Raw genomic sequence first — 144,179 nt, 5'->3', positions numbered from 1 at the left:
ACTAGCTCCTCTCTAGATGCAGACCAAAATTTATCTACACCCCTTGGCACTGTAAAAATAAATGGATAAGGGTGCTTCTTTCTACTTTACATTTTAGTCAAATGTGTTGAAAATGTTGAACTTGAATCCCCTAGCCTTAGCTAAATATGCCCTATGTAGCGAGTGTTCCTAGAATATGAATTCCTGGTTAATTTTTAATATGCAAACCACAACCAAGGTGGAAGATAAACCAAAACAGACCAGAAAAAACCATAGGGAGTAAGAGCACCAAAAAAGTTTAATAGGACCCTACACGGGTCTAACATACGCGCTTTTGTCCGCTATTAGACAGTATTAGCGCATTTTGCTTTTTGTTTCATGAGTATCTTGGAGGTGCACCTGTAAACGTCAGATTCAGGACCCCTGAGGAAGGCCTGTTGGCCGAAACACGGACCGTGTAGGGTCCTATTAAACCTTTTTGGTGCTCTTACTCCCTATGGTTTTTTCTGGTCTGTTTTGCTTTATCTTCCGCCTTGGTTGTGGTTTGTGTCCTACTTTATGGGAGATTTGGACCTTCCTTTTGTTTGCTTGGTAATTTTTAATATGCTACAGAAGCATTTCTCAAGGTCTGTCTTGTCCAAGGACTCTCCCATTGCAATGGAGCCGGTCTTTCCATGACATATATCCTATCATCGTCTCTGAAGGTTTTATAGCATCTAGATATCTGGTTGAAAGGAGATGTGTCTTGACCTACTTTGATTGTCATTTCCGCGGGAGGGCTAACGAGCAGGTAGCGCACACCTATATCACACTACCGCAGGGTAACGTGTGTGCCCGGTGGTAATTGCAAGTTTGGCCCATGTGGAATCCCACAGTACAAAATATTTGGGTTTCTACCAGGTATTTGAGACCTGGCTTTACCACTGTTGGAAACAAGATACTGGGTTAGGTGGACCATTGGTCTGACCCGGTATGGCTACTATTCTGGTGTTTTTCTCTTTAAGCACTATATCTTTCTTGCAGCAAGCTTTTTATCATTCAGGATAAGGATGTCCCAGATGATCATAACCTCTTCATTTCCCACAATTTTAGGGTCATAATCTCAATGCTCTGATGTTTTTAACATTTACAGACTTTCCAATGAATGAGACACGTTGCCATGTCGTGCCTTTCTGTATAGAAATGTTCTGCCATCAGCACTTCACAGATAGCCATGAGATGTTGCTCCAGGAACCATTCGTGGATCAAAATTGGACACATAAATGGTTAAGGTGAATTGAAACATAAGGATGAGCAATTGAGAGTTGCAGCCTAGGACAGTGGATTTCCGCTCTGAGAGATGTTTTGTGTCCATCTGTTCCTCAGAGTGAGGCTCTGTTGGTTAGATTTCCTGCCTTCTTATATTCCTATATTATTTTGCTCCCCAGCCATCTCTGCTGCTTCCTTATCTGTGCTGGAAAATTAGCTGTTAGATGGAGATAACTGGAGACTAACATGCATTTTTGATTCACCTTCTCATTTCAGGGATAGAGATTTTCTTTTTCTCCGTAAGCTTAGTTTTTCTCAGTAGGTTTGTGTACCTACTCATGAAGCAGGGCATATCCTAGATTTGATTTTTACTCCTGGTAGAGTTAGAAGCTTTAATTTGTTTTCTGTTGTTCTGGCCTTTTCCTGGATCAGTCATTTGTTAATTACAAGAAGTAAATAAGTATTACCGTACTGGAATAGAACAAAGATCCATCAAGACCAATACCCTGGCTGTTTCCAGCAGTGGCCAATCCAGGTCACAAGTACCTGGCAATAGATTTCATGCCACTTACCCCAGGAATAAGCAGTGGATTTTCTCAAGTCCATCTTAGTAATGGTTTATGAACTTTAGGGACTTGTCCAACCCTTTTCTAAACCCTATTAAAAATAATTGCTTTTACCACATTCTCTGGCAGCAGTTTCCAGAGCTTGCATTGGACCATTGAGTGAAGAAATATTTTCTCTGATTTGTTTTAATGTACTACTTAGGGCATAGCCAAAATGGCAACTTACTAGGATCACCGTGGAACAACTCTTGGCTTTTGGATCTCACTTTTGCTTTTTTCCTATTTCTTTTGATGCCTAAATGGAAGGGAAAAGTCATGGGCCATCCCTCTGTGTCCCCTGGAACCCCAACCCTTAAGACAGGTCCTGATAGCTACTTACATGAAGCCTGCAATGTTGGACTTCTCTGCTGATGCTGGGGTAGAGAGGAGCCCCGGCTTGGAGCGCAAAGTTTCACTGAGCCTGCTGAGCCCTATTGTCCTTCTGGGACCCCTCAGCAAGCATGCTGGGAGAAGCATCAGAAGGGGTGTCGGAATGTCACATGTTCCAGATGCCAATGGAAGGGTGAATCCCCATGTGGTAAACACCAGTGATGGAAGCCCAGGCAATGTGGTATTCCCTTAGCTGAGATAGCACAGAGACTGCTTGGTGACAATCTTCATTGCAAAGCTGCTTCTGCTATGGTTGCAGGAAGGATGTCTGAGATCAGTGCAGTGATGCAGCCTCTGGCGAGGCCGCCAGAGATCACCTTGGACTCCAGTTGGACAGTATTGAAATCTCTCCACAAGGTGTGTGCGACTTTTTCTTTGCTAACTTCATGACTAATGCCTCATTAATTAGAACTTTAGATTCTCGAATGGAACATCAGGAAAAGAAATTTAAAGAGCTGGAATCTTCTGTCTCCTGGTGAAGGAGGTAGAGAATAGAGTTCTACAAGATACTCATTTAGTACATCGTAAAATTGAGAACCCAGAGAATGGAACTAGATCCTTTTGAATTTTCCATCCATTAAATTAAGCTCCACTCATTTTTATATGTAATGTCTGTGTGTTTTTACATGCAGTTTGTATATATATATGTTCAAATTTTAATTGATTGTATACATTTAAATGGTTTTTGTTCCTATTGTTTCTCTAGTTATAATTGTTTTAATTTGGAAATGTTTCTAATTAGGGGCCCTATTTACTAAAGCACGCTAGCGTTTTTAGCGTGCTCTAATGCTAGAGACACCCATGAGTGTTATTTATTAACACCCATTGGGTGTTTTTATTGTGATCAATTAGATATATTTTATTTGTTTTAATTTGCTTATATATTTTTTTAATAATGTTGTTTCCTGATTTTATCATTTTGACTAATTGAGTATTTTATCTGTTTCTTATTAATTTCTAACCCCTGATGCAGCTGCAGGGCGAACCGTGGCCACGTCAGGTATTTGTACTAATAAATTTGCCCAGCACTCCTATATCCTTGGTCTGCTTTTTGCTTACTGTCATGTTGGTGTACAGATCATTGCCTCTCTTGTTGGTTGCTATTCTGGCTTTATGGTCATCTCTGTTGTCCTGACAATATTTTATCCCTATTTGGCACCACAATCATCTTTGTCACCACTTTTCGTTACCTCGGAATGATTCTGGACTCTCATCTAGCCTCCATTCCCCAAATCGCCACACTTTGTAAATTTGGCTTCTTTATTTTGAGACAACTTTGTTCAATTATGACTTTTTTTCAATCATTATATCTCTTTTCACATCCAGATTAAATTACTGTAATGTTTATTTAGGATTGCCTAGCCATGCCCTCAAAAAATTACAGACCATACAAAATACCGCTCTGTGCTAATTATGTAACTTACGGAAATCGGATCACATTAGCTATTCTTTAAAACAACATCATTGGTTACTTGTTGAATTCTGCATCACTTTCAAACTCCTTCTCCTAACTTTCAAGGCTTATTATTTCGGTACCCCTGGATATTTATTATTGCTTACCATCCCCTACTCTTCTGGCTGAGTAATCAGAGGAGGAAATATTTTTTCACTCGAAGAATAGTTAAGCTCTGGAATTTGCTTCCAGAGGATGTGATAACAGTGATTAGCATATCTGGGTTTTAAAAAGGTTTGGACAAGTTTCTGGAGGAAAAGTCCGTAGTCTCTTATTGAGATGGACATGGGGGAAGCCACTGCTTGCCCTGGAATTGTTAGCATGGAATGGTGCTACTAATTGGGTTTCTGCCAGGTACTTGTGACTGGATTGGTCACTGCTGGAAGCAGATACTGGGCTAGATGGACCATTGGTCTGACCCAGTATGGCTATTCTTATGTTCTATGTATGTATGTATATGTTCCATTGCTTAGTTCTACGAGGCCCTCGTGTCGCTCAATTAGAGTGCATTGCTTCACAGCACTTTCTTTTTTATGGCCTCTGCCACTTGTAATTCCTTCCCACTGTCTATTAGAGGGGGATTACCCTTAAAACAATTTAAGACAAGAGTGAAGACCTGGCTCTTTCAAATGGCATTTGATAACACCTGAACTGTCAAGAATGGAGTTGAATAGCACTACCTAGAATATTTGTACTATGTCTGCTCTCGGTTTTGGATGATTGATTTTACTTTCCTGTCATGTATATTATTATTATTAGTAGTAGTAGTTATTATTTGTTTGTATCCAACTTATGTTTTGCTGAATTGTTGGCACATTGGGATTAGGCCATCATTTAATCGAGCAGTGGCTTGCAGTTGGGCATCCTTCCCCTGATGAAGCTTGACCCAGCGAAACGGGACCATTGGGGAGGCCCTCAGTTTAAGCTGCAACAAGCTAAGTAGCCTTGCTCTATATTGTGGCTGTTTTTTTGCATTACATTATATTTATATATGTACAGTTGTGTGAACACCGAGGAAGGAGGTTGGTAGGGACCTATGATTAAAGTACGGTGACAATATATGTAATCTTATTAATTAAGATCAAGATTAAGTTGTCACCAGTCTGAGGTCCTCTCCTTCATTTATGATCAATTCATTTCCGTGCAATAGTATGATTTGATCCGCTATTTTTTGTTGTTACATTTGTATCCCACATTTTCCCACCTTTTGCAGGCTCAATGTGGCTTACATATAACCATTAATGGCGTTAGCCGATTACGGTCTGAACAAATACATAGTATGAATAAATACAAAGTGATATTGTGGTAGAATGAGGTACAAGTATGGTAGGTACAGTTGGGGGGAACTTAGAGAGAGAAAGGGGGAAGAAGAGTCACGTAATGTCCGTTATAGTCTTTGGTTGCATTGTATCACATTGTGTATATTGGAGTCCCTTTTCTTTTTGTTTGCAATTTAGATTGTAAACCATTTTGATCTGCTATGTGGCAGTTAAAAATAGTATAGTAAGTCTTAATAAAATAAATAAATACATAAATGTGTACCTGGTACCTTTTATGTGAAGCCCACTGCAGTGCCCCCTAGGGTGCCCCACTGCTCTGCTGGGATGTCTGTGTGGCCAGTCTACTAAGAATGCTAGCCCCCCCATACACCTCAATGGCTTGTTTTTATGCGTTTTTCCTTTGATTTTTTTTTAAATGGTCCTAAAAGATAGACACACTGAGCAGAAAACATCTAGCAAATGGCCATTTTCTAAACAAAAAAATTGGACGTTTTTCTGGTTTGATAATGGCCATGTTCACTACTGGAGTTTTGGATGTTTTTCGCAAAACGTCCAAAATTGGATTAGGACGTCATATCGAAAATGTCCCTCCACATGTCATCTGCCATTTGGATGCCCAGGTCCTTTTCAATTTCTCACAATCTTCTTGAGATTTAACAACATTGAATAACTGTGTCATCAGCAATTTTGATCTACTCACTTGTTATTCCTGTTTCCAGGTTATTCATAAATATGTTAAAAAGCAGCGGTCTCAGCACAGATCCCTGGGGAACCCCATTATTTACCCTTATTCTTTGAGCATATTGACCATTTAACCCTACTCTCTGTTTTCTCTCTTTTAACCAGTCCTTAATGCACAACAGGACACTGCCCCATGACTTTTCAATTTCCTGAGGAGTCGTTCATGAGGTACTTTGTCAAATGCCTTCTGAAAATCCAGATACACAATATCAACCAGCTCACCTTTATCCTCATATTTTTTCATCCCTTCAAAGACAGGTAGTAGATTGGTGAGTCAAGTTTTCCTTGTCTAAATCTATATCAGCTTTCTCACATTGATCCATGCCTATGCATATATTCAGCAATTTATTTCTTTATAATAGCCTCTACCATATTTCCCAGCACCAGCATCAGGTTCACTGATCTATAATTTCCTGGATCACCTCTGAACCCTTTTTAAAAATTGGTGTTACATTGGCCACCCTCCAATCTTCTGATCACACTTGATTTTAAGATAAATTACATATTACTAATAAAAGTTCTGCAAATTAATTTTTTAGTTCTATCAGTACTCTGGGATGTATACCATCCAGTCCAGATGATTTTCTACTCTTTACTTTGTTAATTTGCCCTGTTACATCTTCCAGGTTGACAGAGATTCGTTTCAGCTCCTCCAACTCATCACTATTAAATACCATTTCTAGCATAAGTATCTCCCCCATGTCTTACTCAGTGACAATTTTTATTAAAATATTAAAAGGAACAAAATGCTGTGCAACTGTTGTGTATAAATTACAAATAGAAAACAATAATAACAGTGAGCAGCTATAATAACCCTCTTTCCCACCACCACCCTCTACGCTTCCAACAATAGGTGATTTCTACTACACCAAGGAATCCTAATTCACAGTGTTAAAATGTCCAGGGGTATAAAATACAACCCATTCTATATGCCCTAGAGGGGAAAAATATACCCTATCCCTGTGGATAAATAAGAAATCATCAACATTCTCAGGATTCAATCTAGCTCTCCTGTCTTCCACAGTCCTTCCTGGAATAGAAGTTGTCTTCTTAGAAGATGTGCTGGTAGCAAGATGTACAGGATCTCCCATGCCAATTTTGCTAGTTGTGGCCAGTATGTTTGCTTGTTTTTCCAAAAAATCAAAATATCTTTGTAGGCATCAATTAAACATAAATAACAGTCCAGTTCATTAACAAGCTTCAAAGTAGAAAATGACACGGGGACAAAGTTTGTCCCCGTCCCTGTGGGATCGGTCCCCATCCCCATGTGATCTGTCCCCGTGCCCACCCTGTCCCCGTGGGATCTTTCCCTGCCCCGTCCCCGCGAGCTCTGTCCTCATCCCCATCCCAGGTTCATTAAGAATGCTGCCAGACATCCCTATGGTTTGTTTTTCTATGGGACTTTTTTTGTTGCTGTTGTTGAAAATGGTACTTACAGATGGAGCATGAAAACATCTAGCTCAAAGCCATAATTGCATCAGAATTTTTTTTTTAAACTTTTGGGCCCTTTTACTAAACTGTGCTGAAAAGTGGCCTGTGCTATGACTAGCACGTGGGTTTCCTGTGCACTTAGGCTAGGGTTACCATATTTTGTCCTCTGAAAAAGAGGACACATGCCATGCCCCCCTTCCCCGCCCATGCCCACCCACACCATGCCCCTGCCCCATCCACACCACATCCCTTTCGGATCCTCGTCCTGCCCCCTGTCACATATTCCCCTCCCCCAGGTCACAAATTCCCCTCCCCTGCCCCCGTCACCTCCCCTCCTGTCACCTCCCCTCCCCCTTGTCACATATTCCCCTCCCCTCCCCTTACTTGATATCTACTGCCCTGGTGGTCTAGTGACCTCTTTGGGGCAGGAAAGAGCCCCTCTTTCCTGCCCGGAGTGCTGCCTGCCCTTGCCCTGCATCCTTCTCGGTCTCGGCTGGGGATTCAAAATGGCCACCGAGAGTTGAAGCGGTCTCGCGAGACTTCAACTCTCGGCAGCCATTTTGAATCCCAGCCGAGGACCGAGAAGGATGAAGGGCAAGGCAGCGCTCCGGGCAGGAAAGAGGGGGCTCTTTCCTGCCCCGAAGAGGTCACTAGACCACCAGGGCAGATAGTAAGTAAGGGAAGGGGAGACCCATGGCACCGCTCGCTCACCCGCCCAACCGTTTGTCCAGAAATCCGGACAAACAGGCGGGCGGGCAAAACCCACCAGATGCCCCAGACATGCCCTCAAAAACAGGACATGTCCGAGGAAATCCGGACGAATGGTAACCCTAACTTAGGCCACTTTTAGGGTGGCTGTATGGCTGTAAAATGGTCACAATTTCCATTTTAGCAATAATGGCCATGTGCTAATTTTCCCATTAGCACATTTCCATTAGCATGTGAACCCTTAACTACACCTATTTCCTAGGTGGTTAGGACTGACACGCTAACCACATGCTAATCGGTTAGTGCATGGTGATGTAGCTTTGCTAACCAATTAGCACTGGGTATGCCTACTCTCCTCCCCCAAACACACTCCCAGCTCTAAAAAATACAATTTATTTATTTTTTTGCGATGGGAAGTGCGTACAGAATAGAGAATGACACTGGGATTGGGACAGAGCTTGCGGGGATGGGATGGGGACAGATCCCATGAGGACAGGGCGGGGATGGGGACAGAGCCCACGGGGACGTCCCCGTGTCATTTTTTACTTTGAAGCCTGTTAATGAACTGGACTGTCATTTATGTTTGTGTGATGCAGGCAAGCAAACATGCTGGCCACAACTAGCAAAATTTGCATGGGGATCCTATAAGTCCTGCTACAAGCACATCTTCTAAGAAGACATCTTCTATTGCAGGAAGGACTGTGGAAGACAGGAGAGCTAGACCGAATCCTGAGATTGTTGATGACTTCTTAATCATCCTCAGATTAAAAAATCATAACAGTGCTTCAGAGGGCATATTTCTCCCCTCTAGGGCATACAGAATGGGTTGGATTTTGTATCCCTGAACAATTTAACAGGGTGGATTAGGATTCCTTGGGGTAGTAGAAATCAGCTATTGTTGGGGTTGGAAGCGTAGAGGCGGTGAAGAGGGTTGTTATAGCTGCTCAATGTTATTATTGTTTTCTATTTGTAATTTATACACAACAGTTGCACAGCATATTGTTCCTTTTTATACTTTAATAAAAAGATTTAAATATAAAATCATAATTGTTCAAGGCTTCTGCACATGAGGACAGAGACCATGGGGATGGGGAGGGAACAAGGACAGAACCTGCGGGGATGGGGTGGGGACGGAGGCAGAGCCCATGGGGATGGGACGGGGATGGGGACAAACTTTGTCCCTGTGTCATTCTGTAGTACAGATGCCATAACTACTGTGGGATGCCTAAGCGCACCCTGTGGTAGTGGTTTTTACCCTGCAGTAAGCACGAGTTAGTGGTTACTGCAGCTTAGTAAAAGGCCCCTTTATATTTTATTAGAAACTAGTAAAAAAGGCCCGTTTCTCAAAGAAATGAAACAGGCACTAGCAAGGTGATGACTTTCTGCCATTAATGTTTAAAAAGGAAGTGTTAGGATAAATGTGCTTTGCACCGTTTACTTCACTCAGAGAAAATGACCCCTTCTCTTGATGCTCCTCCCTTCTTCCCATACACGTCCCTCTGATTGGTCCCTGGACGTCGCATACCGTTGCCTGAGGCTCCTCCCTTCTTCCCATACAGCTCCCTCTGATAGATCCATCGACATCGCGTACCGTTGCCTGGCAACTGTGCACCGTTGCCTTCACTCACTGAAAATGACCCCTTCTCCTGACGCTCCTCCCTTCTTCCCATACAGTTCCATGTGATACATCCCTCGACGTCATAACTGCGCACCGTTGCCTTCACTCTCACTGTTACGCCCTCGACGTCATCACGTTTTGAGGCGAGGGCGGAGCATAGAGAGATGTGACAGACTTACGAATGTTACGATGTTACGAACCCTTCACTGAATGTTACAATGTTACGAACCCTTCACTGAGGCCACGGAGTCAGCTTCAGAACGTTGGAGGTGCGTTTTATTATAGTAGATATTTTCAACTTCAGAACATAATTTAGGCAAATCAAATTACAGGAAGTAGCATTTGGCATCCACAGCACAACCCACATGCTAGTGGAGGAGTGGCCTAGTGGTTAGTGCACCAGTCTTAACAGCCAGAGGTGGGTAGTTTAAATCCCACTGCTGTTCCTTGTGATCTAGCGCAAGTCACTTAACCCTCCATTTCCTCAGGTATAAACTTAGATTGTAAGCCCTCCAGGGACAGAGAAATGCTTAGTGTACCTGAATATAACTCACATTGAGCTACTACTGAAAAGGCATGAGCAAAATCCAAAAATAAATAAGCAAAATCCCAGAAAACATAATCCATACAGGCAGAGCAAAAAAGTTAGGAAGAAAAATTCAAGGCAACAGTATACATACCTGCTTATAATCGAACGAGAAAAACGCCCAAGTTCCGACCTAAATCGGGAGATGGACGTTTATCTCACAAAAACGAATAACGCGGTATAATCGAAAGCCGAACTTGGAAGTTTTCAACTGCACTCCATCGCGGAAGTGTACAAAGTTGACGGGGGCGTGTCGGAGGCGTGGTGAAGGCGGGACTGGGGCATGGTTATCACCCGAACAGAGATGGGCGCCTTTCGCCGATAATGGAAAAAAAGTATGCGTTTGTAGCTAGAATTTAGGGCACTTTTCCTGGACCCTGTTTTTTCACGAATAAGGCCCCCAAAAGTGCCCTAAATGACCAGATTACCCCCAGAGGGAATCGGGGATGACCTCCCCTGACTCCCCCCAGTGGTCACTAACCCCCTCCCACCACAAAAAAATGATGTTTCACAACTTTTTATTTTCACCCTCAAATGTCATACCCACCTCCCTGGCAGCAGTATGCAGGTCCCTGGAGCAGTTGTTAGGGGGTGCAGTGGACTTCAGGCAGGTGGACCCAGGCCCATCCCCCCCCCCCACCTGTTACAATTGTGCTGCTTAATGCTTAGTCATCCAACCCCCCCCAAACCCACTGTACCCACATGTAGGTGCCCCCCTTCACCCCTTAGGGCTATAGTAATGGTGTAGACTTGTGGGCAGTGGGTTTTGAGGGGGATTTGGGGGGCTCAACACACAAGGGAAGGGTGCTATGCACCTGGGATCTCTTTTACCTTTTTTTTTGTTTTTGTAAAAGTGCCCCCTAGAGTGCCCGGTTGGTGTCATGACATGTGAGGGGGACCAGTGCACTACGAATCCTGGCCCCTCCCACAAATAAATGCCTTGGATTTATTCGTTTTTGAGCTGGGCGCTTTCATTTTCCATTATCGCTGAAAAACAAAAACGCCCAGCTCACAAATTGGCGAATAAAACATGGACGTCTATTTTTTTTGAAAATACAGTTCGGTCCGCCCCTTCACGGACCCGTTCTCGGAGATAAACGCCCATGGAGATAGACGTTTTCGTTCAATTATGCCCCTCATAGTAACATAGTAACATAGTAGATGACTGCAGAAAAAGACCTGCACGGTCCATCCAGTCTGCCCAACAAGATAACTCATATTTGCTGCTTTTTGTGTATACCCTACTTTGATTTGTACCTGTGCTCTTCAGGGCACAGACCGTATAAGTCTGCCCAGCAGTATCCCCGCCTCCCAACCACCAGCCCCTCCTCCCAACCACCGGCTCTGGCACAGACCGTATAAGTCTGCCCAGCACTATCCTCACCTCCCAACCACCAGCCCTGCCTCCCAACCACCGGCTCTGGCACAGACCGTACAAGTCTGTCCAGCACTATCCCTGCCTCCCAACCACCAATCCCGCTTCCCACCACCGGCTCTGGCACAGACTGTATAAGTCTGCCCAGCACTATCCCCGCCTCCCAACCACCAGCCCCGCCTCCCGATCTTGACTAAGCTCCTGAGGATCCATTCCTTCGGCACAGGATTCCTTTATGCTTATCCCATGCATGTTTGAATTCCGTTACCGTTTTCATTTCCACCACCTCCCGCGGGAGGGCATTCCAAGCATCCACTACTCTCTCCGTGAAAAAATACTTCCTGACATTTTTCTTGAGTCTGCCCCCCTTCAATCTCATTTCATGTCCTCTCATTCTACCATCTTCCCATCTCCGGAAAAGGTTAGTTTGCGGATTAATACCTTTCAAATATTTGAACGTCTGTATCATATCACCCCTGTTTCTCCTTTCCTCCAGAGTATACATGTTTAGTATACTCAATCCAGAAATTTAGATGTTTTTCTGGTTCAATTATGGCTGTGAGCTAGAAGGGTTTTTTTTTTTAAACGTTTTCAGCAAAATGTCTCAAAATGTTCCTCTTAATGTCTTGTCATTTAAGCAATGAAAGAGCAAAGGGGCAGCATTGTTGGGCTGTGCTTAGGACATCAGTTGACCTTAAACCAGCTTTGGGTTAAACTCTTTTGAATATTATCCCCAACAATTCCTAGGTATATATATTTCTTCAGAACTTTTATTCTATTTGATTCAGGGCCTTATTTAACATATAATGCTACCTCTCCACCAATTTGATCCATCTTATCACTGCAATGGAATGACAGTGGCCCATTGGTTATCCTCCTTCTATCAGGTCTCAGAGGTGCTCATTATATCTACTTTTTAATTTAGTGGTATATTTTTTTTAATTTTTTTGTTACATTTGTACCCTGTGCTTTCCCACTCATGGCAGGCTCAATGCGGCAGGCAATGGAGGGTTAAGTGACTTGCCCAGAGTCACAAGGAGCTGCCTTTGCCAGGAATCGAACTCAGTTCCTCAGTTCCCCAGGACCAAAGTCCACCACCCTAACCACTAGGCCACTCCTCCTCTTTATTCTAACTCTTCCATCTTATTTTTAGGCTTCTAGCCTTTGTATACAGACACATCAAACACTAAACAGTGACTTTAATAACTGCTCTGCTCTAACTGCTTTCAACAGTGACTTTAACTGCTAGACTATGAGGGGCATTTTAGAAAGGATGTCCAACTTAGAATATGGACGTTCCAATCAGTACGTTCATCTCACATGTAGTTTACAACAGGTTGTTCTAAAATACACGTGAGATGGACATCCATGTGCAGGAATTGTCCAGCATGAACATCCATTTTACAAACTGAAATGTCCAAATTATGAATGGGGCAAAACAGAGGGGGGGGGGGGGGCATGCACTGCTATGTGGCAGCTGAGGTACATCCATATGATAAAACGGCCATGTAGTTGTATATGTGTAAGAATGGCCTAGGTGTTAAAGCAGCCACCTCTGAGAGAGAGCACCTGTTCAAATCCCAACGTAGCTTGTTGTCATTTTCGTTCCCTTTTTTTTTCTTTTAATTGTGAGCAGTCCGAGAACAGAAAAATACCTACTGTGACTTCTATAATCTCCATTCAATGGAGAACTGCTCAGTCAGAGAACCTTTCTATAACCTGGACAAGACAAGTACCAGGTCTAAATACAAACATCCATCTTTTTAGACTTGGAAGTCCCTTTCCCTTCTGTGATCAGAGTTACATAGTGACGTGGTAACATAGTAGATGACGGCAGAAAAAGACCTGCACGGTCCATCTAGTCTGCCCAACAAGATAAACTCATATGTGCTACTTCTTGTGTATACCTTACCTTGATTTGTATCTGCCATTTTCAAAGCACAGACCGTAGAAGTCTTGCCCAGCACTATCCCCGCCTCCCATACACCAGACATTAAAATTTTTGGCATTTCCTAGTCCTGCCCAAAACACTCCCATACCACTCCCCCTTGCCAGATGAGCAATCTACAGTGTCTGATATTCATATCCTGCCTTTGTAAAATTAGGATTTGGACGTCCCTGCAATATGGACGTCTAAATGCCAGTTTTCAGACATCTAAAACAAGAATAGAACTTCTAAAATAACTACCTATACTATAAACTGCTTTTGTTAGATAAGCAGAGTAATATTTATGTAATTTTCTAATAACTTTGTTAGCCACATTGAGCCCGCATAATGTGGGATACAAGTGAACCAAATAATATTTAAAGAATACACTGAGATTGCCTATTTAATCCCAATTCTATCTTATTTGTTTCAACACAATTTTCCAGCAGGTAATGCCAGTGCAGCTTTTCTCTCCATCATAGCACTTCTCCCAGGATTCTTACAGAAGGAAAATTAGAGGATTGAGTCTAGAACTAGGTTTTCCCAGAATCTGTCTGATTTGAATCATAATCAGGTTACCGCCTATAGTGTCCCTAAGCTGGTAAATTTTGTCTCTCAGGGGGAGATGCACAGCACCAGAAAACATCATTTGGAACACCAATCTCAACTAATTGACCGATGCTCAACATTAACAGCATGCAAATTATATGCATGTTGTTAGTGTTGAGCTTTGGTTGGTAAAGGGGTCGGAATGTTCTTGGCAGGGGGCAGGGGGCAAAATTCCCTGGGCCCGGCCTCCAAGTTTCTTCCTGCCTGCTCCCAGGTCTGTCCTCTCCCCAGCTCCCATGTGCTGCCCATAACCCAGACGATTGTATTAGCAAGATATTGCATTAATGCAGTCACCTGGGTCCCAACTGCAGGCATGAGCAAGAGAGGATGGACTGTGAGAGCAGACAGGCAGAAAGAGGCTTGCCGGCGCCAGGCCCAGGCACCCCCGTGGAGGCAGAGACAGAAAGGTAATGGGTGGGTGGGCGAGAGGGAGCAGTGGCATGAGTGGGTGGGAGCAGTGACGTAAGTGGGGAGGGTGGCATGTGGTGGTCCAATTCTGCCCCAGGCCCAGCTGTATCTCTTGGCGGCCCTGGCACATGCCCACAAGAGCTGTGTGGTAGGCAGTAAACAGGGAGGAGGAAGGGAGGAGAAGAAGGAACAGTTTTGATTTCTGTGCTACATTGCCCAGGATGATCTTGCTGCCTCACCGGGAACTGGGATCTCAACTGGAGGAGAGCAATGGCTGCATTGCTTAGTTTAGGGATCAGCAGTCTCCATGAGTGTGTTCGGGTGGCAGAAAATGATGCGGGGAGGAGTGCCGTGCAGCCATGCTTCCTCCTGCCCTGTGTTAGGAGACTTTTCTGTGTTTGGGAGAAGGAAGTGCGGCTGCAAAAGTCACCCTGCCCTAATGACAAAAATCTACTGACAGCTCCGGAGCTGTCGGTAGATTTTAGTCGCTAGGGCAGAGGGTTTCCATGCACCGTTTCTCTGGGCATTGCATGGAAATCGCTAATGAGCTTGGATTAATACTAGTTAGTTCATTAGCATAGGACTTTCAGTCATTGCTTTCATGCATGGTAATGCAGTGGCTGAAAGCCTCTGTGCATTAACCGCTGCAATGTTTAATTTAGACTGGCTAAAACCAGTCTAAATGAAACGTTACAAGCCCAGTTTGCTTTGAGCAATGGACTTTAGAACAACAGGTGGAGTCCTGGAATAATGTCTGAATACTTTTGCCCCACTTAGATCACATGCCAAATGTCCTTCGCATAAACATTCTTGGTATCATGGAGATCTTCACTTGTTAAACATTTTGAATGATAAGATTGGCATTGGCGCTGTTCCAGGTCTCCTTCTAACTTGGCATTATGTAAGCTTCATCATGTTGACTTTAAGGCTGCTATGGTTCAGTAAAAAAAAAAAACCTATCATGCCAGACTTCATTCCCCATTTGGAAGTCATGCCAGGAACTTGTCTTGACTGGTTAGTAAGTTATCATATGCCAATCAGCTATCAGAAGATAATTCTGGGAGGGGGGGGAAGGAGGGAAGGTGCCACTAGACAACCAAGGATATTTTTGGAAGAGGGGGAAGGGGGAAATGGGGTCTGGTCAGGGTCAGGTTGTAGGGGATGATGGCAGAAGAGACCCCTTGCAGAAAGCAGGATGGTCGGGCAGGATAGTCGGATTGGAGAGAGAGAAGGGTGTTGATAGATATCCACTCCTTGCAACCAATCATTCTATGCTGTCCTAGACCTGGCAAAAAGATTCATGCACTAAACTCGTGTGAATAACATTTTTTCTACATGGTTCTGGAATTCTTAATGACTTTACAATCCTTGGTGGTCTAGTGATGTAGACAGGGCAGGAGTGATGTCCCAGTTGTGGCAGCCAAGATCAGAACCAGAATGGGCAGGATTAATTTATTTTATTTATTTATTTTATTTTTGTTACATTTGTACCCCGCGCTTTCCCACTCATGGCAGGCTCAATGCGACTTACATATTTTATACAGGTACTTATTTGTACCTGGGGTTAAGTGACTTGCTCAGAGTCACAAGGAGCTGCCTGTGCCTGAAGTGGGAATTAAACTCAGTTCCTCAGTTCCCCAGGACCAAAGTCCACCACCCTAACCACTAGGCCACTCCTCCACACTGGGGATTGCTCCTGACCCAACTACATCCCTAGACCACTAGGGATTTTAAAATAGGCCTGGGGGTGGGGGGTCAACTCTTGTTCATGGGGGTAGGAAAAGAGAAAAATGGAACAAAACACACATTTTTGGCTTCCACCAAAAACACATGGTCATTTTCAGCCAAAACTGAAAACATGGATGACAATTAAAATAACCTTTTGGCTGAAACTGAGCAGAAAAAGGATTTTGGGCCACTTTTAGTGCCATAATCAAGAGCAAAATTTGGTTGGCCTTTATCACCTTTGGAAAAATGTTTTATGGACAGACAAGTCAAAAGTGGAACTCTGGACAATGCAGGTCCCATTATGTCTGGTGTAAAGCAATACAGCTTTCCACACAGTAAGAACATTATACCAGCAGTTAAACATAGTGATGGTAGTTTGATGTTGTGGGGATGGTTTCCTGCCTCAGGACCTGGAAAACTTGCCATTATTGAAGGAACCATGAATTCTGCACTGTACCAGAAAATTCTTAAGGAGAATGTCTGGTCATCTGAAGTGTAATTGGGTTATGCAGCAAGACAATGTTCCAAAACACAAAATGAAGTCTATATCTGAATGGCTGAGGAGAAACTAAAATTGAACTTTTGGATTGGCCTAGTCAAAATCCCATCTCAAATCCAGTAGAGATGCTGTGGCAGGATCTGAAATGAGCAGTTCATGGATGAAAACCCACAAAGGTGTCTGAATTAAAGCAGCTCTGCAAACAAGAGCGGGCTAAGATTCCCCAACAGCCTTGCGAAAGACTGATATCAAATTATAGGAAGTGTTTGGTTGCAATTATTGCTGCTAAAGCTGGTGCTACCAGTTAATTTTTTTGTTATTTGATTATTTACATACTGCCTTTCTGTGATACATTCAAGGTTGTTTACATATATTATATGCAGGTATTTTCTCTGCCCTTAGTAGGCTCACAATCTTTGTGGTGCCTGAGGCAATGGAGGGTTAAATGATTTGCCCAGAATCACAAAGAGTTGCATTAGGTGTTTTGCAGTAAGCCTTTTCCTGCGGGTTACGCCCACATTAGGACTTAATAAAAGGGCTTGTAAATTTAAAATCAGCATAAAATAAGTCAACACAAACTAAAACACAGCTGTCTGCCCCTATGGTGGGAACCCAATAACATTTAGTCTCCTACCACTCCAGTAATCTAATACTCACATAATGGAATGCATATAAAAATCAATGACCCTTCAATCAGAGGACACAGGCATACTAGAACCAGCCGATCCAGCGTTCTGCATGAGAACATCAACAGCCTCGTTAATGATACTGCACATCTGCCAGAAAAAGGACCAGTGATAAGGCAAAATAAGTACAATTAAGGCCAATAACTGCAGAAAGGAAACTCACAAGTTAAAGGTGAATCGAAACAGCAAGTCCGTCACCTTTCCAACACTGAATATCTCTAGGCAGAGCCCTCCATTGCTTTGGGGTAGCCCTGAATAACCCTCTCAATCTGTTTTTTTAAAAAAATCTAATAGTTGAGGATGGTGGTTTGGAAGGGGGCATGTGATGACGCTACAATGTAGTAAATTTAAAACGAATTGGAGAAAACGTTTCTTCACTCAACGTGTAATTAAACTCTGGAATTCGTTGCCAGAGAATGTGGTAAAGGCAGTTAGCTTAGCGGAGTTTAAAAAAAGGTTTGGACTGCTTCCTAAAGAAAAAGTCCATAGACCATTATTAAATGAACTTGGGGAAAATCCACTATTTTTGGGATAAGCAGTATAGAATGTTTTGTACTTTTTGGGGATCTTGCCAGGTATTTGTGATCCTGTAAACAGGATGCTGGGCTTGATGGACCTTTGGTCTTTCCCAGCATGGCAATACTTATGTACTTATGAGATATTCATTTGCAGATTCTAATTTGTGTGTTAGCCTGCATCAAGCAACCCCACCTTCTCCATTAGAAAGGCAGGAGCAAAACCTCTAAAAAGCTGAACTTAATGGAGTCAATAGTCAAAGCAATTTAAACAGCCAGAAACAGCTCCAGGCCTTTTAAATCACTTGTCCGGGGCTAACCGGGTATATTCAGGGCGTTTAATTGGGTTGTGCCACTGAAAATAAAAATGACCCGTTAGTACCTAAACTGAAACCAGCTATTTTGTGGGCAGTCTAGGGGTGAAGTCAGCACTTAGGGCCTCGTTTACAAAACTGCCCTAGCGATTCCCACTTGGCAACTGAGGGGAAGCCCATAGGAATTGAATGGGCTTCCTCTCATTTACCACGCAGGAATTGCTAGTGCGGCTTTAGACACATTTATTCAAGCAAGCCCATCCTAATGACCCAGACTAATCTTATGAACCCATCTACCTAACACATATCCATGTGACAACGACACTGACCTAGACTGTATCTCCTACCTTACTCCCTTCTCCATTGCCTATCTCTACCTACTCATTTCTTCTATTATTCTGGTATATTTAACTTTTACTTTCTCCAACAATATTCTCTATTCCCTATTACTATGTAAGCCGCATTGAACGTGCTTTGAGTGGGAAAGCGTGGGATACAAATGTAATAAATAAGTGTCAATATACAGCCCTTAACCAGCTAAGCTAACCGCATAAATAGGATCATAGCCAGTAAACTGCTAAATATCGCCCTTAGGGATCCTTTTACAAAGGTACGCTGAAAAATGGCTTGCAGTAGTGTAGGTGCGGGTTTTGGGTGCGCGCCGATCCATTTTTTAGCGTGCCTGTAAAAAAGGCCGAAAATGGATGTTCGGCAAAATCAAAATTGCCGAGCATCCATTTTGGGTGTGAGACCTTACCACCAGCCATAGACCTAGCGGTAAAGAATCTGGGCAGCAATGATCTATGTGCATCAAATGCTACTTGGCGCACGTCCGTTACACATGCCAGAAAATAAAAAATATTTTCCAGACGTGTGTAGCGGATGTGCGCCAAAATTGAAATTACCGCAAAGGCCACGCTGTAATCGGGCAGTAACTCCAATTTGGCACGTGTTCAGAGCACGTAGGCCAGTGGCGTAGCTACGTGGGGCCACTGGGGCCCGGGCCCCCATAGATTTAGCCCTGGACCCCCCCTGCCGATGACCTTCTCGACCCTCCCTCCCACTGACGACTCTCTCGACCCCCCTCCCACTGCCAACCCTCCCCCACCGCCATCGCCATGGGTTACCTTTGCTGGTGGGGGACCCCAATCCCCGCCAGCCGAGGTCCTCTTCTTCCTGCGAAGGCTTTGTTCTGACGTCCTGTACGTTGTACACGTGCAGGACGTCATACTCACAGAAACAGAACAAAGCCATCTTGCAAGGCTTCGTTCTGTTTCTGTCAGTCTGACGTCCTGCACATACAATGTGCAGGATGTCAGAAACAGAACGAAGCCTTCGCGGGAAGAAGAGGACCTCGGCTGGCGGGGATTGGGGTCCCCCGCCAGCAAAGGTAGCCCATGGCGACGGCGATGGCGGGGAGGGCTGGCAGCGGGAGGGGGGTCGAGAGGGTCGGCGGCAGGAGTCATCAAAGTTGGTAGTGGCGGTGGCGGTGGCGGTGGCGGTGGCGGTGGTGGTGGCGGCGGCGGCAATGGCGGGGGGGGAGTCAGCGGCCCTGGGGAGGGGCTAAAACGTGTCCCCTCACCTTGGGCTCTGGACCCACCTCCCGCCGAAGTCTGGCTATGCCCCTGGCATAGGCGCCTATGCAGCTTAGTAAAAGGGGCCCTTAACCAGCTAAATTTTAGACATGGCCTGGCATTGAACATCCAGGAATAAAGCCAGCAGCAATAATTCAAATCAATTCTTATACACTGCTAATATCCCCTTTCCAGGGTTCAGTGTGGTTTACATTCTAGGTGAGATTAAAGCAGATAGTGTTAGTGTGAGGTATGAGAAACATTAGAGATCATTCGTGTAATGCATGATAAGCAAAACACTGACCACTGCTGAGTGAATATTGACTCCAGTATTTAGGACTGTGAGTTGAACTGAATATTTTCAGCTCCATATACTGAATTTTGCTGGAATCTCATCTGGTACTTTCATGTGCTGTGTTCTGAATTTTGGACTTGGATTTCACGCACACACGTTTCATTTACACAAGGCAAATTTTCATGCTAGTGGCCATTTCAAACAGAGAAATATTCCATAATGTCCAGTCCAAAGCAATTGATTGATTTTTACTGTAGTACATTCTGTTTTGCACAGAAGCGCCAAGCATGCACTCTCACTGAGGTCATTTCTCCTTGATCCTGCAAAACTCAATTAGAAGCTACTTCCAGATCACCAAAAGAAAATCAATCCACTAAATGCAACTAATATTCTGCAAACAACAAGAGGGGTAATGGGTGTTTCTAACATCTTCCAGTGCTGGCACACAAGCTGCATTGTCAGCATCATGCTTTCAGCTCAGCTCTGTTCCATAGACTCTGCTGTTTCACGGCACATGTTCTACACAAGTGTAAAGTCATTCTACACAGACTTTGCTAGATAATACATCAATGACACACTCCTGCAAAAAAAAAAAAAAAAGCTGAAAATGTTACTCACACACATCCCAAACCTTACATCTGCATCTACTGCACATCTGTATAAGGTACGGCCTGCTCAGCTGGACCTATAGCTGATAAAGTGAAGAGCTCCAGGTGTCCCAGGCCCAGCAAGATCATGGCGTGAGCCCTGAGGGAGCGTTTGGGCTCTGTGGGTGGATTGGTTTACCTCCTTGTATATTTTTCCAGGTTCTAGGTCAGTTCCCACCTGGACAGTTCCCACCTACTAATTCCCATCTGGACAATTCCCACCTAGGCCAATTCACACAGAACCAATTCCCACCACACCACGGAGGACAATTCCCACCCATAACCCAAAAAATACAAAACATACTAGGAAAAGTAATCTCCCTCCCTTTCCTCTTCTGGATTGTTTGGGGGGGGGCAGTACCCCCTCACACTCCCCCCCCCCCCCCCCCCACAACATTATATTTAACACATCTCCTTCCCCTTCCAGATATGCAGCTCCCCCAAACCAAGTTTCAACCTAATTCATATTTAATCTGGGATTTAAATGTCATAAAAAAAGTAAATAAATAAATAAATAAATACAAACTGCAGTTCATGGGGGGGGGGGGAGGGGAATGCCCCCCACACACCCCAAAACTAGGTTTCAACCTAATTCACACCCTCAAAATGACACACTGATTACAATTTATTAGAAATTACCAGGATTTATGGGACCCAATACAAGAAAGAAGCAAAGGTTGGTAAAAAACTAAAAAAAAAAAAAAGGCTAGGGAGGGTGGAAAATGACCGGGGCGGGGGGATGGAGTCTTTGGTGGGAATTGTTCTGGGTAGGAATTGGTGAGAACTGGCCTTATACCATTTTTCCTCTGTTCATTATGCCCACCAGAGTGAAAGGGAAGGTTTGCATCTATCCCCTGGAGCAGGGGTGTCAAACTGCAGTCATGGAGGCCTGCAAACTAGTCTGCTTTTCAGGATATCATTAGTGAATATACATGAGATAAGTCTGCATACAATGGAGGCAGTAAATGGAAATATGTCCTGTGAATATTCATGAAGAGTACCCTGAAAACTTGACTGGTTTGTATTTTGAATCCCTGCCCTAGAGATTTCAATACCTTCCTGTGTACAGCAGAGTGGACCGTTTTCCCTTGTGGCAAACTGGGGAAGTTGTGGAGGGCGGACAGCTTCATTGGGAGTCCCGTTGGAGGCGTGCTGACTGAGCATGCTGGGAGAGAAAATGCCATTCTGCCTTCCCTGAGCTGTTGGGGGGGGGGGGGTCTAGGGGTTTATTTATTTAGATTTAACTTCACATATTTTCAGTGGTAGCTCAAAGTGAGTTACACTCAGGAACACTAGATATTTCCCTTTCGGCTCACAATCTAACTTTTGTACATAAGGCAAGAGAGGCTTAAGTGACCTGCTAAAGATCACAAGGAGCAGCAGTGGGATTTGAACCAACCTTTCTTGGTTGTCGGCCAGTGCTCTAACCACTAGGCTACTCCTTTGGCTCCTGGGACATGGCAGTTTCCTCTGCACTGGAATGGAATCTGCGGTACAGACCTTGAAAAGAAGGGGAGAAGGCTGTATCCCCCTGGGGGGGGGGGGGGGTGAGAATGATAGGTTGCTTGCTGCCCCCCCTCCCCCTAAATTGGTTAAGTGTTCAACTTAAGGTATTAGCCTTGAATCAAGATACCAACTCAAGGGAGGTTTGAGAAAGAGTGGTAGCTGAAGGGGATTAAAGAGGTTAATACAACCTTGATAAAAGACAAGGAAGTGGTATATTACAGAACTGAGCAAATGGAGAACTTTACCAGGTGTCTCAATCTGTGCTTCCTTAACTTCCCTACAGTGTCCCCTTAGAAGACTTTTAAGAAATACTTTCTTGAAGTTTTGCAAGTTTCATCTGAGACGATTCCTCCCTTACAGGTGATGTATTTTCTGCCTGGGATTAGAAGGGAGGAATTACAATTATCTTTAATGCAGAGAATGCCATCAACTCCTGATCACTTGGATTTAAGTACTATTTAAAAAAAAAAAAAAACAATCAGCACAGGAAGGAATTAACAGGACCACCTTGCTGGTCTCATTTGTTTTCTTCCAACATTTTGATATGATTAGGAGGCGTGGAGGAACATTTTCGATATGACATCCAAATGGTGAAATAAACGTTCACAGGAAAATGTTTAAAAATGCGACCCCCGTAATGAAAGAAATAAATAAATAAACATGTTCCGATATTTGAAATTACACAAGAAATACATTTAGAAAGAGGATGCACCACAAACATCATAGATGTTCTGAGATAAACATCTCCACTAATTGGAAATACACTACGCAAAACGTGCAATAGCGGTACTGGTCCCCATGTCGAGGAAACATCCGCAGTAATGGCAGCACGTTCCCTCCACATGGCAAACGTGCATATATACATCCTACAAGTGGAGGAATGTTCCTTAGTGTGCCTGGTCATGTCTCAGCACAGGCAGTCTAATTTTTCAGAGCTTCTGTGCCTCAGCCATAGGACAGAAATTTTCAAATGTCACCACCACCTGCCACCCCACAATGGTTGGCAGGAGGTCTATTAGAGGCAGCCTGGAAAGGTGAATGTGAAGCAGTGACCCACAGGTTCACAGCACCACTCATGTGCAAGCACCATATGTAAGCAGGGTCAGATACAGTGAGGTCCCTTTGTTGTTACTATAAGTTTCTTAAGAATGAATAAAAAAAAAACATTGCTGAAATCAGAATGTCCAGAAGATCCAATGACAAGTAATTACGGGGCCCCCTCCACTAACCCTTCAATGCAGAAATGAGGGCCTGCACACATCTGGACCCCCTCCCCAGCACCAGCATGCTGCCCCACGCCTATATACTGATGGGAATGTGGGCAGCAGCTCACCAAAGTACATTGAACCACCCCATGGCACACCAGGTTTACCCCACTGCCCAACACCACCTCCCACCAACAGTGCACATGTTCCACAGAAAGGTCACCATGGCCTCCTCAGCTCACACAGCACCTGCACCTGTGTACTGCATACCCACCCCTCCCACCACCTGGCTGTAGCCATCTGTCACAGACTATGTGAAGAGCATTGCACATGTCATAAAATATATAAAACACCAAAAAGGCCCATCACCTGAACCCTGTCTCCACCAACTTTTGTTTTGTAGGAGATTTGGCATCCACGGGAACCTTGAGGGGCTCAGATGCCACAGTTGGTTTCATTGACCTCAGTAAAAAAATGATTGTGATCATACTGTGCTTTTGTAGTCCTCATTTTTGTTGGGTTTATTTACTGCGCACTCACAGTACTGTTAGCTGCACGTTGAAGCACCTTGACATACCTGGACTGCGAATGTGCTGCTTTTTTAAATATTTATCTGTGCTCATCAAGGGTTCTTCTCAGCATTGACCCCCGAAGCAGGCATAGACATGCCGCAACATGGCCCGTGTTGGATCTATTAAATAAAGGGCTCTTGTTTGTTCCAGTCTTGAAGGCCTTTTGTGGGTTTTGTTGTGTTGCTGCTGCTTGTGTACTTCTGACCCTCTCTTCTGTTACCTGGATAAATGTTACATCAGGGAGCACTAGAGAGGTAAAATTCCTTGCATAATAAATGACTGCTTCTTGGAGCAACTGGTCTAAGAACCGACAAAAGGGGGAGCTATTTTAGATCTAGTCCTAGGGCATAGTACGAGAGGTGACGATGTTTGGTCCGCTGGGAAACAGTGTTCATAACATGATCAAATTTGAGCAGATATCTGGAGTAAAGTCACTAAAGAAATCAACTGTAGCAGCATTTAATTTTTGAAAGGGCGAATACGATAAAATGAAAAAAAATGGTTACAAAGAAGATAAAAGGATCAGTCGCAAAGGTTAGGACTTTAAATCAGGCATGGGCGTTGTTTAAAAATCACAGATGCAAAACAAAAAGAAGGAAAGGCCACCCTACGTAAAATGTCCCATGCATTCCAGTGACAGTCGCTATATGTCAAGTCTACTTGTGTATTTATTAATATCACCAAGTAATCAAAAAAGAAAAAAGCTCTCAAAATAGCTGTGGCACAGGAAAAAGTACTTGAATCTATCCCACTAAAGATTCTGTGGAGTGTATCTGTTCTAATTTTGAAAATACAACAAGGGAAAAGCCTCAGAATTCCCCAACCTCCAGCCTATATATATATACAAGGCTTCACATTGAGAGCCGTAGTGCTCTTCTAACATCGGAGGGTGTTCTCATCACAGACAGAAAAACCCTTGTGTTTCAAAAGGTGAAGGATACTAAAAGAATCCACAAAATCACAAAAGGAGGGGATCCATATCAAAAGAACTAATAATAACAAGTTGAACTTAGTGGTTAGGGTGGTGGACTTTAGTCCTGGGGAACTGAGGAACTGAGTTTGATTCCCACTTCAGGCACAGGCAGCTGCTCCTTGTGACTCTGGGCAAGTCACTTAACCCTCCATTGCCCCATGCAAGCCGCATTGAGTCTGCCATGAGTGGGAAAGCGCGGGGTACAAATGTAACAAAGAAAAAAAACTTAATTTTTAAGCATGCAGGTATAGATAAAGAAGTGTCATGGGTTCCAAACACACCGGCTCAGGCCTCAGTTTCGCAAAAAATCGCTGTATCAAGGCGTGTATTTATCACAAATTTAGACACAGGTCTGTTTCCTTCAACATCATTATATGTCTCCTTGATTGGATTGGAAGGTTTTTCATGCAACCCTACTTTTTTTCTTTGTTGTTTCAAAATGCCATCATGGAAGCCCAGACCAGATGTATTTTACCTATTGCACCAACTCCAGGTTATTCAGAATATTGCTCTTAAACTTCTTTATGAGGCTAAGAAATTTGTTAGTGTAGCACCTTTCTTTATTGCGGAACACTGGTTGCCTATTCATTTTTGTGTACCGTTTAAGCTATTAACTAAAGGGCCCATTTACAAAGTGGTGGTAAGCCCAATGCAGACTTACTGCTCGCTAAAATGGAAATACCGCCATTTGCGGCTCTACAAAAATATTTGTATTTTTGTAGCACCGGTGTGTACCCGGCGGTAATCGGGAAGTGCTGCGCCAGGGTAGCATGGGAGCCCTTACCGCCACCTCAATGGATGGTGGTAAGTGCTCCCATCTGAAATGTGTGCGCGGCAAGTGCTTCACTTGCCGCATGTCCATTTCTTTTTTTAAAAACACCTGCCTTTTACCCGCTGCGGTAAAAGGGGGCCTCGGCACGCATAAAAAACACGCACTGGCACTAGCCACAGCATCGTTAAAGGACCCCTATGTCTTCACATATTCTTCACTGTGGCTTTCTATCTTTATTGTATAGTTTTCTAGTTCCTTATCAACTGACACATGCTCTGCCTTCTGATAATTAGCACCTGTTTGTTGTTCTCTCTCATCTTCTGTAGTTCTGCTTGCTTTACTGCTCTTGCTCCTACCTTATGGAATTCTTTCCCTTGATATCTTCACTCTGAACTGTCTTTTCTGAAATTCAAAACTTTATTGAAAATGTTCTATTTTCACTGCGTTTTTCCTTCCACCACAATTTGATTCTTTTCCTCTCTTTCTGGCCATGCAGCAGCTTTTCTTTCCCTTTTACTGATTCATTGTGCCTTGTGGTTTTCACTCCCTCCCTTCCTTTTGTATCTTTACATAAGTAATTGGTCATGTGTTCTCCCTTTCATTATTATTATGTACTTGTAATCTAGCTTCCTTTTGTATCTTTCCTGCTCCCTATATATTAATTTTATTTTTTGTAAACAGCTTAGATGTACTCAATATTTGCGGTATATTATTCCAGGAGGAATTCTGCACAAAAAAATGGAAAATTCTGTGCACTTTATTTGTAACTAGTAAAAAAGGCCCGTTTCTGACACAAATGAAACGGGCGCTAGCAAGGTTTTCCTCGGAGTGTGTATGTTTGGGAGAGTGTATGTGAGAGTGACTGTTTGAGAGTCAGAGTGAAAGTGTGAGTGTGTGAGAGAGAGAGTGAGTCTGGGTGTGAGTGTGTTTGTGAGAGAGTGTGTGTGTGACAATGAGAGTGTGTGCAAGTGTGTATGTGAGACACAGTGTGAGAGAGAGTGTGTGTGTGTGGGCGAGAGAGATAGTGTGTGTGAGACACAGATTCTCTGTGAGAGTGAGTGTATGAGACCAAGCGAGTGTGTGAGTGACTGTGTGGCACATAGAGAGTGAATGTGATACAGTGTGAGACAGAGTGTGTGAGAGTGAGAGTGAGAGTCAGAAAGACATTGTATATGAGAGAGAGAGTGTGAGCCCTGCCCTCCCAATCCATGCCCATCTGTCCCCTGCCCCCTCCATTAATCCTTTTCCAGCAGTTCCCCTCTCTCCCTGAGCCCTGCCCTCCCAATCAATGCCCATCCATGCTCCTCTGTCACCTGTCCCCTCCATTCATCCCTATCCAGCAATTCCCCTCTCTCCCTGAGGCCTGCCCTGCAATCCATATCCATCCATGCCCATCTGTCCCCTCCATTCATCCCTATCCAGCAATTCCCCTCTCTCCATGAGCCCTGCCCTCCCAATCCATGCCTATCCATGCTCCTCTGTCCCCTGCCCCCTCCATTCATCCCTTTCCAGCAATTCCCCTCTCTCCCTGAGCCCTGCCCTCCCAATCCATGCCCATCCATGTTCCTCTGTCACCTGCCCCCTCCATTCACCCCTATCCAGCAATTCCCCTCTCTCCCTGAGCCCTGCCCTGCAATCCATATCCATCCATGCCCATCTGTCCCCTCCATTCATCCTTATCCAGCAATTCCCCTCTCCCTGAGTCCTGCCCTTCCAATCCATGCCCATCCATGCTCCTCTGTGACCTGGCCCCTCCATTCATCCCTATCCAGCAATTCCCCTCTCTCCCTGAGGCCTGCCCTGCAATCCATATCCATCCATGCCCATCTGTCCCCTCCGTTCATCCCTATCCAGCAATTCCCCTCTCTCCCTGAGTCCTGCCCTCCCAATCCATGGCCATCCATGCTCCTCTGTCCCCTGCCCCCTCCATTCATCCCTTTCCAGCAATTCCCCTCTCTCCCTGAGCCCTGCCCTCCCAATCCATGCCCATCCATGCTCCTCTGTCCCCTGCCACCTCCATTCATCCTTTTCCAGCAAGTCCCCTCTCTCCCTTCCATGACCCCCCCTCGCATCCATGCTCCTCTCTCTCCCATGTCCCAGCCTGGCCCGCCCTCTTTCCCCCCCCTTCACATCCATGCCCCCCCCCTTCGCATCCATGCTGTCGTTTCTCCCCTGCCCTCCCGCTCCCATTGTTCTTCTTTACTGGCCACCCTCTTCTCTCCCCCCAACATCCCTTTTTGTTTTTTTTCTTCTTTTTAAATTTACCTCCGTGGCGGTTCCGGCAGCGAAGCGTCAGGGAAGGAGGTGGCGCTCCCGACGTCTAGCTTTCCCTTCGCTGTGTTCCGCCTTCTTTTGACGTCATCCTTGACGTCAGAAGAAGGCGGAACACAGCGAAGGGAAGGCTAGACGTCGGGAGCGCCGCCTCCTTCCCTGACGCTTCGCTGCCGGATTTGTTTGGGTTTTTTTTTCCGCCCTCGACGTCATGACGTTTGACGCGAGGGTGGGGCAGAGACGGCTGGCTGGCTTGAAGGCTTCACACCACGAATCCACGAACCCTTCAGCCTGGGAGTGACGTCAGATGGCTTCATGGCTTCACAGAACGTTGTCCTCAGAACGTTGAGGGTGCGTTTTATTATATTAGATATTTTTGTGCAGAATTCCCTTATTAAAAGGGCTAGCATCTCCCCCAAGCATGAAATACCCTCCACCCCCACCGCCGTTTTCCATGCACTTTCATGCAGACCTCCACCCCATGGTCTGGCATGTACACACACACACACACACACATAGTGTACACACACACTCCTCATCCACTTTTTCCAGCCCTCCCACACTCTATCCACCTTTTTTTCAGCCCCCTCCATGCATCCACACTCCATACACCTTTTCCAGCCCCACAAACTCCATCTTTTTTCCAGTTTCCCCCTGCACACACACTCCATCAACCCTTTTTCCAGGCCTCCCCTAGCACATACACACCATCCATATTTTTCCAGCCCTCCTCCCTGCACCTATACTCCGGCTACCTTTTTTCCAGCCCCCTTTGCATTCATACTCCAGTCCCCCTCCCTAAACCCACACTCCAGCCATCTTTTTTCCAGCCCTCTCCATGAACCCACACTCCAGCCTTCTTCCCTGCACACTCCACATTTTTCTGCTGGGTCTACCTGCCTGACGTCCACTGCACCCCCTAATAACTGCTCCAGTGACCTGCATACTGCTGCCAGGGAGGTGGGTATGACATTTGAGGGTGAACATAAAAAGTTGTGAAACGGCATATTTTTGTGGTGGGAGGGGGTTTGTGACCACTGGGGGAGTCAGGGGAGGTCATCCCCGACTCCCTCCAGTGGTCATCTGGTCTTTTTGGGGCCTTATTCGTGGAAAAACAGGGTCCAGGAAAAGTGCCCTAAATTCTCGCTAAAAACGCATATTTTTTTTCCATTATCGGCGAAAGGAGCCTATCTCTGATCAGCCGATAACCACGTCCCAGTTCCGCCTTCACCACGCCTTTGACACGCCCCCATCAACTTTATCCGCATCCGCGACGGAGTGCAGTTGAAAACGTCCAAATTCGGCTTTCGATTATACCGCTTTATTCGTTTTTGTGAGATAAACGTCTATGTCCCGATTTGGGTCGCAATATAGGCGTTTTTCTTTTTCAATTATAAGCTGGATAGACAAACATGTTTTAATGGGACAGAAGCAGCATGGGTTCAGCCAAGGGAAATCTTGCCTCACCAATATGCTTCATTTCTTGAAACAAAAAGTGAGCCAGTTGATGTGATAGTGTATCTAGATTTTCAGAAAGCTTTTGACAAAGTTCCTATTGAGAAACTCCTGAGAAAATTAAAAAGTCACGAGATAGGAAGCAATATTGTTTTGTGGATTAGGAACTGGTTATTGGACAAAAAAACAGAGGGTAGAGTTAAATGGCCATTTTTCTCAATGAGGAAGGGTGAATAGTGGAGTGCTGCAGGGATCTGTACTGGGACCGGTGCTAGTAAACATATTTATAAATGATCTGGAAATTGGAACAAGTGAGGTGATTAAATTTGCAGATGACACAAAAGTACTCAGAGTTGTCAAAACACATAGACTGTGAAAAATTGCAGGAAGACCTTAGGAAACTGGAAGACTGGGCATCCAAATGGCAGATGAAATTTAATGTGAACAAATGCAAAATGATGCACATTGGGAAGAATAATTCAAATCATAGTTACATGATGCTAGGGTGCACCTTGGGAGTCAGCACCCAAGAAAAAAGATCTAGGTATCATTATAGACAGTAAGCTGAAATGTTCTGCCCAGACTGCAGTGGCGACCAAAAAAGCAAACAGAATGCTAGGAATTATTAGAAAAGGAATGGTAAATAAGACCAAGAATATTATAATGCCTCTATATCGCTCCATGGTGCAATCCCACCTTGAGTATTGCATTCAGTTCTGGTCGCCGTATCTCAAAAAAGATATAGCGGAATTAATGAAGGTTCAAAGAAGAATGAGCAAAATGATAAAGGGGATGGAACTCCTCTCATATGAAGAAAGGCTAAAGAGGTTAAGGCTCTTCAGCTTGGAAAAGAAACAGCTGAGAGTGATATGATTAAGGTCTACAAAATCCTGAGTGGTGTAGAACGGGTAAAGATGATCGATTTTTCAGTCTTTCAAAAAGTACAAAGACAGGGGACACTCGATGAAATTACATGGAAACACTTTTAAAACAAATAGGAGGAAATATTTTTTTCACTCAAAGAATAGTTAAGTTCTGGAACGCATTGCCGAAGGGTGTGGTAACAGTGGTTAACATATCTGGGTTTAAAAAAGGTTTGGACAAGTTCCTGGAGGAAAAGTCTGTAATCTATGATTGAAATAGACATGGGAAACCACTGCTCAGGGCTTAGAAAGTTGTGCAAACTGCTGCTTCCTGTCTACATGTAACCAGGGTTAAAAAATAAACCCTACCAGGTCTGTCTCCTTGTCCTTCTCCATGGAGGCAGGCAGTGCTCGGGTTTTGGGAGAAATAAGGGGCAGTTCGTCTCTTTGCAGAGCTGTGCAGCAGGGATAGTGCTGGTTAGCAGCAAGTGAGGGGTGTGGAAGGATCCAGAGAAGCTCTGACAAGGTAGGGAGATCATTTAAGGAATGTTTTTTGTTTGGTTGGTTGTTTTTTTTTTTTTTTGTGCTCTAATGTGAAGGTAAATGTAGTACAGAGGCTTTGGAATGCTGTGGATGTCAGTGAAGGAACGCACCTGCGTGCTGAGTCTCCCTATTAACAAGGGTAATCATTCTTGCTGCTGCTGGTACCTGTTGTCAGTTGAGAGAGGAGCTGAAGAACTGATGGAGAACAGACCTATTTAGTTGCATCTCTGCAAACACAGATTTAAAAGAGTGGTTTGTGGGTTTGGGAAAGTGACTGGAAGTGGTTGAGTGAGAGGTTAAAGAGATCACCTATAAGGAAAACTGACACTGCTGGTGATATGCTTTGGGTAGAGATCACAAATGTGTCTGAGAGTGATCGCTGTAACCAAATGAGTGTAGAGAAATTTTTCTGGACTGAGAGATTGTGTGATTTAAGCTGAAAACTGCATGTTGATTGACTGCAGAGTAATTTAAAGGGATAAGGTAATGAAACTGAAGGTGGCTGAATGAGTGAATGTAAGCTCTAAGGTAATTCTGAGTGTCAGAATTGGAAAGGCTGCGTTGGTGAATAAACCCATGCTCTTCATTAGCTTAAGAAAAAGTTTTAAAGCTTAGGCAGATTGTAGACAGGAAACTTAATTAAAATTTAATTTCATTTAAGGCTTCTTTTACAAAGCCACACTAGCGATTCCCACACAGCAAATAAAAGGAAGCCCATAGGAATAGAATGGGCTTCCTCTCATTTACCGCATAGGAATTGCTAGTGTAGCTTTGTAAAAGAGGCCCTTAGTTAGCAAGGCCACTATAGTTCCTTCTGAAAATTTCCAGACAGGGACCGTGACTAAAAATGTTAAGGGAGCTAGGGTTTTCCTTTATTTGATTTTGTACAGTTAGGCTAATAGGTCGGCTGCCAGAAGATCTTGTGGTTGTAGAAGAATGCAGGCACCCAATGATACAAGAAAGTCCTGGGAAGAGAAAAAAGCTATGTGACTGAACAAAAAACAAAACTTAAAAGTAAGAGAGAGAGAGATAAAGAATGGAGAGGTACATATATAGAAAGAGAGCAAAGAGAAACTTACCTGATGCGGAATCCTCAGGAATATTCATGGTGTAAAACCTGAAAGGGAAGAAAAGAAATTTAAGTGTCAAGTGTTTAACTGAGTTATTTTACTTGAATAATTAAATTAAAAGGAGAAAATGCTTTGTGTTAATACTAATCTAAGTATTTGCCTTTCAAGTTGACAGAAGTAATGCAGTATTTCTAAAAGAGAAACATTCTAACATTTTATCATTATTATTGTGTAAACTGGTAACAACTCTTTTGCTTAACTAATTATATATTCAACATCCTATCTACTACTACTACTACTACTACTATAAATCACTTATATAGCGCTACCAGTCGTACACAGCGCTTTACAATTGAACATGAAGAAAGACAGTCCCTGCTCAAAAGAGCTTACAATCTAAATCAGGACAAACAGACAGGACCAATAAGGATAAGGGAAGGACAGACAGAAGGACACAACTCTTTTAAATGTATTAAATACACATATTTAATATTAAATTCACTGGCTCGGCATTGAGATTATTTAGGTAAAACCACCATGACATATTTTAACAACATTTTCCTAAAGTGTAATACCTTGCTCCGCTACCAGGTGGTTTACATTTTTAAAACAACTTCAATAAGATAGGTCGAGGGAAGGGAAAACAATTATATACAAATATGGGGGATATATACATGAGAAGGACAAGGAACTGTTATATACATGCCTGTTGCTTCACAATAGTGACCAGTCAGGTACAAACCAGCAGGCCTCCTTTGCCATTGCACAGACTAGCGTTTACTCAAGGGTCCTTTTACGAAGCTGTGGGAAAGGGGGCCTGTGCTGGCATCGGCATGTGTTTTTGACACATACCAAGGCCCCCTTTTATCACAGTGGGTAAAAGGCAGGTGTTTTTTTTTTTTTTAAAGAAATGGACATGTGGCAAGTGAAGCACTTGCCACGCACCCATTTCAGGTGGAAGCACTTACCGCCACCCATTAAGGTGGCGGTAAGGGCTCCCATGCTACCCCGGCAGTAACCAGGCAGTGATTACCACCAGAGATACACACTGGCACTACAAAAATTAAAATATTTTTTTTAGCGCCAGAAATGACGTGCACTGGGGGTGGAAACTACTGATGGGCTGCTGGGCTAGCCTGGTGGTGCTTTCCTTTTAGCGAGAAGTAAGCCTGTATTGGGCTTACCGCTGCTTTGTAAAAGGGCCCCTCAGTGTTCAGCAGGCCAGAGGGCACTGTGCACATACTGAGGCCTTGACCAGCACACTCCCCCCTCCAGAGGCCCCCAGAGACGACTGCTACTACAGACGGCAGGTGGGTAGGAAACAAGCAGGCCCTGTGTGGCTCCAGTAGAAGCTTCAGGATTTGAATGGGGTGAGGAATATCTAATGGTTTTCCTGGATATTTCTGACACTTTTGACAGAATCCACCATGAAATTTTGCCAAGTTGGTTATTTTCTTTATAGATTCAGGGAATGATCTTAGAATGGTTCCGTTCTATCTGAATGTTATTTTTGAGTCAGTTTGGGCGAGGAGAACTCAACCTGGATACCGGTTACTATGGGTGTACCACAAGGGTTCACTCTTTCCCCTGTTCTATTTAATATCTACTTGATACCAATTTGTTGTTTTCTCTCTGGTATGGGTGTGCAATGATATTCATTTTTTCCCCAGTAAAGAGTTCTGTCTCTGACACTCTGTCTTTTTGAAGATGTGCTTGCAGAAGTTAAGATCCTGGTTTAGCACCAATAAGTTGAAGTTAAATGTAGGGATAACACAGATATTGTTATTGTCAAATCATTCACATCCTGAGCACTTTGCAGATACTGAGATTGTTTTCGCCACCAAATGTAAGTAAGTATCTTGGAGTTCTAATAGACTCAAAGCTAACTTGCAAATTTCAAATAAGGAATGTTGTCGTCCAGTGGCGTAGCAAGGGGGGGGGGGTGGGAGGGGCGGTCCACCCCGGGTGTCAGCTCAGGGGGGGTGCTCCCTGCCAGCTCCCCCTCCCTCGGCGCATCGACACCCCCCGACCAGCTCCCGCACCCTACCTTTAAAAAGAATATCGGAATCCAAGGCGCAGCGCCTCGTGCCTGCCCTGCAAGTAAAAGAAATGTGGACCGTCAGGCCTTCTCTCGCTCTATCTGTCCCGCCCTCCGCTGACGCAACTTCCTATTTCCGCAAGGGCGGGACAGACAGAGCGAGAGAAGGCCTGACGGTCCACATTTCTTTTACGTGCAGGGCAGGCGCGAGGGGCTGCACCTTGCCTCGGATTCCGACATTCTTTTTAAAGGTAGGGTGCGGGAGCTGGTCTGGGGGTGTCGATGCTCCGGGGGGGAGGGTATGTCATTGTGCTGCACCCGGGGGGGGGGGTGCAATGGCGAACCACCCCACCCCAGGTGGCAGCCCCCCCTGCTACGCCACTGTTGTCGTCAGGTTAAGATTATTAAGATGTTTGAAGAATTTGTTTTCTGAGGTATATTTCCAGACAGCTTTGCAAACTTTGGTATTATCTGTTCTGGATTACTGTAATTCTCTGTACTTGGGCCTCTCTAAATCGATGATTCATTCTCTTTTGTTCAAAATTCTGCTGCTAAGCTTCAGACAGCTTTGTCGAAATCTGATCACATGACGTCAGCTTTGAAGGATTTGCACTGGCTTCCTGTGCTTTGGTGGATTAGATTTAAGGTGTTGACCATGCTTTTTAAGGCCTTGAGCGATGATGCACCCTGGTATTAACTTCATCTTTAAGATTGTATCAGCCGTCTCATAGTTTACGTTCTGTGGATAAACTTTTATTGGCTATTCCTTCTGAAAAATGTGTTAGACTTGAAGCTAGCCGTTCAGCAATGCTTCAGATTTCAGGGATGTCTCTTTGGAATTCTTTGCCTGTGAGCATACGTATTATAACTTCAATCCTTCAGTTTGCGAAACAGTTAAAAACATTTCTTTTTGCCCAGGCTTTTCAGTTTAGCTTGAGTATTAGGCTTGCAGCCACAAGTTTCTAGTCATGGTAAGGGGAGTTTATTTGGTGATTTTTTTTTCTTGTAGCTTTTGTGTATTCCCGCCCGCAACCTCCGCTCACAGGACAAAGCCCTTCTCTCAGTACCCTTCTCCACTACTGCCAACTCCAGGCTCCGCTCATTCTGCCTTGCCTCGCCCTATGCCTGGAACAATCTTCCCTCACCCATACGCCATGCCCCCTCCCTACCCATCTTCAAATCTCTGCTTAAAACTCACCTTTTCAATGCTGCCTTCGGCGCCTAACCACTCTAGAAATATGAAATGGCCCAATCTATCCACCCTATCAGATTATCTGTTCACTCGTCCTCTAGATTGTTCACTTGTCTTTTAGATTGTAAGCTCTTTGAGCAGGGACTGTCCTTCTATGTTTAAATTGTACAGCGCTGCGTAACCCTAGTAGCGCTTTAGAAATGCTAGTTAGTAGTAGTAGTAGTGTATTCTGCTATGCTTTTTGTGTCTTTTACAATGTTCATGCAGGCAGACAGAATAACTTTGCCATTTGTGGTGTTGGTGTCTGCTGTGTTGAAAGTGAAGAAAACATCATCCATGTCCAACTGTGTCTGAGCTGCTGGCTCGCTCAGGCATCTGCAGTAGTGTTAACCGTGACTGAACTCTTGGCTTGGGTTTTTTATCAACAGCAACAGCCTAGGGTCCTTGATGCATGCAGTCTTGAACTTTGGATGTAATATTGCAGCTGCTATAAGTTCCTCATCCATTAACTGCTCTTTAAAGTGCTTCTGTATGCCACTAAGTAATCCTCTCATTAATGGCTGACAAGGGTTTGAAGTGTGTTGTTTTTCTCAAATGTGGGCATGAGTAGGCCATAAAGGGGGAAGGGAAAGGGAATTGGAACTTGATATGCCACCTTTCTGTGGTTTTTGCAACTACATTCAAAGTGGTTTACATGGTATATAGAGGTACAGAGTCACAGAGAGCTGCAGTGGGGATTGAACCTAGTTCCCCAGGATCAAAGTCCACTGCACTAACCACTAGGCTACTCCTCCACTCCATGAATGTTTTAGTTTCACATTGAAGACTATCTAAAGCTTGTGTCAAGGGTTTAATTACAGAGAGATAATTCTGCAATAAACATGATTTCTGAATGACGAAACTCAACAACATCTAACTGCAGACTGAATTCATGGCGTTGATGCCTTTTTCTGCAATTAGACGATTAAGCCATTCCATTGAATTGTAGATAGAGTTCCATCAAGTCTGGATAGCAGTAACAAAATGGAGGCCAAATGCTGTTCAATAACCTTAGTAGATATCTCACTTCGTGACTGTTTGTTCCATAATGCTTGGCACTTGGCAAAAGTGAACTGATACAGATTTTTGTAAGCCGAATCATAATCTGCTTCTGGAACATCATAGTGTAGCAACCAGATTTAAGGAGTGACAAGCACAACGCTGATGTGGCGGCAAATGAAACTGCTAGGTGACAGTGGCATACCAAGGGGGGGCAGCGGGGGTGGTCTGCCCTGGGTGCACTCCGCTGGGGGGTGCCACGGCACGCGCCTGTGGGCTCCGACTTCGCTAACTTCGCTCGTTCGCTGCAGCTCCCTCTGTCCCGGAACAGGTTACTTCCTGTTCCGGGGCAGAGGGAGCTGCAGCGAACGAGCGAAGTTAGTGAAGTCGGAGCCCACAGGCGCGCGCCGCAGCACCCCCCCCCCAGCGGCGTGCACCCGGCGGGGTGTCATTTCGCAGACGGGGGGAAGGTGTCATTTTGCAGACGGGGGGGGGGGCGCACTGCACCCGGGGGGGGACGCATCGGCGATCCGCCCCGGGTGCCATCCAGGCTAGGAACGCCACTGCTAGGTGATGATGACAACATATCGTGCAAGTTATGAAATTCCACCTCATCTTCATAATCATTTGATGTAATTTCATCAGCATATTTGTTGATATTCGGAAAATTGTTGAAAAGCTTTGCAGAAATTGGACCCATTGTCAGTAGTTGTTTTGGTAATTTTATCATGGAAATGGAATTGAGAATGGATTGATTCTAAGGCATCTGCAATAACATCATATGTGTGGGATCATTTTAGGTGACAGCATGCCAAAGCTGCAGATCTTGTATTGTCATCTGATCCAGTGGACTGTAACCCCTAGGAAGGATCTGTGATGAATAGACCAACAATCCGTTGTAGTAGCAGCAATGATTTTCCAGTTCTTGAATCAAGTTCATCTTCATTTCTTAAAAACATTCATCAATCAATTGTAAAGTAGTTTTTCTACCTGTAACTGTTTGATTTGGAAGATTGACCATAAACAAATCTCGAAATGCTGGTGATTCTGTAGTACTGAAAAGTTGCATATCACAAATAATGAAGTCAAGGATTAGGTCGTCCAGAGCAGCTTGTGGCCCCATGTAGCTATGTCCCTGCCACCAACTATCATTCAAGACCATAAAAACAACGATAACAGCAATAATAAAAAATAAGTAAAATTAAAGTAAGAAAAATTAAAACTTGCCACATATGATAAGAAAACAATAAACACCAACAGATATTTATTTTCAAGAAGTCTTTCCCACCTGGATCTGCCTAATCCCACACCAACATAAATCACGAAAAGTTCAGAAATGGAAAACAATAATATTAACCTCTCTCACAATATGCTAATATACAATATGCTAAGTGTTTATTGTACTTCTGTATTATGAACTAGACTTCTACAAATCTAAATTTTGTAACTGCCTTTTTAGCAATATGTAAGCCACATTGAACCTGCCATATGGTGGGAAAATGTGGGATACAAATGCAATAAATAAAATAAATAAATATATATAGCATAAATAACAGAACATTTAACATGAGTACATTGGCAATCAATTAATAAAGCCCAAAACACAGTGTCCCGCCCTGGAAAATATAAAATCAATCTCCTGATTGAGACCACAAGGTTGTATGGTATTCAATTCAATGATCATCTTTGTTCTACTTGCAGCAGAGACCAATATTCCTCCACACCAGGAAATAGCCAGCACAGAAATGTTTAAGTCTTCAAAAATGTGTCCCATTTCTTCACAATGCGCGACTAAGGACCCTGGTGCCAAGCTGCATTAAGCTTCTGCCCAATGTGTGGCAGCGTTGACAGCCAAAAAATCAAACAGAATGTTAGGAATTCTGTTAGTAAATAAGTCCAAGAATACTATAATGCCTCTGTATCGATCCACCTCAGCTTGAGTATTGTGTTCAATTTCAGTCTCCGTATCTCAAAGAAGATATAGCGGAATTAGAAAAGGTTCAAAGAAGTGTGAGGAAAGGCTTACGAGGATAGGACTCTTCAGCTTGGAAAAGAGGTGGCTGAGGGGGGATATAATTAAGGTCTACAAAATCCTGACTGGTGTAGAATGAGTAGAAGTGAATCGATTTTTTACTCTTTCAAAAAGTACAAAGATTAGGGGCACTCAATGAAGTTACAGAGAAATAATTTTAAAACAAATAGGAGGAAAAAAAATTTTTTCACTTAATGAATAGTTAAGCTCTGGAACTCGTTGCCAGAAGTAACAGCAGTTAGCATATTTGGATTTTTAAAAGTTTGGACAAGTTCCTGGAGGAAAAGTCCTATTCTGCTATTGATATAGACATGGGGAAGCCACTGCGTGCCCTGGAATTGGTAGCATGGAATGTGGCTAATATTTGGGTTTCTGTCAGGTACTTGTGACCTAGATTGGCCACTGTTGGCTAGATGGACCATTGGTCAGACCTTCTTATTTACTGGTACTAATTTTAAGACATTTATATTTATGTGCCTTTTTATATATTCTTTGTAAATATTTGGATTTGGTTTTAATATGTATATGAAGTTGTTTTGTAATATGTATATTTAGATTGTAAGCTCTTTTGAGCAGGGACTGTCTCTTTGTATCAGGTGTTCAGCGCTGCGTGCATCTGGTAACGCTATACAAATGCTAATAATAATATGAATTTGTTTATTCTATAAGTGGTTTGTTTTACTTTTTTAATTGTTTTTATTTATGGTTGTAGATTTTGTTGACTCCTGATGCAGGTGCTTCCACGCCAAAATGCAGATCTGCTTCGAGTCCCTCTTTTTCTGTATAACCCTACACAACTAAATCAAGCTCGCAATGGACTTATCATAACTGTTCCTCTCTATGATTCCAAATGTGTCTGTAACACTTGAACCTTATCCTACAATTCCCAAATGTGTCTGTAACATATGATCCTTCTCCTACCACACATCACACTGTATTTGTTCATACCGGAACTGGCAAACGCCATTGTGGTACTATGTAAGCCACATTGAGCCTGCAAATAGGTGGGAAAATGTGGGATACAAATGTAGCAAATAAATAAATACATTTTGTTTAATATACCTTATTTTTATTTACCCTTGTATTGGATTAGATTGGTCCTCTCCCACTTTGTCTTTATCAGTTGTGTTGTTTTTTTGCATTGGGGAAATATCTTCTTTTTTTGAGGTGATAAAAATTTGGGGGGTCATCAATAACCTAATATTTTTGTTTTATTCTGCTCATTTTACAAATCTACACGCATAAGCACCAATGAAGTAGTGAGGCCTCAATTTTAGCATGGCTCAATTTTGAAGACAGAAATGTTACATGGGATTTAGAAGAATAACTCCCTTATTCCCTAGCTGAAATGAGCACTTTTTAAAAACTTACCTGTGCTTCGGAGCTGATGTAAAATTCATCGTCAACATTTTTCGCCACACGTGTAGGTTTTAGACCCACCCAAGCTACCCCTAAATCACTCCCTCTTGAAATCTCTGCCTCGTGTGGATCTCCCTGTATTGATAGAGGTTTTCTGAAATCATACTGCTTAATATTCAAAGGGGGTCTTTTACTAAAGCTTGAGTTATCTGCAGCAGGGCCGATAGGAATAAAATGGGCCCTGCTGTAGATAACTCGAGCTAAGCTTTAGTAAAAGACCTCCAAAATGATTTAACTGGCCAAAAATGGCCGCTAACCAGTTAAATCGCTTGTTTGGGACTATCTGCACATTTTCAGCGGCACTTAACCAGTTAGCACTGCTGAAAAGTAGCAGTTAGCGTCAAAGTGAAAACCGGCTATTTTGGTGGCGTTCCAGGGGTGGAGTCAGTACTTGGCCAGTTAAATGCCGATATTCAGCACTTAACCGACCCGGGTAACCACATAAATGGGACCACATAAAACACAGGCCTATCTTTATGCGGAAACCCACGGCCTGTTATGTGCTAGCCAGCATAAATCAGATATTTAGTGCTGAAGCCCGGAGGTGGCCCAACATTGAATATCCAGGAATAACCGTCTGCAGTCAGCAAAACGCTCACTACTGCCGACTGAATATTTGCACTGGTATTTACACATATGTGATCTACATGTGTATATGATGCTATTTATACACGGGCATGTTTCTAAAATAATCACACTTTTTGTCTCCTTTCTGTGGTAATTTATATCTGCATTTATACCCGATGTTTTCCAACCTGGTGGTAAGTTCAATGTGGCTTACAGTAAATCAGATAAACAAGTTTCTAGGTGTTTGATATCGATACAAGCCTGGTTCGGTTCGCTCGGTGAATGTGGTTGTGGTGTGGTGGCTGAGATCTCCTTGGTTATGTGGTTTCGTCGGAAAGAAACTTCCTAAATAGGAGGGCTTTGAGATGTTTTCGGAATGAGTGGATTTGATATACTGCCTTTCTGTGATACATCCAAAGCAGTTTACATATTCTATACAGGTACTTTCTCTGTCCCTACTGGGCTCACAATCATTACTCATTACTTATTTAGACTACTGTAATGCTTTGTTTTCTGCCTTCCTCTTGCATCGCTTAAATGTCTTCAACTTGTGCAGTCAACAGCTGTTAAGCTTTTATACAATGCCCATAAATTTGATCACGTGATGCCTTTATTAAAATCGTCAGGCAAAGGATCCCTCAGTCACTGGTAAAGATGTAAATTATTCTACTGAAACCAGGACAACTGCTACCCAAACTAATGTCTGTTACTATCTCAATACAAAACTATGTAATAGTGTATTTTGGGAATATTTTTGAGAGTACCCTCAGAGTTTTCCACAGTCTTCAGCAATTAGTAATAACTGTTGCCCGGTGGTATAGCACTTCATTCATAGGGCTACTCTTCTTTTTAACACCGTGTTACGTACTATTGTGTCATTTATGGTAGTACTACATTTACAAAACCTTCACCAGCTATAGTAATTAACTGTTACTTTAAAATAGCATAGTCATTCATAGAAACTGGCCTTATCTTTGTTTATCCAGCGTCCTCACTGACGCCAAGGGTTTCAACCTTCTTTCCTCAGGGACTCAGGTTAAAGCTGTCATCTCTTGTGAAACAAGCTGTTGGACACTCCTGAGGTTCACTGAGGTAGCTTATATAAGCGCCAATGGATTTGGAGCAAAAACCGGAAATCACTCTTTTGACGTCACCCAAATTCTGGAATTCATTACCACTCGAATTAAAATTGGAAACATCTTACACCTCTTTTTAAAAAAAACACTCAAAACCTGGCTCTCTTGAGTCTTTTATTTGCAAACTGCTTTGCTGCTATTTTTTTGCAAAGGGTGGATTATCAAGTATTTGTAAATAAAATAAAATCTAAAGTTTTGCATGGGGGGGGGGGGGGCAATGGAGGGCTAGGTGACTTGCCCAGAGTAACAGGGGGAATTGAACCCAGCTCTCCAGGTTCTCAGTCTACTCCTCCACTTCCACACAGCACCAGAATGAAGTTATTTCAGCCCCTGAGGAATATGGCAGAAAACACACCCTCAGACCACCGCTCCACGCTCCAATCTTCCCCTGTTTAAAACAGTGTCTTCATTGCAGTCCTGCTTCCATATTTTGACTAGCACTGCTCAAGGCTACTCTCTCTGGTTCTGAAGGTTGTTGGAAAATCAAAGAGATGAAACTGTTGGGGGGTGATGCTGGATCATAGGCTTACAATGAAATCCTAGGTTGCTAATATTGTTCAGACAGCCTTCACACAATTACATATGGTTAGTACATAAGTATTGCCACACTGGGACAGACCAAAGGTCCATCAAGCCCAGCATCCTGTTTCTAACAGTGGCCAATCCAGGTCACAAATACCTGGCAAGATCCCAAAAAAGAACAATACATTTTATGCTGCTTATCCTAGAAATAAGCAGTGGATTTTCCCCAAGTCCATTTTAATAATGGTCTATGAACTTTTACTTTGTATGATTACCATTGTGTGGTTCAAGTATGATTTTGATGCGACTGGACTACTGCAATGCCTTCTACATTGGTATGTCTGCTTCAGGAGTTAAGGCACTACAGATAGTCCAGAATGCTGCTTTGAGAACAATTGTGGGTTTATCTAGATTTTCATATGACACCTGCTGTTAAGCAATTACACTGGCTTCCAGTGGCACTTTCACTTTAAGGTGCTGACAATTGTTCATCTGGTGTTCTTTGCTTCTTCCCCCGTCTTACTTGAAGCAAGAGCTGCAGGTGTACCACCCCAGACGCAGGTGTACCACCCCAGACATACGTTAAGATCAGAATGAACTGTTGATTTCTGTTGATGCAGTCATGCAATTGCGATATGCTAATACAGGAGCTTCGGCTTTTGTGTCAGCTGGATTCTCCTTGTGGAATGAACTATCTGGCCAGCTTCAGCGATGCTCTGAATGTAAGAAGTTTAAAAAAACTTTTGGAAAACAAAACTGTTTGCTTCTGCATTTTGGTAATTATACATGAGTCTGCAGTTTGATGCTGGGTAATGTTTTTGTGTTTGTGGTTGATTATGAATGTTTTTATGGAAACCACCTAGTTATCGGTAGTATACAAGTTTTTAAAATAAATAAATAAATACTCAATTAATAAGAGAGTCATTGTTTATTTTTGTCCCTTTGAAACTTCAGATAGTACAAAGATTCCAAAAATATAATACAAATACTACATTTTTCAACATTTCAAGTTTCTTTTCCCTTCCAGAGAAACAGGAAAATAAACTAGCGGATGAGAGGGAATTTTGTAGCAAAGACTGAACAGTACCGAGCAGAGAGAGTGCCATGATGGGAACTCCCAACACGCTCCCTGTCAATAACTGGCTCATTATCTGCTGGTGAAATCAGTTACCAACTCAAATCTGGGCCAGGCCTGGTTTTACACCTACTGCATTTCTGGACTTCCAGTACCTGAGTTCCCTAGAAACCAAGAGGGAGGGGACAGAATATGGATTAGCCCGTCCAGATACAAATTAAGATGGACCCTGTGGGTGATGTTTGTTGATATTAATCCCTGCCTGTTCTCGGTACCTTAGTATCTGAGCAGTACAGAACGGACAACAGATAATACATTTATAAACTATTCTTGGGGGTTATCAGACATGCCCTGTGTCACAAAAAATCCTGGCCCTTTCAGTAAGATGCATTAAGCACATAACATGAGCTTAACAAGCTTCAACACAAAAGCATTAAAGTGTTTTGTTATTTTTCCTGTTTACAAATGCTAAACTGTGCATTAATGCATTTTTAGGAATTCTTCTGTGAAAGGGCGTGGCATGGGCAGAGAATGGCAGTTGAAGCATTAGCCAGGTAGCACATTATAACTACTGTGCGCCAACTAACACAGAGTTAAATAGGAAGTGGTAAGTGCTCCCGTAATAACTCTCGCCATGGAGTGCATGCCACTGGCAGCATTAATGCACAACCTGCAATAAAACATAGATGGCAAGCCCCCAAAAGCTGCTGCGCTAAATCTGGGCTTAGCATGCGGTACAATCCTGCATAAAATCACGTTAAGCCCAGATTCCAGCATGCTTTATTAAAAGGGCCCCTTAATTTGATATACCGCCCGCAGAAGCAGTTTACAATAAGTTATAACAACATAGGCTAGACAAACAGGGGTACCTGTCTAAGAAATGGAGTTGTCAAGAGACTTGGTTCAAGAGGGAAGACTTATGGGCTAGTCCTGGTCTTTGACTTTACATTCTGGTGCATTGTGGTACCTGTAGTCCATGTATCTAGCTTTTGGAAATCAGTCATGAAGATTCCAGAATGCATCAGGATGGCAGGGTCAGAAATCTAGGACTGGCCTAAAATTTCCCTGCTGGAACTGAGTAACTTGGAGCTCTGAGCTGAACTCATTCATTGGAAGAGGCAACACAACCATCTCTCCGTGAACATCTTTAGGATAAGAAACATGGCTGAATTATTTAACATGCACTGATGAGAGGTTTTTATTATGAGGATGCTCGCCAGCAGCCACACTGAAATCCAGATAATCAGCGGCAGAGTGGAGCAGTACTTTTCACTAATTGAATGAAATAGTACCAGGTATCTGAAGTCATTTTCCTTTCAGAAAGTGACTGTGAGAGAAACATTTATAGTTTGCTAGCAGTATAGTAGAAAATTGAATTCAACAGCAAACACCAGGTGGACTGAATTATTTAACAAAAACTTTCAAGGCAAAACAAAACAACCTTTCACATACATCTTTAAAAACCTTCCCAGGCTCCTTAAAACACCAATCATTTTATTTTTGTTACATTTGTACCCTGTGCTTTCCCACTCATGGCAGGCTCAATGCAGCTTACATGGGGCAATGGAGGGTTAAGTGACTTGCCCAGAGTCACAAGGAGCTGCCTGTGCCTGAAGTGGGAATTGAACTCAGTTCCTCAGGACCAAAGTCCACCACCCTAACCACTAGGCCATTCCTCCTCCAATGAGTTCTCTCTCCATTTTTTCATGTTATTCTGGTCTTTACCATGTATTCCTCTTTCCTGGTCAAAAAAGGTCACTCTTTTATTCACCATTACCCATGTAAATTCTCCCCCCCCCCCCCCCCCGACTCTTAAATGGCTCTGGCACATTCCTGGCCACTTTTAAATACTTAGAAAAGTACAAGTCTATCTGACGGTTCCACATCAGTACACCTGACCCTCTCTCCAGTGTATCCTGGGAGTTGTAGTCCTCATTATTAATTATTTAAGGATACTGTCATAGACAATGTAGCAGGGCCGAACAGTCAGCATCCTTAAATGATCAGTATTAGGATGACAACTCCTCCCAGTCCAGCAGGGACAATTTAGACCAGTCCTGGATTTCTGACAACTCTATCCCAATGCCTTATGGGACCAGCAACACTGATTTCAATGGAAACTACAAATACCAGGTTGCACTGAGTACGTAAGTTGAAAACCAGGACTGGCCTACAGTCTCTACTGGAACTGGAAAAGATAGCAGTGATGACACTGATTTATGACGAAAGAGCAGGGCCTCTCCCTAGCTTTTTGGAACAGCCTGTTTGCTTTTTTTTACATTACTTGAGTACCAGCAGAGAATTTATATGAAATCAGGGGTTCTCAACCCAGTCCTCAGGACACACCCAGTCAGTCAGGTTTTCAGGATACTCATAATGAATATGCCTGATATAGAGTTTCATAGAATGGAGGTAGTGCATGCAAATTTATCTCATGCATATAATTCGGTGCATATCTTGAAAACCAGACTGGCTGGGTGTGTCCCGAGGACTGGGTTGAGAACCCCTGCACCAAATCAAACGCTGTCTCCTGAAATGCCAGGTTTATTAAAGTGAATATTTGATCAATCTAATCCATCCTGCCTGTTTATGCACACTCTAGTTTAGTAAGTGCATTTTCTACGGATAGGTATGTTTATTTTTGACACTGTGCCAGGGGTGAACACATATGGAAAAGCTACCGCTGGGGTTTTCAACCCAGTCCTTTAGACACACCTGGATTTCAGGAAACCCACAATGAACATGTATGATATATTTGCATATAATGAAGGCAGTGCATGCAAGATTATCTCATGCATATTCAATGTGGGCATCCTGAAAACCTGACCGGCTAGAGTCCCAAGGACTGGGTTGAGAACCCTTAGTTACAGTTTTAAAGAGGAGCAAATATGCAACTTTCTGTTTATAAAATGACCCCATGAAAAGTATTTACACCTTCTCTCTGGCAGGCACGACTTATCTATTTGATGTGCAGATTTTATTTTAAAAAAGGCACATAGGTGCAAACCCAGCCCCCAGGAACCCTTCCCACCAGGATGCACAAACCTATGTGTACACAAAGGATATGTGCATAAGCGCTTATAACCCAGAAATTTTATAACAGGCTATTTCTGTATGCAAAGCACTGCTTTACTGATAGAAATCTTTTAAAATGAACCCCCATAATTTATAGAATTAAGGTTTGCTAAACTGGTCTGAAACATGTGATAACAAGTATTTTGACATTTTTAGCCAGACTTTGAAAATATTTTTAATCTGATTATTTCAAACTATGTAGCCACTTCTAGGGTGAATGGCCAGTCAGCACACCTCAGGTACAAATGAAGTGCTACAAATGCTTCCACAAGGGATAGCGGACAGCGGTGTACACATAGACATATTATGACTTGGCCGAGGTTGCACTGAAAATACAAGTACAATTTGAACTTGCTAGCCAGGAGCTCTCCTTATTCAAAGTCCCACGCTGTCACAGTCATCAAGACTTCAGCTTATGTGGAATTAATCACGAGAGCATAACCAAAATACAAAAAATATTTGCTCTCTAGACTGGCAAATGCTTGACTTTTCTACCCTTCCTAAGTGCAATGCGAATTCACCCCCCACCCCACCCCAATAATCTCAAACCAAATTCCCCAAGGTGTTTGAAACCCAAGACTGATACACTAAACCTGGAAGAAAAATCCATGCAAATGTAAAATTAATATTTAAAAAATGTCCTGAAAGCACACAATGGCAGAGTTACTAATTCACTCAAATTCCATGTGTGTGTGCATTTAAGATCCACTGTTGCATACAGGTGAACAATATTCGGTTTGACTTTCAATCAGATATATTGGGGCTGACCTGATGACATTGTGGGAGTGGTGTGTGCGCTGCTATTCAGTCTCCATGCATCACCCAGGGTTGGTGGAAGTGCTCATACAGCCATTTTGAGGTAAAGCATGATGAGGAAGTAGGAAGCTCCAACCATGGCACAATGGCGACACCTAGTGGCCACTATCATAGATGGGTTGAGGATGAAATAATCCCAAAATCTATACATATAAAACACTATCCCCAATAATACGAAGACATTACTTATCACATTTATATGGAGTGATGGGGGAAGAAGCCTCAAAGAGCTCCAGGTGGATCACCTTCGGAGCTATCAATTCCTCATCATTGGCAAAAAACCACACCACCAAACTTTCAATCAAACAAGTGCGATAAAAAAAAATGATAGGTGGCAATGTCCTTCTGTGGATTATATACATTTTTAACACTTTATTTTCTTAAAATTTTATATAATTACAAGAAGTTGAAATTGCAGTACTGATTGTACTTGCTTGATTGACAGTTTGGTGGTGTGGAGTTTTGCTGATGATGAAGAATTGATAGCTTTAAAGGTGATTCACCTGGAGCTCTTTGAAGCTTTTTCCCCCCACCACTCCATATAAACGTGAAATGTGATAAGTGACTTCTTGATATTATTGGGGATAGTGTTTTGTATGTATTGACTGATATCTACTGGCCAGACGCAGGATGCACATTTATCAGGCTCTGGATAGAGCTGTGGTATGTGGTGCCCAGATAAGTGTTGTCATTGAAATTGCTGTGCCAGGGGGAAAAAAGAAAGAGTGAAAATGGGTGGAAAACTTGATGTACTGTGAATAACGCACAGAGCTACAATCCAAGAGAAACAGGTGGTCAATGGAGCAGGAGGAAGCTGCAGGGCCAAAGAGGTCTATCTCCCCCTCCCCCCCAAAAGAAAAACAAAGTAAAATTTTTAAAAAATCTAGCAGAAGGAAATTACCACTGCTTTTCACAACTTATTTCAGATCTACCAATTCTTCGCTACTTAAGTCATGAGCCTAGGGATGTGTGTGAATTCTCTCTCATCACCCAGCAAGACAAAGCAGCAAGGGACAAAAACTTTATGAAATTAAAACTGAAATATAGAGCTTTTATCCCCTCTTTAAATGAATTAAAACATTTTAAAAGGCTTTAAACAGAACTGCAAGGCCAACCTATTCCACCCAATTTCCCCCATTAGAGCTCTGGCTTCTCCACTTCCTTTTCCTGACCTTTCCAAGCTCATTTAACATTACTGCCTCCACCACCTCCTTGGACAGTCCATGCCAGGCTCTTACCACCCTTTCTGTGAAGAAAGATGTGTTCACAATTGTCCTGAGAATTAAAACCTCTGAGGTTTCTTAAGGCTCCTGTCTATTGTGGATCTGTAGAACTCCACAACTTGCTGTTTGTCAGATACCTGTCCCAGCTGAATTTTTCTACATCTGAAGAAGCAATCAAAAGCAAATGAAAAGGAATTTCATGGGGAAGAAAAGCACTAAGATAAATCAAGACTTGCTGAAAAATGACTTTCAGGAAGACAATAGCAGGACCCAGATATACCAAGAAGTGCTGAAGAGTGACCTCAAGGACGGCCACAGCCATCATGGAGTAGACTTAACAGTGCAAGCAGCAGGCTGAGAATGAGGGAGGCCTGGGTTCAAATCCTGTTTCTCCCCCTAATGTGCTCTGAGTAAGTCACTTAACCCTCTGACTCAGGCATACAGTTAAGACTACAAGCCTGCTTGTCCAGGAAGCTGTCTGACTGCAACTTGCTTTTGGAGCAGAAAGTAATTAAATCTAAAAGCCAAATCCACTCAGTTACATCTAAAAAGGCTGAGGAGTGATCTCAAGGGAGGAGGCAGCAGCCACACCTATAAATCTAAAAAAAAAAAAGACAAAGAGTGACCTAGGAGTAGCACCCAATTAAATCAAAAAGTTACCTCAACAAAGATTTTGGAAATGGTCTCAGCAGGTAAAAACCACTTCTCTTTTAAAATTAAGTAATTCATTTTAACCAAAACAATTAAAGAAAGACCTTAGAATAAGACAGACAACAGACACTGTCAAGCCAAGTAAAAGCAGCCTTTGGAGGAATGCAGAAAGTCCTGTACATAAGTACATAAGTAATGCCACACTGGAAAAAGACCAAGAGTCCATCGAGCCCAGCATCCTGTCCACGACAGCGGCCAAGGGCACCTGGGGAGCTTCCCAAACGTACAAACATTCTATTCATGTTATTCCTGGAATTGTGGATTTTTCCCAAGTCCGTTTAGTAGTGATTTATGGACTTGTTCTTTAGGAAACCGTCTAACCCCTTTTTAAACTCTGCTAAGCTAACCGCCTTCACCACGTTCTCCGGCAACGAATTCCAGAGTTTAATTATGCGTTGGGTGAAGAAATATTCTCTCCAATTTGTTTTAAATTTACTACACTGTAGTTTCATCGCATGCCCCCTAGTCCTAGTATTTTTGGAAAGCGTGAACAGACGCTTCACATCCACCTGTTCCACTCCACTCATTATTTTATATACCTCTATCATGTCTCCCCTCAGCCGTCTCTTCTCCAAGCTAAAAAGCCCTAGTCTCCTTAGTCTTTCTTCATAGGGAAGTCGCCCCATCCCCGCTATCATTTTAGTCGCCCTTCTCTGTGCTTCTGACTTCCTCCAAGGAGTCCTGCATACTGCACATCCCAGGAGAGAACACAGCTGCATTAAGTTGCAAAGATCAAAAAGGTCAGGGCGTCTAGCATCACAGCGCACAACAGGCCCAGAACCTGACTAAAAAAAATCAATTTTTCACTTTACTGAAAACCAAACCACCTAATCTTAGGTTTAACCAATGGGACTTCACACTAGCCTGTCATTTGCATCACACAAGTCCCTCAAAATAGCATTTTAAATGGCACTTACTCCATCTCATATAAAAGATAAGGCATCAGTAGTATAAAATGGATCAATTTAATGGTTCTGGCAAAAAAAGGTGAATGGGTAAGAAGGCATATCGTAAATAACAAGCAAGGATATTTTCAGCCCTTTATCTGCCTAAAAAGCATATAAAGGCTCTCTGGTTTTATAATATTCACTCTGTCCTCTTTCACCTTCATCCTATGCCCCTTCTCTAGAGCTTCCTTGTAACTGAAAGACACTCGCCTCCTGCACATGTATTCCACAGAGGTATTTAGACATCTTTATCATATTTCCCCTCTCCAGCCCCGAGATCTTTAAGATCTTTTAGCTCATTGTGGAAGAAGGTGTCTGTGGCAGGAGGCAGATGCAGATCAAGAAGATGGTGGGTGTTCACAGGCCATGTAAGATAAATCAAATTTACACTGAGCAATGGCCAAATTTTCAGCACTGATGGGCTGGGTCTGGATTGCAGGCCATAAGAATGGCCATACTGGGTCAGACCAATGGTCCATCTAGCTCAGTATCCTACTTCCAACAGTGGCTAATCCAGGTCACAAGTACAAGGCAGAAACCCAATTAGTAGCAACATTCCATGCTACCAATCCTGGGTCAAGCAGTGGCTTCCCCCATGTTCATCTGAACAACAGACTATGGACTTTTCCTCCAGGAACTTGTCCAAACCTTTTTTAAACCCAGATACGCTAACCACCGTATTTCCATGCAATTTCATTGAGTGTCCCTTGGTCTTTGTATTTTTTTAAATGAGTGAAAAATTGATTCACCTCCACCCGCTCCACCCCACTCAGGATTTTGTACACCTCAATCATAAATTCCCTCAGCCGTCTCTTTTCCAAGCTGAAGAGCCCTAGCCTGGCCTTTCCTCACATGGGAGCAGTTCCATCCCCTCTAATCATTTTGGTTGCTCTTCTTTGAACCTTTTCTATATCTTTGAACCGCTATATCTTTTTTGAGATACAGTGACCAGAATTTAACACAATACTCAAGAGGAGGTCGCGCCATGGAGTGATGCAGAGGCACTGTAATGTTCTTGGTCTTATTCTACATCTCTCTCCTAATAATTCATAGCGTTGCTGTTTTGGCCACCGCCGAACACTGAGCAGAAGATTTCAGCAAATTGTCTGCAATGACACCTAGGTCTTTTTCTTGAGTGCTGTCTCCTGAAGTGGACCCTAGCATCAGATAACTATGATTCAAATTATTCTTCCCAATGTGCATCACTTTGCATTTGTCTACATTAAATTTCATCTGCCATTTGGATGCCCAGTCTTCCAGTTTCCTAGGGTCTTCCTGCAACTTTTCACAATCCGCATGTGTTTTGACAACTTTGAATAGTTTAATGTCATCTGCAAATTTAATCACCTCACTCATCGTTCCAATTTTCACATAATTTATTAATATGTTAAGTAGCACTGGTCCCAGTACAGATCCCTGCCGCACTTCACTAATCGCCCTCCTCCAATGAGAAAAATGGCCATTTAACCCTACCCTCTGTTTTCTGTCCAATAACCAATTCTTAATCCTCAGAAAGACATTTCCTTCTATCCCATGACTCCTTAATTTTCTCAGGAGACTCTCATGAGTTTCTTTGTCAAAAGCTTTCTGAAAATCTAGATAAACTACATTAACTGGCTCATTTTTATCGACATGCTTATTTACGCCTTCAAAGAACTGAAGCAAATTGGTGAGGCAAGACGGGGACATCCCAAGGCAAGATGCCACTTAGGCAGGGCTGAGATGCCACCGCTCCCCCAGGCTCTGGTCTGGCATCCCCCCCCCTTTCCTTCCTCCACCCACTTCCCCGAGTTTACCTTCTTTTCCTACTTTACAAAATACGGGGCAGTAGCAATTCCCATGTGCTGCCCTGCCGCTGGCACCAGCCTCATCTCAACTGTGGTCTGCCTCTGAGGAAACAGGAAGTTAATCAGAGAGGTGGGCCACAGTAAAGAGAAGAGGCTGGTACCAGCGGCAGGGCAACATATGGGAATCGCAGCTGTTGCCTTTTGAAAAATGGACAAAGAAGGCAAACTTGGGGAAGGGGGTGGAGGAAGGAAAGGGAAGATGCCACTCCAGGAAGAGTGCCACCTGAAGCTCCCACCTCAGGTGGCTTAATAGTAGGGCTGCCATTGAGACAAGACCTCCCTTCTTTTCTCATTGATAACTCTGTCCTATTAAACCATGTTTGTCTACATGTTCTGTAATTTTATTCTTTATAAGTTTCCACTATTTTGCCTAGCACTGAAGTCAGGCATATTGGTCTGTAATTTCCCAGATCAACCCTAGAACCCTTTTTAAAAAACTGGCATCACATTGGTCATCCTCCAATCGTCAGGTACTACGGATGATTTTAATGACAGGCTACAGATCAATAGCAGCAGATCAACAATTTCATGTTTGAGTTCTTTGAATACCCTGGGGTTTATACCATCTGGTCCAGGTGATTTATCACTCTTTGCTCAGTACACCTTCCAAGTTCACTGAGATTTCTTTCCGTTCCTCCGAATCGTCACCCCTGAAACCATTTCTGGTATAGATAGATCTCTTACATCTTCTTCTGTAAAACCCGAAGCAAAGAATTTATTCAATCTCTCCGCTATGGCCTTGTCCTCCCTGAGTTCTCTTTTTGCTCCTTCCTGATCTAACGGTCCCACAGATTCCCTCACAGGCTTCCTGTTTTTGATATATATGAAAAATACCTGAAAAAAGTGTTACTATGAGTTTTCATCTCCACAGCAAGTTTTTCTTCACATCTTTTAGCCTTCTTTATCAATGCTTTGTATCTGGCTTGACAGTGCTTATGTTGCTTCTTATTTTCTTCATTCGGATCCTTTTTCCATTTTTTGAAGGATATTCTTTTGGCTCTAATAGCCTCTTTCCCCTCACCTTTTAACCATGCTGTCATTTCCTCTTTTTTCCACCACAATGCCTGATTTAATGTCAGCTTCTTTTTAAACATTTTGCTCATTTTGTCATAGTTGCCCTTTCGAAAATTAAAAGTTGCTACAGTAGATTTTCTTAGTGACTTCACTCCAGTTTGCCAACCTCTGGTCTAGACAATTTCAAAGAAAAATACCATTTTAAAATGGAGAGAGGAGACAGAGAAACATTTTCTTCAGATATTTTGTCAACGAACAGAGTACTATGAGGTCCACCAGGTTCTATGGCTCACAATCCATTTGCACAAGAACCAACTGAACAGTTTAAGAGTTGCAGACAGAAGAAACAACATGTATGGATAATAAAAAAAAACATGAACAACAGGGCCTTCTGCAAAGAATCTAAGCAGTTTCTCTCTCCAGAAATGGGAAGAAAGCGAGCTAAATGGATATTAGAAGATGAGCGATGCAGTGGCGTAGCTACGTGGGGCCTGAGGGGGCCTGGGTCCCTGTAGATTCCAGCCTGGACCCCCCTCCCGGCGAACCCACCCCCGCCGCCGCCTACCTTCACTTTTGCTGGCGGGGGACGTCAGCAATGCATGCAACAAGAGCAGGACAGAGAGGACGTCGGCTGGCGGGGAGTGGGGTCCCCCGCCAGCAAAAGTGAAGGTAGGCGGTGGCGGGTTCGCAGCGGGAGGGGGGTCGGAAAAGATGTGGGGGGCGGCAATGGCGGCGGGGGGGAGGGCTAAAATGTGCCCCCTCCCCTCGGGCTTTGGACCCCCCTCCCACGGAAGTCTGGCTACGCCCCTGGAGCGATGTACAACAGTACATGGTAAAGAAAGGCGCTGTATGAAGCTTCAGAGTCAGAAAAATTCTTGGAGCCAGGTGACCTGCACATCTAAAATTAGGTGTCTGGCAAAAAGCGTCAGAAAAAAAAATGAATATAAAATAAAATAAAATAAAATATTAACTCTCCTCCTCCTCCTAACCAGGGTATTAATGGCTCCAGGTCATTAGGGACAGGCTGAGCCAGTCCTGTGTTTGCCCCCCCCCCCCCCTCCCCACTATAACCTCTATAGGAGCAATGGAGATAAAACTAGAGCAGGCTCATCTTTCCCAAATGACTTGCACCCATCCCCTAACCCCAGCTGTTCCCCTGAGATGGCTGTGCCTGTTGGACAGGAATCTTTATTCAAGCTCTGCTACCATGCCAAAAGGTGCCACTGCTAATTCAAGTGGCTGATGGTGATCACGGTCACTAAAGAAGGAAACCAACTCAGCTTTGGGACTACATCAGTGTGTCTGAACTACACAATAGACACAACAAGTGCCAGCCCTTCAGGGCTAATTCCAACCTGATATTAATGAAATGAGTGCCCTTAAGGGACATATAAACTAAAAGGGATTTTCTCATTTTGTGCCTTATGTAGGAAACAGTTTAGTACACCTGGCCTTAAATTACAAGAAATAGAACAGTGTAAGGAAGAGAACAGCAGCTTTAAAAATTAGATTTCACAATCCATGAAAGAGGAGAGTTGGTAAGCAATAAGGTCTTGAAGAGGACCAGGACAGGCCCCAAAGCCTAAGGCCTACCTTGGAAAGCATGATCTTGTGAAAGGAATGGCACCATCTGCTTTGTTTACCTGAGGAGTTTGTGCATTCAGAAGAGATGGCCCTGGGCCTGAGGAGAATTTCTTGGTATGTTTTGACATAGAATGAAATGGCTGCATAACAGAGAAAGGTAATGGAGGTGACGTGGAGTGTTGAACATTATGGCAAATGTGCTGCAGCCAATTCTCTTGATACAGTCCTGCTACTTACAAAGTTGGACAATGCTGGGTAAACTTGGTCCTGGGCAACTTGTCTGGTTTGTCCTCCTTCTCTGTCTAAAGCCACCAGCTGTTATCAGGGCCATCTGTCCCTATACTGTTATCAGTGCTATCTGTCCCTATATAGGGCAAACTATCTCATATATACCAGCAGGGAGGAGCCAGATCCATGGTTCAGACTACAGTACAAAATATCAGGGCTTGGGTCCTCTGTTTATTGAGACCAGCTGGACCTCAGTGAGCCCTGGGAATGGTGCACTCAGGCCTGGGGAAAAGACAACTGCTACTACAATGATGCCTCCTGCCACCAATAGGCTGAAATGAGAGTATGCCTTAAAGAGGCTGCTCTCTAGGCCCTTGGACAGGGGTGAGAAATAAAATGGCAAGAAAAGAATAATTTTAAAAAATTCTGCAGGAAAATGGAAAACTAAGCACCTCCCAGCACTGAAACCACAACTGTCTACCAACCCAGAAGGTTAAAATATTTAACCAACAACCAAATGTAGTGTCATGTTTACAGGATTTGTTTGGCTGGCCTACTGGTTCTTCTCATGGCGCCAGCCCTTGAACAATCTTTGTAGACCCTGCTACTGAAACTGGAATATTTTAAAATACCACCACTAAAAAAAGACAACTGTTAAAATGCTCCTCTCAGGTCAAGTCTATTCCCCTTTGTGGTCTGTGAAATGGACAGTCTTTGGACCTTTTTTAATAATCAGTGCAGAGATTATAGCAGAGCACCCATAGGGCATGATAGCAGGTCCACAAGAATGTCCAGGACACCTGAAGAAGATCCTACATCTTCCATTAGGCTTCTCACCCCTTGCTAACAAGTAAAATGACCTGCCTACAGTTTCATAAACTCAATTCATTCTCCCAAACATGGCGGCACAGAAGTCACTACTCAAGAGACATCTCCAGATGAGACACAGGTCTCTGATGTCCCGTCATATGCCTGAGAGAGTTGAGGCCTTTTTCCTTGGCTGTATGATGTCACTGAGCTGGTATCAGATGCCTGTCTGCCCGGGCACCCAGTGTTGGCCTATCAACTGGATGGGCTCTCCAGTAACATCCTCCTATATTTCTCCTCTTTCTCCTGCTGAAAATTGAAGGCACTGTGAGAATTTCGATGCTCCCCCCCCCCCCCCCCCCTTGTCAGACGCCAGATTTTCATGGCGGCTTCTTATGGAGTCCTCAGCTGATCGAGGCTGGTGTAAACATCCTCTGTTTCACTGAGCTCTTCAAAGATAGGGATCAAGCTGAGCAGTTCTGTGTCAGACATATCATCGAACCAGGACTGAACAGGCACCTGAAAACACAAGAGTCCCATTAGCTAGGCAGACCAACAATGGGGCGGTATTTTGAATAAACAAGCATCAAACTGAGAGGAGACAGGTGATAGATCTGTATACTTCCATGTCTCACACTTAATTCACGCCTTTGCTCCTGATTGGCAAAGAACAGTCAAGTAATAAGTCAACAGTATTTCCTGTTCAAACATCATTTGTACTGATGCCTCTAACCCAACTGATTTGGAGAAGACAGAAGTTTCAAACCGGAATCTGGAGCAACACCATCACTGACACGCTTATGTTATCTCTTCAACTGGTCACCAATCAAGAACCTTTTTTTTTTTTTGTCAAAGCTGTATCTTAAGTAGGGTTTTTTTTTTTGTTACATTTGTACCCCGCGCTTTCCCACTCATGGCAGGCTCAATGCGGCTTACATGGGTTTACATAATCCACACCAAACACACAGCAAGGGTCCCCTGTACCCTGCAAATAATTTGATTGCTTACCGCATTCTCTGGATGGAAGATGTAGGATGCAGGGGAATTGTCAAGAATGATTGTCTTCTTCAGGTCCCTCCCTAGGCGGCTGAGGTCCTTGACATAGCAGCCCTGATGGAAGACACAGGACTCCCGGAAGAGTCGTGCCCGGAAGACGCCACACTTGTCCAACAGGTCTGTCACAGGGTCAGCATACTACAAAGCAAGCAAGAAAATGAAATGTCATTTCTGTATAAGAGTCTTGTGTCTTCATCAAGTCTTCCTCCTAAGCATGCACACTTTAGTCGTAGGCTATATTAGAGCCTGTGTTCCCGTAACTGGTCACTAGGTGTCACAACAAGAACAGGGTCTAGATCAAATCCTTGAGACACACCCAGCCAGTCAGGTTTTCCCAATATCTTTCAAAGAATATGCATAAGCGCAGTTTGCAGAATACACATACTGCCAAATTCTGTATATTGTATCTAGCATTTTGCGCTGAAATCTAAGTGCATTCCACAATAACACATGTAACTTAATTGGCTTAACAAGCCAATCAGCGTTTTTAACAGCACTTAACAAGCAATAATGAGCACTAATTGACAATAATTGGAATTTACGTGCATAACTCACTAAGCATATTCTGTAATGAACTGCACCTAAATTCTAAAGCATGCAGTTCAAAAGGGGCGTGGCTATGGGTGGGGAAATGGGCATTTCGTTGGCATTCACAAATGTATCCAGTCTGATTAAATCTACGCACAGAAATTTACATGCCAATTTTGCTGGTGTAAATGGAGGTGTGTAGTTTTAGGTGCTGGGAGCGCAAAGAAAGCGCACAGAATGTTGAGTATTATTAGGAAAGGGATGGAAAACAAACACGAAGATGTTATAATGCCATTGTATCGCTCCATGCTGTGACCGCTCCTCGAATATTGTGTCCAATTCTGGTTGCTGCATCTCAAAAAATATATAAAGGAATTGGAGAAGGTGCAGAGAAGGGCGACGAAAATGATAAAAGGGATGGAACGACTTCCCTATGAGGAAAGGCTGAGAAGGTTAGGGCTCTTCAGCTTGGAGAAAAGGCGGCTGAGGGGTGATATGATAGAAGTCTACAAGATAATGAGCGGAGTAGAGCGGACAGATGTGAAGCGTTTGTTTACACTTTCAAACAATAATAGAACCAGGGGACACAAGATGAAGCTAGAATATGGTAGATTTAAAACAAATAGCAGAAAGTGTTTCTTTACTCAGCATATAGTTGGACTCTGGAACTTGTTGCTGGAGAATGTAGTGACAGCAGCTGGCCTTAAGGAATTTAAGGAGGGTTTGGACAGATTCCTGAAGGAAAAGTCCATTGAACATTATTTTAAAAAAAATTTTTTTTTGGGGGGGGGGGGGTGGGGGTTGCCGGGTTCTTGAAACCTGGATTGGCCACTGTCGGAGACAGGATGCTGGGCTTGATGGACCTTTGGTCTTTTCCCAGTATGGCAGTGCTTATGTGCTTATCAACTAAGCATATTCTATATACTGTGCCTGAATCTTATAGAATAGTTAAGACAGGAATGTTCTCTGTACGGATTTTTAAAGTGCTATATATATAGAATCTAGCCCACAGTACCCGTTCCTGTCACTAAATTTAGTCGCAGCCATTTACGCTAACTAAAACCTGGTGTACAAGTTCACAACTAATCTAGGCGCAAATCGGGCATATTCTGAAACACTGCGTGTAAATTTTAGTAATACCCACGACCCATCCATGCCCTTCCCATGAGATCCATGCAGTCTGATTTAAGCGCATCACTTCATAGAATATGCTTAGTGAGCTACGCGTGTAAATCCTAATTATTACCAATTAGTATCAATAACTGCTTGTAACATCCAATTATCGGTGCTGATTGGATTGTTACTCAATTACGTTCTGCACACAAATCGGTTACTCATGCTGATTTGCGCTCACAACTTTAGTTGCCATTTATAGAAAAGAGACTAAACGGGAGGTGTCAAAAATCTGAGCACTAAGCCAGTGGCATAGCCAGACCCAGTATTTTGGATGGGTCCCCACACTCCACAGCCCTCCCCCCCCTCCCCACTGGAGATATTAAAAAAAATTATAGATTTTTTCAACTACCCCACATCAACATCTCTCCTCCTTCGCGGTGTCCCTGCATCTGCCCACCCGTCGCTGAACCCCGTCCCTCCCTGGTGTACCTTACAGGCATCCCCGGCACCTGCAGTGATTCAATTATTGCTGCCTGCAGTGGTCCCGCAGGCTTCCATCGGCAGGGTCCCACCAGACAGGAAATAATGAAAGCAAGGGAGGGTCCCGGCTGATGGAAACCTGCAGGACCGGTGCAGGCAGCAATAATTGAATATATCTTTGTTACTATTGAATATATCGTTGTAACTATTTATGTTTTTTTAGCATCTTATTATGTTTGACTATTATTTAATTAGACTCCTGATGCAGGCTAACAGCCGAAACACGGTACTGTGTCGAGGCTTCACCAATAAACTGAAGTCTCCTCGATTGTTTCTGGTCAGCCTGGTCTATTTCCCACCCCTTTTGTACTCCTGTTGTTTCATCGTGGGATCTCGGCGTTCTACTGCCTCAGCGGACCTCCACTGAGCCACTAATTCTGCACATTTAATGTCCATATGAGACTTGAATGTAAAGATGAATGGTGTTCAAGCTCTGTCAGGCTTCTTGAGGAGTGCTCACAGGCAGCAGATGCTACAGATTTTCGACTGAATTTAGACTGGGCTGCTGAAGGACATTTACGTTTTTGTTCGCCACTCCACTGTGAGCCTTTGGATCATGGTCGTGCTGAAATGTGAACTTCTGTCCCAGTTTCATCTTTCTTGCAGAGAGCAGCAAGTTTTCCTCAAGGACATTTCTGCACTTTTTTTCTATTCATTGGCGTTTCTATCTTGACAAGTGTCCCAGTCCCTGCCAATGAAAAACTTTCCCATAACATAATTCTGCCATCACTGTGCTTCACAGTAGGGATGATGTTTTCTGGCTGCTGTGCTGCGTTTACATTAAATGTGGCACTTTGCATTCAGGCGAAGAAGTCTGACCACAACCCTTTTTGCCATGTGGCTACAGTATTTCCAGAATGTTCCTCTGCATACTTTAACTGGGATTCAAGCTGAGATTACTTGAGTAAAGGTTTCCTTCTTGCCACCCTACCAGAAGGCCACCTACCAGAAGGCCAGATTTGTGGTATGCCTGGTACAAGCACACTCTGACAGTCCTGGCTATTGAAGCCAGTAGCAATTCAAGCCGCCTTTGACCTATTCGTTGCAACCCTGATCCACCTCTTTCCTTGGTCATTCAGTTCGGGGGATGATGGTGCCAAGCACATTCCACTTCTTAACAATCATCCTGACGTGCTCTGAGGGATAGTCAAGCAATTTGCAATTAATTTACTCCAGCCCCTGGTCTGTGCCTTTTCACAACTTTGCCCTGGTTTCTTTTGCCAGCTTCTTGGTGCCAATGGTTGGTTTGTTTGCTCTGAAATGCACTACCCAGCACAGGGAACAGAACAGAAAGTGAAGAATTTGTCCTGTTATCATGTGGACTAATATAAGACAGCTGGGGTCAATTCACTTGGTGTGCGCTTCTGAAGGCGACTGGTTACGCCAGCAAAATATTCAGGATTGCTACAGAAGTACAAAGGGCCTGCTCAAGGAGTTCCAACATCTCAAGCCAACTTTTGCTTGTGTGCCCCCACCTTGGGGTCAGTCTTGCAGTATGAACTGCGCAGATGTCAGGGCTCATATCACAAGAATTGATCCACAATAGAAAGTACTTGTGTTGTCTAGTCATGGTATTTTTCCAGTTGGGTTGGTCCTGGTTTCTCCTTTCACCTAGTTACCAGCTTCCTATTTCTTACTCTTACTTCTGTAGTATTCTCATTCCTCACCCAGCCTATCTCCATCTTTCACCCACTTTCTATTCCCCCCTTTCCTCCTGCTGTACTTATTCCTCCCCAGCCTCATGTACCTTCCTCATCTCTCATCCCCTTACCAACCCCAGCTCCTTCCTTGTCACTCAATCTCTTTCCGCCTCCAGTCCCTTACTTATGAATCACCTTCCATCCAGACTCCCAGTTCCCTCTTTTATCTCCTCCATTTCTAACCTCTCTCACCTCCTTCAAAAACCAGTCACCTTTCTTTGTGTTTACTCCTCTCCATAGTGTCCTGCCACTTTCAACTGCCTCCCAATCTCTCCAGGTCCATCTCCCCTCCTTGTTTTTCTGCATTCCAGTCTCACAGCCCTATTCATACTCCTCACCCAATCATCTAGTCCCTAATGTCCTACCTAATCCCCACTCTGTTTCTTAGTCCTCACTATATCTACACCTGATCTCCAAGTCCCCACTCTTTCATACTACCCAATCCCTGAACTCTCACTCACAATCCCACCCATGCCCTGAGTCCCCACCTATACTCCCAACACTAAGCCAATCTCAGAGTCTCTCTTTTTCTGGTCTCCTACTCAGTCCTTGGGCCTATGCATAAGTCTCTGCTCTCCTGCATCCCTATGTCCTCAGATCTGCCATCCTGCTTTTTGTCCCCTTTCCTAGGCATCAATTGCCTTTGCCTTTTCGACCATACCTATTTCTCTCCTTACCTACAAGTCGTTGATGAGGCCCCACTTGGAGTATTGTGTTCAGTTTTGGAGGCCGTATCTTGCTAAAGATGTAAAAAGACTGGAAGCGGTGCAAAGAAAAGCTACAAAAATGGTATGGCATTTGCGTTGCAAACCGTACAAGGTGAGACTTGCTGACCTGAACATGTATACCTTGGAGGAAAGGAGAAACATGGGTGATATGATACAGACGTTCAAATATTTGAAAGGTATTAATCTGCAAACGAACCTTTTCCGGAGACGGGAAGGCAGTAGAACTAGAGGACATGAATTGAGGTTGAAGGGGGGCAGACTCAGGACTAATGTCAGGAAGTATTTATTTACGGAGAGGGTGGTGGATATGTGGAATGCCCTCCCACAGGAGGTGGTGGAGATGAAAACGGTAATGGAATTCAAACATGCGTGGGATAAACACAAAGGAATCCTGTTTAGAAGGAATGGTTCAGTGGAATCTTAGATGAGATTGGGTGGCGATGCCGGTAATTGGAAACAAAACGGAAGCTGGGCAGACTTCTAAGGTCTATGCCCTGATCATGACTGAATAGAAAGGGATGGGCTGGGCTGGAGTGTAAATTTTAAGGGGCTTCGATGTAAGCTGTCGTTTCTTTCTCTATAATATCTGCAAAATTCACCCTTTCCTTTCTGAGCACACTACCAGAACCCTCATCCACGCTCTTATCACCTCTCGCTTAGACTATTGCAACTTGCTCATATTAGCCCTCTCCTCAAGTCACTTCACTGGCTTCCTATCCGTTTCCGCATACAGTTCAAACTCCTCTTATTGACCTATAAGTGCATTCATTCTGCAGCTCCTCAGTACCTCTCCACTCTCATCTTTCCCTACATTCCTCCCAGGGAACTCCGTTCACTGGGTAAATCTCTCTTATCTGCACCCTTCTCCTCCACTGCTAACTCTAGACTCCGTTCCTTTTATCTTGCTGCACCATATGCCTGGAATAGACTTCCTGTGCCAGTACGTCAAGCTCCATCGCTGACCGTCTTCAAATCTAAGCTAAAAGCCCACCTTTTTGATGCTGCTTTTAACTCCTAACCCTTGTTCACTTGTTCAGAACCCTTATTTTATCATCCTCACTTTAATATTCCCTTATCTCTTGTTTGTCCTGTTTGTCTGTCCTAATTAGATTATAAGCTCTGTCGAGCAGGGACTGTCTCTTCATGTTCAAGTGTACAGTGCTGTGTACGTCTAGTAGCGCTATAGAAATGATAAGTAGTAGTAGTAAGCTTCAGAACTTAGTACAAGAACAGTACTGGACAGACCTCTACGGTCTGTGCCCTGAGAAAGGCAAGGACAAATCAAACTCGGGTATACCTGGTATCTTTTCCTAGACATGCCCTCGCTTCTCTCCATTCATAGAATTTGTGCTCTTCTTGCTCCGGCCCTCTTCTCCCAATCTCTAGCATCAGTCTCCAGCCCCCTGCTCCAGTTCCATCATCAACCCCTAAATGTCCATCTCCAGCCCCAGCAACTACCTGCCCAAGCAGCACCCCTATGGACACAGCAGCAGGAGTGTGTTCTTTCCCTCCCACTGCTATGCTGTTTCTCTTCCTTGGGCTGCCCCGGCAGGTTTGAAACATGAAATGAGGCACTTCCTGTTTCTGCTGAGAAACAGGTACCGCCTTGTCTAGCATTTCAAACCTACCAGGCAGCCTATAGCAGAACAGAAACAGAAGCAGCACAGCAGCAGGAAGGAAGTAACACACTCCCACCACTGTGAAGAGGTGAACCGGCGAGGCAGATTTTTGGTGATCTTATCAGGGGCGTAGCCAGACCTCACGGTGGGAGGGGGCCAGAGCCCGAGGTTGGGGGCACATTTTGAGTGCCGCCCCCTCCCCCCACGCCTCGCCTCCTCGCCCTCCCACTGACTCACCAGCTGAAGCCTTCTTCAGTGCAGGTCTCCGGCGCAGCCACGTTCGCTGCCCTGCTCTTCTTTCTTCTTGCTCCTCCTGTGCACGCTGACGCTCCTTCTCAGTTTCACGTAAAGGAGCGTCAGTGTGCACAGGAGGAGCAAGAAGAAAGAAGAGGAGGGCAGCGAACGTGGCTGCGCCGGAGACCTGCACTGAAGAAGGCTTCAGCTGGCAGGGGTTGGGGACCCCCGCCAGCCAAATCAGGGACCTGGATGAAATTTGCGGGGGCCCAGGCCCCCGTAACTACACCCCTGCTTAAGCTTGGGTTCCCTGAGCCAATGCCTTGCTGGCTCGTCCCTTAAGCCAGCCCTGAAGGGGGAAAGACACTTATCTAACCAAGCTACTCCATTTTTATTTCTACTTCATTTGATAAGGATTTCTGGAATATATTTTTCACTTGGTCATTATGGGCAAGGATGTGTGGATACATGGAACAAACTCTGTTTTAACGCATTTTACTTCCAGACTATAAGGTGACAAAGAAGTTGAACATTTTGGAAGACAGTCTAGATTTTCTATAGCATTGTATATGCTGAGCATAAGGGTCAATTTTGGCAGCCAAACATGGGAACATATGTCCACAACAGGAGGTGGTAGATGCAGCATGTTATAAAGCAGCTTTGAATTTTGTATTTTGGGAGAAGGAAAGCAGACAATGAGGTGATTGAGGATTTACAATTTAGCAGTACCTGGCCCTAACTTGACTCCAGAAATCACCAACCACCAAAGCCTGAAAATAGAGAGGAGGATAGGGCACATTTCTTAAGCTACTTTGAGGGGCTTTTTAAAACAGTATGCTAGGCATAGGGGCCCATGACCCAAAGCCTTCCTGAGGCATGCAGGACTGACTAAATTATTCTGCAGAATAGAAGCAAAACAGGGGGACCATTCTTAACCAAAATCGGGGACTGTCTCAACCAAATGCAAGATGGTTAACCATCCATCATGGTTCTAGTCCCTCACCAGGCAGGGTGTGCAAAGTAAAGAACACATGCACGGTGGGAGACCCTTGGGGTGCCAAGGGCACGAGAATTCATGCAAGCAACCTCTGGTACCTTGGCAAGGCTGGCAGTGAATAGCACACATTCAAAGAGCTCTCCCATCCTCTGCAGAAACTCATCCACATAAGGCCTCTTTAATACATACACCTGGAGTGAAGGAAGAAGAGCTGGGTAAGTACAGAGGACGGTAAGGGTGACAGGAGACAGACACTGCTGCAAGTTCCTACATTGTAACATACACAGAGGCGTATTTTCAAAGCACTTAGACTTACAAAGTTCCATAGATTACAATCAGGCTCATTTTCGAAAGAGATGGACACCCATCATTCGACATAAATCGGTACTTGGACGTCCATCTCTCAGAGACATCCAAATCGGTATAATCTAAACCCAATTTTGGCCGTCTCTAGTGAAAGTCCGTCGCAAGGATGTCCAAATCTCAAGGGGGTATATCGGAGGCGTGGTGAAGGCGGGACTTGGTCATTCCTAAGACTTGGACATCTTTGAGCCATAATGGAAAAAAGCAAAGACGTCCATAACTAACACTTGGATGTTTTCACCCAGACGTGACTTTCTTATGAATAAGGCACAAAACTTTGCACAAAATGACCAGATGACCACCGGAGGGAATTGGGGATGACCTCCCTTTACTTCCCCAGTGGTCACTAACCCCCTCCCACCCTCAAAAAACATCATTAAAAATATTACGTGCCAGTCTCTTTGCCAGCCTCAGATGTCATCCTCAAGTCCATGACAGAGCATGCAGATCCCTGGAGCAGTTTTAGTAGATGCAGTGCACTTCAGACAGGCGGACCCAGGCTCATACCCCCCCTACCTGTTACTTTTGTGGAGGAAACAGCGAGCCCTCCAAAACCCACCAGAAGTCCTCTGTACCCACATTTAGGTGCCCCCCTTCACCCATAAGGGCTATGATAACGGTGTACAGTTGGGTGTAGTGGGTTTTGGGGGGGGGGTTGGGGGGCTCAGCACACAAGGTAAGGGAGCTATATACCTTGGAGCATTTTATGAAGTCCACTGCAGTGCCTCCTAGGGTGCCCAATTGCTGTCCTGGCATGTCAGGGAGACCAGTGCACTAGAAATGCTGGCTCCTCCCACATCCAAATGGCTTGCATTTGGACGTTTTTGACTTGGACGTCTTTGGTTTAGAAAATCACCAAAAGTCAAAGACATCCAAATCTAAGGACATCCTTGGTATTTTTGAAACGAAAGATGGACGTCTATCTTTTTTCGAAAATATGTTTTTCCCCACCTCCGGATTTGGACGTTTCACAAAGACGTCCAAATCCCAACTTAGACGTTTCTTTCGAAAATGCCCCTCAATGTAACTTTGTAAGTCTAAGTGCTTTGAAAATGAGCCCCGTAGTAACATAGCACATGATGGCTGATAAAGACCAGCATGGCCCACCCAGCCTGCCCAGAAAAGCGTTATCTTCCAGGCCTTTCCACTCAAAGTAGAACTTATATGAGTTTCACACTTTACACGTTTGAGTGGAAATGCTCTATACTTTTTATTCCTTCTTCTTGTCATACTGTATAGGCATCCTCTGCGTTTATCCCATGCCTTTTTTGAATTCCATCATTGTTTTTCTCTCACCGGCTCCTGAAGGATTCATTGGTACTATGTCTACCGCCTCCCCCTCCCGGCATGCACAGCTTTCAATCAAAATAACCAGAACTGTTGAAAAGGTCTCTGCCACCAAGAGCTTACAATTGTAATTTCTCCTAATTGTTAACTGTAAGCCACATTGAACAGAAACTTCTTTTTGGATAATTGTAGGATATAAGAATGAATAAATTAAATAAATAAATAAATAAATAGTCACTACTGCTTTCTCTATATATTCTGTGGGCTATAAGAATGAATGAATGAATTAATTAATTAAACAGCCACCATTGCTATCTCTATATATTTAGTAGGGTGCACCTGAATACTGTTAGTCCACAGAACAGGCAGATGGACCCAATGCCTGTGACTGCTCCATCAGCCTGTGTAGCTCCAAGGAGGGCCACGACGTCACTGCTGTGGTCAGTGATCTAGCAGGGATCCTTTGAGCAGGTATCCGTCATTGAATTTCACTGGGTATCAGTCAGTTGCTATTATGAATCACAGATAGTGCTACAAGATGAACACAGTCCAATACAGACACATATAATAGAATCCCTGCCTATGGAGCTTACAGTCTAGTTAAAACACAGACAAGAGGTTACAGTAAAGTGGCGTCAGAAGAACTGAATGTAGGGATCTCTATAACCAATAATCTGCCCTCATGCCTTAGCATCAGATCCCTCACTGTGGATCCTAAAACAAATCTGAATTGTCTCTATTTTTGTATTCATTTCATTTGTTCAAATTTTGATTCTGTCTTTCTGCTCATACTCTCAAAAAGATCACAATCACAAAAACAATTTCCAATATTTAAAGTGTCCAAAACTTACTCTGTGTGGCCACTAAACCTTATTCATTATTACAATCATGTAAACAAATCACAATGTTATTTGTTTTGGCTGTTGTGGCTCTTAAGTGTCCAGGACACTCTCAGCACTAGCGGTTAGAGCACCCATCTTGACTTCCAGAGGTGCCTTTCAAATCCCACTGCTGCTCCTTGTGATCTTGGGCAAGTCACTTATACCTCCATTGACTCAGGTACAAAATTAGATTGTACCCCATCCCTGTTGGTTCTCTCTCTGTCCCCACTCCATCCCTGCAGGCTCTGACCCTGTCCCTACCCCATCCCCGTGGGCCCTGTCCTCATCTGCAGAAGCCTCAGACAATTATTTTATATTTAAATCTTTTTATTACAGTATAGAAAGGAACAATACGCTGTGCAGCTATCGTGTATAAATTAAAAATAGAAAACAATAATAACAAGCAGCTATAATAACCCTCCCCCTATCAGCACCCTCTACCCTTCCAACCCCAACAATAGCTGACTTCTACTACCCCAAGGAATCCTAATCCACCCTGTTAATATCCAGGGGTACAAAATGCAACCCGTTCTGTATGCCTTAGAGGGGAGAAATATGCCTCCTATGAATCACTGTTATGATTTTTTAATCTGTGGATAAGTAAGTTATCAACAATCTCATTATTAAGTCTAGCTCTCCTGTCTTCCACAGTCCTTCTTGCAATAGAAGATGTCTTCTTAGAAGATGTGCTGGTAGCAGGAGGTACAGGATCCCCCAAGCAAATTTTGCTAGCTGTAGCCAGCATGTTTGCTTGTTTTTCAAAAACAAAAAAATATATATATATATCATTGCTTGCATCAAACATAAATAACAGTCCAGTTCATTAACAGGCTTCAAAGTAGAAAATGACACAGGGACAAAGTTTGTCCCCACCCCCACGGGCTCTGTCCCCATCCCCGCCCCATCCCTGTGGGATCTATCCCCACCCTGTCCCAACATCCCCACGGGCTCTGTCCCCATCCCCGCCCTGTCCCTGTTCCCGCCCCATCCCTGTGGGATCTATCCCCACCCTGTCCCAACATCCCCACAGGTTCTGTCCCCATCCCCACGGGTCCCTGTCCCCATGTTGTTCTCTAATTGTGAGCCCTTCAGGTACACTGGTAAATACCCAGAGTACCTGAATATAACTCACCATGAGCTACTACTGAAAAAAGTGTGAGCAAAATCCAAATAAATAAGTAAATAAAATAAACCTGGGTCTCACTTCCCTGTAAGCTGGGGCCAGCCTGGTGAGGCGACACACACAGAAAATTCCTAAGTGCTATCTCTAGAAGTAACCAGCATTCAGAAGAGACAGTCATCTGAACTCAGAGAGCAGTGCATCAATGTGCTAAGAAGATAAACGAAAACACTGCAGTGACAGTGACAAGCTGCACACTCAAGGCTAGGAACCTGGAATGCAGAAGTCATGGCTGGCTCTGCTGTCACTTGAGTGACCATTGTGACAAAAAAAAAATGAGAAATATGTGAGACAGAATTCAGGGGAATTGTTTTCTCCTTTCTTTTTTTTTTTGAGGACTCTTTCTTCGGCCTAACTCCTGTCTTTAGGCCGTGATTCTATACCTTAAAAGGCATCCTGCACACCAGCTTCCTCATTCTATAATCTCCATTTCTGCAACTTAGCACAAAGAATTGCGCAGAGAGGTCACAGAATACTGCCAGTTGTCTATAACTTAATTGTTAAGTTAGGTGCTAATTGACACTAACAAACCAATAATCATCAGTAATTGGAGTTAATTGATCCTAACTATATTATTGCTACTAAATGCATGTAACTGCGCATTAATGTCAAACTTACTGGCCGATATTCAGCCGCTGGCGGTGGACAGAATGTGCACCTCCGGCGCTACAACTGAAAATTCAATGCCGGGCCTTGTGCAGACTTCGGCACTGAATGACTGCTGTGGTTTTTTAAAACATTATTATTTAACAAACTTTTTGTTTTTTGGTTACAGATCTGCAATAACATGCAAGACATATTTGTTCTGCCGTCATCCTGTTGTTACATATCTCTGACTAGTGAGTTTTGTCTACTTTCTCGTTTACACCAGTGCATTTTCTTTTACACATGGGGTGTGGGTGATCATCATTTCTAATATTGGTTTTCTCATCTCTCCTGTAATTCAGGAACTGAATCATGAAAAGTTTTAAAAACCAGTGATAATTTAAAACGAATTCTATATGCAATTGACAACCAGTGAAGAGTTTTCATTGCACCCGTAACAAACTCAAAAACAGAATTCATGCACTGCAGGTAGTTCAGCATGGTGCTGTACGTATGATTTTTGGTTTAGGATGTTCTGAGTCTGTTACAGGTGCAATGAAAGTTCTTCACTGGTTGCCATATAGAGTTCATTTTAAATTGTTATCACTGGTTTTTAAGACTTTGCATGAATCAGTTCCTAAATATTTTAAGAAGGCATAGGCGCCCCATATAAGAGGCTTGGGGAGGCTAAGCCTCTCCAGCCCAGCTGTGACCTTCCCTGCCCACTTTCTTTTCCAATGTGGCCCCACCGGTACAGCCAAGAACAAATTGTATCTTCCGCCTTCGCACCCCACCCCCAACTGAGTCCGCCCTCAACTCCCCAACATGCTTTCCATTCTGTTCCCGACGCAGCTGCCCTGCGTTTAAACCTGTCATTTTAAGTCGCAGCGGCAGCTCGAGTCCAGTCTTTCCCTTCCCGCTCAGTGTCCCGCCTTCCCCTGCTGAGGTATTTCCTGTTTCCGCGAGGGCAGGACATTGAGCGGTAAAGGAAAGGCTGGAGGTGAGCCGCCGCTGCGACTTAAAATGACAGGTTTTAAACGCAGGGCGGCTGCAGCAGGAACGGAATGGTGGGCTGTTGGGGAGCTGAGGACAGGCAGGTGGGGCTGGGTTACACCTCAAACTGGGGGGCTCAAAAGGGGGGCTGGGACAAGTAACCGGACATGGATGGGAGGGGGGGACAGGGCAGGGGCAAAGGAGAATCGTTGGACATGGATGCGAGGGGAGGGGAGGGGAGGGAAGAGGAGAATCGCTGGACATGGATGGGAGGGGAGGACAGGGGAGAGAGGAGAAATCACTGGACATGGAGGGGAGGACAGGGGCAGAGGAGAATCGCTGGACATGGATGGGAGGGGAGGACAGGGGTGAGAAGAGAAATCACTGGACATGGAGGGAAGGGCAGGGGAGAGAGGAGAATTGCTAGATATGAATGGATGGAGGGGCCAGGGGAGAGAGGAGATTTGCTAGATATGGATGGAGGGCAGGGGAGAGAGAGAGGAGAGTTGCTGGACATGGATGGATGAATGGAGGGGAGAGCAGGGGAGAGAGGAGAGTTGCTGAACATGGATGGATGAATGGAGGGGAGGGCAGGGGAGAGAGGAGAGTTGCTGGGCATGGATAGATGGAGGGGAGGGAAGACAGGAAGGAGATGCACATGGAGCATGGATGGAGGGGCGGGAAGAGAGGAGAAATCTGGACATGGATGGAGTGGAGGGCAGGGGAGAGAGGAGAAATGCTGGATGGAGGGGAGGTAAGACAGAGGAAATAAATGCACATGAATGGAGGGGAGGGGAGGGGAGTGAGAAAAAATGCTAAATATGGATGGAGGGGAAACTGCTGAATTTAAGGGCTGGATCGGAACACTTTGAGGGCAGATGCTGCAACTGGAGGAAGGATAGGGACAGGGCTACAGATGGTAGACAGAACGCATAAGGACACAGGAGGATGGTGGACATGATGAGTGAAAAAATGTCAAATGGAAAGACGACACCTTAAAACAGAAGACACTGGGACCAAAGCGAATAGAAAAACTAACTGTTCAGACAAAGGTAGAAAAAAGTATTTTATTCAGAATTTATTAATTGGACTATGTCAGCTTTTGGAAATGTGCATCTGTGATATTTTGCACGTAAGTTTCAATTTCTCTAGTATTGCTGCATGCCAAGTCTGACTTCTTGAGGTAACTTTCCAGTTCAGTATTTTGCCTCCAATATCTTTTGATTTCTAGTTCCTTTTGTCATATCTGTTGTCATGTGTTTTTCATGTGTGATCAAGGTGCAGTATTCTGCTAGCATTTACTATTTGTAGCTCTTTTGGTTTGTTTTGGTCACTAGGTAATGTATTGGTGTTTTAGAGCCTGGTGTAATTACAGTGCTGCCTTTCCACGCATAAGGTTGTAGCTCGTCCTGTCCTTGGAATTAGTGCTGTTATGGTTTGGTAAGGCTCTGAGTGTGTCTTTGCACAACTTTGTGTATAGTGTTTTGCACTGGAGAGATTGTGTGTTGGCCATACTGAAGTGACATCAACACTTTAAATTAATTTTAGTTTGTTTGTCATAACATCAGACATGGTTTTATAATATTTTGGAGGATCTGATGTTGAATTGTTAAAGGTATTAATTGTGACTATTTTACTTTTATTTATTTATTTTTCTGTGTGTTGTCAGACAATTATGGATGTAAGCCCCACCCCTGGCACCACCCCTAACCCCGCCCCCTTTAGCCTCCCCAAACAGTTGGGCCACCGACCGCCTATGTAAGAAGGTATTGCAGTATTACAAGCCTACATGAGTATTACACAGCGCTTGACTCTTTCATCATTTAAGTGCCTGCGCTTCTCTGTTGTAGCTGAGGTTGTATTATCTTATGCTGGCCGCAGTGGGTGGAATGATTTACTGCTCAGACTTCGTTTGCTGTAGAAGTTTGACATTTTTAAGAAACAGCTTACGCATTCTTGCTTGCACAGGCATAATTAGGGTTTTAACTCAGTGTTCCTGTATTTTACGAAGATGAAAGAGTTATATGCCAGGGGGTGGAGGGTAGTGGGGTTGAAGTCTCTTGTCTTTGTCTCTTATCTTTGTAGTCTTTACTGCCAGAAGGGTTAGTCTTTCACGAGTTTCCATCATCTTTGGAATTTGGGTACATTGTCTCACCTTCTGGCGGTTGCTTCTTCCATGTTTTGTTCCGTTGCATTTTGTTTTTCCAGTCTCCGATATGTGGTAAACTGTGCCTTGGGCGCCGCAACCTCTTCAGCAAGTGTCAACAGTGTGTTGTGATATATCGTATTGAGACTGGGGTTATGTAAGTTGTAAAGATAATTTTGTATTGTGTGTCTAGATGGGTTAGGCATGTTGATAACGGGATTTTTTCCCAAGTTTTCTTCCCAGTCTTCTAGTGACAATTCTATATGGGACTCGTTTTCCCATTTTTGTATGTATCCTGTTTGGGTGGGAGAAGAGTGTTGACAGGGCTTTTTTCCCCCCTTGCCAATTATTAAGGAATTGTTCTAGTGTGAATAGCTTTCTTAGGTAGTCTTTTTTGTGGGTCTGTAGGGAGTGTTCTGTCTGTAGGACTGTAAATATTTTTGGTGTGGTGTTGCACTTTGCTAAGATGGTTTCCCTGGAGAAGAACTCTCCGCTTTCTATGAAATCACATACTTTGGTTAGGTTGTATTCCCTTAGCCACTTGAACCTGTTCGGTTCTTCCCTTGCCTCAAAAGTGGTGTCTTTTAGGATGACTTTGATTGGTGAGGTCGCGGGCTTGATTCTGAATCGGTTCAGCTCAGCATGCAAGGCTTTTAGTACTACTCCTTGAGTGAGTGTCTCCATGTCTCCCTTGGTGTGTTTTCTCTGTCTGTGAATACGAGGTTTGTTGGGGAGTAATCTGATATATCTCTTCCTTCTATGGTCAGTCAGTGTTGCTCTGCTCTGTCTGTCTGCCAGTATAGTGCACTACATATTTGGATTGCTTGATAGTATTCCCTGAAGTTGGGTAGGACAAGTCCCCCATTGGTTTTTGGTCTTTTTTAGCATCTTTAGAGCTATTCATGATCTCTTATTTTTCAAAATGAATTTGGATCGCATTGAGTCTAATTGGAGAAAGAATGATTTGGTTATACGCTTGGGATCATCATAAAGAGGAATAATAGCCTGGGTAGGACATTAATCTTTACCACATTTATGCGAGTGAGGAGTGAGGGGGTTAGTATGTCCCACCTGGTCATGTCTTGTCTGATTGTTTGTAGGAGAGGGGGATAGTATAGTGTGTATTGGTCACCTAGGTTGTCAGTGATGCCAAGGTATTTTATTGTGCTTTGCCAGTTAAAGGCCTCAATATACTCTAGTGGATCCTCCTCTACTTCTATCCCACTGTCAGTTGGTGTACCTTAGGGATCTGTCCTGGGACCTCTTCTTTTCTCCGTCTATACTTCTTCCCTTGGTACTCTGATCTCATCCCATGGTTTTCAGTATCATCTTTACGCTGATGACTCCCAGATCTACCTCTCCACACCAGAAATCTCAGCAGGAATCCAGGCCAAAGTATCAGCCTGCCTGTCTGACATTGCTGCCTGGATGTCTCAGCGCCATCTGAAACTAAACATGACAAAAACTGAGCTTCTCATCTTTCCCCCTAAACCAACCTCTCCTCCTCCCCCATTCTCTATTTCTGTGGATAACACTCTCATCCTTCCTGTCTCATCTGCTCGTATCCTTGGGGTCATCTTCGACTCCTCGCTCTCCTTCTCTGCACATATTCAACAGACTGCTAAAACCTGTCGTTTCTTTCTCTATATTATCAGCAAAATTCGCCCTTTCCTTTCTGAGCACACTACCAGAACCCTCATCCACACTCTTGTCACCTCTCGCTTAGACTATTGCAACGTGTTTCTTACAGGTCTCCCACTTAGCCATCTCTCTCCTCTTCAATCTGTTCAAAATTCTGCTGCATGACTAATATTCCGCCAGTGTCGTTATTTTTTTATTTTTTGTTACATTTGTACCCCGCGCTTTCCCACTCATAGCAGGTTCAATGCGGCTTACATATTATATACAGGTACTTATTTGTACCTGGAGCAATGGAGGGTTAAGTGACTTGCCCAGAGTCACAAGGAGCTGCCCGTGCCTGCAGTGGGAATCAAACCCAGTTCCCCAGGACCAAAGTCCACCACTCTAACCACTAGGCCACTCCTCCACTCATATTAGCCCTCTCCTCAAGTGACTTCACTGGCTTCCTATCCGTTTCCGCATACAGTTCAAACTCCTCTTATTGACCTATAAGTGCATTCACTCTGCAGCTCCTCAGTACCTCTCCACTCTCATCTCTCCCTACATTCCTTCCCGGGAACTCCATTCACTGGGTAAATCTCTCTTATCTGCACCCTTCTCCTCCACTGCTAACTCCAGACTCCATTCCTTTTATCTTGCTGCACCATATACCTGGAATAGACTTCCTGAGCCGGTACGTCAAGCTCCATCTCTGGCCGACTTCAAATCTAAACTAAAAGCTCACCTTTTTGATGCTGCTTTTAACTCCTAACCCTTATTCACTTTGTTCAGAACCCTTATTTTATCATCCTCACTTTAATATTCCCTTATCTCTTGTTTGTTTTGTCTGTCCTAATTAGATTGTAAGCTCTGTTGAGCAGGGACTGTCTCTTCATGTTCAAGTGTACAGCGCTGCGTACGTCTAGTAGCGCTTTAAAAATGATAAGTAGTAAAGGGGAATCTGGTTTTTAGATGGTTCTCTGGTTCCTTTGGGAATCCAAAAGGCAGCAGTATGGTTTTATCTATATTTAGTTTATATCCTGAGATGTTGCTCAATGTTTCACATGTCTCTAGGAATGTGCAGAGAGATTGTTCAGGATTGGTCATAAAGAGGAGGGTGTCGTCTGCATATAGGGTTATTCAGTGGTCCATGTTGCCTATTGTGACATCCTGTATGTTGGGGTTTGTTCTTATTGCTTCCACCAGTGGTTCTATTGAGAGGGCGAACAGGAGTGGGGAGAAAGGGCATCCTTGCCTTGTTCCTCTTCCCAGGTGGAAAGTTTCTGATAATCTTCCATGTATTTTTATTCTTGCTGTTGGGGCTTTATATAGCACTTGGATGACGTTCAGAAAGTGGGGGCTAAAGTGAGGAGGTATGACCACTCCACCCTGTCGAAGGGATGGGAAAGTCAAGTGTCAGTAGTATTGTTGGGTCTGGTTTCTGGGTTCGCGTGTGGTGGATTATGTTTAGCACTCTTCTCGTGTTGTGCGAGGCAATGCGGCCTGGAATAAATCCAGTTTGGTCTCTGTCGATTATGGTTCCTATGATCTTGTTCAGTCTGTTTGCTAGGATTTTTGTGAGGAGCTTGGCGTCTACGTTGAGGAGGGATACTGGTTGGTAGGAACTGAAGAAGGAGGAGTTCTTAGGGAGGGGTTCTTTTCTGGTTTATGCACGACTGTGATGTTGATGTTTTTGAAGGAATCTGGGATCCTGCCTTCTATGAGGGAAAGACTGAATACTTTCAACTTTGTCCCCTTTAGTATTGGCCAGAATCTTTTATACAATTCAATCAGTATACCGTCAGGGCCTGCCACTTTGCCGGATGTGTGGAGCTTATCACTTCCCATAGTTCTTTACCCGTTATTAGGGTGTCTATTGTTTGGCTATTTGCCTCGGTAAGTTTTTTCCTCTAGTAGTAAGGTGAATGTGTTAAGTTGGTCTTCTGTTACTCCTTGTTCTGAGGTGTATAGTTTGTGTAGTAGTTTATAAAGCAGTGTTCTGTTTCATTTTGGTTCTGCTGTATTTGTCTGGTGTCATCTTGCAGGGGCCCTATCATGGGAGGCCAATAGTATATCTATTTTCCATCCATATATGTAGTCCTTTATCCCTGTTTTTCTGTATAGAACTTCTACTTCTGCTAGGTTCATTGCGTTTATTTGTTGGCATAAATGGGTGAGCTATTCCGTGGTTTGGTCAGGTTTGCTTTATGTTGGGATTCTATTTTTTTTTTTTTTTAATGGATTGTGTTAGTTGTTCTTCCTCTCATGTTTTCTCTGGATCCTAGTTCCATGCTTTTGCCTCTTATTACATGGATAGGAAAGGGAGGAGCGAGATGGGGTGATAGTTGAAAGGGAAGGTAGGGTCCAATGAAAGTTTTTTGAGGAGTGGTGTAACTATGGCATGTTTCAAAGCATCAGGAGCAGTTGTAGTGGAAAGTGAAAGATTGAGGATATGACAGGTAGAAGGGATGACACTAGGAGAGATAATGCTGAGTAGATGGGTGGGAATAGGATCAGAGGTACAGGTAGTCGGTTTGGAGGAGAAAAGAAAATGTGCAGTTCCCTCTTCAGTGATTTCAGAAAAGGAAGAAAAGGAGGCAAGGGTTGAAGGAGGGTTGACAGAATGGACTGGGGGAAAGAGAGGTGGAGGTAACTTGGTGGAGAACTCAAGGTTAATCTTGCAAACCTTATCATGAAAGTACTCAGTCATAGTCTGGGGAGAAAGTGAAGGAGGGGTTGGAGGTGAAGGCACTTTAAGGAGGGAGTTCAGTGTGGCAAAGAGATGTCAAGAGTTTGAGCCAAGAGAGTTTGTCAAGTTGAAGTAGTAGGATTGTCAGTTAAGTGCCACTGAAAATGATTGGATAGCCGCAACCAAGCAAGTTAACTGGTCAGTGGCCATTTCTGGCAGAATAACTCGCTTTGAATATCAGCCGGACAGTGCTCAAGATCTATAAAGCATAACTGCAAAGGGGTGTGCTTGTAGGAAGGGTATGAGTGGTTCAGAGGCATGCCAAACATTTATGCGCTCAGCTTCCAGAATCATGAGTTACACACACAAATGCAGACACCTACACCAACCATTGATATTGTGGAAACGGTTGTGCTTAAATGTTGGTGCATAAATGCCACCTTAAGCTAAGTATTCTATAATAGCAATGACATGCATTAATTGCTAACACAGAATTCACACTTAGTGTGCGGCATCATAATGTCTAACTTTAGGTGACTTATAGAGAACTTACCCCCAGTTGTTTTTACTATCCAATAACTCAACATACACAGTTAACTGTTTAAGAAGTCTCTATAACTGAACTCATTCTCAAACAACCCCTGTTCCCATCACAAAACTAGCTGCCCCCATGTTGGTGAGAAAGCGTTATGATGTGCACTGGCCGCCTCCTGGAACAAGTAATCAAGAGTAGGCCGCGTTGCCATGGAAACAGCCTATCCTGGATTACTTGAACCCGGCTGTGGCCACTTTCAAAGCTGTGTCCTTGTGTCCAGTCGAAGCCATGTCCTGACCTCCAGTACCATCTACACTTTCAGGGGTTAAGTGAAGGAGCTTGGGAAGCGAGATCACTTTGTCTTACTGAGACCAACAACAATCCTGCAATGTTTTATCCATATGTGGCTGGCCCATTTTTTCAGGAAAGGAGCAGGAGTTTGTTTTCATACTTATGCATCAGAGCTAATTCAAGCAAATCCCTTTATTGATTAAAGCTATTACTGTCAAAATTATGTGTGTCCCTAATAGATTATTCTAACATGAGAACCCAGAGTAGCCAAGTTACCCAGTTCCAGGGGAGAGACTTTTTCACCGGTATCCAGTATGCTGCTAATGTCAGGACCATAGTATACACAGAACACAGAGGAAGTGTGGGCCATGCTAATGCTGCATTCCCCTGCTGGAATGGCTGCCATGGTTCTGCCTCCCCAAGTGTAAGTTAGAGACCCCTGGAGAGCCAGTGGTGATGATGGATTTGTGTTGTAGTGGATTGTTGCATTAACTGTAAGAAGCAGTGTGTGCTGAAGGCTCGGCCTAAAGACCTAGTCAGTGAATGTCTAACCCGATGACTCCTTGGATCTTGAATTAGTGTCTTTGTGTGAAGTGTGTGTACCGGCCAGAGGATTTGCCACCCCTTTGCCTTGCTGCCAGAATCCAAGGACTGAACTGGAGAATTTAGACTACAAGCTGAGAGAAAGGAGTGAGAGAAGCACCAGTCAGGAGATTAACTGCAGAAGAAGGGACAGTGTGGAAATACTCCCAATAAGAGAGAGAAAGCAGGTTTTAAACTTATATCCCAATTCAGTGTTGTGCTTGTAGTTCCCAATTCAACCTATTGAACTCAGTGGTATAGGTCCTATAGTACATCAAGATGGGGTTGTCAGAAGCCCAAGACTGGCCTAAAATCTCCCTCCTGAAGTGGGTTACTTGGCAGCTTTGGAAAATTCCAGCTTGTTTGCTTTTCTTAAGGATCTCCATTTTGTGATGCAGGTGTGGCATCAGCATGCCCCACCCTTTACCAGACAACACAGACTTTACTGATGACCCTCTACAAAATAACAGTCTCAGACACCTTATATATAATTATTTAAAACATTTATTTAAATACAGTGTCATCACCACAGAGCAGAATGGTTTTGTGGTCACCACTGTTCCCTCTAAGCTGAGCGGTATCCCTCAACTGTGTTGCTGCCAGTAGGGAGTGGCGCTCCAATATTGTGCTTTCAAATGCTAGGGACAAGCAGGTTCCCTGGAGTCATCAAGGAGGTTTAATGACGGAGATGGCATGAGCCTGTCTCCCCTTATCTGGGCTGAAGCCAGTGGGCAGAGCTTGCCGCCATATTGGTCAGAGCAAAACAATAGCAAACATGTGAAGTTTTATTAAACCTCCTATGTTTTGCATTCTCTCTGTTAGGGGAGCATGGGGGTGTAAGGGGAGTTGGGGGAGTTTTCAAGGGGTCTGTGAAGATGGGAGGGTTATATTCATAATGTATTTGTCAGTGCTCTAGAGCTTGCTTTGTTATTTGCAATGTTGTATTGCGAATTTCAGTGCTGCGCTCTCTGTCTTTATTTTTTCTTTTATATAGAAACTAGTAAAAGAGGCCCGTTTCTGGACCAAATGAAACGGGCGCTAGCAAGGTTTTTCTCCCCAACACCCCCCTTCTCCCTCCCTCCCTACGTACCTACCGACCCCTTGGTCGTTCAGACGCCATTGCTTCGCCCTCGACATCATCACGTTTGACAAAAGGGCGGGGCCCGGCGACTTGGCGATTTCGGTGGCTTCACCACCACAAACCCTTCGAACCTGTGTTGAAGGAAGTGACGTCAGTGGCTTGGCTTCACTGATGTCAGTGTCTTCAGAACGTTGAGGGTGAGTTTTATTATATAGGATATCTTTATTTTTATCATAAGAAAAAACAAAGGCACAGAGCACAGCACTGAAATTCTCAATACAGCATTGTGGAACGGCCTCCCGGTGGAAGTGGTGGAGACGAAAACAGTATCTGAATTCAAGAGAGCTTGAGACAAGTACATAGGATCTCTAAGGAAATGATAGGGAGAGTAGATGGCGTGGATGGGCAGACTGGATAGGCCATATGGTCTTTATCTGCCTACATTTTCTGTTTCTCATGCAGTCATAAAGAATGAATAGAGCATGAACAGCTGAACAGTGGATCTTCATCAGAGCCCCTTGTAGATGTTACTCTGATATATGTAAAGCATGAATACAGCACAGATAGCTGATAAAGAAACAAAATGACCACTAAATACTTAAGCATAAAACATGTAAGTAATGAAATATTAGAACAGAGAAAAATGGACTCTTGGGAATAAGACCACAAGAGAAAAAATAAAAATCCAAAAATCTGTTTCAAAATGCTATGCTGCCTGCATATCTGTGTCTCTGACTTTAGATGGCAGAGTAAGAAACATAAAATATAAACAGATGAATTTCTTTTACCTGATGTGTGGTCCCCTCTATCTCCACAGGCACGATAAAATCAGCATTACTGATGGGCTGGGGAAAGGCAAGAAGCAGATGCAAAAATCAGAGCCATGTGTATGAAAGAGTTAAACATAAAAGACAAGAGAGCCGGCTGGGACTCCAAGGGCCAGTGGCTGTCACTCAGCATCCTCCTGGGACACTGACACAAGCTGTGAGAGCTACAGGTCCCCCTTTTATACAGGAGCAGAAATGCTCCATCGCCCCCTCTCTGTATTTTTAGCAATACTGAAAAACAAACCAGCACTGCCAAAAATAACTGAGATAATGGGCAAATATTCAGCAAATAACAGAGGGAAGATGAGTCTTATTAACACAAGTTTCAGCTGTTCTGTCTTTCTATTTTGCAAATCTTCCTCTCTCACCCCCCCCCCCCCCCAAATCTCTCAATGATTTTAGCAAATACTGATGTTGCTTCCTCATCTCCCTTGAATTTTTTAAAACACTGTCATACCCTTGGCCTTCTATCACTTCTATGATGTCTTTTCCTCCCCACCACCATTTTATGAACACCGTGATGACACTTATTTCCTCCCCTACCCCTTTTTTTACAACTATGGTGGTATCACATTCTTTTCTTTGATCAGCACTGTGATGTCATTTCTAAAATCCTCTTTTTCCTTGATTTTTCTTTTTATATAGATAATGTGTCGACCCCCCCCCCCCCCCCCCTTTTGTTTGGTCTTTATTATGTGAGGTCATTTCCTCTTCCTGCCATGATGGCACCCTTTCCTTATAACTGGTGGGAGTACTGACAGGAAAGGTCATAGCAAAATTATTTTCAGCAGTTCCTTTGACCCCCCCCCCCCCCCACACACACACACACACGTAAAGAGCTCAGAGTCAGAATGTTGCATGTGCAGGACAGACACTCCCAACCAGTGAACTAGTCAGAATGGATTTGTTGGGGGAGGGGGAGGGAATTGCGCATATAGATTTACCTTTCTTCCACCTCCCCTTCCCTCTTCGTCATACCTGCCTTTCTCCCACCCCCCTCACTCTTTTTATCTGATAGTACCAGCTAACTGGTGAAAAGCAGTCTCTGATTCCCACTGCTCTGTTCTCCAGCTTTTGTAATGTCTGTATCTGTGTGTATCAAAACCTTGCACCACCAAACTGTTCTCACAAGATAAATAGACTGTACCGCCCACGGGCTTCCAGTACACACACAGATGTAGCATTACAGGAGCCGAGGAATGGAGAAGTGGGAAATAGTGGACCACACAAACCAAACAAAAAGAAAACAAATCTTCCACACCAAAATGACAAAAAAACCCAAACAAACAAAAACTAAGGGTTGAAGGCACCAGAACAAAGTCCCAGGATGGCCAAAAATATTTAATTTATTTCCAATAACCAAATGCAGCCTACAATTCAATATACAGAATGCGCTTGACAAACAAATCCCAACACAGGTTGTGTTTCGACAATAGTACCTTCATCAGGGGTCCTGTCGAAGCTGCAACCCGCAGTAAATATCCAAGCAACAACCACACTGCTGAATCTCTGTTAAAAGTCCTGCACTCAGCGAAAGGCGAGCAACGTTTTTTATGCTGGTTGCAGCTTCAACAGGACCCCTGACGAAGGCACTGCTGCCAAAATACGGCTTGTGTTGGGATTTGATTGTCAAGAGCATCCTGTACATTGAATTACAGTGATCCATTTTAGACTGGATTTTAGTCTTTTTGGACAGAACTCCTGGTTACTGGAAATAAATTAAACATTTTTGGCCATCCTGGGACTTTGTTCTAGTGCCTTTCACCCTTTGTTTCTTTGGAAGTAGTGGACTTGCAGTGCTCAAGGATCTTCAGCTGCTGGAGCTTGAGGAACCCTGCTACCTACAGTATTCTTTCCAAAAGAACTGGCAGAACCAAAATTGAAAGTTCCTGTGCCCCTCCAGCTTTCCCCCGAGCCCCCCCCCCCCCCCCCCCCACCAAAGCTAAGCCTCTGCTCCCAACAGAAAGCTCCAAACTGACAACAGACTGGCTGTTTAGAGCAGAAACAGGGAGTATAGTCACCTTAAAGGAGCTGTGGACCAGGGTCTCGTCCAGGTCAATCACGGCACAGATCTTGCCCACATCCTGCTGCTTCAAGTCAGGGAGCAAAGTTGTACCTGGAAACTGAGAGGGGAACACAGAGAGATCTATGTTTTGGTGTACAAGGAGAACTGCCCCTGCCTTCAGGCTGTTTAATAGGTTCCCAGCTTTAAAGACTATGCACTTGCTCATGTGTTTGCCTGGCAAAGAAACCCTTTATTATGAACTGCTAACAACAAGCCTGTTTTCTTGGAATTCAGCATCTCCCCCTACCAGTTGCAGGCTATTTTTGGACAAGCCAGCATCGGCTGCTTGGCTGCTCCCTCTCTCCTTCCACAACACTGTGACAGACTGGAAGGAGGCAGTTGAGAGTCTATTATAAACTGACAACTCTCCTGTCACATATGCACGGAGGCAGCTCCCCTTCCTCCGCATCCCATATAGGCTCGGTTTTAGCAAAAGCTCACCTGAGAAATGTCAGTGAATTAAGTCAGAATTTTGGCTTGAGGTGAGATCCTCGTCATTTTTAAAAGCCACTTCTCTGGGTAAATAGGCTGCTTGAGAATTACCCACTCTTTGCCCCAGTAAAAATAAATGTGTAAAAAAAAATACATGTGTAAAAATACATTAATGTTGCCATTAACACGCGCTACCTGCCAAGAGTTAATGTGGGTGCATTTACTGCCTGCTATTTAAGAAGCACTAAATGCTCCTGCGTTAACTCTGTGTTAGGCAGTTAGCATATGGCAACGATAACACACTAGCTGGCTAACACTTCCACGTCCATTCCCTGCTCACTCCACAACCCCTCAGCCTACATAAACGGGGGGAAATACCTCAAAATGCTTTAACATGTTTGTGCGGAAGCCTGTTTTCTATATAGCGTGACCAAAATTGTGTGTGCAAATCCAGTCATATTCTGGATTTGCGTACACAATTTAATTACTTAATCATTTAAAGAACGTGATATATATACCACCTTTCTTATGTAGTCAAAGTGGTTTATAATACATATCAAATACATATGGAAAGGAAAACCATCAATAAATAGGAAAGAAATGCTCATTCTAGAACAATCATCTTCCATACATCCAGCATCCATAGAGTAAAAATGCTAATACCTAGTACTGCAAAACTCCCAGCTATCCTCAATTCAACCTAAAAGCTTTTTTAAAAAATAAGTTTTTAATCCCACCTAAATGGCAAGGCTTCCATCCTTAACTTAGCAGCACCGGTAATTACCACTTCAAGCGATTATTGATGTTAATTGGCATTAATTAGAATTTACATGCACAACTTGCTAGGCGTATTTTGTAAAGTGGTGCGTGTAAATTCTAATGCACGCTGCCAAGAAGGGGGAGTGGCCATGGGCGTGGAATGGGAGGACAGCGGACATTCCAAAAATCTACACACTCGGTTACAGAATACACCTGTTTTGCGCTTATATCTAGATGTGTCCATTTACGTCAAGTAAAACTTGGTGTAAATACCGGCGTCTCAGTAAGGTGCAGGGATGGCCGCTAGGCATCTTCTATAATATGCCTAGGTGAAAATATTTTTGACGCAGATTTTTCAGGCCTCATATATAGAATCTAGTCCTAAATGCTTAAACGTGCTTTTGTAAACAGGCCCCTTGGTGTAACTGGAAGCTTGCTTACCCCATTAAAACTAGACTTGAACAAAAACCCCAGAAGATGCCCAAGGAATTTTAACAGTTCGTACACATTTTCCCTCAGATTCTATAAATGGTGCACAAAACCAAGCACTATCCTGAGATGCGCATGCAACTACATTGGCTAACGAGCCAGTTAGTGCCAATAATTGCGTGCTAACAATCCATTACTGGAGTTTAACTGAAAACAATTTAGATTTGATCTGTCTGCTAATCATACAGCGTGCAACTCAAAAGAAGGCACAGCAATGGGTGGATCAGGGGTGTTCACAAGGGGCGTAGCCAGACTTCGGCGGGAGGGGGTTCCATAGCCCGAGGTGATGGGGCACATTTTAGCCCCCCCCCCGGCGCCGCCAACCCCCCACCATTGCCGACCCCACCGCCGCCACCACCAACTTTGTCCCCCCCCCTCCCCCGCCGACAACCCTCTCGACCCCCCCCCTCCCTCCACCAACCCGCCGTCGCCTACCTTTGCTGGCGGGAGACCCCAACCCCCACCAGCCGAGGTCCTCTTCTTCTCGCAAAAGGCTTCCTTCTGTTTCTGACGTCCTGCACGTTGTACGTGCAGGACGTCAGACTCACAGAACGAAGCCTTGCAGATCAGCTGATCTACAAGGCTTCGTTCTGTGAGTCTGACGTCCTGCAAGACAGAAGGAAGCCTTTTGCGAGAAGAAGAGGACCTTGGCTGGTGGGGGTTGGGGTCCTCCACCAGCAAAGGCAGGCGACGGCGGGTTGGCGGGGAGGGGGGATCGAGAGGGTCGTCAGCAGGGGGGTCCAGGGCCAAATCTACGGGGCCCAGGCCCCCCCCCCCTAGCTATGCCACTGGTGTTCACTAAAGATGCCTGCAGTATTACTGAATACCACGGATTTCTGCCTCAATTATGTGCCAGTAAATCCTCAGGCCCAAAGTTTGGCACAGAATTTGGCTCTAAGTCCTATTCTAAAAATGGCAGCCAACTCAGGGCATTTTTTTGAGCACCATTTACTGAATCTAGTCCTTACTGTGGTGTCAACCTGTAGTCTTGTGGGTCTACTACTAGTACTTATCATTTCTATAGCGCTACTAGATGTACACAGTGCTGTACACATTATATGCAGGTACTTTATCTCTAGTGGGCTCAGTCTAAGTTGTTGTTTTTTTGTACCTGGGGCAATGAAGGGTTAAGTGACTTGCTCAGGGTCACAAGGAGCTATGGTGGGAAGTGAACCTAGTTCCCCAGGATCTCAGCTCACTGCACTAACCATTAGGCTACTCCTCCACTCCGAACTGGTTTGGTTTTTAGAATTTCCACAATGAACATGCAACAGATAAATCTGCTTCACTGCCTCTACTGCATGCACCGGGCATGAAACACATGCAACATCTCTTTTCACCTAGTATTATATATTGGCCAGGCTTGTAAAGAAAGCATTTCAAGTGGACCAGTTTGCGGCTAAGTGCTGGGTGTCTTGTAGTTCTGACAACTTTAAAGCAAGTGAAGCACAATGGAAATGGATTCCTACTGGAACTCTATTTTTCTTCTGGTCATTGCAGCATTTACACACTATTCCACTCGAGTCAAAAAATTCATTTATATATATCATTCTATATGAATGAACCTCTGTACTTTACAGGACCCAAAGAGGTTTACCTTTTTACTTGATGGTTCTCATTTAAAGAGAGTGGTATCTTGAAGCTTGCTGTTGTCATAGTAGTTGTAATTGATATTCTCTTAACCTTTTCTTGTGCAACTTCTTAATATTGAACCCAGTTTTGCTTGCCCTGGGATTGGTAGCATGGGATGTTGCTACTATTTGGGTTTCTGACAGGTACCCGTGACCTGGATTGGCCCCTGTTGGATACTGGGCTAGATAGATCATTGGTCTAACCAAATATGGAGTGGAGGAGTGGCCTAGTGGTTAGGGTGGTGGACTTTGGTCCTGAGGAACTGAGTTTGATTCCCACTTCAGGCACAGGCAGCTCCTTGTGACTCTGGGCAGGTCACTTAACCCTCCATTGCCCCATATAAACCGCTTTGCGCCTGCCATGAGTGGGAAAGCGTGGGGTACAAATGTAACAAAAAAAATTATGTTATTATGTAACTGGAAGTGATCTCATGCATGCTGTCAGTGAGCCCCTCCTCTCACATACTGGAGCTCTATCACCAGAAGCCATAGGGATACCCAGGACTTGCTGGCAGGGTGTTGGGTGTGGACAAGGCTGCTGAATGGAAGGCAGAGGCTAAGGGGGGAATGTAGCTAGGGTGCTGGAATAAGAAGAGACTGATGTCAAGGAGAAAGGTTAATGCAAAGGTGGTGGCACTGCTGGGTTGAGGGGAGACATTGATGCTGGGGATTTTGCTAGGATGGAAGGGCAGAGAATCATGTCGAGGGGATGCTGGGGGAGGAGGGAAGACATCAATGCCAGAGCAATAAAATATTCAATCTTTCCACATTTAAACCACGAATATGCCACTTGAACAATCTCATTCTCTGGGTAGTACAGCTCATTCTTTTGGATGGATCACCCTTGGTGTCTCTGCTGACAATCTCTCTCATACATATTCATTAGGGGTACCAGAACCAGCCCTTGAGGATTGCCGTTCAACACCCTTGGTAGACAGGGTAGGAGGCACATTACCTGGTAGAAGTGATATGGGAGGCACTGCAGCAGATCCGACTACATAAAAAGAAAAATGAAATATTTATCCATACAGGAAAAAGTCTGTACAATGAGAGAACAAAAACAAAACAAAAAAAAAAAAACACAGGCTTTTGAATCTGAATAGATTCTATAGAATAAATCTATGTTGGACACCTTCTGAATGTGGGTCCACACAACCTCTATCTAAACCAGAATTTCTGCTCCACTACCTCCAAAGATAGCCAAGTTGTAACTGCTACCATTAGGACCAGCCTGCCAGCTCCACTTTACCAGTAAAGGTCAATCCATTCCTGGTATTACTCCCACCCCAGTGTATGCATGGGCTTTCAGAACTCATTTCCCTATGAAAATGAAGGCAAGGGCCAGCCACAGTGACTCTGTAGCAGTGCTATTCATCACAATGCCACTGAGCCAAGGTTTGTTCCTGGAGCTGGCCCCAGCTCCCCAGGCACCAGAACACACTTCAGCTGCCATGGAGGAGGCCATTTTGTCCACCTAATACCACTGAGTCATGATGCACATCCTCTCTCACTTCAGTACCACCACACTGAAATAGTGGCATGTAATACTGCTTATTCTCTATCATATCTGTAAACCGTAAGCATGCATCAGACATGCACAACAACAAGATAAAACAAAAACATTCAGAACTATTCAACATTTTGCCATTTTTTAAGTTTAAGTTACATTTCAATTAGCATGGAAGCAGCCATGTTGTGTAGTAGTGTCACTTCAGTGGATGGCAACTGAAATTACTTTTTTCCCATACAACATGTGTTTCCAGACAAATGGAAACACAACAAGCAAATTATGAAAGCTAAAACACTGCTACGTCAGGGGTCGTCTACATGAACTGAGGCACAGTGATGTCAGCAATGACATCACTATGCAAGAAAATGGCTCCTCCCTCCCCCACCCCCTTGTGGCAAATGTGATAAGAGTACAAAATAATGACATCTAAGGAAATAACTGTAATGTCACTGCTTTACTGCTGTCTGACTTAAAGACAGCAACACAAAAAGGATTTGGAAAGTGTAGATAAAATCAGGACGACACGTGCAAGGTGTAAAACCTGTAATTTAAACAAGGCTAACTGTTCATGGTGGTATTTTGGGCTCTTTTTCCAGATTACCTTTGCAATGGTGCCATTTTTCTCCGTCTGTGACGTGTGGTCACCCGTGCAGCCTGCCTGCCCGCCATTTCGTGTGCCGAGGCAGCAGAAGAGAGCTTTGAAGAGGCTTTTGCTGCGAGGTTTCTTGGGAGAGGACCTGGACACCAGCCCTGAAAGCAAAGGAGAAGCATATATTATTATTGGGGCTTCTATTCTTAGGTGTTTATGAATTGTACATTTAGGCAGTTATTCTATAGTTAACTAGGAGTTTTTTTGAGGATACAAACAAAATCTGTGTTTAAGCAGTGTTTTTGCACCACAGGTACTATTGCTGGGTGACTTTTCCAGTGGAATCAAATATGTACATCTGCATCGCTTAGGAGTGATCGGCACAGAACTGAGTGGAATATACAAAACAAACCACGAGAGAGGTGAGATAGTGCTAGGAGAAGTGGTGCTTCGCTGAAGTTTATTAGATAAACATCTAATTTTCTGCATTGTGAATGTTTTATTGGTGTTTATGAGTTAAAACCTAAAATCAAAAGCAGTTTATATTGTATAGTGTGTACATCATACACACAGGGCTGGCGGTAGTGTGTGTGGGGGGGGAGGGGGGACGACTTCAGCACCATAATGCCTGCTTCCCTCCCTGCGACAAAGTTGAATGATGTCACTGAGGTAAAATATCAGGGCGCCTGACACTGACATGATCCACTCCTTAAGTTTCTGCCCTAAGTATGGAAAGGGGGAGGGCTGGCGGTGGTTCTGGGACACTGCTGCAAGCTGCCCAGGTTGGAAGAGTTCTGGCAGGGAGAAAGTCTTCAGCTGGTTGGGGTTTGGGGATCCTGCCAGCTACACCAATTTTGGGTGGACCCAAGACCAAAGTGGGTGGGTCCCCAGCCCACCCAATGGTTAGGCAGCAGGCTGAGAATTAAGGAAGCCCAGTTCAAATTTCACTCTGGTTCCTTAAGATCTTGGGCAAATCACTTAACTCTCTGGAGTCTCGGGTACACATTTACCCCTGGATTCTGTATAGGGGATCTCACATTCATGTGCAGATTAGTTAATTAGGTGGTAACAATCAATAATTGGAGTTAACTGTCACTTAATTGGCAAAAATTAGGAACTGGGTACGGATCTGATCCGTGCCCAAATCTACATGGCCTTGGGAGGGTCAGGGGTGTATCCAGGATTTAGTCATGATGTTATAGAATAGTGCCATTTCCTTGCCAGCTGCCATTAACTGTGCGCCTGGATTTACACCAGGTTTCAGCAGGTGTAAGTGTGGCACCCAAAGTTAGCCAGGCGATGTGCACCAAGACGGTATTCTGTAAAGGGTGCTCTGTGTGGCGCGCCTTTTACTGAATATTGTCTTAGCGCAGATCTTTCCGGCGTCTAACTTTGGGCAACTTTTGCTGAATTCCCCCCCCCCCCCCCTTAGACTGTAAGCCCTCCGGGGCAGGGACATACCTACTATACTTGAATGTAACTTGCCTTGAGCTACCAGCGTGAACTAAGTCCCTTGTTCTTATGGCACACCGACAGAAAACGGATCTGTCTACCTTCTGCTCACTTTGTCTCTGCTTCCACAATGTGGATTCCCAACCCCTCAACAACAGAGGATCCTGAGCGCAGTACATGCCAACCATTTTTAATTTTTTTTACAGCCACCAGTGACCTTTCTCTTTACTGCTTTTTTGGATCATGTCACTTTTTTTTTTTTTTTAGAAACACAATTTTTGAACAAAACTATGGCTTTACTACTGCCAAAAATCATCTCCACAAACACAGCAAGCCTGCTATTACTATACAGATTACAGTCCCGGATTTAAATTTTTTTTAGTAACGGAATTCACAAAGGCTTAGGATAAACACGGAGATTCCCTATACAGCATGAAGATGAAGTAAAAATACACAGCATTCACACTCGCAGTGAAATTTAAATAGCTTTCACACTCTAAAGAAGGGGCCAGATGCACTAAACTTAACGAGCCCTTAACGAGCCATTACCGAGCAAGTAGTAAACCCTAGCATGCACTAAATACACCCCCCCCCCCCCCCGACAACGGTAGCAGCTAACGAAAACAAAATGCAGATGAGCAAATTGTGTAGAAACCCCTATTGTGATGAGATGCACTAACCTTTTCCGATTGCCTTAACGCTGGAAAATGGTGGAAAATCTAACGAGAGGTCTGTACCTCTTGTTGGGGGCTGCGCGAGATTGGAAAACTTTATAAAATGTAAAAAAAAAATCAGGGGAGCAAAAACAGCCAAGTGCTCGTCATGGATGGCCAATAAGGGAGTGCTCCACCCAAAAAACAGCCCAAGTGCTTGTCAGGAGCGTCCTTTATGGATGTTTTTCACTATATAAAAAAAAAAAGAAATCAAACAGGCTCCGATGCTGCAGGCTCTTTTTTGGACCCCCGGAATAATAAAAACGTCTGTTTTGGACGTGCTTCACTCAGCTGAGAGACCTGGAAGTCTCTGAGCCAATCACAGCACGTTTAGCTCGGCTGAACGCGTTGTGATTGGCTCAGGGACTTCCGGGTCTCAGCTGAGTGAAGCACTGCCAAAAAAGACGTTTTTATTATTAAGGGGGCCAAAATAGACGTGTTTTTTTTTTGGATGGGTGCCCATTTTGGCCGCCTTCCCCCTTTGCAATAATAAAAATGTCTTTTTTAGCAGTGCTTCACTCAGCTGAGACCTGGAAGTCCCTGAGCCAATCACAACACGTTCAGCCGAGCTAAACGTGCTGTGATTGGCTCAGAGACTTCCTGGTCTCTCAGCTGAATGAAGCATGGCCAAAAAGGACGTTTTTATTATTCCGGGGTCCAAAAAAGAGCCTGCAGCATCGGAGCCTGTTTGATTTTTTTTTTTTAATAAAGCTTTGCTTCAAAAAAAAAAAACGTCCATTTTGGGCGGCCTCCCCCCCCCCCCCCCCCCCCCCCCGCAATAATAAAAACGTCCTTTTTGGCCGTGCTTCACTCAGCTGAGAGACCTGGAAGTAAGGGAGGGATATCCAAGTAAGTAGAGTTGTGGCCGGCATCGGTCTTGTAATCCAGAGGTGGTGGGTTCAAATCCCACTAATAGTTTTGTTAAAAAAAAAAAAAGGACCAGCACTTGGATTTTTTTCCACTTTTTTAAGTTGTATGAAGTCTTTATTGAACATTTATCAAAACAGCATAACAAAATACAGCACTCCAGAACAAGTAAGTAATAGCATAACTGATCAGCTCCAGGTCTCTCTCAGCCAATCCCAGCACGTTTAGCTGTTACCAGTATCAGCTAAATGCGCTGTGATTGGCTGAGAGAGACCTGGAGGGAGGGACGTCCAAAAAGTTTTGATTTGTGTCCTCTCACGTCCCGATCCTGGGGGCGCAAGCTGAAAACTGCTCAAGCGTCGCTTGCCTTTGTGCCAGGCTGAAAGAAAATAAAAAGCAGCTTTTCTGTATCCTCTGTATCGTCAGGTTAGTTTTTATTCTCTTGCCTCTGAACTATACATTAGTTGTAGCCTGTAAAAAGAACGTCTTTTTAGAGGGAGTTTTTTTTTTTATATTGAAGGATGTCCTTGGCATGCGCAGAGCAGCCAGTATAACACTTGGCTGCTCTGCGCATGCTCGACCGGCCGACTGTTTAACGATGGAATAGAGAATGCAAGTGAGCTACAACGAGCAGCTCATGTGCATTCCTATTCCTTGATGCATGCCTGTTCTCTACTGATTCGCTAAGGGAATCGGTAAGGGAAGGGCTCTAATGATTGATTATTATTATTTATTGCATTTGTATCCCACCTTATCCCACCTATTTGCAGGCTCAAAGTGGCTTACAAAGTATTGTTAACATAGTTATTCCATTATATCAAGTATGGTTAGTATTGTGTATAGATTAATTAAGAAAAGAAAGAAGAAGTAAGGAATTTATTAGGGTATTTATAGAAGGTGGGCTTTCATAATTGAATGGGTTGGTGGAGTGGATTAGTGAGGCTTTAGGTTCTCATTGTAGGCCTTGTTGAAGAAATATGTCTTCAGAGATTTGCGAATGGTAGTTGTTTCGTCAATTGTTTTCAGATCTGTGGATAATGTGTTCTATAACTGCGTGCTCAAGTAAGAAAAGGTGGTGGCGTGCATCAGCTTGTATTTTAGTCCTTTACAGCTGGGGAAGTGTAGGTTGAGAAATTTGCGAGATGATCTTTTGGCGTTTCTGGGAGGTAGGTCCACGATTAGTGCATCTAGCCCCTAGAGGGCAGATAGACAAAAGAGGGTAACCCACACAGATTAACAAGCCTGACCACCTTTCTGGGCAGACTGGATGGGCCATGCTACTCTTTATCTGCTGTTATTTACCATGTTACAATGTAAAGATTCACTTTTCCAAGTTCAAGAAAAGTTACAATTCAGATACTTTAATTATTTCCCTGCCCCTGAGGACTTACAATTAATGAGTTAGATTTACTAAAGTACACTACATGTTACTTCGCACTAACACCTATTAATATACCTTATTTACCTCAGATTCCATTTTAAGCAACAGGACCCAGTTACTAATACCATACACAGGATTAGTGAGTGCAGACCTGGCCAATTACTTCAGTAAATCTATGGCTTGGTTTGGACCTGAGGTGATAAGAGTGTAAGGTGACATGCCCAAAATCACAAGAAGTGGGAGATGCAGGATATGAATGAGTTAAATAGAGAAAAATAAATATCTCACACTGAAGCAACAAATACAAACTCATTCATCGTCACCCTTTTCTTTCTATTTCACAACTGAGGAACAAAAAAGGGATAACAAAGAAATGAAAAAAAATGAAGATTAAACAGCTGCTAGTTATTTCATCAACCATTCTCAATCAAAGCAATGCTGAGGGTGCTGCTCTACTGTTCAGCATCAGACACAGACAAGATATAGAGACAGAAGAAATATCAAACATATAAATGGCAAGTGACCGACTCACCTGCAAATGCGCAGTAGAGACTTCCCTCTCTGTCCCGCACTCGCGTCAAGACGTGATGACGTCAGAGGGCGGAACAGAGAGGGAAACGGAGTCAGACTGTCGGACGCTGCCGCTGCTGCCTGGAAACAAACATCGCGCGCACCAACCTCCACCCTCCCCGCCACCGCTCCCGCCCCCCTCCGTATCGGGCCCCCTGCACTGACCTGACAGCGCCTCTCACCTCTGTGTGGAAGCGCTGCAGGCAGCAGAGCGATCTGCTGCTGCCTGCAGCGCTTTCACACGGAGGTGAGAGGCGCTGTCAGGTCAGTGCAGGGGGCCTGGCACGGAGGGGGGAGGGAGCAGCAGCGAGGAGGGTAGCTGGAAATCTCGCCCGTTTTAATGGGCTTAACGGCTAGTATGGTATAAAAGCTGAAGCAAGAGAACTGAAAGACAGCAACTTCTCAAATCAAATAAAAGCCAGATTTCAGTAAAATCCCTGCAAGTTTTAAGTCCAAGAGCTGTACATTTTCCATCAACAAGCAGGATCAAGTCAGCTTAATACGTGGATAATGACATCCAACAGCACCAGGGTGGAACTGCTGTCCCAGAGCTCAGAACAGTGGGTAAAGTTCTGTGCATATGCAGCCGTTCCCACCAGAAGCTGACTGAATTTCGGTTTTGGATTTGGCACCAAAACTGAACTGACATTTGGGTTTCGGAAGAAAATGCTTGTGCATTTTCAGCTGAAACCGAAACTCTCACCCCTCCTCCCCCAACCACCAGTAGGCCTTCCCTGGGCCTACCTTACGAAGCCCTGGTGGTCTACTGGCCTCTTCAGGGACAGGAAAGAATCCCTCTTGTTCCTGCCCCATGCCACTGCTCTATCGCAATGGCTACTGAGACTGCTGCTGGAGGTCCCGGCAACCATTTTGCAATTGGAACCAGCATAGGAAGGAGACACTTGCCTGTGCTGGTTCCAGTTGCAAAATGGCTGCCAGAACTTCCCGCAGCAGTCTCATGAGGCTGCCAAGGGAAGTCTCAGCAGCCATTGTGATGGAGCAAGGGCACAGGGCAGGAACAAGTGGGGTTTGTTCTTGCCCCCCCCCCCCCCATCCAAAAGGCCACTAGATCACCAGGGCTTCGTAAAGTAGGCCTGGGGAGGGCATAAAGGTGGTCAGGCGGAATGGGGAGTGGTGGAGAGTGATCACCACGGTGGGGGCAGATAATAGGGGGCCACTGCAAGGGGACTGAGATTAAGAGGGGGCCTTTTGGTCAGGTGCAGGAGAGAGAGTGGGGGGGGGGGGCAGTTTCGGTTTCTACAGAAACCGATTTCTGTCACAGATTTGGTTTTGGAAGAAACTGAAAATAAAACTGAAAGTCCTGTGATCAGCCAGGTTCTACTTCCCACGCATAGCAATCTTCTCAGTTTTGTTTTTTCAGCTCAGCCATACAGCTCTCCCATTAAAACTTTATATTATTGTGGGGTTTTTTTTTAATGATGTTGTTCTTTGGAAAACAAAGAAACTAGGTCACCAAAGTTAGGATTTCATTCTTGCCCAAAGTGTGGCAGAAAGCTCCAGAATTTTGACACACATATTAAATGCCTGGGAACTGACCACAATTAGAATGACCGAAAGCATTGTTTTCAAATGTCACCATGAGCACAAAGAGCGACTGTCTTAATCACCAAGTGCATTTTGAAGCTAAGAAGAAGCTTCTCTTAGAAATACTCCATCCTCTTGCCTATGGAAAACATCTGTTACAGGTGAGCAACATTGCTTTTCACACTTCGGAAAAGTGCACTTTATAATTCTCTGTTTCTTACACCTGGCTCATGTACATCAACTCTCAAACAGATATTTTTATAAAATTTTCCTTAATGCAATTTAAAACTAATTCTACACACAAAAAATTTTTGTGTATAAAAATGTGCTCAGTCCGTGCCTGGTGCAACCATTATATCCCCAAGGAGAATATGTGGTCATGTCACAGTTGGAACCATCACTGCACATTCGATGTTCCGCCTCCTTAATTGTATGTACACACAACCAGACCAGATGTAAGGCCTTCACCATATACAGGATAAATTATCACAATTTATTGTTTGTTGACACAACATCACCCAACTTTTCTAAATACTGGTAACACAATTCTGCACTAAAAATATGGAGGTGCATGCAAATTCAGTGACTCTCATATACCTAACCACATAAACAAATCAGACAGATCTGTCCAAAGACAAACATGCACAACGAAATATTGTAATCACTTCCCTTGAGGATATCTCGTGCTCGTGTTGGTGCTCATAACATACTCATGCATTCATCCACTCTTTTCTTGCCATTTCCATACGTGTTCCCTTTAACTCTGGCCGAGTTTCACACATCTTCATCAGAAAGGGAAATCACAACAAAGCCATTATAAACCTATAACAGACATTAACCCCAAGTGGGTTCGTGTCTGGAGATCTCCCACACACCCCTCTTCCCGGTGTGTGGGGGATCTCCAGACGCTCCCCTCCCAAGATGGTAAACACGGTAAAAATACAGCGATGTCATCTGCATAAGTGAAATGTGTCAACTCAAAATGATCTAATAGCCCACCCAAAGAATGCATAAGCAAATTGAAAAGCACCAGTGAGAGAGGGGACCCTTGTGAAACTCCAAACAGTATTTTCCATTTTTTCTTTAACAACATAACTACAATTTTTAAGGAAGCCCAGAAACTAAACTAAAGCGTTACCTTGAATACCGAACTGGTGGAATAGATTAGTCATAATTTCCCAGTGAAAGAATTCAAAAAGGTGTGGGATGAACACAAAGGATCCCTAATTAGAAAGAGGATGGTATAAAAAAAAAAACCTAAACTTAAATGGCTGCATGGGTGTGATGTGTCGAGTGATGCTTAGATGGCGACTCCAGCTGTGAAGAACTAAGGCCAGTGCCAAGTAGACTTCTGCAGTCTGTGTCCCATATATAGCAAGACAGATTGGAATATACGGGACACAGGCGTGAGGTACAAACAGTGCCATGCGGACTTCTACAATCTATGTCCCAGAAACAGAAATGACCAGGATCAAGTATTCTATACCACCTTCATGGTTAGTTTAATCATGAATTGGGGCGGAGACTATAAAAACGGGGAATTCAAAGAGTGGCTAGTTCCAATTGAGCTGGAAGCCCAAAGCAGCAGAGGGAAACAGCTGGATCAGCAATCTTCCCCCCCCCCCCCCCCACCAAAAAAAAAAACAGGACAGCTGAAGCCTCTTGGACAGAGGGCGGCCATTTTACATGTTGCATTTTCCATTGGTACAAAGGATTAAATCACATAAAACGAGCCACTTAAATACCAAGCACCTTTGGCTTGGAATTCACCACCTTTTCAGATTAGAATTTAGGAGAACCCTAAAAACTTTCCTCTTCCAAAAATATGTAATATCAGGAAACTGAGCTTTTTGGGGGAGTTTTGATGGTTGAATTTTAATTCCTGGAATTTTGTTATCCAGTCTTCTTGAATGTTGTAATCTGCTTAGAACTATGAAGGCATTACCGGAATAGAAGCTTGGAGTAACATAATATTTATGCTTGATTTTTGTGGAACAAAACACAGCCCCATTTTAAAAGACTCGATATTCATAATGGAGAGTAACTTTTATTTTTATGTTGTTTTGCCAATGATCTGTCACTCTGCAGGGGGATGTACATGCACACACCTTACATGCCCCAGTATGTTTCTGGCACCTGGACCCTACAGATGTCTCTCTAGGAACTAGTATCATTTAACTAAAACTGGGAAATGTCAGCCCCACAGATAAAGTGAATTGTACAAGGTCACACACCATTAAGACTGAGGCACAGGGGTGTCAAGTAATCACTCACCAGGGTCTAAGTCCTACATGATTTCTCCTTATTTGTGCCTCTGTGTTGAATGCAGACCCAACAGAGGCATAACTGAAGGACAGAACCTGTAAGACCCAGGTGTTGTCCTCTGTTCCACAGTAGCCAAGACCAAATCTCCCTAAAAAATTTTTTTAATCTTTATTACCACATCCAACGCAACAGTCCAACTGGGACAGAAAACACTGTGAAAAAATCCCAAACATTCATAACATCTATAAGCCCACTACCCCAGCTCAAAATGGAACAGAGAAGAAGCAACAATTGTCAGGTTTTCCCCCCTTTCCCACCAGCCATCCCCTCCCCTCCCCTCCCCTGATCCTTGCAAATTACACTCTGTCCAGAGGGAGTTGCAAAAAAATTAACAACAAACCATCAATAACCAAAGGCACATATATATTATTATGTGAACAAGGGATGTGTTCTCATTTAGAGAGTGATTTTTCCCTATGGTCGTGGAGATAGTATATTATTTTCTAAACCTGTCGCTCCTTACAATCAGCCAGCCAGCCTGTTAATGAGGGGCCTTTTTCTTGCTTCCAGTTGTGGGCTACTTCCATTTTTGCTGCTGGAATTAACATTGAGGCCATAGCATGCTCATTTTTGTTAGCTATCTCAGCAGGAAGTAAACCTAACAGGCATCTCCTTTGGTCCCCTGACCACTGTTCACCTGTACAAGCAAGTATCTGATTCCACACCGAGGCTCAAAGGTGCCTATATCCCCACACAGGTGCCAACACCTTCCTTCTGTCCCAGCATGGACTCTATGAGTAGGAATCCAATAACTGCTTATGTGTTATCATAAACTGGAGATATCTGTATCTGTTGTTTGATATGGATGAACAATTAAGAACGTGTTAATTAATAAGATCCCAGTGATACGCTTCCAATTTCACAAATCTCCCTAATTTGAATACATTTTCCCTGTAATAGTTTTACAACACAGTTCACAGCAATAAATCATAACATAATTATGCAGTCTCTCAACATCTGCCTATCCAGATTTCCCACCCCCTATAATGGGCATTACTGGAAGATTTGTTAGTCAAAACAGTGCCTCATCTCAGAATGATAGTTGATTTAATGTCCTGGTTACAGTCTACATTTTCACTTTGCACAGATGCAAATTCTTCTTGTAATGGATGGACCTTAACCTAAAAGGGCAAAAAAAAAACCCAACAAACTTAAAGCAGTACCTCATCCTTCCACCTGATGGTGCCAAAGTCTCACTATCAGTACTAGCTTGCCACTGACTATACCCACCAAGGAGGTTAGATTGAGACAGGAGATGGCATGAGCCTATCTAGCCCATTATGTGGCTAAAGGCAGTAGGTGGGGCTTGCCAGTAGTAGGCGGAGCTTGCCAGCATTTTAGTTCACCCAAAACAATAGCAAATGCTACTAAAAACAATAGCAACAGGTTATTAGAAATAATGGACAGCCTATGCGTGGTCCATCTGTAAGAAGTCTAAAGCTGTTCCAGTTGGATAGGCAGTGCCTTAAAAGGTGCAGGATAAAGGATTATTTTTCTTATCTGACAGCTTTTTTTTATTTTAAAGCTTCCCATATCAAGATATATACTATGAAATAAAATTGAATATCACTAAAACTGCAGTAATAAACTCTGTATTTTGTGTTCATTTTTCTACACTGTTCTATACAATATAGTAATATATGGCCAAATATCAGCGAGGATATCTTGTTTCCTGATAGGTTCATCTTAACTGTCATTATAATCTGCCTTGGGAAGCCTGGTGTTATAAAGTTGATGGAATGTATTGTAATTTAAATGGAAGTAAAATTAAACTCTCATTGGGACACATGGAATCACATCTTCACCAATCTGTTTTGCAGAAGTTTACATTTTGGAGTGAACAACAGTCTACAGAGAAAGTTGCTGAATTTGTCGCCAAATACCACGGACCCTGACGCAGGAGAAAAAGAAGTACCGAAACCTAGGCCAATGTCAGCCATGGCAAAGAGAGACTAAGCAACAGCAGTTTATTTTGAATGCAGCAGCAAGCTAAGTGCTGGCTTGATTTGGTATTTAAAACAAGAAATTAGAATACAGATTGTACAAATAAGTAACAATTAGCGAATGAGACTGAACAGAGAGGAGGTTTTTTACCGATGATGACAGCAAGAACTCTGGTTAATCAAAAGCCATAAGGCTATGTTAAGGAGTCTGTTGAGGCAATTTCCTCCGTAAGAGAACACACTGAAACAAATGTATACAGTGGTTAGGATAGTAGTGAGATAGTACTTTATCTACCACACCCTACAGCAGGTGCTCTCAACCCAATTCTCAGGACACACCTAGCCAGTCGGGTTTTCAGGATACCCACAGTGAATATGCACAAATACATCTGCATACAACAGAGAACTGGTTTGACAACCAGTGCAGTAGTGCAATAAAAATGATGGGCCAAACTTTGTTTGTGCCAGTTATTAGATTTTAAGCCATGGTCTCAATTAACACTGATATTTAAAGCCAGGCCATGTCTGGCCTCCAGCCTTGAACATCCAGCAATCTGTGGTCACCCAGAAGTTAACTGGGCACCAGCCAATATTATTTTTTTTATGTAATTAGGTTCTTTATATACCCCCTTTCTGTGGTAAATGGCACACTTGTCAGTATTCAGACCGGTGTCTGGTTAGCTTAGCAAGTAAAGATAGGACAGCCTTTTTTGTTCCTTCCTTTGCATGCTTACTTAACTGGTTATTGGACTCAATATCCCCACTAACTGGGTAGGTACTACCTCCGCCCAATCTCCACTCCCAGACCTCACCAACACTAACTAGACAGTAACTGGACAGTCACAAGCAATATTGCACAGCATCACTCACTTCAGTGCAGCTGAAATTTACAGACGGCCAGCTCAGCAGGGTTTAACTGGGCAGGAGCCTTTCCTATCTGGTTAAACCTTTTTAAACATTGGCAAGCCTCTACTTGGATTATACTGAACAGCTTTTCCGAGGTACAAAGGAAAACCAAACCATTCAATACAGTAAACGTAAAGTAAGGTTCATTTACTGTGCAGAAGAATGTTATGTAACATCCTCCCCTTCACCTCTTTTCCTTCCGCTTCAGATTCAGCCAACATCTGACCAACAGATGAACTGATACCAAAAAGCCATCTGGGAGGCCATAAACAGTGAGATGCTTAACTAATTACGAAGCCAACACTGGTCTTCTAAGATCTGGAAAAATGTGCTGGTTTTAAAAGACAATGCACTTAGAAGGAGCCGCTGCAGCTGCCCCATCACCAATGGGTTACACCAGTGGTATTCACTCCCAGTCCTTGAGGGCTGCCAATGGGTCAGCTTTTCAGGATATCCCTTATGAATATAAGGGACATCCTGAAAAGCCCTGATCTCCCAACAGGGGATGGGACGGCTTCCCTATCAGGATAGACTGAAGAGGCTGGGGCTCTTCAGCTTGGAGAAAAGGCAGCTGAGGGGAGATATGATAGAGGTCTATAAGATAATGAGTGGAATGGAACGGGTCGATGTGGAGCATCTGTTTACGCTTTCCAAAAATACTAGGACAAGGGGGCATGCGATGAAGCTGCAGTGTGGTCAATTTAAAATGAATCGGAGGACATTTTTCTTCACTCAGCGCGTAGTTAAAATCTGGAATTCGCTGCCGGAAAAGGTGGTTAAGGCGGTTAACTTAGTGGACTTCAAAAATGGGTTGGACGGCTTCCTGGAGGAAAAAGCCATAGAATGTTATTGAATGGACGAGGGAACACAGTATTTCTAGGATGGGCGGGACAAATTGCTTGTTCTTTTGGCCGCTGTCGATGACAGGGTGCTGGGCTCGATGGACCCTTGGTCTGTCCCAGCATGGCAATGCTTATGTACTTATGATATGGATGGGCTTGAGTGTAAATTTTAAGGGGTTTCAACGTTAGCTTCAGAACTTTTAGTACAAGACAAGTGCTGGGCAGGGTTCTACGGTCTGTGCCCTGAGAATGACAAGGACAAATCAAACTCGGGTATAAAGTATCACATACCATGTAGAATGAGTTTATCTTGTTGGGCAGACTGAATGGACCGTACAAGTCTTTATTTGCCGTCATTTACTATGTTACTATGTCACTGTTTAGCCAGTTGGTAAAGTAAGTGCAATTGTTTTCAGGTATGTTAAATATTTGGTAGAATAAATGAAGAGGACACTTTGAGAGAGTGAACTCATGATATTAATCTGCATTTTACAGCTGAACCCCTGACGACGCTTTTGCAAAACACAGTTACTGTGTCGGGTTTCAAGGAGAGAAGAGAAACTGATAACAAGAATATTGAAGTTGGTGCGGTTAAGAGAAATTATGATGAATGTTTCAGCTTTTGTGAAGGAGTTTTAAGGAGCCCGTGGATGGCATTATAACAATGAGATAATACACTCTCAACAACTGGAGTTTGTGAGGAGAAACCGTGAGAATATATAGCATGGGAATTGTTGGTAAAGAACATTAACAGAAAGAGGAATCGCGGATAATATTCTTCTATATGGACAAGTTAATGTGAAATAAATTATAGGGAGATGTTCAAGCTCTTATGAGTTTATGTCATTAAGATAGAGTGTAAAAACTCTGGGGATAGAGGAATTGTATTATTATTTTTCAAAAAAGTCCATTTGATTTTAGGTGTGAATGAGAGGAGAGCACAATTAGATTGTGAGAAGAAATTGTATATGTTCAGAGAACTGATCAATAAAGTGAATTTAGTAAAGATAATACAACGAAGAGTTACTATTTGGGGATATAAAGTATGTAACTAGGACCAAGGATTTACTCAGTTGATGTAAACAATTTACGCATATGCAGGAGAGAAACTGGCATAAACAGAGGTAGTAGGTATGCAAATTTCTCCTGCATATTCACGAGGAATAGCCTGAAAAGCTGACCCCTCGAGGACTGGGACCAGTCCAGCCCTCTGATGTTTAAAAGGATCTACTGATACAGCTGCACTTTTAAACATTAAGGATCCAACAGACTGAGGCACTCCTGCTTCAGGGGGACAGTCTGACAGCTGGTCAGAATCAGCAGCTGACTCAAGGTTGACTCACACCTGTTTTCTCCCCTCCTCTTTCAATGTATCTTGCTTTCAGATACTGCCGGAACACCTTAAAACAAAGCTTGAAAAACCAGAGACTAATATTAGGGCAGTGGTTCTCAAACCTGTCCAGGGAGACCACCGGCCAGTCGCGTTTTCAGGATATCCCTAATGAACATGCATTTGCATGCCTGTCACCTCCATTATATGCAAATCTCTCTCATGCATATTCATTAGGAATATCCTGAAAACCCAACTGGCTGGTGGTTCCCCCAGGACAGGATTCAGAACCACTGCATTAGGGTACAGAGCTGCCAAGTTACCTATATCCAAGAGGGAGATTCAGGGCCGGCCCTGGGTTTCAGACAGCCCTATCCTGATGCCATATGGGGTCTGTGGCACTATATTTAATGGGTAGAATCAGAGACTGCAAATACCACAATGCACTGGGATATATGCTCAAAACCAGGATTAGCCAAAAAGTCTCTCTCCTGGAACTGGGTAACCAGGCAGCTTTGAGTGTCCAATTCACCCAGGCCAACCCAAACAGGCTGATCCAGTCTGGTTTTATCCTATTGCATGCACAGAGATTCAACTCTCATTTCTCCAAGAAAAACAGGAACTAGAAGCCCATATGGAGGCATATTTTCAAAGCACTTTGGGAGGCTAAGTTCCATAGGTTTCTATGGAACTTTGGGAGGCTAAGTGCTTTGAAAATATGCCTCACATGTATGTCACCAAGTAAAAGCAGGACTGCATCAGCCTGTCTGTATAGACCCAGGAGAGGCTGACAAACCTACTGACACCATTGTTCCCACAGCTGCTAACATTTCTTTCTCACCTGGTGCCAAGTGGTCAGTCTAAGAAGGCAGGGCTTCAAACACCTGCCCTGGAGACCACAGCATAGGTATACCACAATGCATCAGGGTGCCACTGTCAGCAATCCAGGACAGGCCTAAAAACTCCCTCTTGGAACTGGGTAACTTGGCAGATCTGAATCTGGATATATTAGAAACCCAGAATAAGCAAGTTTTTATCTTACATATTCATTATGGATAACCTGAAAACTTATAGGGTTACCATATGACTCCAGAAGAAGGAGGACAGATTGAGCTTTCAATAGAAGCAAAACCCGGACTGGATCAAAGTATCCTCCTTTTTCTGAAGCCATATGGCAACCCTACACTCGAAGCTTCTAAGTGCTAACAAGAGAAAAAATTCATCAACACTTAATAAGGGGAAATCCACGCACAGCTAATGAAGATGTGTTTCTCAATGATATCACTTCCTGTTTCTCTGGCTTGGTCAGTCAGGCTGTGATGCTACACACAGAGCCGCTGTAACAGATTAATCCCCCCATCAGTCATTACTGTCCTCTGGGGCAGGTGAATGAGTATTGTGACACTGCAGACAAGATCTACTATGTACAAACCTATCCACCACACACAATATGCTGCATTGGCAATGGAGGCGGAAAAACATTCCTGCAAGGCCCAGACAAAGGTTTCAAAGTCATGAACCCATTTAGGTCACATATTAACCAACAGTTTCCAAGAGTAAACAGTAACACAGAAAAACAACCACCACCCCTGCTTATAGCACAAACAGCGTGAGAAAGCCAAGGCCAGTATTTCCTCTCTCCACTGGGAAAGCAGCAACCCAGTTATAGCTCCATACATTTTATGTTTAAATTTCTTTATTAATTATCTTATAACATTCAAAAACGAATTAGTTATCAGAAATATCTGAAAATTATACAAAAGAAATAAAACATACAAAGGAAATTTTTCAAACTGTCTTTGTCCACAACATGGGGATCCAAGACATAGGAAATATTAAAATAAAATACATTTAGCAATTATAGTCTATTATTACATAGTAACATAGTAGATGACGGCAGAAAAAAGGCCTGCACGGTCCATCCAGTCTGCCCAACAAGATAACTCATATGTGCTACTTTTTGTGTATACCTTACCTTGATTTGTATCTGTCTTTTTCAGGGCACTGACCGTATAAATCTGCCCAGCACTAGCCCCGACTCCCAACCACCAGCCCCTTGATTTGTATCTGTCATTTTCAGGGCACAGACCGTATAAGTCTGCCCAGCACTAACCCCGCCTCCCAACCACCGTCCCCTTGATTTGTATCTGTCTTTTTCAGGGCACAGACCGTATAAGTCTGCCCAGCACTAACCCCGCCTTCCAACCACCAGCCCCGCCTCTGCCATCCAATCTCCGCTAAGCTCCTGAGGATCCCTTCCTTCCGAACAGGATTCCTTTATGTTTATCCCATGCATGTTTGAATTCCGTTACCGTTTTCATTTCCACCACCTCCTGCGGGAGGGCATTCCAAGCATCCACCACTCTCTCCGTGAAAAAATACTTCCTGACATTTTTCTTGAGTCTGCCCCCCTTCAATCTCATGTCATGTCCTCTAGTTCTACCACCTTCCCATCTCCGGAAAAGGTTCATTTGCGGATTAATACCTTTCAAATATTTGAACGTCTGTATCATATCACCCCAGTTTCTCCTTTCCTCCTGGATATACATGTTCAGGTCAGCAAGTCTCTCCTCATACGTCTTGTAACGCAAATCCCATAACATTCTCGTAGTTTTTCTTTGCACCGCTTCAATTCTTTTTACATCCTTAGCAAGATAAGGCCTCCAAAACTGAACACAATACTCCAGGTGGGGCCTCACCAATGACTTATACAGGGGCATTAAAACCTCTTTTCTTCTGCTGGTCACACCTCTCTCTATACAGCCTAACAACCTTCTAGCTACGGCCACCGACTTGTCACACTGTTTCGTCGCCTTCAGATCCTCAGATACTATCACCCCAAGATCCCTCTCCCCGTCCGTACCTATTAGAGCGAAGGGTATACCAACGATACAATCAGACAGCAGCATTATTCTGCTTAGCTACCCCCAGAGGGGCTCATACTTTCTTTACATATTACAAATTCTTGAAGTTTCTTGGGATCAGTGAAAAAAAAGTTATTAGTTTCATAACATATTAAACATTTACTAGAAAATTTAACAAAGAAGGTCGCCCCTAGGGCTATCTCTCTTGGTTTAAACGCCAAGAGCTCCTTCCTCCTCAACACTTTAGACAAGTCAGGAAATATATTTATCTTTGAACCCATGAATACTTCGTTCATATGTCGAAAATATAATCTCAAGACATTAATTTTGTCCAATTCAAAAGTAAAAGAAACAAGTAAAGTTGCTCTTTCAGATTCCACTGATGTTTCTAGAATTTCAGTAACATTTAAAACCTCTCTAGGCATTTGATCATTTGTTCTCAAATTTCTTTTTATGTAGTAAGCTTTCGCAACCGGCGGGAAATGATCTTTTGTAAATCCCAAGATATCTGAAAAATATTTCTTTAATAATTCCACCGGGGAGATAAATGTAGATACTGGAAAATTAAGGAATCTTAAGTTATTTCTCCTAAGTTGGTTTTCAAGTGATTCCATTTTCTTGGCAGTCACATTTTTCTCCTTTATCAATGTAGTTATTACTTCCTTAGATGATTTCATACTCCATACATTTTATAAGACCTACCTCTTATTGTATAAGACACAGCTCTGGCATGTTCAGGAAAGATTTTTTTTTTTTAATTTTGATTTTTGTATATTTCACAGAACAGGCTTTCTCTCTCTCTTACTTTTGACCCTGGGAGAGAAGCAGGATTATTGCAAGGGAACTTTCAACTCTGCGCTCCCTCTTAATTTTCAGGTCTTTTCTTTCCTCTCCCCCCCCCAAAAAAAAATTTTTTATAAGTAAACTGAATAAATCAGGATTACCCAAACAACTCCCCTCCCCCTTTGCATCAAATAAGCCTGTAAAACCACATAAGTATGTCCATACTGCTGAATATTAAACTTGGGGGGGGGGGGGGAGGGAGTGTGTGCATATATGTATTTTTAAAATTATTATTATTTTTTTTATTTTTACTTAATGTGTTTGACGTTTGAAAGAGAGGAAAAAAACATTCACATCTTTCAACTTATGTAATTATTAAATTACCCCTAATTAGGGCAATTTCCAAAAGCCACTTTCCCAGAGTCATTTAAACACACAAATCCATCCTTCTTTTGAGAGTGTATAAATGTTCTTTCCCTCCCTTCAGAAGCCACCAGCTCACGTCACCACCTAGTCTGAAGTAATGGTTAAACCGGCCCTAGAGAGAAGGTGAGCCTAAGTGTATGAAGGGAGGGAACAAAGTTAGAAAAAGAGGAAGAGAGGGGACTGAACGGAAGCAGAGACCAACAAAAAAACATACGAAGAAAAAAAGAGAAGCTGAACACAAAAAAGGAATATAAATATCTCCATCTCCTACAACATTTGGGCCAGTACCTAGGTTTTCTAAGTAAGGGCCTCTTTTACTAAACTATGCTACCGATTCCCAGCACGGCACATGAGAGGAAGTCCATTGAATTCCTATTGGCTTCCTCTCATTTGCTGCGCGGGAATCACTAGCACAGTTTAGTAAAAGAAGCCCTATGTTTGCTACCATGATTATAGCACTTTAGGGAGATACATACAGCTGCCTCTAGGGTGAGATGTGGGGCTGACAATTTTGATGTCTGATTTGTAGGAAGGTTTTTAAAGTGACCTATCCTAATGTCACTCTGCTTCCTGCTCTTCTTAGAAAGATTTTTAGAAATGCAGAGGCCTGACTGTCTGCAGCTTTACTCAGATCTGACCCTTTTGTTTTTAAATTGGTAATTTAAGTATCATACAACTCAGAACTCTATTCAAGAAAATGCAGGAAAGAAAGTCCACGAAAAAAATACCTGTCACTTTCTCTCTTAAATCTCACCTGGGTCTCCAAAATCAAGATCTGATTTACTGTAACCAAAAGCTTCTTTTCCTGTCTGTCTTGGCTAGGTTAAGTATTGCAGAGGAGGGCCTCTGCTTGTGGTCCCTACATCTCTCTTCCCGGATCCCACCAGTGTACCCCCCTGAATCTTTTAAAAATTCCCTGGTGGTCCAGTGGACCCCGATTACCACCCTGAACCCCCAGCACCTCCTACCCCCCCCCAAGCAAAATCACCCTAGTGGTTCAGTGGACCCGACCCCCCTACACCCCCTCCTTGACCCCCCTACCAGAAAATATATACCCTGGTGGTCTAGTGACCCCCCCCCTCCTCCCTTCCTCGCCCTGCACCTTAAAAAGGATGCACTGGGCAGGAGCTGGGCACCACAATTTTGTTCCTGACGGGCCCAGAATCAGGAGGGAGGAGGTGTTCCTCCTGCCCTCCTGCCTCCAACTTACCTCTTTGCTGGGTGGGGGTGTGGGAGGGGGGTTGGGTCCACTGGACCACCAGGGTGATTCTCCTTGGGGGGGAGTTGAGAGAGGGTGCAGGGTCCATCAGACCACAAGTGAATTGTTACCAGGAGGTGGGTGGAGTTGGGGTTCACTGGACCACCAGGGATTATTTAGTGGAAGGGGCAGGAGGATCACTAGACCATTAGGGAGTTTTTTGAGCCCTCCCCCCCCCCCCCCCCCCACACAAACTAAATAAAACTTTCTGGCAAGCTGTCAAATACATTTGACAGCTCCGAATCACAAATAGCGACCCAGTAAATTTTCCAGTGGCACCCGTATTTAATGGGTGCTACTGTGCATCAGCCCCTGAGTCTTGGATACAATCTCCCTAGAGCACAGAAGTTGTCATCTACATAAACAGCAGAAGAATCCAGTCTAACGGAATTTTACAATTGCATTTATAATAAGGGACACGTGACGTCCCTATTTCATGCAGCACTCAGGAGGAGGAGGAAATCTATGGGTACTGAGGTCAGCCGGTATCATCCTCTCATTAACACAATTGAACCTTTTCTGGAGGATGACAGTTCATCACTTCTAATCTGGCTCCCTGTCTTAGTCACTTTATTTTCTCACACCAATTTGATCTTATAGGATCAATAAAACAATCTCCAAATTCTGTTGGTCCTGTACAACAGAGACTGGTACCTTACAACGCCTCTTATTTTCATGCAGAAATGTACAAATATACTGGCATTAAAACTGGTGGATGATACAGAAAATATTTCACGTTCGTGTGGCATTTGACATAGGAGATTGCAATTCTTTAGTTGGTATGAAATTTTTTATATCCTGACAGCTGATAATAAAGTAAATTAAACATTCAAATTACAAGATGTTATTCTCCAGATAATCTACATTCTGTGTTTCTTTACTGATGTCCAAATTATAAAGCACCACTCAAGATGCCCTCGTTTCTCACATTTGCAGGTGAGGTATTTGACATTCCTCCAAAACAATATGGTTAATATAGCATTATTTTTCCAGCTGGACAGAATAGTTTGGATTGCAACTCTAAGTAACAAATTGAACCAACCGCCTTTTAGGTTTGTTTTAAAATCATCCTGGGATTATCAACTATTAATATCTTCCTTGGCATACCATACAACATCCTGATATATTTAGCAATTTGCTGTTCCTTGTATGACATAGGTTGATGTTATTGAAAATAATAAAAAAATTAGAACTAAAAATAAAGTTATACTGAACTCAGAATATTCTGATAAGAGAGATTATAATAAAGGATGAAGTAACCCAAGTGCATTTATATAGAAAATAGACTGGAAGATTCCAGTCTAAAAGGAAGCCATTTTGAAATCATCCTAGAATAGAGAGGGCATTTTCTGAGATGGTTTCACTTGTATAAACACTGATGGTGATGGCAGGCTGTCATTCCCCTGAAGCAGCATTATTATGAAACAGGTCCTTTGTTGGGAGTTTGGGTTACAGCCCTATGGATCAGATGTGAACTTGAGAACCTATGAGATAAGTATTGTGGAAATGAATAAAGTTTCTGAAAAGATAATAGCAATATTAAAATCTGAAAAGTAAAAAAAAATCTATTAAATGTGGAGTTTTAGTGATTGAATAAACTGTTGTCCTTTGCATGTTATGCATTTATGGGCTAGCGAGCATAGATTCCAAGGTATTTTCTCTACTAAGTCTGAAAAACCTTTTTAGGTGCTGTGATTTTTTTTTTTTAATTTTCAGATTTTGACTATTCCAATATGGATTGTGTAAATGACTCATCTGGACATGAAAGGGAGACAAAGTTTCTAGATGTCATAAATGACTGTTTCATGGAGTAGCTGATCCTGGAAGGGAAGCTACATTAGATCTAATCCTTACTGGAACACAGAACCTGGTGAGAGAGGTAATTGTGTACAGTGTGTTATCTGTCATTATCAGTGAATAGTGAGCACTAAAGAAAAGTATTGCTGTGGCGTTTAATTTTAAAAACAGAGATCACAGGCAGTGGAACTGAGTGAGTCACAAGGACTCATGCGAACAACACAACAAAAAAAATGTTCTACTCCATGTGGAAACTGAAACGAATTAGACCATTCTTTCCAAGATCTGTCTTCCGCAGTCTAGTGCAATCACTCGTACTCAGTCACTTGGATTATTGCAACTCATTATATGCAGGATGCAAGGAACAAATACTGAGGAAACTTCAAACAGCCCAGAATACAGCAGCCAGACTCATCTTTGGAAAACCAAAATACGAAAGTGCAAAACCCCTACGGGAGAAACTACACTGGCTACCACTCAAGGAACGCATCACTTTCAAAGTATGCACTTTAGTCCATAAAATCATTCACGGGGAAGCCCCTGCATACATGTCTGATTTAATAGACCTACCACCCAGAAACGCAAAAAGATCTTCCCGAACCTTCCTCAATCTCCATTTCCCCAAGTGCAAAGGAATAAAATACAAAGCATTGCACGGATCGACCTTCGCATACAAGAGCACACAAGTCTGGAATACACTACCACGCAATCTGAAAACGATCTATAAACTGACCGACTTCCGCAAACTACTGAAAACCTATCTGTTTGAGAAAATCTACGGCAAGAATCAAAACACATGAAGTCCATACAACCAATAGATACGCACCAAAACACTCTATCCTGAAGCCTCTTCCCCCGTATCCTCACCACCCTTAAAACCCTACCCACAAATAAGAATGTTAAACCTTGATGTTACCTCGATATTATTTGTCCCCCTCTCGACTCACCATTGTTATCTTCTGATGTTCTATTCCCAAATGATATCCTGTATTTACTCTGTTTTCTATAATTCATCACAATGTAATCCGTAATCGTACTGTAACCAATTGTACTTCCATTATTCTCAAAGTATTGTAAGCCACACTGAGCCCGCAAATAGGTGGGAAAATGTGGGATACAAATGCAAATAAATAAATAAATAAATAAATAGTATCAGCAAATAGAGAGCCTGGGGATGGGGCAAACACTAGTTTGTTTGATCCCATAAGAACATAAGAATAGCCATACTGGGTCAGACCAACGGTCCATTTAACCCAGTACCATGTTTCCAACAGTGGCCAATCCAGGTCACAAGTACCTGCAAAAATCCCAAATAGTAGCAATTTTCCATGCTACTGATCCCAGGGCAAGCAGTGGTTTCCCCATGTCTATCTCAATAACAGACTACAGACATTTCCTCCAGGAACTTGTTCAAACCTTTTTTAAACCCAGATATGCTAACCGCTGAAACCAACCAACCAAAAAGAGAGACTATGAGAACATGAAACGTTATGGAAAAGCCCTAAAAATGACTGCCAGGGTCAAAGGGTTACAGTGGAAGTGGAGGAGTAGCCCAATGGTTAGTGCAGCAGCCTGAGAACCTGGGGAACTGCAGCTCCTTGTGACTCTGGGCAAGTCACTTAACCCTCTGTTGTCCCAAGTACAAAAGTAAGTACCTGTATGTAATATGTAAATCACTTAGGGCCCTGTTTACAAAGACACACTAGCATTTTTAATGCACGCTAATTTTTAGCACGCACTAACCGTGTAGGCATCTACATGGTTAGCGTGCGCTAATTTTTAGCAAGCGCTAAAAATGCTAGCGCACCACTGTAAACAGGGCCTTTAGATTGTAACCACAGAAAGGCAGTATAGCAAATCCCGTCCCCTATTTAAAAATACCATTGTGAAAAAGCAGATAAAATCTATTTGATTCTCTAAAAAGACTAGCAGCATGGCTAATGGTGATGTGGGAAAGGCAAGGAAAATCATAATTCAGAAAATGGAAAGTAGAATCTAATACAACAAACAGGAATCAGCATAAGCACTGGCAAGCTAGATGCAAAACAGTAATAAGCCAGACTGACAAAAATTTTGAAAAAGAAACTTGCCAACAAAAAACAATATTAAACATTATTTATTAGCCTCTTTACTGAGGAGGATGAAGAGGTCATACCCAAACTGGAAACCTTTGTCACTGACAATTCAGAACAACGAAATCAAATCATTGTACATCCAGAAGATTTAACAGGGCTGATTGTCAATTACCATCCAGTCCTGGTGATCTGTTGCTTTTTAATTTATCACAGAACAGTGCTTACCAATCTTTTTGTGGCTGTAACCCATGGAATTATGTGATCCCCAGGAGGTCCAGAATAATAATGTACCTATGGAGATCCATCAAGATCATGATCCCAAATGTGGATTTTGTGACCCCATTTGGGGTCCTGACCCACAGTCTGGAAAACTCTGCCCTGGAACCTTGGTCTTCACTTCCAGTCCTCAAGGGCAGTCAACAGGTCAAGTTTTCAGGATATCCCTAACAAATATGCATGATAGAGATTTGCAAGCCTATTATTTCCACTGTATGCAAATCTCTATCATGCAGGTAATTAAATTTGCTGATGACACAAAGTTATTCAAAGTCGTTAACTCGCGACAGGATTCTGAAAAATTACAGAAGGACCTTACGAGACTGGGAGACTGGGCGGCTAGATGGCAGATGACGTTTAATGTGAGCAAGTGCAAGGTGATGCATGTGGGAAAAAAGAACCTGAATTATAGCTACGTCATGCAAGGTTCCACGTTAGGAGTTACGGACCAAGAAAGGGATCCGGGTGTCGTCGATAATACGCTGAAACCTTCTGCTCAGTGTGCTGCTGCGGCTCGGAAAGCAAATAGAATGTTAGGTATTATTAGGAAAGGTATGGAAAACGTGTGAGGATGTTATAATGCCTTTGTGTCGCTCCATGGTGCGACCGCACCTTGAGTATTGTGTTCAATTCTGGTCGCCGCATCTCAAGAAACATATAGTGGAATTGGAAAAGGTGCAGCGAAGGGCAACTAAAATGATAGCGGGGATGGGACGACTTCCCTATGAAGAAAGACTAAGGAGGCTAGGGCTTTTCAGCTTGGAGAAGAGACTGCTGAGGGGAGACATGATAGAGGTATATAAAATAATGAGTGGAGTGGAACAGGTGGATGTGGAAAAATTCCGCATTTTTAGGTATAACTTGTCTGGAATGTTTTTACGTTTGGGGAGCGTGCCAGGTGCCCTTGACCTGGATTGGCCACTGTCGGTGACAGGATGCTGGGCTAGATGGACCTTTGGTCTTTTCCAGTATGGCACTACTTATGTACTTATGTACTTATGTGAAGCGTCTGTTCACGCTCTCCAAAAATACTAGGACTAGGGGGCATGCGATGAAACTACAGTGTAGTAAATTTAAAACAAATCGGAGACAATGTTTCTTCACCCAACGCGTAATTAAACTCTGGAATTCATTGCCGGAGAACGTGATGAAGGCGGTTAGCTTGGCAGAGTTTAAAAAGGAGTTAGACGGTTTCCTAAGGGACAAGTCCATAAACCGCTACTAAATGGACTTGGGAAAAATCCACAATTCCAGGAATAACATGTATAGAATGTCTGTACGTTTGGGAAGCTTGCCAGGTGCCCTTGGCCTGGATTGGCCGCTGTCGTGGACAGGATGCTGGGCTCGATGGACCCTTGGTCTTTTCCCAGTGTGGCATTACTTATGTACTTATGTTAAATTTTATGAGGCTCAGGCATCCTCTTAACTCACGATACTTCAGTACAAGCCCCCATGTCTTGGGAGTGAATTTTAGAAGCCCTATGCCAATGGTTATGAAATTGTGAGTTGAGACCTCAAATGATGTCAACGTTATTAGATGAGATAATAGAAACAGGGCTGCCCCCCCCCCCCCCCCCCACCCTCTGGGCCTCCACTGTCACCTATGCCCAGTTGTGCTAGTCAGTATGGAGTCTGTGAGCCAGTGAATGCCCATAGGGCCTGCCTACTCCTCCTGGGTGGACTTCATGTTCAGTTGGTACTGGGGTCTGCGAGTCAGTGAATGTCCACAGGCCTTGTCCTCTCCTCCTGGGTGGGCTTCATGTTAGACTGGTACTGGGGTCTGTGAGTCAGTGAATATTCACATGCCTTGTCCTCTCCTCCTGGGTGGGCTTCATGTTAGACTGGTACTGGGTCTGTGAGTCAGTGAATATTCACATGCCTTGTCCTCTCCTCCTGGGTGGACTTCATGTTAGACTGGTACTGGGGTCTGTGAGTCAGTGAATATTCACATGCCTTGTCCTCTCCTCCTGGGTGGGCTTCATGTTAGACTGGTACTGGGTCTGTGAGTCAGTGAATGTCCACAGGATCTGTCCCCTCCTCCTCGGTGGGCTTTTTGTCAGACTGGAAACCATTGCAGAATATTGGGGTCTGTGAATATACACTGACATACTGGGCCTGTACTGCTTTCATGCTTTAGATAGGCAGGGAGAGGATGAGGGATGGGAGGGGAGTGGGGCTCTGCTATTTTGTTTTCATCATAATCTGGAGTGACATGAATTTTAAAATGTTAAATGGGATCATATTGGTAACAGTTTGGAAAACACTGCCCTAAGCACCATTTCCACATATAAAATAAGGATTTATATATGCAAATTAAAGTATACTTAGAACAACACTGGGCATACAGGTGGTAACTCGCAGAGATTTCAAGGGGGCATGTTCTGGGTGGCCCTTCAGGTTTTACATGAATTCTGTATTTCAGAATTGCAATACTCGTATACAATGGCAATTTTCTACATCAGTAATTAGTTACACATTACCCCTGACTAGGATTTCTGTACATCTGGATTTCCTTGGACATGTCCTCCTTTTCGGGGGACTGTCAAGGTTCCGAGCATTTTTTTCCAGCCTGCCCATTTGTCAGGCTTTCTGGGTGGGCAGGCTGGTGGGCTTCAGGGTTCCCTCCCCTCAGGTACCTTAATGCACCCTGGTGCTCTAGTGGTCTCTTCGGGGCAGGAAAAACCCCACTCTTTCCTGCCCACTTCTGATGACACAGTCGCTGGTGTCACTTCAAAATGGCTGCCAAGACTTCTTGCGAGGCCACCACTTGAAGTCTCGGCAACCATTTTGAAGTGGAGTTGCCAGTGGGTAGGAAAGAATGGGGTTCTTTCCTGCCCTGAAGAGGCCACTAGACCACTAGGGTACATTAAGGAATGTGAGGGGAGGGGAGGAGGATGGATGGAGTTGTGTGGGAGGGAGGGGGGCGGTAAAGAAGGTAAAAGGGTGGGAGGATGGAGGGAGGAAGGAAGGGAGACTGCAAAAAAGATTGTTCAGGGGGACATAAATGGGAAGAATGGGGAAATACAGCACATGAACAGAAGGGGATGGAGAAGAGAGAGCAGGAGAGGAGGATATTGTGCTCATGGATGGAAGGAAAAGGAAAAGGCTGTATTTAGTATGGAAGAAAATGCATTTCTGTTACTTCTACTAGTATTTTCACTGCTTATAGAATCTAGCTTTCTTGGGGGGGGGGGGGGGTCAAGGTGATGGCGGGGCAGGGGCGGGGCTGCATTTTATTTTTGTGTCCTTTTTTTTGTCTCCACAGTGTAAGGAATATGCCGAAAGGAAGAGGGACCCCAGCTACCCACCTCAGAAAAGAGAGCCGGAGGGTAGGAGGGAAGACCCTAGGGATGCTCAGGTTTTGCCCAAAAGGGACATAAAGATGGGAAACTACAACTCCCAGAAGGCCACAGGAGAGCTCCGGGGGAGGAGAAGTAGGGTGCAGAACCAAGGAGCTCCAGAAGAGGGCCGCCAGGGAAAAGGAAAAGCTGATTCTCCCACCTGGTGGAGGAGGTGGTGGAACCGGTGGCAGGAGAAGGAAAAGCAGCCTAGCAGAGTTAATGAAGAAAAGTGTAATCAGCTGGAAAAGGGGTGGGGGGAGGAGAAAATGGACTGGGCTACTGAAGGAGAGGGGGAGAATGAACCAGAGGCGATGGAGCAAGAGGAGGCTGAGCTGGTCTTAGACGAACCTATGGAGCTCTTGGCTATGGCTCAGCCAGCACTGGAGGTATAGGGGAGAGGCCTGGGTCAAAGCGGGAGGAGGTCAGGAGAATAGAGACTGACCCAGAGGGTGGGACCCAAGGCTTTGAGCCCGCGCAAAGCCTAGCTCCATTGAACTGTGCTGAGAGAAGCCGGGCTGTAATTGGACTGTGTTAGAAACAGCCTGACTTTATTGAGTTGTGCTGAGAGAAGCCTGGCTGTACTTGGACTGTGTTTGAAACAGCCTAGCTCCATTGAACTGTGCTGAGAGAACCCTGGCTGTAATTGGACTGGGTTTAAAACAGCCGAGGAGCGGGTGAAGAAAAGGGGGCTGGGTTGCAAATCCCCAAAACAGGCCCAAGAAAGAAGAAGAAACACACAAAGAGGAAAACAGAGAGCTCGGGGCTGGTGGTGAGGAGGCTTCACGGACTTAGCCAGTAGGAGCCTTGTTTACAACAGATATGGTAACCCTACCCCTGGCTAACTTCTTGTTTGGACCAGAGGTGTGGACAAGTTCTTGAGAAGGGAACTAAACTTACCTTTCTAGACATCAAAACCACCTCTCTCTTCAAAACATGTGACTTTCAGAGGACAGCTCCCTAATTAGCTCCTTATGGACGTGCAGGTTTACAACATCCACTGGCTATATGTGAAAGCGGTGTCACTTACACACATAGGTTGTGAAAGTGTGTCTGTGTTTGTAGCATTATTAAATGTATAAACCACCTCGTGATACAATATCAGACTTTGAGTCTGCTTCAGGTGGAAAAAAGTGGGGTATAAATGTTCATAAATAAATAAATATCACAACTCTTCATGTAAAGCCACAAAACAACCTTTTAGGGTGGATAGTGTTCACAATGAGCTCCTTTTATTACCGACCAGGCAGAGATAAGAGTTTTCCGTTTTCGCACAGTATAAGTTATCACAAGAAAAATATATAAGAAAACCAATACGGGCTGCATTAGGGGCTTATATAGCCCATTTATGTTTAAACAAAAGAAATCTGCATGAAACAAAATATTTATTTTTATTTTGACTAATAAAACCACTTGCCCCTGAAACATGTTCAAAACAGAATAATCCATTTGTGTATCTAAAAGATAAACTTCTACAAAACAGATTAAGGTCCGATTCCATGTGCCCCAATGAAAGGAGAGTTTAATTCTACTTCCATTTAATTTCAATATATTCCATCATCTTTATAACACCAGGCTTCCCAAGGTACATTACGACAACAGTTAAGATGAACCCATCAGGAAACAGGATATCCTCACTGAAATTTGGCCATCTGTATTGTATAAAGACAGTGCATTGATTTATTATTATTATTTTTTTTAGTGTAGAAAAATGAGCACAAAATGCAGAGTTTAAAATTGCTGTTTCTACCAGCTATAATAATTGTTAAAGATGTTTTAATGATATTCAATTGTTATTTCATGATATTTATATCGATGTGGGAAGCTTTCAAATTAATTAAAAAGCTGTCCAATAAGTAAAAAAAAAACTTTTGACCTCTACCTTTTAAGGTACTACTCCTATCCAATTGAAACAGCTTTAGACTTGTTACAGATGGACAAACAATAAAGAACGACAATGTGGATGCAGCAGCTCATAGGTTTGCTTGCTTTGGTGTGAGTGTACTAGAGGAGATGACAGCTGTGTGGGGGAGTGAAAACAGAGATTAACCAAATTGGCTTCCTTGCTTACCATGGACTAGATAGGCTCACTTCAAACCTCCTTGGTCCCGACGGTGTCCTTTGACTGCCGCATCCTGCCTATGCGGACACAGCAAGTTGAATCAGAGTAGGCGGGACGTGGCGGCAGAAGGACCCCGATGCCGGCATCCTGTCCTAACCATTGCCTGCTGCAGGTACGGTAACGGTTCGGACCGGTCCGGAGGACTGGTTGAGGGAGGGAGCGGATGCGGGAGGGAAGAAACTGAAAGGACAAAATGTTCAACGCATGGGGCAGGAAGGGCAGCAATTCTTACCAGAGGGTAATGCTGATGTGCACTTCTGTAGCAACGATCAGCCCAGCAGCCAGCAGGGCTCTCCTCTGTCCTCTCTGGCAGCTGAATTCTCAGGAGGACAGCGGCGGGGCAGCCAAGTTGAGGTTGGACTCAGAGTGTTGGACTGTGAAGTACAGCTCCACAACCAGCTGGGGTGTGATCAGGAGCGCTGCTGAGGTGAGCGAGCCAGCACACGAATCTCTTGCCTGCAGTGCAGCATGAGGAGGCAGGGTTGCCACACACCACGCATGCACCAATATCAGGTGACAGCTGGTGTGTTTGGGCATGCGTGCCTCCAGCCTCCCGCTGCAAATAGTTTAAAAAAAATCTTCAAGTCCCGGCTGAGAGCACAACAACCGGCTCGCAAAATTGTTCAAAAATTAACCGGCTCTACGAGCCAGCTCCAGCACATCACTGCCAGAAGGGGAGTGGAATCTGAAACCAAGGGATAGGTTCATGCCTTCCCTTTCCTCTTTCCCATCCTTTCAAGCTAGCAGCAATTAGAAGAGCTCCCACATGTATGTCTCTTCAAGATGTCATCTTGTCCTCCCCCCGTAATTTTATTAATTTAATTTAAATCGGCAGTAAAATTGCATTGATGGACAGTGATAAATGGTGAGAAAATCATATATAAAAAAATATTGCTCAGCGGAGCTAAATGAAGAAGAGGGTCCATGATTCTCTTTGATCGTGAAGTTGGTGATCAGTGAAGGGTACTGCCAAGATCCATAGATGCTACATATGTTATTTGGAAGAATATATTAGTTTTTTGTTAATGTAGTGACAGATTTCCAAAAAACATAATTTTATAAAATGCACACAAGCATCATAATTCTGCCCCAGCTGTGGCTGAAATGGTGGCCCAGAAACACCTACAAACAGATCATACACAAACATGCACCTAATCCTTATGGGTGTGCACCTCCTTGCGAGTGTATAGGAGTCCTTTTTTTGTTAACACATGGAAAATGCTTTATAAGAACCTCAAGTTGTAAGTGAGGAAGGGTACTGTGTGCTCAGCAAGTGCAGAGGCACTACTGAATGCTGAACTGACAACAAAGACTCCTCAGTTTCATACTAATCCAGGACAAGCCTGCATAATATACAGCAATGGACAAATGGCTTGGCAGCAGCTAGTTCCCTCATTAATATGACCCAAAATAACCCAGTCCTCCTGAAGGACGTTGCCTGGAAAACACTTCATTGCTGATTGCAAAGAGTTCCTGCAGATTGAGCTCTCTGAGAAGAAAGCGAAACAGGGAGAGATTAAAAAAAAAATTCTCCAAAGTACTCAGTTTCCTCACAATCTGCTTGTTTAGGTATCACTTTCCTGAGGATAAATTAACTCCCTACAGTAAGCCATTATTGAGGAAATGTATTTGTTACAAGTTACTGTTTATCATCTGGAAAGTAACAACTCTCTGTTCCAATATGCAGAGGTACCAATCTGGAGGAGAGGGGGACTCTGAAAGGGAGAGAAGATCTGCCCTGGACCCTTGGGCCTACAACCAGAAATTTCAGTAGTGTAGACTTGACATGGACAATGAGGTAATTCTGTGATCTTTTCCTCTCACTGCACATTTGTATTAATACCATTACACGCAAAACTGGCCCTTTATGGGAGGTATCAATAATTGGCCTTAACTAAAGTTACAGAGATGAGGTTTAATGTGGACAAATGCAAAGTGATGCATATTATTTTTTTCTTACATTTGTACCCCGTGCTATCCCACTCATGGCAGGCTCAATGCGGTAGGCAATGGAGGGTTAAGTGACTTGCCCAGAGTCACAAGGAGCTACCTATGCCAGGAATCAAACTCAGTTCCTCAGGACCAAAGTCCACCACCCTAACCACTAGGCCACTCCTCCTCCAGAATAATCTGAATCATAGTTACCTGATGCTAGGGTCCACCTTAAGAGTCAGCACTCAAGAAAAAGATCTAGGTGTCATAGTAGACAATACGCTGAAATCTTCTGCCCAGTGTGTGGCGGCGGCCAAAAAAGAAAACAGAATGCTAGGAACTATTAGGAAAGGGATGGCGAAGAAGACCAAGAATAATGTTATGCCTCTGTACTGCTCCATAGTGCGACCTCAGCTTGAGTATTTCGCTCAGTTCTGGTTGCCGTATCTGAAAAAAGATATCATGGAATTAGAAAAAGTTCAAAGAAGAGCAACCAAAATGATAGAGGGGATGGAACTCCTCCCATATGAGGAAAGGCTAAAGAGATTAGGGCTCTTCAGCTTGGAAAAAAGACAGCTGAGGGAGAATATGGTTGAGGTCTACAAAATCCTGAGTGGTATAGAACAGGGAAAAGTGAATCAATTTTTCACTCTTTCAGAAAGTACAAAGACCAGGGGACACTCAATGAAATTACATAGAAATACTTAAATAGGAGGAAATATTTCACTCAATGAGCAGTTAAGCTCTGGAATTTGTTGCCAGAGAATGTAGCGTATCTGGGTTTAAAAAAGGAGGTTTGGACAAGTTCCTGGAGGAAAAGTCTATAGTCTGCAATTGAGACAGACACGGGGGAAGCCACTGCTTGCCCTGGAATTGGTAACACGGAATGTTGCTACTCATTGGGTTTCTCCCAAAGAATATAAGTGAAGCACTGAAGTCAGATGATTAATATGTCTAAGAGTGCTCCGGATCTGAAATAGGAGATCCAATAGCCTGGACTAATATTATATGATAGGTCCTTGCCACAAAACAAATGAGGATAAGAATGAAAATTATATTCAAAATTGATATTTAAATAATGATAAGATATTTAGTATGTTATATAGTTACACCTTCAAGATATTTCACCACGCATTGTGCACTCCTATATTTTATTGACTAATTGGGTTTCTGCCAGGTACTTGTGACCTGGATTGGCCACTGTTGAAAACAGGATACTGGGCTAGATGGACCATTGGTCTGACCCAACTTGGCTACTCTTATGTTCTTGTATAAATCAGAGAAAATATTTCTTCACTCAACATGTATTTAAGCTCTGGAATTCGTTGCCAGAGAATGTGGAAAGCAGTTAGCATAGCAGGGTTTTAAAAAGGTTTGACCAAGTTCCTAAAAGACAAGTCCATTAGCAAGATAAACTTGGGAAAATCTATTGCTTATTCCTGGGATAAGCAGTATGAAATCTGTTTTACTCTTATGGGATCTCACCAGGAGCTTGTGACCTGGATTGGCCACTGTTGGAAGCAGGATACTGGGCTAGATGGACCATTAGTCTGACCCAATATGGCTACTCTTATGTTGAACTGTGATCCTATTCTATAAAGCAGGCATGTAAATTGTTCTGCACATAACTCCACAGGAGGCATTCAAGTGGGAGGGTGTGGGTGGGTTATGGGCATTCCCATTCTAGCGCACACTATGTAGAATGCTATCAGTTACGCACTCAAGGTGCCGCATTTAGGTATTCGCATTTGGTAAATGCTCATGCCTAAATGTTTGTGCCTAAAATCCAATTTACACTAGCATTCTACAGGGTAGTCTCCGTCATTGTATCTAGCAAGGGGTAATTTGTACTGTGCTTTGCATCCCTCATAATTCTGAAATTATGGTGACAGAGGTGAAAGTACCTTTTGGTGCCATCTGTCACCAATATTTTTCACTCTATCTGCCTGTGTTGCTCTGGGCCTAACTGCTGCAGGGATTGGAGTGGGGCGGGGGAGGGGGGAAGGGTGAAGGTGGTGGGAACAGTGGTCAACATTCTACAGCTTTAGCTGTTTCCCATAAAAAGAGAAGTGTATTCTTTTTTGGAGGGGGGGTGGCGGGGAAGAGGTTCTTGGTTCTCTGAAAATCCTGATCTGATGTTTCTGGTTTTCACACTTATCTGAGACATTAACATTGTCTTCTTGCATGCCAAATCTGGTAAATTTCTGTCCCTTTTCTGAAAGTCATCATGCCTAAAGGCTGATATACAGATAAACATTGATCCGTTTTATATATATCTTTCTAACATTGCTTTTTCTGGAAAGCAAAAAGGGGCTCTTTCAGTGCAGGGGCTGATCTCCAACAAATTCCCTTTACTGGAAAATTACAATGTGGGCCAGACATTTCTGGAAAGTCCCTTCCCAGTTAAACACTGGCTCTGTCTGAGCTCTGTCTGAGCTTTTCCAAAGGTGTAACAGGTCAGGTAGAATATGAGACACTGACATGAAGGAAAGAGAGAGCCTATGTTCAGCATCTGCCCTCTTATGATGGCTGCAATGTGCTGTGACGCCCCGCCCCCCATGGTAACACACCCTGCAAAGTCAACACTCTAGCAATGAATTTACACTATCAAATCTTCACAGGCCTGGAACAAGCAGGACCACTGTGAGAAGGGACTTAAGCAAGGCAAATGCCCACCCAGGACCTCTATGCCACAGGAGGCCCCCATTGGCAGATACTCAAAATCCATAGTGATAGGGCACCAGCTGATCCCTCTGGGGATGCAATCACCATGGCAGGAAAGAGACAGACCCATTGTGAGGACAGAAGATATGGAAGGGAAGGAGAAACCTTGAAAAAGAGCCAGCCAGGGAGAGAGAGAACAAGGATTCGGCCTGGGAGCAAAGTGTGATACTGGGTTAATAGGGTAGAGAGTGGAGAGAGAGAGATGACAATAGAAAAAAAAAGGGGGTATGAAAGATGAAAGGAGATGGGGAAGAGAAAGGTCAATTACATTTATGTAAAGATGTGTTTCGATTTAAGTAGCAGCTTAAAACACAGCTTTTGTGGCAACATTCTATTGAGTAGTGATTACTGTACTGTTTATCTGATTTAATCTAATGGGTAATAATTGGATTGTTTTGTATTTTTTTGTATTTTGTTCTTATTATGTATGTAATTTTGGAACCCACCAAGGTTTTAAGGTGATATATAAATTTTAAAACAAAGAAAGTAAGTAGGGGAACAGCAGAGGGCGCATGGAAAATAGTGTAATGAGCTTGAGAGATAAAGGGGCCAGTGTGAGAAAAAAATGAGGGCATGATAGCTAGGCATAAGAAGAGATAAAAGAGAAAAGAGAGACTTGAGGGGGTAGAGTGTCACAGGGCTGATGGGGTGGAAATCACATAAGAGAAATACAGTGACCAGTGATGGAAAGACTCTGGTACTATGGGCGTCTTTTACTAAGGCGCGCTCACGTTTTTTAGTGTGTGCTAAAATTGTGGGCGTGCTAAACATTAGAGACGCCTAGAGGCATCTCTAACATTTAGCGCGCCCACAATTTTAGCATGCGCTAAAAACGTGAGCGCGCCTTTAGTAAAAGACCCTCTATGTGAGGAGATTAAGAGAGAAGAACTGAGATTTGGGGTCAGAGTGTGACAGGGTAACGGGGTGAATAAAACATGGAAGAAAGCATAGGAGATGATGGAGAAGATGAAAAGGATGAAGCAGAGAGTGAGAAACAAGAAAGGGGGAGACGGGGAAGCTGACAGGCTAATCCTAATAAATAGATAATGAAGGTAATACGTGACATGAGGGTTAGTTGTTGGGGAAAAGGAAACTTAAATGCAGGAAACTGGGGGGTGGCAATTCCAATAAGGGAAGGCTGAGAAGGGCAATGTAGGGGAGAGATGGTGATACCAAAGATAAGGACAGAAAAAGCTGAATGATGAGGGAAACAGTGAGGGGGAAAAGATGAGTAAAATCCAGATACATGTGGATATAGAGAAAAGGAGGAAAGGAGATGAAAGAGAAAGATCAAATGGAAAGGAAAAAAGACAAAGCATAGAAGAAACCAAAACCAGGGAAAACGCCCACACACTGTGAGATAGCTAGATGGAAACCATACAGCAGGGTGTACACTGTGTTTCCCACTTACACTCCATGTGGGTGCAGGTGATATCTGAGCGTGAGGTATATTTTATTTATGTGTGTAAATGGGGTAGGGGATGAATGTATATGTGTATAATTGTGGATGTGAGTTGGAATGGGTGTGATTCTTGGTGGGGGAGGGGAGGTGAGTGTGCAGAATAGGATGTATACAGAGCCCCATCTGCCCTTTACACTTTCCAGCCCTGGGTTGGCTATTTCCTCGGTCCCATTTCCAGTATAGTCTCCCCTTTCCTTCCCTTTATCCTACCCAGCTGCTACCTCAGTTCTGGCACCTGTACCAGTCTGCTGGCTAGCGAGATCCCAGCTTTCTTCCTGCCTCACACCCACCCCCTCTGGTGTTGCCTTTGCCTTTGCATGAGATTAGATGCATGGTCTTCGCAACGGCTGGATTAAAGGGAGAGAGGAAGGGTTTGCTGTTGGAAGGCAAACATGATCTGTGGTGGGAAGGAGAATGAGGCCCCCACACTGGTTTCCTTGGTGAGAATCAGGTCCCACACTCATTCTAGATTTGATTGCTGGGACTAAACCAGCAGGATGAGGTGGGATGAAGCAGGGCCACTGAGAGGAGGGACTGGGAGGGGGCAAGATTCCCTGGGTCCGGCCTCCAAGGGGGTCTGGCGCCAGGGTCCCGGCACACTGGAGCAGGAGACTGCAGACTGAGGGAGGAGCAGATGCAGGAAGGTGGGGGGGGGGGGAAGCGGGAGGAAGCGGTGGCCTGAGTGGGGAAGGCTGCCGTGGCCCTGCCCCACATCCAGCTCCATCTCTCAGAGGCCCGGGGTAAAAAGAGTCAAAAGTAGAGGATCAGGGGAAAAGGTGGGGAAGCAAGCATAAGTTGAGGATCAACTGGGGATGGGGGTAAGGGAGGAGGCTACTAAACTAGCAGGCACTGACAGGAAAGTTAATGAGCTGCAAATTAAATGTGTAAGCTCAATGATTATAGCATGCTGCAGTATTTTATTAAACTGGGAGGAGGGGAAAGAGAGGGAAATATATCTGGAGGCTTGCTGAAGTGGGGAGGGAGAAGGGAGGCCTCTGGATGTGCCCTGGGACACAACACATCTGGTCCTGGCTTTCAGGATGGGTGGAGGGGAGGAGGAGAAGGAGAAGGAAGAGGGAGAAGATCTGGGTTGGATAGTGGGGCTTAAATGAGGTTACCAGGATTTTTGGTAGATGAATCTGGGACTTATTCCTTGTGGTACCATCAGTTGGTGAGAAACTCATTTACTACTACTATTTAGCATTTCTATAGCGCTACAAGGCGTACGCAGCGCTGCACAAACATAGAAGAAAGACAGTCCCTGCTCAAAGAGCTTACAATCTAATAAACTCATTTGCAGGAAGGTGTGGCATCCTGGGGACTGTCCCTTGGGAAAACTGTAGTAATATTCTTAAAAAAAAAAAAAAAAGCAAAATTTAAAATTTAAAAAAAACCCTTGGGGTTCACAGGCTGAAAGGGAAGTCCCAGAAAAAGTCAAACTGGTTGACCCAATCCCACTGCAAATTCCATGTAGAAGACATATCCAATATCAGAGACTTTGAACTGGGTTCCAGGATATTTTATACTGATATGGTTAATTAATATTCTCTATCAGTGTCCTACGGCCTGATATTCAGCCAGCGGTGATAAGTGCTGACCAGTGGCGTAACTAGGGGGCACCAGGGGAGCGGCCAGTCGCCCAAATGGAGTTCCGCTGGCACCGCTGCCTATTTTTTCAACGTTTTGCATTGAAAATGTACGCTGGCGCTGGCAGAAGTCCGCTCTCGCGCCACTTTCGCTCCCCTGCGCCTTTAACCTGGCTCCTCTTCTGGTGCTGACCCCTGCCACCAGCATTATCCCTGAAATTCAATGCCCGGGAATGTCCAAGTTTCAGCATGTATAAAGAGGTGGCAAAAATGTAGCCAATTAAGGGCATTATTCAGAAATTAACCAGCTATGGTGAACCACATAAAGACAGGACTGCACTTTATGAGTCCTATTTAACCAGTTATTAACCGGCTAAGTACTGACTCCGCCCAGGAACACCTACAAAATATCCGGTTTCAGTTTGGGTATTAACTGGGCATTTTCAGCAGCACTATCTGGTTAAGTTGCCACTCAGCCCAAGACACAAAACTTAAACAACTAAGAGCCTATCCTGGCCAAGAGCCTATCATTCTGAATACTTGGGCCTGCCCATAGTTTTTAACCTTTGGTGACTTTGGCTTTTCTCTTTTTACTCACTCTCTGCCCTGGTCTCTTTCTTTTTCTGTTTTCCTTTATCTCTCAGGTACCCATTTCCTTTTTCATTTACGTTCTGTCTGTTCCTTCCTTCTTTCATTCAGTTTCAGATATTTTAATACTTTTTCTTTTCTCTCTTTCTATCACATACTTCTGCTTCTCTTCTTATGTTTCCTGCCTGCTCTCCTTTTCTCATTCCTCATCTTCTTTCTCCTGTGCTTCCTCCTCTCTTCCACTCCATGGACAGGGAAGTACCTACACAACTCCTGAATGTGACTCACCTTGAGCTACTACTAGAGAGGTGTGAACAAAATCCAAATCAAACATATAAACGGCAAGTGACCGACTCACCTGCAAATGCGCAGTAGAGTTGGAACGCTGAGAGTGTAGAAGTCCAAGCCCCGCCTCCACCAGCAGTACAGCCCAATAGGGAGGAGGGCTTGGACATGGGCGTGGAAATCGGAGGAGGAGGGAGCAGGGAGGGAAGGAGGGGCGGAACTGAGGGAAACAGACGCTGAGGGGAGGGCAGGGGAGAGAGCAGGGTTGGTGGACGGGGGGGGGGGGGAGGCCATAGGAAAACAAAAAACTAGCCCGTTGTTACGGGCTTAACGGCTAGTACATAAATAAATTCCTCCTCCCCTTCTTGCTCTACTGCTTCCCTGAAATCCATCGCTTTTTCCAATCAGGGCTGCAGAGAAGGGGGGCAGGGGGAGCAAAATTCCCCAGGCCTCCAATGGGGGCCTGGCGCTGGGGTCTCTCTCTCTCTCTCTCTCCCTCCTGCTCCTGTCGGGACATGGGTGATCATGTCCCGACAGGAGCAGGAGAGAGAAAACTCCGGTGCCAGGCCCCCCTTGGAGGCTGGGGAGGACCTGGAGGAACAGACACAGCAGGCTGCTCTTCTTCACAGTCTGCTGCATTGCCTTCCCTTGCGGCTGCTTTTCCGCTCAGGCCGCACATGAGTGACCTGAGAGAAAAAGCAGCTGCAGGGGAAGGCCACGTGGCAGAAGGCAAAAGAGCAGCGCTGGAGGCCGAACTCTTCTGCTAGCGGGGCCTTAGGATCCCTGCTGGCCAAAGTACCTAACAGTTACAGCGGGTGGCAGCAGCGATCAGGGAGAGGGGGAGGTGGATCCTGGGGGGGGCGACAATCCAGGGGGAGGGGTCCAGAAGCGGCCTCCTTGCCCCGGGCCCGGCTCAGTCTCTTGGCGGGCCTGTTTCCAATGTAGGGTCCTTGCCCTCTCCACTCCTTATACCCCAGGCACTTGGACCTCTCACACTCTATCCGTGGTACTGTCATACACGCTCCTTCCTGGGGTTTCACTCTCTTCCCATCATGCTCACCCTCCCACACCTTTTTTCTCCATTCACAGTTCTCTCTCTCTCATATTCATCCTGGGTTTTCTCCCAGTATTTTTTTTTTAGTTCAAATATTTTATTCATTTTTAACACAAAAACTAGCATTATCTTTCTCCATCCTGTGTCTTCTCTCTATCTAATCCAGATACTTTCAATTTCTTTTTCTCTCCACGACTTGAGTCCTCTCTTCCTTTTCCAAAGAAAAAAGGCCCTCAAGAAGCCCCGAGTGCTGCCGAATCAAATGAAAGTTTAAAAATCCACAAATACACGCACACATTTTGGCCTCATAATCTGAGTCACAGATTCCACATCATGTTGAGCAGACTCCTGACCCAAACCAGAAAAGTAACAGTTAATACTTAGGCCTGAGTGTCATCTCCACAGCATGACCACAGGACAATGGGACTAACAGGCACACAAAGGTAGACTGAAAGAGACTCCCTTGGTCAGTGTCTACACACTGGGCCTCAGGGCAGAAAGGAAGGAGTGGAGTCCTCTTCCCCTTCAGCTACATTCTCAAACCTGGATTCTCTCCTTCCACGGCCACATACCTCCTGTTCTGGATCTTCATTCTCTTCCCGGATGATCTGAAGTCCTCTCCCTCTGCCTGTTCTCTCCTGTTTACCATAATCCTGGGAATTCTCTCTCGTCACCTTGGTCTCGGGTTCTCGTCATTAAACTGGGGTTCTCTTCCCCTTCCTTCTACAGTTCTGGGTCTGGACTCAGAGAAAAGGGAGGGAAGCCCACATCCAGAATAACCATTTTTAACCCTCTGAGGACACTCCTCACTCCCACTGTGATTTTATTCTCACTCCCCATTCCCCCTTCCAGTAATCCTCTGTGGGGGTTTTTTTTTTAATTTATTCTTCCCATTTTACCCTGGTTTACTCTCCCTCATCCCTAGCAATCTCTATTATAATTCAGTCTCCCAAATGACCCTCTGGTTTTAGATTCCAGCCTCACAGGCTGATACTGGACCCATCACCTGCCTTTCAACATCGCACCTAGAGAGAGTTTCAGCCTGGCACCTGTAAACCAGCACTTGATCACAGACCTCACGGGAGCCCGGCCACTGCCTGTTTCTTCTACACAGGCTGCCTGTTCCTACACATGCCAGAGAGCGGTGCCTGTGAGCAAACACCAGCTGATGAACCTCAAGTGATTTCCTCTCACTTCCAGCTATCACCGCTGACACACACCTTGGGGCCAGTGCTGTCCTTTAATTCAGTTCCAAGGAGCAAATTCAGAGTGGACCCCGGAACCCTTTGTGAAACTAAAAGCTGAGTGTTGCCTCTCCCTGCCCCCCCCCCCAAAAAAATGCCATGGCAACATCTTGCTACTCAAGAAGACACAGCAGCAAAGAATGCTGGTGACACTGACCCCAAACGAATTCCCTGTTGGCCTACAAGAGAATAAAAAGTAATCTAGTTGACTGAGAGTCCCAACATGGTTTTAGGAACACTTTGTCCACTGAGCTCAAGTCCCAAAACAGTGTTAGGGATGCTCTTCCCTCTGAACCAGTATTAACCCAATGTCCCAGCACAGTGTTTAAGAGACTCTCTTCCTTCTGAACCAGCTTGAATCTCATGTCCCTGCATGGAGATAAATGTGTTATGCTTCTGAGTGTATTCTCTTTTAGAAAAAATACCCAACAGAGCTCTATGGTGTTATCAGATACAACCACACATACACACACCAACAATATTAAACAGATAAAAACGAGAGAATAACCAGCCCAAACGGACTTACAATTTAATCATGCAAGAGCTTTCTGGGTGGGAGAAATCTGCGTCTGAAATAGTTTCATACTAATCAAGGCCCTGTTCTCCTAAGTACTAAGACAATACAACATTCGTTCTGAAGTGCTAAATCCCAGCATTACCTCAGAAAGAAGAGCTAAGACTACTGAGACCCCCCCCCCCCCCAACCATATGCACCACATCAAAGATTGAAAGTAGCTGAAGATGGTAGGGCTGTGGAGTGCTCTGCCAACCTGAAAAGCAGATTCACGAGTAATGTCGCCACCAACAAACAAATCATTTTCCTCAGATTTACATCCTCGGCACTAGCAAAGATTTCTCCATAAAAGGAGCCCACAACTGGCTTTAAAACAGGGGTACAGAACTTTTCACTCAGGATGCCACACTCTGCCACATTCAAAAATGAGCTGCTGGCAAAGCGCAGTGGGCCCCCACTCTGAAAGCCCTGCGTATGAGTGCTGAAAACAAGCATTTTGTCAACCTAGAAAAAAAAGTGCCCACAAATAATTTTAGAATCTTCCAATCTGGAGGAGTAGGGAAGGCGAGGAGGGAGGTAAGATCACAGTGGGTTCAGGTGCGAAGGGTCATAAGTAGCAAAACCCTTTGTATCTATTTTGGTTAAGAGTATATAGGGAAGAGGAAGGAGGAGAGAAACTGTTGCTGGATATGAGAGGGGGAGGTGTATTCCTTGCATTGATGATTGCATTGTAAGTTAGAGGGGGGAGGGTTTAATGGTGATTGATTATTGACTATATGTGTGCTGTGCACATCATTACTTTTGATTGAACGTATTGGTTTTATTAAAAGATTTAAACTAATAGAATCTTACTATATTTTCTCTGGCTTTGCTTCATATCACCATTCACTAGGAAACCATGTTTATTTGTTTCATTTATTGCATGTGATATACTGCTAGGGAAGTAGTTCCCAAGCCTGGTCCTAGAGGCACCCCAGCCAGTCAGGTTTTCAGGATATCCACAATGAATATTCACTGCATGCAAATCTCACTAATGAATATTCATTGTGGATATCCTGTGTACATCTTAAAATAAACAGAGCACAAAAGGGAGAGGACAACAGAAAGAGGCAAGAATTAGGGAGGTCAACTGACCATAAAAAGAAAAGATTCCATGAAGAGGTGAGTTTTCAGTTGTTTCTTAAAGGCTTTTGGCTGATTCCTAATAAGAAGAGGAAGATCGTTCCAGAGTTTGGGACCAGAGTATCTAGAAGTGGAGTCTCATGAGATATTGAGATGGAGACTAGATAATGGAGGAAGGATAAGGAGTTTATTGTCTGCTGAGCGAAGGAACCTTGAGAGGTGTGTATGGGATGAGAAGCTGGTTGAGGTAGGAGGGGGCAGAAGGGAGAAGTGATTTTGTATTTGACTTGGGCAATAACAGGGAGCCAGTGTTCAGAGTGAAGGAGAGGAGTGTTGTGCTCAAACCGGTGAGCCTTGTGAAGAAGTTTGATTGCCGTTGACTGGACTAATTGTAGATGTTTGAAAGAGTAGAAGAATACCAGCACAAAGGGAAATACAGTAATCGAGGTGGGAAACAACAAGGGACAGGATAAGTGGATGCAGACGTGCAGCAGGGAGGAAGGGGTGAGCAGTGCAAACACTATGAAGTGCTTACCCTACTTTAAAAGGGATTTCCATAGGATGCGCTCAGGCATCCTATGCTAAGTTCTTATCGACACACACTACCCCTATGCTAAAAAATACTCTTGAATTTTTGTTGGAGGGGGTGTGTCTGGGGGGCGAAGAGTGGGCGTTCCAGCACTAATCAGTTAGCACGTACACATTACCACACACTGATTAGCGTAGGATTACTTCGTAAGCACTTACCACCTTAAAGGAGTCAGAGCTCATATGCTAATTTTTTTTAATGCAAAATATCCAGAGGTCTAAATGTTCAATACAGATGATATAATAACCTCAATGGAAATGAAACAAAGACCTCAGAAGTGTCACGCTGTGATATAAAATTTTCTCACAACCGATTTACACACTATAATCCTCTCATCGGTCCATACCACCGACCCACCACTTCAGTTAACCAATAGTCAATTATGAACTTATTATGAGTTATGAAAAACGTTTACTCATCTTAATTTGGTGTGGTTTTTTTCCACAATGTCCTGCCAGCTGTCCTTTTAAGCCACTTTCTCCTTCTAGAAACACATCTAATTTCTTCCTAAACAGCTTGTGCTTTTGGGCTCTTCTAAGCATTCCTCCTCTGGGAGCTGCAGTAATCCAGGCTTAACTTGTTTTATCTAGTCTTCTGCACTCCTTTATTTTTCCCAATTTGTTTACATACTGTTAAGCAACTCTCACATTGTGCAAATACCTTTTAGTGAAAACATTTTAGAATAGAGCAAATGTAAAAGGTATTTTTCACCAACTTTTAATCAATAAATTTTTATGGTTGAAGGGGTAGGGGACTGGTATCCCCCAGATGGCCATAATATGGCATTGATCCTGGCAGCTGCCCCCCTCCGCACAGTTGGCTTGTGGAATAAACACCAAATTAAGATGAGTAAAAGTTTTTCATACCTTATAATAATTTTATAATTGACTATTGGTTAACTGAAGTGGTGGGTAGGTGGTATGGACCGATGAGGATTATAGTGAGAAAGTTTTACATCACAACGTGACACTTCTGAGTTCATTATACCATTTCCACTGAGGTTATTATATCATCTCTACTGAATATTTAGACCTCTGGATGATGCGATAAGCGAGGTCCAGAGTGTGAAGAGTAAATCAAGAGATGCACCACTTTCCACTGTTTTGTGAAATTTTTTTAATGGCCACACACTAATGACAATATTAGCGCATGACCATTAATTCAACAAATAGAAAATTATCCTTTTACTGCTGCGCTAAAAATGGTCTTAGCACATGGGAAAAACCACCCACATAAGGGCGCTCTAAGGCCACTTATTACCCTAGCTTAGTAAAAGGTGGCACAGCCGGTGGTAGGAGGCGGGGCCGGTGGTTGGGAGGCGAGGATATTGCTGGGCAGACTTATACGGTCTGTGCCAGAGCCGGTGGTGGGAGGCGGGGCTGGTGGTTGGGAGGTGAGGATATTGCTGGGCAGACTTATACGGTCTGTGCCAGAGCCTTTGGTTGGGAGGCGAGGATATTGCTGGGCAGACTTATACGGTCTGTGCCCTGAAAATGACAGATACAAATCAAGGTAAGGTATACACAAAAAGTAGCATATATGAGTTTATCTTGTTGGGCAGACTGGATGGACTGTGCAGGTCTTTTTCTGCCGTCATCTACTATGTTACTATGTTACTATGATTCCTTAGTAAGCAACTTTTACTCTGCAGGTACTGTAAATGTGCAAAGAAAGTGATATAGTAACATAGTAACATAGTAGATGACGGCAGAAAAAGACCTGCATGGTCCATCTAGTCTGCCCAAGATAAACTCATATCTTGAATTTGTACCTGTCTTTTTCAGGGCACAGACCATATAAGTCTGCCCAGCAGTATTTCCCGCCTCCCAACCACCAGTCCCGTCTCCCATCACCGGCTCTGGTACAGACCATATAAGTCTGCCCTCCCCTATCCTAGCCTCCCAACCACCAACCCCTCTTCCCCCCACCTGCTCCGCCACCCAATTTCAGCTAAGCTTCTGAGGATCCATTCCTGCTGCACAGGATTCCTTTATGCATATCCCACGCATGTTTGAATTCCGTTACCGTTTTCATCTCAGGCCAATTTCACGCCTTGAAGCCAGGTCAAAACACTGATGCTCTCTGTGTTGTTAAAACAAAGTTTTGTTGCATTTGTCCAGTTGGTGCGGTGAGAAGGGGATTATTTATCTGTTGTTGGTAGTAAGATCAACTGATCAGTTGTGCAACCCTGTCAGGATTCCTGTACCACAGGGGTAACTTTGTTACTAGAATCAAACTTGATCAAAGTCAGTACTAACAAGGACCCAGCAATTTTATTAAAGGACACTTTCTAACCAAATCAGTTTCCTTATTTTTCCAACACATTACTATTGACACTTTTCTCACTGTTACAACAAAGTTTTCTTTTCTCATTTAACACACTGGAATAACAGTGCAGCCAAGTTACCCAGTTCCAGGAGAGAGACTTTGTTGCCACTCCTGGTTTTAAGCTTACATCCCAAAGCAGTGTGGGATTTGTAGTTTCTGATCCTGCCCACAAAAACCAGTGCTGTAGGTTCCATAATACACCATGATGGGTTAGTCAGAAATCCAGGACTGGCTTAAAAGCTCCATCCTGGAACAGGGTAACTTGGAAGCTCTGGAATAACTTTGGTCTCTCAAGAGATGGCACATTTCCCCAGTTCAGGCTGGAGATTTTGGGACAGACCTGAGTTTCTGATTACTCCATCCTGATGCATTATGGAACCTGCAGCACTGATTTCCAACAGGCAGGATCAGGCACCACAAATCCCACAGTGCTCTGGGATATAAATTCAAAACCAGGACTAGCCAAAATATCTCCAGCCTGGGTAACTTGGCATCTTGGTTGGTATCCATGCTGCAGGCTGGAATTATTTTCCCATAGTGCAGGAAAAGGAGATCATTCGGCTGTGTCCCATTGAGACCGACTCCCTGGGCATGCTGTTTAAGCACACCTCCAAACTGTGCAGTTTGCAAACAGATCCCACTGCGCGCTGGAAAAACGTGTTTTCCAAGGATGATATTCACAAGCAGGACCACAAAGAGCAGATTAAAAAGCCACGAACACCATGTGAATGAAACACCAACCTACTAAAACCAATTATTCAATCTGACCTTACACCAAAGTGTTTCAAATAACAGTATGCTGGAATTCAGTCAGGCTCTGCTGAAGACTGAAATCTTTCACTGCTGCTTAAGCCAAATCCAAGTCTGCACTGGTGATTAAAACAGGTTGTGTGTAGGGGTGACGGGGTGGGGCGGGCAGAGGAGGAAGGGGGAGGCGGGGGGGAGTTGCAGCAAGGGGAGGAGGCGGTGCCGAAGAATGTGGGGTCATGTGTAGAGACTCCTTGTGAAGTCTCTCATGCGCCCTCATTTGGATAAGTCATTGGAGCTGAAATGCAGGGCCTCACTGAGCTACGAGGCGCAGGGGATTCGTGTTCTGTGTAGACTGGGTAGGCCTAGGCACGCCTTGGAGGAGAACAGGAAAAAGGAGGTGACAGTGCCTCTATATAAGTCTCTGGTGAGACGATGTACAATTCTGGAGACCACACCTTCAAAAAGATATAAGCAGGATGTAGTCAGTGGTCTTCCTCATAAAGCCTAGGGGGACAGACTTAAAGATTTCAATATGTATACTGTGGAAGAAAGGAAGTAGAGGGGAGATAGGACAGAGAAGTTTAAATACTTCTGTGGTATAAATGCACAGGAGGTGAGTTTCTTTCAATTGAAAGGAAGCTCTGGAATGAGGGGGCATAAGATGAAAGTGAAAGGGAATAGACTCAGAAGTAACCTGAGGAAATACTTCTTCACAGAAAGGGTGGTGAATTCAAGGAACAGCCTCCCAGTAGAAGTGGTGGAAACAAAAACTGTATCTGAATTCCAGAAAGCTTGGGACAGGTACACAGGATCTCTAAGAGAGTGATAGAGAGAGTAGATGTTATGGATGGGCCATATGGTCTTTATCTGCCTTCAAATTCTTCTCCGTTTCTGTGCTCTTGGGCCACTCATTTTCATCTTGGGGGCAATATTTGTTATTAGTGTGCATGTCACTCAATAGGCACAACATTCTTCATTGAGCACTACTGAGCACTAGTGCACACTGCTGATCACATGGGAGGGGGGAACCCTATTTCTAATGAAGGCACAGTCCGTTCTCACCATTTGCTGGGGTTAGGTTCCTAGAAAACCCTGTGAATACCAAAAACACAAGTACAGAACCACTGATCCTATGAGGAAAAAGCAATTAGGTTCCCCTGCAACCCTATTAACAGTACACTTTTGTAACCTAACACCATAAAATCATTTTGTGATTCCCTTCTTGTAAGGAACAGCTTATTTATTACATTTCACATTAAATGTATTTTATACGCTGTGGGGTTTTTTTTTTGTTGTAAAAGTACAGTATATGGTATTTTTTTTTGTGTAACGATACTTATGTACGGCTGTATGAATATCATCTTCCCATGGGAACACACTTTCATTTGCACTTGAACTACATTGTGCATGGCCATGAATAAGCGAAAATGCCCGTGAATAGCAAAAAGGAGTCACACTTTATTTTGTGTAAATAAGCAAATCCATGAATACCAAATGTGAGAACACACTGTATATCCCTACTAGGCAAAACACAATGGAGACACATGAAGGCAGTTAGGGACAGCAGAGACCAATGAGAGGAGAAAATTAAGAAAATAACATCTCTGTTTGCAAGTGATGACAGCACTACTTAGACTTTGCTATCCGACTGCAAGTCTTAATAATCAGGAACAAAAAAAAGAGCCCTGTATTATCCAGAAACAGATTTTTTTTTTCTGGAATTAAAAATAAATATATCAACAGTAAAAATATAAAGTCAGCAAAAAAATAAGCAGATGCTCAGTCATCAAAGTTTGAGTTGAGAAACCAACACACAAAACAAATCTCTCTCCAGGTCCTAACTTGTATGATTCAATTAGCTCTTTTGTCAATTTAACAGTAAACGGCCCTGCTGTTGACCTTCAGTGACAGCATTAGAAATGACACTCCACCCCTGCACTTCTATTTATGCCTTATTTTCATGCTGGAACAGGTCCAGCAGGCACCAAAGAACACATCTAGTACTACCTCTGTGAAACAGGCGACATGAGAAATCAGTTCGTGCACCTCACTGAAAAGTACAACCAACCACACACAAAAAGCAAACCCGCAAGTGAAGCACCAGAGAAACGTAATTACGTGGAACTGTGTCTGCAGAAAAATCACACTTCAACATTATATTACTTTTAATTAACAGCTTCAAGATATCTCTCCACCGGATATCCTTCACCTCCAACAGGTAAACAACACAAAAATAAGCTGATTTTAAAAACAAATGGATTGCAATAAATAAAGCAACTTTTCTAAATGTTGGATCTCTCATACGTAATCTCCTTATAAGAAAACACTAAAGATTTCATCTAGGATCAAAATTCTGGACGAGTTAAGATACCTTAGTGGATATCTTTAATGATAAGAAATGTTTCTTTTTCTTTTAATCAGATTATGTTGGATAGCTATACTTTTCTGTACAAGAGATTTATTGGTTGAAAATTTAAATGATGAATAAATAATAATGGAGGAGTGGCCTAGTGGTTAGAGTGGTGGACTTTGGTCCTGGGGAACTGGGTTCCATTCCCACTGCAGGCACAGGCAGCTCCTTGTGACCCTGGGCAAGTCACTTAACCCTCCATTCCCCCGGGTACAAATAAGTACCTAAGCCACATTGAGCCTGCCAAGAGTGGGAAAGCATGGGGTACAAATAAAAAAATATATATATTTCATATAGGAAGCTTTTAGGTCCAAAAATAAAGTATAAAAAGCCTCAGGAGGATAAATCTCTACAGACTCTAGAAACCTCAAAAACAGTTACCCCCTCCCCCTCAAAAAAAAGTTTTCTACACTTTTTTGTTTTTGAAAATCTCTAGACTAGAGTCTACAGAGCATCACATTTACCATTTTATTGGGTTTTGCTTGTTTTTATTTTATTTTTTTCAGATCCACAAACAATTTCCGCACCTACCTTATCTGCCCTGGGGATTTTCTGCAAATTAGCACTCCATTTATTAGAATTTAAATGCCCAGAATTTGAAACTGAAGTAAAACACTTGAGGCCCTGTTTATTAAGGTACGCTACCGTTTTTAGCATGCGCTAAAAATTAGCATGTGCTAATGCTAAAGACACCTATAGGAATATATGAGTGTCTCTAGCATTAGCGCGTGCTAAAAACCCTAGCGCACCTATAGCACAGCTTAGTAAACAGGGCCCTTGATGGTTAACTCTGGTGCTTGTAGGGGAGGCCTGCTGCAAGGCTGGTTCTAGTGATTCCCACTACTGGTTCCTTGTTCTGTGGTTCCTGATTCTCTTTAGCAAGAGCAACTTCTGCTTGTAAAATATTTACTTAGCTACGTATATCTGTTATCCTACATTTATCTAGCAAATCAAAATGCAAGAAGCAAATTACCCATAATATAGGCAGGGCCAGCTGAACCATTTATACAAGACTAGGTGGTTGCCTAGGGCAGCAGCTTCCAAGGGGCGGCATAAAGAAGCTGTCAAAGCAAACAATGGGCCTTGACAGTCACAAAAGAACTGTCATGTTCTTTTAGCTATGGGGAGGGTGGGCAGAGGTATACATACAAAGTTTAATATCTTAAAGTGTAGTGTCCAAATCCGCGATTTTACAGGATTGCCACGAGCATAGGAGCCAACTTTTCAAAATTATTGGGGGTGCTAAGCCCAGTGGAAATAACCCTTCCGTAGACACATACAAGGAATTTTCTCAATATTGGGGGTGCTCAAGCACCCACAGCACCCACAGAGTCGGCTCCTATGGCCACGAGAACTGGATTGGACTGGATTTATTAAATTTGATATACCACCACATACTATTGTGTCAAGGCGGTTTTCAATAAAATCATAGCCATGCCTCATACAAAATACCTACATTATGTAATAAATCAACTATAATACTGTTGAAACAATAGTCTTCAAAACGTTACGAAAATTGTAATAAGAAAGATCAGAAAAACAGAGCAACCAAGAATTCCATAAAAATGGTCCAACATATGAAAAAACTCTTTGTGTAGGGTAAAATCTCAGCGGAGGAAGAGAGGAGTCTGAAAGTTAATTGAAGAGAGGGATAAGGCTAATATTCTTCCGGCGAGCAGTAATAATCCCTGTCTCCCTGCCTTTTAACCTACCCATCTGAGGGCACAAAACCACATCACACACATGATGTTTGGGCCACAGTTTCTTCGGTCAACATACTCTGAGTCTTTACAATGGCCAATATCATATCCAGCAGAGCCCCAATCCATTCCCATGGCTCCCCCTATCACGCTGGTATCTGGGACATCACTCTGCCGCAGCCCCATGGGCTAACTGCTTTCAAGCACCAAGATTTCAGAGGTTACCAGCCAACTAAGCAGGCCATCCACCACTCCACCTCCCCCCAACCCAGACCTGCCTCTGCGTCCCTCCTTCCCAAGGCTGCATCTCACTTCTGTTGCCTATTCCTTCACATCAGCCTTATAAGATAACCTATTAAGCTCTGGTTTCTGCCACTGTGAGATATCACACAACCATTAACTAAATAAACACATGCTGGGATCAGGGAGCTTGTAGGGAACCTGAGGCATTTCTGAAGCCTCAAGCCCACAGAGCCACACACCAATCCCCCAGCTGCTCAGACATCCTCCTCTCTATTTTTGTTACATTTGTACCCTGCACTTTCCCACTCATGGCAGGCTCAATGTGGCTTACATGGGGCAATGGAGGGTTAAGTGACTTACCCAGAGTCACAAGGAGCTGCCTGTGCCTGAAGTGGGAATTGAACTCAGTTCCTCAGTTCCCCAGGACCAAAGTCCACCACCCTAACCACTAGGCCACTCCTCCTCTCTACCCCCCCCCCCCCCCACCCTACTTACTACACTTTTCAAAAATAAACCTCAGACCCCTATTGGGCCGCTTCACCCCTCCACCGGGCGGATGGGGGCAGCTGCCAGGATCAATGCCATATTATGGCCATCTGGGGGATACCAGTCCCCTACTCCCTTCACCATAGAAATTAAAAGTTGGTGAAAAACAGCTTTTACATTACCTCAATTCTAAAATGTTTTCACTAAAAGTTGTTTACACAATGTGAGAGTTGCTTAACAGTATGAAAACAGATTGGGGAAAATAAAGGAGTGCAGAAAAATAGATAAGACAAGTTAAGCCTGGATTACTGCAGCTCCCAGAGGAGAAATGCTTAGGAGGCAGAGAGAGCCCAAACGCACAAGCTGTTTAAGAAGAATTTAGATGTGTTTCTTTCTAGAAGTAGAAAGTGGCTTAAAAGGACAGCTGGCAGGAAAATTTGCTGCCTGCATTTCTATCCTTAATTGTGGGGAGGGTTAAGAGCTCAGGCGAGGGGTTTGTCCCCTCATCATGGCTTTGACACTTGCTCGTTTCAAAAGACCTTATTATGCTGATGAGGTGTGGAAATCTTCCATTCTACTGAGTCTGACAAGTTAAAATGGTGATCACTTCTGCCCAGGGGCCTCTCCTTAGTCTTTTCTGTACCCACAGTTCAGGTCAAACCTTTGCAAAAAAATAAAAATAAAAAATGTCCAAAGAGGGAAGCCAGTAAGAAGGCAAACAAGGAAACCTCTGTGCCAGATGAAAAGACTCTTCCTCCTCCCCCACCCCAGGCCAAGCTCAAGTTATCCTCCTCTCACACAGGAGCTGTTTCAGCTCCACAAAACAACTCAGGCAACCACAAACATGGAAGCAAAGTCCCAGTCACTCATGCCTCAACGTTCCTTCAACAGAATTTGTGGATTTCATATTCTGTACTGTGGCATCTACCCCAAAGCCTTAGCTATATAACCATCAAAGTCTTATCCTCCACAACCAACAAGTTTAGAATGGAAACAGACAGCATCCCACACGCTTCAAACTTCTGTAGGTTTGTTTGAACTATGCTACGGTGGCTCCAAGATCAGACCAGGGTTCGACTTCTACTACAAGTCCAGGAGTCACTCAGTGACCCAAAAAATTAGCAAACACAGTTTTTTGGATGTAATTCAAGAAATGATTTCACACTTACATTTTATTTTAAGAATAGGTAGGAAAAGGCTTCCAGGAATGATTAAAGATTAACTTTAAATATGGTCACTTCTCGGCTCGTTCTTCATTATAGAATCTAGGTTCTCCTACCTAAACAGCAGTGAGAGGATGGGTATGGGGATATTACAGTTACACTGGGCAGCAACTGAGAACAAAACAGGAATGCTCAGGGAAAGAAAAGTGAATAGATGAACAAACTGCCAACACCAATTTTTATAAATCTGTCTCTCTCCCTCACAGACACAGGTCCTGCTTGGTGCTTGCAGTTGTTTCATACCGGTTTGGTATTTATGCCCCTGAGGCAGCCCTATTCAAGGCGAAACTTGGCTGAGTCACTGTACACCCCTCCTGTTCTGTTGGATCATCTCAGTATGCATTTTGGTTTGTTCACCTATTTGCTGGTCTGGATCCTATGGGACCATCTGCCTTCCTCCTTTCAGGGAAAAAAAAGGCCACCAGACTAAGGAACTCTGTTACTAAAGCTCATCTTATTTTAGACCTATGGGCCATGTGGCACTTAGTGCATGCTAAGCTGTAGTAAAAGGGCCCCTAAAAACTTTAAAAGAAAAAAAATCAAAACAAAAAACAAATGTCCTGGGTGAGAGGAATAAGAAAAGACATTTAAGCTAAAGGGGGAGTTTAAAGGGATAAAACCTTATTTCAGATAATTTTCCAGTCGATAATCAAAGCAATTTAAGCAGTCAGGAGACACTCCTGGGCAGTTAAATTGTTTGTGTGGGGTTATCCACTGATATTCAGCAGCACTTAAACAATTATTGCCGCTGAATATCACCACAGACCAAGAGGTTTGATTAACAAGAGATGGCAGGAGAGTGCTTGGTCCACTATTTGGCCTGAAGCCAGTAGGTGGAGCTTGTCGCTCTATCAATTAGGTTGGTTTGAGTGTACCAAGATGGCGATGGCTGACTTGAGGAGAATGAAAACCTCCTTGGGTGGACAGACTTCAGTTCTGTGACATCACGCTGTCTCCTGTTAATCAAACCTCCTTGCCACAGAATACTAAGCTGAAAGTTAACTATTTTGTGGACGGTCTGGGGGCGGAGTCAGCACTTATGTGGTTAATATTCAGTACTTAACTGTCTACATTAAGCAGTCAAATCAGACCACATAAAACACAGTCCTACCTTTATGCAGTGTCGCTTAGGCGGTTAAGTGCTGAATATCACAATTAACTACATAACGGGTGGCTAACCGCTTAAACTCGGATATTCAATACCAGTTCCTGGACATGGCCTGGCTAAAAAAAACACTCATCGCTGCTGGCTGAATATCTACTACTCCTTCAAATCCAGTCTCTTATCTGGACATCACTGGACAGGCAGCAATTTTATAAGGGAGATTGGAGGGAAAGAAATAATGCTATGAATTTTACAGCACACAAGAATATTAGAGGACTCACTAAAATCCTTAACCATTTTTCCAGTTCATATTTCTGTGATTTGAGATTGCAAATCATGCAGACCCCACATGACACCTGTACAAGGGCTAAAGACTTAGTCACAATTTGGAGCAGTGGATTTTCACCCCATATCTCATTTTCATCACTTTTTTTTATTCTGATGTGTTCTAGGAAACAATACTGTTTTTTTTTAAACTTCTACAAACATTTTTTCAAACACTAAAAATGCACCTGGTATTTCTTTGAATTCATAATTTAGACAGTACAAGAAAGTCCTTTTTTTTAAATTAAACTGGGGAAACCTGTATATATTTCACATACCTTGCTTCCCCCCACCCCCCAAACAAGAGGTGGAATAAAATGTTGGGATTATTGGATTGTAAATCACCAGGTTTGCCAATTCTTGGGAAGTGAAGGTATTGGGGATTACAAAGAATTTAGATACCCACAAGCCTGTGGAACTGAAAAAGCAACAGATACCAGACATTAACTCAAGAGCTGACACTGCCCCAACTTTCTCTTTCATAACCACGTGAGGATTTGGCATTTATAATAAAAAAAATACAATTACTCCATTCAGAAACGCTGCCATTTTCCAAATGAGGATATTAAGTTTATTAATCATCAATTTCCATAAATAGTCTCCACCCACTTTAATTCCGTAGCCTTTTCCGTGAGGGCAAAACGCCAGAAAAACAAACCCTTATTCTCTGGTTGTCAACAGCACATACACACACATAAAAATATTAACGCACTGAGCAACAGAAAACAAAAATTCACGAGGCTGGTTGGTTGTTTGCGTTTTATTCTTCCAGCAAAACATGCTATATGGAACTAGTTTTAGCCATAAAGCCTGAGAAAATCATGGGTAAGAAGCAACACCCACCATGCCAGGTGCCCACCTAGGCTAACTTTTCATGTTGACCAATAATAGGTGCAGCACTGGGAATAAACGAAAAGTTTCTGTCACAGAAAACTCTGATTGCGAATTGCAAGTTATTTTCTTCTGGTCGAGATCCAAAATCTGTCTAAGCACACTTCTACAAACTTCAGATGCATGTTTACAGCTGAAATCAAACATTTGGAACAGAACACGGAATTGTGCTCTTTTTTTTTTCTCCCTCCCCACCCACCCCCCCAAGTAAATTTTGGAATTGGAATACTGCACAAACAAGTCAAAATACAACAAGTAGGAGATAATGATGTTTTCTTATTTCGAAAAAAAAAAGTTATACCATTTTATGATAGTAGGCGGATCTTTCAACAAACCGGGTATGAGCTATTAAACATATTTCTTATATTACATTTTTTATCATTACAAATATCATATGTAGATATATACACACAATTGCATGCAAACTCATTATTTGAATAGCAATATTTGGGATACGACGACCCAACGATTCCACTTTATTTTTTATAATGCATCAACTTTCATAATTAATTGAGGGGTGAATAGTGACATTTGTAATGCACGTAAGAGTAACTTCCAAAATAGATGCATAGATAAAGCCTTAGGAAACCAAGTAGAGACTTTTGCAATAACATATTCTCCGATTTATGCTAGGAACTTGGGGTGAGCATTTTGACATGCTGGATGTTTGGGAAAAATGAGATGGAAAGCATGGGACTCACAGTAAATCAAGAGGGGAGGTAGGGGCAGACTGACATTTCAGAAAGACATGGACTTTTCTTCCTGCACAACTTTGAAACTTATTTTTTTCCTACCTTGTTTTGAAAGCACAAACGCTTCTTGCTTCTGCACTTGAGAGATGATAGAACTTCTGTCCATCTAAGAGCTACAGATCCAGGGCTGGTCCTGTCTCTCTCTGTTGGGCTTATTCAATTTCCCCCACTTAGTCCCCCTCCCCCTTCCTTATTCTGCAAAATCAAATCGAAGAAAAAAAAAAACCTCGCTCTTGGAAAGGGGGGGCGTTGGATTTTGCAAAAGGCAGGTCCCCGTCTTACAGTTGGTCCAACATGGAGAATCCAAGCTACAGAAGCAAAACAACAGAGGAAATGGGACATGGACGGTTTCAAGATCCCCCTACTATAGATAAACAACCCATCCCCGGCAGCCCTTCCGAACCAGAAATCGGCGTTTTCCTGTATCCCCGATCTGGCTGTGCTATGCAATGCGGGCAAAAGGGTTCAGGGTAAGGCAAACGTGGATCTTTTCTTTAAAAAAAAAAACCTTTTTCTTTTTCTTCTTTGTTTTATTTGCAAAAAGTAAGCTTTGTTTTTGCAGTCCACAGCTCTACAAGGGGTACCTTGAAACTGCCCTTCTGCTGTGATTGGCTGGCAGGCCAGTGGGAGTATAGAAAGGGCGGGTTTTGAGCGGGCACACTGTTACCTAACTGCATTCCAGTGTACTGTCTGCCTGTCTTGTATTAAAAGGCATTGCTAGGCGGGGCGGTTCTTTTTTACTAGTACTACACTGAGTTGTTTCTGTAGGTGCCGTGTAGATGACAATAATTTTAATTTCTGCGCTTGGTTAAAGACACGGGTGTGCAAAGGAAGGCATAAAAGGGAGCCATTAAGATGAGAGGGGGCTCTTTAAAGCAATATTCATACGATACTGTAGATCTCTGAAGTCCTGCTTTGGAGTTTGTACCTGAAAGGAGGGCTGACGCTTTTTACTATCTCTGAGACGTTAAGGGTGGTCCAGTCCATCCCAAAGAATGAAGATTTACCATCTCAAAGCCTGAGATTTTCATGCAATTTATCCCAGCAATATAGATCTGGAATGATCAGTGTATTGTATTGTTTTGCAAATTAAATGAGCAATACAAAATGGTAGCTTTCTTTGTATTTATATCATTATTGTTATACCCCATATGGAAAATAATATCATAAGGAGAAACTTGCCCATCAGTGCTCAGATATCAGAGAATGCAGTGTTGTGCTAGTTACTCTTCAAAAGTAATTAATTGCAGTTACTAGGATAGTAAATAAGTAGTTAACTACTTTATTGATTACAGTAACTAATTACTAGTAACTCAATATCACACAACACTGAAAGAATGTCAGATAACTTACACTCCTCTATGGTCTCCACAAAGCCAGTTATGATCAAGTGGCTCTGCTACCATTACCTTTCACATCAAATCCTGTGTTCCACTGAAGAGTAGAGTGACGTGGAGGGGCATTTTCGAAAGGGACGTCCAAGTTGCGATTTGGACGTCCTTGCAAAATGGCAAAATCCAGGGGCAGGGAAACCCGTATTTTCAAAACAAGATGGACGTCCATCTTTTGTTTCGAAAATACCATCAGAGACGTCCAAATCCTTAAATTTGGATGTCCCTAGATTTGGTCGTCCCTAGACATGGATGTTTCTGACTTTCGGCGATTCTGGAAACCAAAGACATCCATGTCAAAAACGGCCAAATGCAAGCCATTTGGTCGTGGGAGAAGCCAGCATTTGTTGTGCATTGGTCCCCCTGACAAGCCAGGACACCAACCGGGCACCCTAGGGGGCATTGCAGTGGACTTCAGAAATTGCTCCCAGGTACATAGCTCCCTTACCTTGTGTGCTGAGCCCCCCAAACCCCACTACCCAGAACTGTACACCACTACCATAGCCCTTACGGGTGAAGGGGGCACCTATATATGGGTACAGTGGGTTTGTGGTGTTTTTGGAGAGCTCGCTGTTCCCTCCACAAATGGCACAGTAAGGGGGGTATGGGCCTGGGTCCGCCTGTCTGAAGTGCACTGCAGTACCCACTAAAACTGCTCCTGGGACCTGCATGCGCTGTCATGGACCTGAATATGACATCTGAGGCTGGCACGAAATATTTTGAAATATGTTTTTTGAGGGTGGGAGGGGGTTAGTGGCCACTGGGGGAGTAACGGGAGGGCATCCCCGATTCTCTCCGGTGGTCATCTGGTCATTTCAGGCATCTTTTTGTGCCTTAGTCATAAGAAAAACAGGTCCGGGTGAAAATGTCCAAGTGTTCATCAGGGATGTCCTTGTTTTTTCGATTATGGGTCAAAGACGTCCAAGTGTTAGGCATGCCCAAGTCCCGCCTTCGCTATGCCTCCCACACACCCCCTTGAACTTTGGCTGTCCTTGCGATGGAGTGCAGTTGGAGACGTCCTAAATCAGGTTTCAATTATACCGATTTGGACGTCCCTGGGAGAAGGACATCCATCTTCCGATTTATGTCGAAAGATGGATGTCCTCTTTCGAAAATGAGCCCAATATTGTCACACTGTTGCCCACCCAAAGGTGTGGGCTGAGTATCCTCAAGCCACAGCCCACCCGAAGGTATGGGGCGATTATCCTTATCACACTGCTGCCCACCCGAAGGTGTGGGACAAGTATCCTTGTCAATCTTTCTCTCCCAGGTACAGCTCTGTTCCCAGGATTGGCCAGTAGCACTGGATAGTCCATTCTCCTTCTTTTAATAGTTCAAGACAAATGTAGTAACTCCAAAACAAAGGCAACAATCCAGAAGACAAGGTAAGTCTGTGATTCCTCCATCAAAGTCCATCAATAAACAGTCATCACACTTTTACTGTATACTCTGATGGAGCCTCCTCCACATCTATTCCACTATCAGTTGGTGTACCTCAGGGCTCTGTCTTGGGACCTCTTCTTTTCTCCATCTATACTTCTTCCCAGCACTCTGGAATGGCCTGCCAAGGGAAATTCGTGGGGAGGTAAACTGTAAGAAATTAATGTACTATGCTATACTTTCTGTTGTTATTTGAATATTTTTCTGCTGTAATTGTCTGTTGCTCACATTTGATTTTATTCTTATTGTACACCGTCTTGAGTGAATTCCTTCAAAATGGCGGTAAATAAATCCTAATAAATAAATGCAAAGCTCTATTGAAAACTTACTTCTTTAAGCAGTCTTTCAATCTGTAGCTTGGGGAGGGGGGTAGGAAGACTGAACAGTCCATCAGTGTGTTCTCACTGTATTTATAGTATTGACTATATGGAAGAATGAATGTGATCTTGTACATTTGAGGTAGGTCTATCCTATTGATTTATGGAGTTCCATTTCTTTCTTTTTTTTGTTACATTTGTATCCCGTGCTTTCCCACTCATGGCAGGCTCAATGTGGCTTACATGGGGCAATGGAGGGTTAAGTGACTTGCCCAGAGTCACAAGGAGCTGCCTGTGCAGGGAATCAAACTCAGTTCCTCAATTCCCCAGGACCAAAGTCCACCACCCTAACCACTAGGCCACTCCTCCACTTCATGTTTGACCTTGTTTTGTAAACCTCTCTGGTCCAGTATGGGTGAACGGTATATCAAGTTTTAAATAAACAGAAAGTTAGGGCCCCTTTAACCAAGCTGCAGCAAAAGGAGGCCAGCTCTTGCATTGGCGCATGTTTTACATGCGTGCTGAGGCCCCTTCTTACTGCAGCTGGTAAAAGGGAAGTCTAGCTTTCTGACAGGAAACACTTGCTGCACGGCCATTTGGGGGGGGGGGAGCCCTTACCGCCACCCATTGAGGTGGTGGTAAGGGCTCCCGTATTAACCTGGTGGTAACCGGGCAGCACGTGGCGCTGCTCGGTTACTGCCGGATACACTCCGGTGCTACACCGCCAGAAATGACG

General features: G+C 43.7%; 1 protein-coding gene across 1 annotated transcript; it reads right to left on the bottom strand.

The window, feature by feature from the left end:
- Positions 1 to 53,308: 53,308 nt before the first annotated feature.
- CTDSP2 (CTD small phosphatase 2) lies at positions 53,309 to 140,716 on the bottom strand. The gene is made up of 8 exons (XM_030198298.1): positions 140,338 to 140,716; positions 86,183 to 86,331; positions 85,027 to 85,065; positions 80,717 to 80,818; positions 78,657 to 78,713; positions 63,734 to 63,826; positions 56,126 to 56,311; positions 53,309 to 55,636 (listed from the first exon to the last, which is right to left on the bottom strand). The coding sequence occupies exons 1-8, from the start codon at positions 140,399 to 140,401 to the stop codon at positions 55,511 to 55,513; spliced, it is 816 nt and encodes a 271-aa protein (XP_030054158.1). The 5' UTR covers positions 140,402 to 140,716; the 3' UTR covers positions 53,309 to 55,510.
- Positions 140,717 to 144,179: the final 3,463 nt, after the last annotated feature.

This window comes from Microcaecilia unicolor, chromosome 3, assembly GCF_901765095.1.
Source record: "Microcaecilia unicolor chromosome 3, aMicUni1.1, whole genome shotgun sequence".
Classification (NCBI taxonomy): domain Eukaryota; kingdom Metazoa; phylum Chordata; class Amphibia; order Gymnophiona; family Siphonopidae; genus Microcaecilia; species Microcaecilia unicolor.
This window is presented reverse-complemented; position numbering and strand designations above follow the sequence as displayed.

Coding starts and splice junctions, on each gene's coding strand:
- CTDSP2 (XM_030198298.1), bottom strand. CDS start 140,401: ATGGACAGAAGTTCTATCATCTCTCAAGTGCAGAAGCAAGAAGCGTTT. Junction 78,714..80,716: donor TGGTCCACAGCTCCTTTAAG/GTGACTATACTC, acceptor GCCTTTCCCCAG/CCCATCAGTAATGCTGATTT. Junction 63,827..78,656: donor TAGAGGGGACCACACATCAG/GTAAAAGAAATT, acceptor CCTTCACTCCAG/GTGTATGTATTAAAGAGGCC.